The sequence below is a fragment of the Mirounga angustirostris genome, unplaced genomic scaffold (genome assembly GCF_029215605.1).
Source record: "Mirounga angustirostris isolate CCGP_5_RB_7025 unplaced genomic scaffold, mMirAng1.0.hap1 SCAF_3, whole genome shotgun sequence".
Lineage (NCBI taxonomy): Eukaryota > Metazoa > Chordata > Mammalia > Carnivora > Phocidae > Mirounga > Mirounga angustirostris.
Genome location: NW_026991711.1, coordinates 187,388,317 through 187,529,127, shown reverse-complemented (window position 1 = coordinate 187,529,127; position 140,811 = coordinate 187,388,317). Strand labels below are relative to the sequence as shown.

At 51.3% G+C, this 140,811-nt stretch overlaps 3 protein-coding genes, 2 long non-coding RNA genes and 1 pseudogene across 7 annotated transcripts in view; 2 read left to right on the top strand and 4 right to left on the bottom strand.

Annotated features, from left to right (window-relative positions):
• Positions 1-2,600, bottom strand: part of PTMA (prothymosin alpha) — a 4,929-nt gene extending 2,329 nt beyond the window's left edge. Inside the window, exon 1 of one of the 2 annotated variants that reach the window (XM_045867748.3) lies at positions 2,360-2,600. In XM_045867748.3, coding sequence (XP_045723704.1) covers positions 2,360-2,404 — 45 coding nt within the window. In that variant the 5' untranslated portion in view covers positions 2,405-2,600. The remainder of the gene's footprint in view (positions 1-2,359) is intronic. The other variant, XM_045867750.3, reaches the window with a different exon arrangement.
• LOC135363724 (uncharacterized) lies at positions 909-2,155 on the bottom strand. Its single transcript, XM_064585754.1, has 2 exons — positions 2,092-2,155; positions 909-2,046 (listed from the first exon to the last, which is right to left on the bottom strand). Exons 1-2 carry the CDS (start codon positions 2,153-2,155, stop codon positions 1,055-1,057), a joined length of 1,056 nt encoding a protein of 351 aa, XP_064441824.1. The 3' UTR covers positions 909-1,054.
• Positions 2,601-34,460: 31,860 nt separating the features above from the next.
• LOC135363926 (uncharacterized) lies at positions 34,461-76,344 on the top strand. The gene is made up of 6 exons (XR_010410344.1): positions 34,461-35,036; positions 42,523-42,626; positions 45,327-45,472; positions 53,326-53,369; positions 74,317-74,339; positions 74,955-76,344. It is a non-coding gene; the product is annotated as an uncharacterized LOC135363926 (long non-coding RNA).
• Positions 76,345-85,007: 8,663 nt separating this feature from the next.
• LOC123838741 (uncharacterized) lies at positions 85,008-132,429 on the top strand. 2 transcript variants are annotated; one of them, XR_010410343.1, is made up of 4 exons: positions 85,008-85,381; positions 86,297-86,382; positions 128,800-128,913; positions 130,284-132,429. It is a non-coding gene; the product is annotated as an uncharacterized LOC123838741 (long non-coding RNA). The 2 variants fall into 2 exon arrangements; XR_010410342.1 differs by lacking the exons at positions 85,008-85,381; positions 86,297-86,382 and adding an exon at positions 127,245-127,441.
• TEX44 (testis expressed 44) lies at positions 96,068-97,186 on the bottom strand. Its single transcript, XM_045867436.2, has one exon. It carries the CDS (start codon positions 97,184-97,186, stop codon positions 96,068-96,070), a length of 1,119 nt encoding a protein of 372 aa, XP_045723392.2.
• Positions 132,430-134,135: 1,706 nt separating the features above from the next.
• LOC123838289 (stromal membrane-associated protein 1-like) lies at positions 134,136-136,308 on the bottom strand (annotated as a pseudogene).
• Positions 136,309-140,811: the final 4,503 nt, after the last annotated feature.

The window sequence follows — 140,811 nt, the reverse complement described above, 5'->3', positions numbered from 1 at the left end:
AGCAGGTATGTGCCATAAATAAACAAGGTAATGGAGGGAGGGCCCGGGCACTGCGGGAGAACTCCCGTGGGCGGGCTAGGCCGAGGAGGGAATGGGAGGGAGCCGACAAGCAGAACTGGAGGGGGCCGTCTCAAGTCCTCCCAGCCGAGCTAAGCACCAAGCCCACGGCAGCCCAGCTCGCTATTAAAAAACCCAAACCCACCAATTCCCTGTATGTGACAGCTGTCCCAGGAGGTCGCAGGTCATCGCCGGGAAACGTGCCCGGGCCTAAGGAACTCGACCCCCGTTCAGAAGCGCGCCGCCCGGTGCGCCCCATCTCCCTCCCGGCCTCTCGCCGTCCGCGCGGCGGCTCTCAGGGCCCGTCAGACCGCACCTCGAGGAGCGGACCCGGTCCGCTTTCCAAAGGGCAACGCCGCCGCGGGCGCCCCGAAGCCCGGTAACTTCTTCCACCTGGCCCTGCCGATCCGGCCGCCAACACAAACAGGCGTCGGGCCGGGCGCAGCTCGGACCCCGTCCAGTGACCGGCACCGGGGCACCTGTCGGCCCCATTACCACCGCCTGGCGGGCCGCGAACCCGGGTGCCGCCCGCTCCCGCCCCCTGGCGGCCGAAGCCCCGGGGAGCGGGTGGGGGCGGGGAGAACGCGGCGCGCAGGCGCGCAGCCCCCGCCCGGCGGGCTTTGCGCGCGGGCCTCGGCACGCACCGCGCGCGCGGAGCACGTGGCCCAGGGCCGCCGAGTGCGCCCCTGACCCTGGAGACCCGGGGGCTGCGCTGGCCAGCGCATCCCCCGCCGCCGCGCTAGTTGCGCGCCGGTCTTTCCGGGCGTCCTGACGCCCCCACCGCAGGCCTTGACGCGCGGGCCTGCCGCTCTGCATTTGGCGGGCAAAGTCCCGCGGGAGGCCGCCCCGAAGTCCACGGGGCTTTCTCAGTCCCGCAGCCCGAGGCCGTAGGGGACGCGCTCCGTGGAACTATTTATTGCTCCCGGCGGGAAATCACCTTGGAGGAAGGCGAACGCGGACGTCCGCAGTGGGGAGGGCCGACCCTCCCCCCACCCAACTAGTTCCCGGGCTGGGCCCGGAGGGGGGCCCGCTGGAGCCCTTGTGGAGAGCCCAGTCGCAAGCTCCACTCCGCCGGGGGAGTCACCCCTGGGAGAAAGCCAGAGGTGACGCTAGGGGCACAGAGGTTAAGGAGACGCCAAGGTGACTCCTGCCCGTCCCCAAAGGGGCACGAGAGGGGCGCGGACCAGAGCCTTAGATAAAACAGCCGATCTGCCCTAAAGTGCCGCGCTCCCGCCGAGAGCGGAGACGAGACGGTCCCCGCGCGGGCCGCTGGAACGACCCGGCGCGCAGAACCGGAGCTGCGCCAAACGCGCAGGACCTCAAAACCGAGGGCAGTGAACCCACAACACCAGGCCCCGACAACCCCCGGCACCCGGCTCGACCCCGCAACCGGCCAGCCGCGGCCACAGCTTTTGTTCGTCCGCATCGCCTCCGGGGCGGCCGCGCACACGGTGTTCCCGGGCAGCCGCGGGGGGCGCCCATCGTCGCCCCGGCGCGCCGTTCCTTCACTTTCCGTTTCCTCCCCAACGGCGCGTGGGCTCGCCTCCTCCACAGCCAAACCCGGCACCGCTGGTGAATTATTGAGGCTGGGCGGCTGCTCCCGGCGCACTCTCCCCGGAGGACGCCTACCCCCGCCCTCCCTGAGGGCACCCAGAGCGGAGAAGACCTTCACACCTCCGCGGAGACAATCGACGTCGCGGTCGGCCGACCCGCTGCCCGACTCCGCCTTATCAGAGCTTAGTCCAGATAAACCACCTCGAACCCACTGTAAGGCGCGAAACGAGGCGGCCCGGCTCGGAACAAAGACCAGCGCCGCCGGCGGGCGCTCGTTGCGGAGCCGCCACTTCCCGCAGCCGGCCCGCGCCTGCACACGCGCCCCCCCCAGCACTTCCGATTCCAAACGCGCTCGAGTTTCAAAGTTATTTCCGTGCGCCCCGCGGGCTGACGACCCCCAGCCCGGCCCCTCTCCTCCCGCCACCTTCCAGACCACTCACAAACAAGTTTCAGGAGCCGTAGAACACCCGCCACCCGAGCCCCTCAGCCCCCGCGTCCGCCCTCCGGGGCCCCGAGGGCGCCCGGCCCACTCCCCGACGGGCATCACGCCTGCCGCCGCGCTTCCCGCCCCCTCCCCCGCACACAAAAGAGTGGGCTGCCTGGGGGCCTAGGCCGGGAGGAGAGGTCTCTCCGCCGGAGGAAGAGACAGCGGGTTCGGGGCAGCCCAGCCGCCGCGCGCGCGCGCCAAACACCGCTCCGGCGGCAGCAGCGCGCGGACCCCGAAGGGGCGGGCGGCGTCCAACCTCACCTTGGTGGTGATCTCGGAGCTGGTGTCCACGGCCGCGTCTGACATGATGGGGCACGCCGGTGATCCGATGCAGCGGATTAAAAAGAAAGCAAGAGTTCGGGGACTCTGGCGAGAAAGCTGCCGGAGTCCGCGGTGGCGGAGGAGGCGCGCGGCGGAGGTGGTTGCGGCGAACGGGGAGCCGGACACGGGAACAATGCAAAGATGGCTTTTCAGAGCAGCCAGTGGGGAACTCACGCGGCGCCAGAACCTTTAATATAGATTAGTGGGCGGCGCTCGGCCTCCTCTGCCCGAATGCTATTGGCTGAGCGCAGGGAGCGGGCGCTCGCTCATTGGCTCGATTCCGAACAATGGGCAAGCGTGCTTAAAGCGGCAGTGCCTTGGTGCGTCCCGCGCTGCGCAGTCGCCGGCCGCTCTGTCATTCAGGGCCTTAGTTTGCCGGGTCTCGGCGGCGCCGGCGCCGCGGGGGAGGGGCGCACGAGCGCGCTCAGGGCGCGCGCTCCCGCCGCTGTTTTGCTGGGGCTGCTGACGCAGAAAGCCAAAGCGCGGCAAAGCCGCCCGCCCAGCCCCCCGTCCTCCCCTCCCCTCTGCTGCTCGGAAGGAGGGGGAGGGAAGAGGAGGCGGTGGCCGGCGCGCACGACGGCTGCCAGCGAGGGGGAGGGGAAGGCCGGGTGCTGGGCTGCGCTCGCCCGGGGCGGTGCCCTGTGCAGTGCCCGGGGAGGTGCCCGCCCCCCGCGCCGGGGCACCTTCCACCGAGAATTGTCCCAGTGCAAGTGGGTGGAAACCCTGCGACGAGCAATGAGGGCGCGAGGCCGCCCCGTCTCTACCTCGTCCACACCCTCTGCCCAACCCCAGGTGCCCCGGGTCTTTGAAGAGGTGACCCTGTTGCCCACCACTGGCCCCGGCGTTGGCCGCCTGAGCCAGCCGACAAGCGGGCTCGGTGCCAAGCACACACACACTCTGAGATTCATGCTTCGAGGGGACTCGTGAGCCGGTGCGGGCTCCTGCCTTCGAACGGGACAGCCCACGGGCGTCGCACCACACAGCAGTCTGCGCACTCCAGCGCTTTGGACAGCGCCTGCCCCGAGCGGTCACTGTCGTCGCGACAGCCTCAGGGAGCACCCTTCCAGAACCCGGCCATCGGGTCTATCCTCTCACCCCACTCCAGGGGCTGCGAGGGGCACACGAACTTATACACTGAGAGTTTCCTGGGGGGGAAATAATCGCCCCCTTAGACCAGGTGGTCTAGTCCTTGCGGACTCCTTGAAGTTTGGGGCGCCATTTAGGGAACCACGCGGAGCCCTGAGAAGGGAACCATCAAGGCGCCACACTCAAGATGGCGTTGGACTCGGCAAGCGTGGCGTGACGTGGCGATCCGATCACGCAGACGATCCGAAAAGCACAGGTTACACCGTCCTTATCGCCACCGCACTTGGCTGTCGAACTAAGAAAGCAGCTGTGTGGGAAGAAAGATTAGAACAGGTGGGAAAATGTTCCAGAAAAAAAAAAAAAAAACTGTGCCGCACTCAACATGGCGACAGATAGGGTTCATCCCTGTGTCGCCAGAAGGGGGCGCCCGACACGGAAGGCGGGACTCCGGAGAAACGGGCGCGCACTGGCTGAGAGTGGCGGGCGAACACAAAGTTGACGCTTTGCGTCCTGCCATTGGCAGGTTCCGCTGTCTGTCTCTTGGGGCCGCGGATCTGGGAATGGAGAAAACCCGGAGTCTGAAGTCGTGGAGGAGGGACGGATGCCAAGTCCAGTAGAGCTTCAAGTGAGGAACGGGAGGAGAGATTGAGTCGCCCTTCTTGGTTCTCTTAGGTCAGGGGCTCGCTGACCCCATTCCCACCGCGGGACTCCCTTTGCTGAGCTTGCCACGCACTGGCCCGGCTGTCTCCTCTGGCCCCGGACTCCCCTGCCCGGCCTGGGGGAGCCGCGGAGCGCCGGGGCGCCACCTGGGTCTGGGCCCCCTCCCCATGCCCCTGTCCCGCACGCGTCAGGCCCGCATCCTGGTTCACATCTGTCAGTCTGGCCATTGGGGCTTTCCCGAGCGACTTGTCCCCTGGGAAGAGAGAAGCCCAGGCTCCCTGTCCTTTGGTCGGGAAAAACGTAGGACAGGTGTTGGACAGGGAGGGAGAGCCGCGCCACCTCCTGTTGTTTGGCGGTCGCCATCCCGTCCCGGGTACGCGGCAGCGGAGGGGGCGCCCGCCGGTCTCAGTCCTACCCCCAGGTACCCCAAGGGCCGTAAGGGGATTTTCCCCAGGGTGGGCGCGCGCCAATCCAAGGGACTCAACAGTGGTGTCCCCGAGGACCACGCGTCCCAATTCTTTGTTCGGTCCCCTCCCTCCCCCGGCCAGTTGCCTTTATTGCGGCGCAGACCTGGGGCCGCCTTTCGCCCCAAAGGAGGAAAGGGCTCGTTGGCCGCTGCCGCTGTGACCCCCTCCTTTGTGCCACAGTCTTCCGAGAAGTGGAGGGATAGTGCGGCATGGTAAACGAGGAGGGACAGCGCCTTCTACCTGCGGAGCATCCGTTAAGCTCTGGTTACCCTAGAAGGGATTGTTCAGTCCACAAAACCCGGATGCCCCGGGACCTTGGTCTGTGCCACATCTAAGCGATTGAGGCTTCTTCCCTTCCTGTATGGTGGCTTTGGCCAGTCGTCTCTGTGTCCAAGCTGAAAACTGGACATGACTTCTGCATTCTGGCCGGGGGCGGGGGGGGGGAGGGGCGGGGAAGGGCCTCACTGGAGCCAAGATGCGGGAGGAGCTGGGTGAATGTGAATTTCCCTCAAAGAACTGCTTTGCCTGACCCTGTCCCCAGGCAGTTGGCTTTGCTAGAAGCGATAAGGAAGGCTCATGCCCACCTGGTTCTGGAACCAGTATTTACATTCACCAAGCATTCACTGGGTGCCTGCTGTGTACGCGGCAGTGAATCTTTGGCTCATGCTTCAAACATTTTCATTTATCCTCTGCACCTTGCAAGGTAGACAGGACAATTATAGGGTTGAATCATATGAAACTGATGTTTTTGTAGGTCAAAACCAATTGAAAATCAGCAAATTTGTACGTTCAACCTCTAATATGATACCACTTTACTTGTAACAAGTCAAAAAAGCAGACCAAGGGCTTATAGCAAGGAACTTGAAGTAACCAAGTGAATCTGTGACCAGGCTGGGGCTAAAATCCTAAAACGGAGGACTCTGTCTTGTTAGATGAGTCCTGGAGCAGAAGTGGCCTCCTTGGACCTCCTTGGGTTCATAAGTGGTGGAGTTCTTTAGGCTATCAAGAGCCTCCTCTCTCCAGGGACAGGCAACTCACGTCATCTTTGCTGTTTCTAAATGGGCTGTTCTTCCTGTCCTCTGTCACTTCCACTCACCGATGCATCTCTGTCCTTTGCTGCTTCTGTGTCCTTTCAAACCCCCCAAGACAAGCTGGTATGCCCTGTTAGGCCACATTTCCTGGTGCATGTTGAGGTGCAGTAGGCTTATGTTAGAGCTGCTCTAAGATGGGGGTATTTTGGGGGGGATTGGGGGTGTGGTGGCATATGGCCTCCAGGCAAGTTTTATTTTAAGGAATTTGTATAAGGACACCTGGGTTGCCTACACATTCTCCAGTTGGGACCACAGGCCTCTCCCCACCAGGCCTGAGTCACACGTTTATTTCACCTACCTGGCCCTGTAGGCACTTAAGTTTGCAACCCTTTCCAACGTATTCCTAATTGGGTGTCTCACAGTTCTGCTCGATTCCCAAAAGACCAAAAAGGATCTAAATGCTGGTAAAGCTGCTTGGGTTCATATCCCAGTCATGCCACACACTAGCCGTGTCGACCTGGGCAAGTTACTTCCTCACCTCTAAAGCATGGAGACACAATGACAGGTCCTACCTTCCGGTGTTATGGTGGGAACTGACCTGGCTAATATTCAGAAAGTGCTTGAAACAGTGTCTGGCACATCCAGGAACACCATCAGTGTTCTCGGGACCCCATTTTCCAGCTGCTCTTCTCACCTCAGTGGGTTGATTTCAGTGTTTGCTGGTCTCTGAGCAAAGGAACAATGTCTTCAGCAAATTCTTCCCATATTCAGTGGGAAACGAGGGCACCAGCCTAGCTGAGTTTCTGGAAGTCTATGATTCGGTGCCCGACATGCTTGGCAGCCCCTCTGGCCTCAGAGGAATGACAGAGTCTGGGAGACAGCCTGAGTGGAGCAGGCCTCAAAAAACTCCCGCCTTCCCGCCCTTCAGAAACCCAGGCGTTTCAGGCTGGGGTTTTCTTGCCCGGGCATAAGGGCCTGGGGAGCTACCAGGGGCCTTTCAACTCTCCTGCCTTGCCGAGCCCGGATGGGACTGTGTACGAACCACCCCCCACACGCCTGCTCCCTTGGGCGGCACGTCCGGGCCTGCCCGTCCTCCCGGGGAGCTGTGCCAGAAGCCCTGGTACCTACACAGGTCTGGCCTCCCCAAGAGGCTCCTGCCTGGCAGGGACAGGGTGGGGGACATCTCCTGACATTCAGGGCCTGCCCCCAAACTGATGCCAAACCGGAGCTCTGGTTGGAGACCAGATACGAAGGCTGGCGGTGGCGTGTGTGCGGTGTCCTTGGCCACCGCCGCCTCCCGCCCGAGCACGTGCCCCTGTGGTGTCTCTAGGAACCCGCAGCCTGCCCCTGCCATTTCCCAGCTCTGCTTGCCCGCATCCATCCGTGCGTGTGCACGCCTATCTGCAGAGCTCGAGCTCCGTGGGTGTTTTGCTTAAGCTCCGGTTACTGTGTGTGGCACGTGGGCCCAGCATCCCGCTGGCAGGTGAAGGTGCTGGGTGGGGGGGAGCACGTGCGCTGGCACGCATCAGTCGCCCTGCCCAAGAAGGCCTGTGAGGGCGGAGCAGCCAAAGGTTAAACACCTCTGTGTGACATGAGGAGACCTTGAACTGGGCATCTCCACACCTGTCCCTTCCTGCCACCTGGCCGCACACGGGAACCTAGCAGGACAGGAGCCTCCAGAGGGTCTGTGCGCCCCCTGCAAGGCCAGAAGTCCCAGGCCAGGTAAGCTCGAAGTTGGGGAGAGGCAGGCTCTCCGACATCTTGAAGTGTCTGCTTCCCTCTTCTCTGTTAATCTCAAATGGGTCTTACCTTCACTCCGGCAGAGAAGTCGCCCCCAGTCCTATTTGGAGGGAGAAGGTGTAAAGTATGGAGGACACACCGCCAGCCAGAATTTACTCCCTCTCTCACCCCAAAGGGCAGTACAGACAGGGTGACCAGCTGTCCCGGTTGCTGCAGGACATAGAACTGTCAGTGCTACAACCAGGAGACCCCCAGGCACCCTGAGACACATCGGTCACACTGGTTCAGTCCTTCTTCACAAGCTGGTAAGAATGGCATATCTGAAGAAATCTATAAGCACCACCAAGAAGGGTCCTGTGGCCCTTGATCCAAAAACAGCGTCCCACTTGGATTCTGCATGTCTTTGCCATGGAGAACCCAGGGTGACGCTGGGAGCATTTGGCTTGCACATGGCAGAGCAGAAGGATTGAGGGGCTTAGTGAAGATCACAGAGGAAGCTGGCGGCGCCGGGATCAGGACCTCCCGCACCCTCCCAGGAGGACTCTCAGCCGCCCCGTGCAGGAAAGGTTGCCATGTGCAGTGACAGTCATGAGCATGGGAATCTGTCTCTAGAACAGGGGGAGATTTCTTAGGCTCCTTTCGAAAATACTCTCTCCTCAAGAGGTTTTCTGCGAATCCCACAGGGGAGAAAAAAATGAAGATCTCACTGGGACAATTCTGTAGGAAAATCTCAAGGCAGGATGAAGCCTTACCCCAAAACCCAAACCTCCCCAGAGAAGGGAAGGTGGCAGTCCCTTTTCCAGGCAAATGCGAGCTTCTCACGCATTTAAAGCCTGAGAGGAGGAGTGCCTGGGTGGCTCAGATGGTTAAACAACCGGCTCTTGATTTCGGCTCAGTTCATGATCTCAGAGTCTTGAGGTCGAGCCCTGCATCTGGCTTCGCGCTGAGCATGGAGCCTGCTTAAGATTCTCTCTCCTTCTGCTTCTGTCCCACCCCCACTCTCTCTCTAATTAATTAATTAATTAATTAAATTAAATAAAGCCTGAGGGGAAAGAGTTCACACACGTGAACCGAGAGCCATCCCAGAGCTTTCCCCAGCTGCAGCATGTTCTCAACTGCCGTGTTGGGGCTGGGCCTTGCACTGTGACCATTCACTGGCTCCTAGCGGCTTTTGCCAGGTTCTGCCGTCTCCTGCCACTGAGGCACTTTAAGAGTGTTACCTCAAAAGCATCAGCCAGACACCTACCGGTCCACTTGGCTCCTGGCAAGGTCTCAATCTTCTCACTTGCTAGACAGGGAGAATGTGGCCCAGCTCCCAGGGAGAAAACAGCATGGCTGCCTCTCCCTACTCCTGGGCTGTTCACAGGGCCACAGCACTCTGTGTTGCAAAGTCCTTGGCCAAGATGTGGTTTTGAGACCCCCAAAGTATTTCTCACCTTGGTGGTAATCAGTCTTGGGCCTATATGTGATTTATTGAAGACCTACCTCAATCAAGATTTTCAGGATGATAAAAGGTATTCCAGAATGTTCTTCAGAAGTCACCACTGCTGTAAAGGCTGAATTTGGATTCAGGGACATTCCTGATGGAAAGTAAAATGTGTTCTGAATACCTGTAGAAATAGATAAGAGGGAAATTAGAAATTAATGATTAATATTAAAAAGTGAGCCTACATGAAATGAAGCAGCTCTCAAAGCAGGGAAGGACAGGCATTAAGAAACATCCCTTGGGCGCCTGGGTGGCTCAGTTGGTTAAGCGACTGCCTTCGGCTCAGGTCATGATCCTGGAGTCCCGGAATTGAATCCCGCGTCGGGCTCCTTGCTCAGCGGGGAGTCTGCTTCTCCCTCTGACCCTCCCCCCTCTCATGTACACTCTCTCTCTCTCATTCTCTCTCTCTCAAATAAATAAATAAATCTTAAAAAAAAAGAAAAGAAAAGAAACATCCTTAACCGAGAACCCCAGCTTCTGGTTACTCGGAGCTCTCAGCCTCATGGAGGGCTGTGGTCTAGCAGTGGAGGGGTTCTCCATGCTTGCTTTCTGCAGTCCCAGCCTCTTCCTCTCGGGGCCACCAGTCCGAGGTGGGCGCGCAAGGATCCCCTCCTAGGCTTAACTGACACTGGTTCTAAGCAAGTCCTTTATCATCCCCACCTTGTTCCCATGATCTGGGCCAAGATGAGAGGGGACCTCTGGACCTAGACAGTCACATACGTGCCCACCGCCGTGCCCGAGCTGTGAGCTGGTGGTGGCAGGGCGGTTCGTTGGGCCCCCGCTCAGCGTGGCCCTGTGCCTTGGATATCTGGCTATACTTCCTCAAGAAATGACCGTTCAGTTGCTCTGAATCCAATGGAATTGGGCCCAACATTCCAGTGAGCCCCCATCCCAGGATGCTGACACCAGCTCTATGCCAGAGGAGAAGAGGAAAATTGAACACGCTTCAAGCAGTTATGGCAAGCACCCCCCCCCCCCCCACAGATGGAGGGGATGGAAAAGAGCCTCATTCTACAGATGGAGGCACTGGGGCCCAGAACAGGAGGCTGATTTGCCAGCAGAGTGGCCCCTGGCCAGGAATAGAGCCCCTTGGCCCTGGCTGCCAGGGCTCCGTGCCACCCACCCTCCCTCTCACTGAATGACACTGGCTCTGAAAACTCAGGAGACCAGGGCAGACCAGAGTGGTCAGGGGGTACATCCTGAGGCAAGGAGGGCTCGGCAGGAGCCCGAAGTCAGGGTAAGCTGTGAGGGCGCAAGCAGGAGTGAGAGTCTTGGCAGCTCCAGCGTGGAATCCAGCCAGGCGAGTGGTGAAGGAGAAAGTGCAGCAGGAGGGGCACCGGGAAGGGGGCTCTTCGGAAACCCAGCTTACCCCAGATGAACAGAGGCATTCCAAGTGGAACCCCACAGCCCTGCCCCGCCGGGGGCACAGCAAGCGGCCGTAGTCACAGCCCCAGCCCATCGGAGGTGCAAGAGGAGAGCGGCCACATGAGAACAGCAGCTCCCACTTCAGGGAAGGAACTCTGGGCCAGACATTGTTCCGAGTTCTAGACATAGTAACCTGTTCAATCCTGTGAGGCTTGCAGCTATCCCCACCTTATGAAAGAGGAAACTGAGGCACGGAGCAGCCCGGTGCGGCCCAGAGTAAGTGGCAGAGCTGGGATTTGGAACCGGGCAGCCCGGCTGATGCAGCCCCACAGCTGGTCCCCAGCGCCCCTCCTGCCATCAGCCTCTGCCCACCCCTCCTTCTCAAACGTCAGGGACAGGATCTTGGGGTTTCCTCTCTTGATCGGTAAGGAGTTTATCTTCACCGACTGAGGCCCTCGTCCCCCAGCCGGCGCCTCTCAGGTTGTAGGAATTGCAGAGAAGTCCTCCCCAGATGGGTGATTTCTGGTCGTGGGGCAAGATTTTTTCCGGGGTGACCTGGAGATCCGGGTTGCGGGGGAGGGAATTTTGCAACTGTTTGTCACCAAGGGCTCACCAGAAAATCAGCCTACTAAAAACTAAGTGTTCCTAGGATGTTCCATTGAGTTTTTTCATGGCATCAATAGACAACTGGTAACATCTGTCTTGAACATTTCCCCAGGCTACTCTTCACCATGGCCCGACTCTGGGCTCTGGAAGTACGACACTGCACAGTGTTCCTTCTATAGCGACGCACAGGACAAACTTCTCTCTGGCCTCAGCACCAGTAGGACAGTGTGGCCAGATGGTTAGGAGTGCAAACTCCGGGTGTCCCCTTCCTGTCCCCCGGGGAAGAGCCCATTGGATCAGGGCTCCCCACGTACCTCTATGGTTTAGTGTGGGTCAACAATTCTCGGTTTTCTTTCTTTTTTTTTTTTTTAAGATTTTATTAATTTATTTGAGATAGAGAGAGAGAGCTGGGAGACAGAGGGAGAGGGAGAAGCAGACTCCCCGCCGAGCAGGGAGCCTGACTCGGGGCTCCATCTCAAGACCTTGGGATCATGACCTGAGCTGAAGGCAGACGCTTAACCAACTGAGCCACCCAGGCACCCATCCTTGTTAGTTATAAAAACTTACATTTTCAAATCTGATTTCTGGATTTCATTAGACAGCCATATAAGAAATACAAGCCCATGGAGTTCAGAAATACATAGTTGGCAGAAAATAGAGAAAGGCCTGAAAAGGATTTTACCTAAAAACAGTAAAATAGGTACATAGAGATTTTTTTCTCCTATAGCTTCCTACTTATTTCTTAAATCTGAATCAGCTTGAGATCCCCTGTGTTTTTTATTTTCAGATTTCCTTTATTGTCTTCACCTAAATACATAATGTGAATGATTTGTTCAGTATTTAGGCGATGACGTTTATGATACCTTTTATGTTTTTATTTATTTTAATGAAGATTTTATTTATTTATTTGAGAGAGAGAGAGAACACAAGTGGGGGGAGGGGCAGAGGGAGAAGCAGACTTCCCGCTGAGCAGGGAGCTCGATGCGGGGTTCCATCCCAGGGATCATGACCTGAGCCAAAGGCAGACACTTAACCAACTGAGCCACCCAGGCACTCCAATGATACCTTTTTTTTTTTTTTTAAGATTTTATTTGTTTATTTGACAGAGAGACACAGCAAGAGAGGGAACACAAGCAGGGAGAGTGGGAGAGGGAGAAGCAGACTCCTGCTGAGCAAGGAGCCCGATGCGGGGCTCGATCCCAGGACTCTGGGATCAGGACCTGAGCCGAAGGCAGACGCTCAACCAACTGAGCCACTCAGGCATCCCAACTTTCGGTTTTCTCACCTGTAAAATGGGAATCAATAACAACCTCCTAAGACTTCTCTTGAATAGTGTGTTTCATTCTGTCGTTATAGATCCTCCTTGTCTTGTACTGAATCACATTTCCCTCTCTATCTGGGCTGTGGGAAGCTCAGCACCCACCTTGAAGGCACCTCTGAGTTCCAGAACATCCCCTGAGGCTCATGGAAATAACCCTACCCTTGGCTTCCTCATATTTGCTACCCTCTTTTCCCTTAGCCTAACTTCTTCAGTGATTCTTTTTCTGTTGGTCTTTAAGTATTTCAATGAACTTTAGAACTGAGGCCTAAATTAATTAAAGCGATAATTAATTAAACATTTGGAGCCCTTTATATCTAAAACACTTTCTCATAGGTTATGCCATGTAGGCCTCGCCCCCATCCAGGGAGGTGCCCCATTTTGCAGAGGAAGAAATGGAGGCCCCCAAAGGGTGCTAATGGGGTAGAGATGGGTTGTCCGGCTCTGCCCCAGCTGCCCAGCGCCGGCCTCCCTTTGCCCCTGCCCTGGCTCCTTCCCAGCCCTTTCCGGCATCCCTACCCCAACGTGGCCTGGTGATTCTGCCCCTTCCTGACCCTTCACTTCCACCCCACGTTCTGTTTCCTGTTACCAACTCTTGTCTTTTGGGGGACTTTCCAAGAGATGGTGAAGTTCAGCACATTATTTAAGGATGAGTGAAAAACCAGCCTCTCCGTGACCCCCTTCGCGGCCTTTACACAAATAATTCGGATTTGGCTCTCCCCTCAAGTGACAGGAATACGCCCCCCAAGTGTTGCTCTGCTTCTCAACCTGAAGGAGGTTCTTCCTTCAAATTCTTCCAGAAACGATCTGCAGGAGCTCAGAACACAGCCTCTCTGCCCGTTTCCGGGGACCATCAACCTGGACCTTCCAGCTGGGCCTGGGCTGGTCCCTCAGAGAACCCAAAGGCAGGCTGGGAAGAGCGACTGCCCAGCCCAGCGCCCCCTCACTCCCTTTGCCCTGGGGAAGGCCCGAGAGCCCGAGGGGCTCACACATCCCCAGCAAAATGCAGAAAGGACCCTCTTTTCAACCCCAGCTGCCCTCTGAAGCTTAGACCTCTCAGTCCTGCAGAGCACCTGAAACTCTGGATGGGCCAACATGGGCTGGGAGCTGAGCTGGGGTCAAGGTGGAGAGAGCTGAAACACTCTGCAGAATATGGGGGCTTTTGAGCTTTTCCAGGACACTGGGCAGCCATCATTTTGCTCAGAACTCAATGACTGAGCAACCCACGACTTAGAGCATATTGATAACTTTTATTGTTATTACTTGATGGTGATTTCCCTTCTCAGTGTACGAAGCTCCTGCTTGTTGCCTTCCGAGAAACTGTGGCGGTGTGGTTAGTGGTATCAGCTCTCAGGTCACCCAGCTCTGCCCCAAGGGCACTGATCCCTGCCCTCTGGTCCCCTTCCCGGGGGGCCTCAATCTCTATCTGCTCACGGTGGCCATACCCCCGTGTGCAAGTTATCAAGTTATCCAGGAGACAGGACTGCCTGCTACCTCCTTGCTGCTGGAGGTCAGGGGACTGGTCTGGCACAGGGCTCAGCAGGAAAGGCTGGGAAAGAGCCAAGTGTTGCAGGCAAAACCCCGGAAACAGGGTCAGGGAGCCCCAGCCGGCTCCTGCGTGGGCTCTGGGTAGATGAGGGAGCTCGCCTCGCCTATTTAGACAGAAGCACGTGGTGGGAACAGCAGTTGGCCTGGGCACCTCCGGCCGATGGGCACATGGCAGGCATGCATTGGCCTCCCGGCCTTGGCCCAGCTTCGCTCCTCTCTGGAACAGGCCACTTTCCAGACGATGGGTGTGCAAGTGTGTTGTAAGTACAACCATGAACACATATCCCACATATCCATGTTGGGTGACATGTCTCGCGAGGGCAGACCACGCATGTGTGTTCCTGCGTGTGCAGACCTGAGCGTGTGCCTGGCCTGGCAGCAGTCATGGAAGCCTCCTTGACCTTGATCTAGGGGCTGGGGCACCAAGCCAGTCCCTGCAGGTGCATGGGTGTTTGCTTCATCTCAAAAATACAGTACTTTTCTGTATTTTTCTAACCTTCCCAAATGTCAGCAGATACATACTCACGAACCCCCCCCCACACACACACAGAGGCTCCCTGCCCTGCTCACCACCCAGTAGGGGAGGCCAGCACAGTCAGGAAGGTCCAAGGGCCAGAGTAGGAGGAACGGGAGGAGAGAACAGATGAGGTCTGCCTGAGCAGGTATGGAGGGCTTCCCAGAGGAAGCATCCTCTGAGCTGGGACTTCAAAGATGATGAGCAGGGGCGCCTGGGTGGCTCAGTCAGTTAAGCGTCTGCCTTTGGCTCAGGTCATGATCCCAGGGTCCTGGGATGGAGCCCCACTTTTGGATCCCTGCTCAGCGGGGAGCCTGCTTCTCCCTCTGCCCCTCCCCCCACTCATGCTCTCCCTCTCTCTCTCTCTAATAAATAAATAAAAATCTTAAAAAAAAAAAAAGACAAAGATGTTGAGCAGTCCTGCTCCAGATGGATCCAGACCTTCTCTGCTGATGGCTCCCGGGGCCCCATCTACTTTCCTGGAGCAGAACCATAGAGCGGACCCTCTGCAGCTCATTCCTGCTCTGTGTCCATCTCCTGTCCTCACCTCACTTCTGGGACAGGACCATGTCCTCCCTCATATCTCAGTGTTCTGACCAACAAAATAAGCAAATCAAACAAATAGCTAATAATGCAGCTGATCTGGGTGATAATGGAACTTCAGTTCCAATGGAGGCATTTCATTTGGACTCGTCTTTTTCTGGAAGTCTCTGAGTCACCTAAGCCTAAAAACAGAAGGGGAGGGGGCACCAGGCTGGCTCAGTAGAGCATGCCTCTCTTGATCTTGGGGTTGTGAGTTCAAGTCCCATGTTGGGCATGGAGCCTACTTAAAAATAAATAATAATAAATCAATAAATCAATAAAATAAAAACAGAAAGCAATTATGGAAATAACCTAGTCCTACATCCCACCCTGGGAGACATGATGCCTCCAAAGTCCCTCTTCAGGGATCACCTTGTCTCAATCTGGACACCTGCACGCACAGATGAGCACACAATCCTGTCCGGACACCCATGCGCTCAGCCTGCCTTGGAAGCACCCACCTCCTCCATCAGCCATCAGACCCCAGGTAACCTCCCTGCCTCCTGCCGAGCTCCTTCCCTGTGCCTCCCTCCCCTACCTGGAACTGGGGACACAGTGGGCTAGGGACCAGCAGGCTCCATAGGCTGGGGAGAGGTGAGCTCTGCTCCCCCCCTCCTGTGTGGTCTTAGAGAAATCGATTAACTTCTCTGAGCCTCTAAGTTTCTTTTTGTAAAGGTGGGAAGGGGATGAGGAAAAAGTTCCAGTTTGTAAACTGTGAACTGCTCTGCAGATGCTATTTATTATGATGAAACCATGTGAGAGCAATTACAGAGCAACCATCAAGGATTATAGAACAATACAGGGCAAATGGCACACATATGTGCCAGGGAGGCCCCCCAGGAAGAGCACTTTGAGCAGAGTCCTCTCGTGGCTGCCATTTGGGTGGTATCTCTATGCCCTGTTTTCCTTGCACAAGATAAAACGCCTCTAATGCTCAAAGCCAGCCTGGGCGAGGTGGGGGTGGGGGGATCGGCCCAACATGACCATGAGGACCTGTTGGCTCAGAGACTCCATCGCACAACTCAGAGACAATAGGCCAGCTCTGGAATTCATGTCTTCTGGCCACGAAACATGGGTGCTTTCCACCCTGTAGGGGCAATAGGACAGTTTTCAAGGCAGAGATCTGAGAAGATGTGAGTCACACGAGTTGATGAAGAGAAGTCACTATTTGCTGTGGGGAAGAGCATTCATTCATTCATTCATTCATTCATTCATCAATACCTGTTTCTGAACACCTAACTCCTGTTGAGTAAATGAGAATGAGGGGTGGAGTGACATCGGAGGGAGGTGTATGGGCTCCTCAGGGCTTTCGTGGCAGAGACCAAGGTGATGCCTTCCTCATCCAAGTTAATGTTAAAGCCAGGACCCAGACTGAGGCTGGCAGGGCCCAGCCCCAGGCAGTTCCTGGGAACTTCATATGCATGGGCAGAGCCTCTGTTTTTCATCAAGACTGGTTATGTGAATCCCAGGGCTTCAGTCAAGGGGGGCAGGAAGGCAAAGAGGGAGAGGGAAGGAGGATGAGGGAGCCTCCCTTGGGTCACTCAGGGGGCCCAGGGGATGAAGGAAATGGGAGACAGAGCCTGGCAGGGCGGCCAGGTTGGCGGAAGCAGGGCTGGGCACAGGTCCAGGGCCACCAGGCCTGCATGAGGGAGGGGTGGGCGGATGGAGGCGAGTGTGACCCGAGGGAGCAGGGAACAACCTGATTAATAGGATGATAGGGGCAGATGGACGGGCAGCCAGGGCTGCTCTGGGCACCAGCCTCCTGCTCCCCGGCCGCCAGTCAGGCCAGTGGTCTGGGGGCAGGGACACTGCTGGCCTCTGGTGGGGGTGAGGCTGTGGTGAATGAATCACTGGCCAGTGCCAGGAGCCTGCAGCCCTCAGCACTCACTCCCGGAGGACTAGCTAATTCACTTGGAGGGAGGCTGGGCCGCTAATGACAGGAGCAGCCTGCCTGGGCCCTGCTGAGCCCCATGCACAGCTGACCACTAAGCAAGGGGCCGGGCCACAGGGGACAGGAGGGCCCACCCCTGGCACAGGCTTGGCCAGGGCTCCCCACCTGCCTCCAGGAGGGGCAGCAATACCCCTACAATGGGGAGACCCTCATTGTGGACCAGCCTGAGTCTGGGGGATGAAGAGGAGACATGGACTTCCCCTCTGAGTGCCAAAGAGCCTAATTATGGTGGGACAATTAAGAATCAGTTTGGAGGGAGTGGACAGGGAAGGCCAGCCTAGTCCTCCTGTCCTGGGAGAAAGAGGAAGAGGAACCTTGTTCAGCCAAGGCACAAGGCCAGGTTGCGAGCTCGGTCCCATGAGGGACCGACCTTCAAGTCCCGGAGAAACAAACCACTTGGAAAACAAGGCCTGGCATCTTGCCGGGCTCTCCCTGAGGCGTGCTGTTTGCTGATGGTGTAGGTGTGGCATTCCCAGGCTGACCCCTATGGTGTTCATGCCTCAGGGTTTAGTGAGCACCTACTGCATGGCTCTCTGCTCTCTGTCTCAAAGGCTCAGCCAGGAAAGGGCTCAGGACACAGTAATCACAACAAGGATAACACCCAACTTCCACACACCGGGTGCCCGGCCCCAAACCAGGGGTCTGCATGTGCTACCTTGTTTGTCCTTGCATACATCTGCAAGGCAGTGACTGTTAGGGATGCCCATTTTCCAGATGAGAAAACTGAGGCATGGATCACTGGCCCAAGGCCTTTAACTTGTGGGCAGCAGAGGCAGGTCTTCAGTGACTCCCAGGTGTAACCTCCGCTTTGCACAGCTCCAGGACTCTGGGTTTCAGGGTTGGGGGTTGGGAAGACCTCAGGCTTCTGTCCTTACAGAATCATAGACCTCACCAGTGTGCTTGATGGGGCCAGAAGAGCTGAGCACTGGTGAAAGGGGAGGATTGAAGGGCTTGCTTTTGGGGTCCTAGCCCCCATTTCAGTGGTCAAGGTCCCCCTCCCAGGAGATAACATGTTAACAGACCCTTGGACGGACAGTGGGGAGAGGGGAAGGGCTGCAGGCCTGTGAGGACCCCAGGGGGCCGCATGGTCCTGCCTGCCGGGCCCTGGATGATGGGCTAGCTCTCCTTTCTTGTGGTGGCTGCCATCCCCGCACTGTGCCCCACGGCCCCCCAGCTCATCTCCAGGGCCAAGAGGAGCGAGACCAAGCAGGGCCCCGAGGACTCTGTGGCCAAGCGGTCCCCAGGCGCAGTGGCCTCCTCCGGGGCTGGGGAACAAAGGGGACCTGGCTTGGGAGGGAGGGTGCTGACCCCATGCTCCCCCTCCGGTGGCGGCTGGGCCTGGAGGGAAGGGGCCTCGGGCGCCCTCTGCTGGCCTGGTGGCTCCAGAAGGAAGGAGGTGGCGGCGGCCGCAGGGATCCGCAGCTCCTCCTCCTGAGCCCCCGGCCTGGCTCAGCAGGTGCAAGTGTCGGCGAGTGTGTCTGTGGGTGCCTGTGTGTGGCATGCATGCGTGTGCATCTCTGTGTCTGTGTGGGCGCCGATCAATGTGTGTTGGTACGTGTGCACATCTGTGTTTGTATTTGTGCAGATGTGCGTGTCGGAGTCAGCCTGAGTGTGCACGTGTGTGTGTGTGTGTGTAAATGCGCATGTCCGCCTGGGCCCCGGGTGTGCAGAGTGTGAATGCAGCCGGGCTTTGGCCCAAAGCCGTTGCGGGGCCTGCATCGGTTCAGCTGAAAACACCCCGGTCAGGTGGTCCCCGGGGCGGACAGCTCATGTGGGCATTGGCGGGAGGCTGGGGGGCGGCAGAGCAGGCCACTGGCCACTCTGATGCTAATTCTGGGCCTACGAGGAGAGAGGGAGATCTTGAGCCGAGTTCCATCTCTAAGGAGCTTTGCCCGTGAACAGCTGTACTCCAGCCTGATAAGTAAGATGACAACCACATCAGAGGTTTAGGCCTGTGAGGGTCTAACTCGGCCTGGAACAATCCCAGAATGCTCCATGGAGGAGGCAAGCCGGAGCAGAGGCCTTGGGGGCACGGAGAGCAGAGAATCAGAGGGGGAACTGAGGGCACACCGGACAGAGAAAAGTTTCCCTGGGAGTCCAGGGGGAAGAAAGCCGGGCCAGAGAGGGGGCCAGGACCAGGTACCCCGATTCTGCCTGCTGCGTGTGTCGGGGAAGGGGGGATGTCACTGAAGAAGTCTGGCGGGGGCAGAGATACCGTGGGGCTGGAGGGTGGAGGCTGGGAAGGAAGGGCCGTGCTTTCTCCTTCTCGGGGTGTGCGGGCACTGAGTCAGAGCTGTTGCTGCACAGAAGTTTCCCCGGGCAAGGATGTGCAGGGCGCCCCCACGGACCGCAGCGGCTCAGACGCTGTGCCCTGGAGCCCGCTCGAGGCCTGGGTGCTGCGGAGATCACGCCACTCCCCCGGCAAGGCCCAGCGATGCCCACGCCGCACCAGCTGCCGTGGCCTCTGGGCGCCTCGCTTGCCATCAATGCCTCCTCTGTGGCCTGGGCCCGGGAGGGCAGGCTGGGTAAGGCCTTGGGCCCCGGCCAGCCTGGTCCCCTCTCAGGGTGGCACCAGGCCGGCCTCCTCGGCCCTGGCCTCAGGGTCTTAAGTGGGCATTCTCCATCCTTAGGGCCTGGTACTGCTGAAGGTCCTCTACTGGTGAAATCAACCTGAGGGAACATTTCCCTGAACACCCACTCCTTTGGGCTCGACGCAGTGGGCACACACGCCTGCCCAGGGCACCTCTTTACCCTTTCTGAACTCCAGTGGCCTTTTTAGGGCAAGCCCCCTTCACCATCTACAACCTTGTGGGGTGCTGGCTTCTTGGCCCGACCTGCCTTTTCCTCCGTCGTATCCAGACCTCGTAGGGGAGCCCTGGAGACCCTCCGCGTGCTGTGTCCCTGCAGGCCACCACTCCAACAGCCCTTGTTCTTGCCTACCCACATGCCCGCTCAGGCTGAGCTCGGGCTCAGGGACACACCCGGGGCCTTTGGACTCCGGCTACATAGCCATTGCTGTGCAGGGCCCCCTCCAGAGCCCACCACCAGTCCGTCTACACCGCTGCTCCCCACACACACACCAGGAAGGGAAGTGAGCACCAGCGCGTTCCTCTAACCACGTGGAGGCCACCCTGTGTCTCAGGAGAGGGAGCCCCCATTCCCATCACTCTTTTTCCCACTAGTGACAACAGTGCACTTTCTGGAGAGTTCCTGCAAACATCCCATTGTCCAACCCTCCCAACCCACCCACAGGGAGGTCTCGTGTTGCCTCCAAATTACAGCTGAGGGAGCTGAGGCCCAGAGAGGCTCCAGGTTTGGACTGGAACCCGGACCTGTCTGACCCCAGGCCCCCTGGTGTTATCCATACTGTGGGCCCCGCTGCCCTGCGTCCAAACACACCTGGCCACCGTTCCCTGGTGTGTGGCCGCGGGCTCTCCACTGCCCTATCCACCTTGTTCCTTGCTCAGCATCTTCTGTGGCTCCGACAGATTCCAGATAAACTCCTGTCACCTTGGCGTTCAAGGCCCCTCTGTCACCCGGCCCCACGATTCCTCCTCATTGTGAACCTCGGCTCCCGTGCCGCTCTCATCCTCTTCTCCAAGTCTGTGCCCAGCTCTCCTGCCTCCTTGGCCTGCCCTCTTCCCTCCCACTGCAGCCAGTCCCATTCTGGCCTTGAGAGAGGGAGAGGGCAGCTGCTGAGAGGGAACGCGAAGGGCAGTCCTCCGTGCCACCACCAAGCTCCGGGCCCGGGGGGGTGGGGGGGTGGCTTATGGCCACGCGGTGGAGGTTTCCTCCCTGCCGCTCCCCGCGAAGCTCAGCCCCAGGCTGCCCAGGCTGCCCAGGCACCAGTGTGCAGAAGCCCCAGGCCCGGGGTGTGCGGGTTTGCCACGGTCCGGCCTCTGTCCTTGGAGCCCGGCGGAAGGCTGAGCCTCTTCGGGAGCAGGTGCTGGCAGGGAGCTGGGGCATCGAGGGAAAAGAGGCGGCAGCAGGCGGAGGGGCGGGCACGAGAGCTGCCCTCCCCTCCTGGCGCGGCCTCTCCCTGCCCCTGGGAGCGGTTGCTAGGCTGGCGCACGGCAGCAGCCAGAGCACCCTCCTGGCAGCTGCACCCACTGCCCACATGGCAGCAGTGGCCGCGGGCAGGGCACGGGCCGCCGGCGTGGGCCGCGGGCGTGGGCGGCGTCGCCCAGGGAAGACGCCAACAGGCCAGCCCCACCCTGGGGGCAGGGGGGGGGGGGAGATGGGCATAGATAGAACAGGGCCCTGGGGCTACAGGAGAGGAAGCTCTTCTGCAACTGTCCAGGCGCGGGTGACCAAAGGGTGGTGGGGTTCCCACTCCTGACACCCAGGGTCCTGGCTGGTCTTCCTTGTTTATCAGCATCCTGTCTGATGGGCCACCCAGGGGCCTTCCTGGCTTTTCTCGGGGCCAAGGGGCTGATGGGAGCCCCTGGGCCTGCTCCAAGTCCTCGGACGCCCTTGGGCTCCATTAGGCTCTTTCCTTTGGGCTTCCCTGGGGCTGCTCTCAGGATGCGTGGCCGGAGGGGGAGGATTTGAGCCTTGGGCTGAAGGGGCCAGATCCCCAAGACTGGGTCCTTCCTGCCCTCCGTTGCTGAAGTCCTAGGAGCAGATGTACAGCTGGGTGTGAGTGGTGAAGGCCCAGAGTGGGGGGCGGGGGGGGAGGAGGGAGGGGCACAATGATTCTGGGCAGACTCTTCAGCTGGCAGAGGCTTCTGCCAAGACATTTCCCCGCCCCGCCCCCCTCCCCTCCACTCATTATCAACTTGGGGTTTGTGTGCAAACAGCAGCTGGTCTCTTTTGTCGGCCTCCCCTCCCCCCCTGCCCCTTCCCTCCTCCCCAGTGCCTCCCAAATGGTTTTTCCATCTTGGGCCCTGCCTTCCCTTCCAGGTGATTTAGACGTTGAGGCTCTGGGGAGTACCTGAGAGGGGAGGCAGCCCCTGGCCAGTCTTGGCCCTGGGTCCTAAGTTCCCCTCTAGTCCTTCAAAGACGCAATAGTAAACTCATATGGGACATGACACGAGAGCCAGAGAGGATGAGAAACAGAGCAAAGTCACAAAATGGGCAAGTGCAGAGCCAACACCCAGACCCAGGTGTGTCTGCTTGCAGAGCCTGTTTGTAGAGTCTGTTTGCAGAGCTTGTTTGCTGAGCCAGTTCACCTCCCAGCCTTAGCTATTCCTCTGATTGTCCTATCGCCTGGCACCATTTCCATTAGGGGGCCCTGGAAATGCGGACTTACTCCCAACCTTCTAACCTGTGTCAAGGGCTTCAACCGAAGTAATTCTATGTGCCTGGGGCTGGGATGGGAAGGCAGACAGGGCCAGATGGCAGGGCCCTTGCAGTTATAACCAGGAGTTGGGACTAGATGCTGAGGACAATGGGAGAAGGAACTTTGCAAGCAGCAAGCCCTGTAGACTGTGGAGGCAGAGAGCAAGGAGGTTGATTAGGAGAACAGGCAAGAAGTAGAAGAGTGTGGGCCAAGGCGCTGGTCCTAGGGCAGTGGGACAGTGAGACCTGGAAGCACAGACTTGGTCACAGTAGATGGTGGGCAAGAGGGGTGAGGATGACACCCAAGTCTCCGGCCTGGGCAATGGCGATCGAGATTTAGGAGCAGGTGTGGCAGGATTAGGACCTTGAGTTTGAGACAAATTGGGTTTGCGATTCTTGAAGGATATCCAGGTGGAGGTTTCTGGGGAGCCAGGAGACTGGTGCAGCAGGGCAGGTGGAGGTGCGGGGGTGGATGAGCTCACAGAAGATGGAATAAGGGGAGAAGGGAATTGAGGATGGAGTCTTGAACAGAAGGCTCAGAGGTCAAGGGAAGGCACTGTGGCGGGGGGTGGGGGGCAGGAGGTGGAGGAGAAGTATTCACTGGGAACTTGTCAGTGGCAAGGGCTCTGGGAGGGCAAGTCCATGGTATGGCAGGGGCTGTGGGCTGCCTGAGTGGGTGTGGCGGCTCCTTACCAGGCAGTCACTCTGTTCTTCAAAGATTTTAGCTATTTTAAAATCCTTGTAACAGGCCTGAAATGACAAGCCTCAGGCTCAAGTGGAACCACGATTAGGCCTGAAGGTGGTGTGTGACTGTGGAAGTATTTGGGATGACAGCCTGTTGCTGTCCCTCGAGTGGACATGTATGGAGCGTCACGCTCTGCCAGGCGTTGGGGTTACTGAGTCTGAGTCCCTCGGAGCCTCACTGCTGCACATGCCAGAAACCCAGACCAGAGGGGACCACGTGCTGGGCGAGTGGGGGACACCAGAGGCACCTGCGACTCCCAAGGGCGCCGAAGAGAAAGCAACCCCCAAGATAAGTCTGGAAAGGAGACTTCGAGTTCATCAGGTGGATGCATGTGAGGCAGCACGCAGGGAAGCGTGAGAGTGTGCGGAAAACCACGGCTCGGTAAGGAAAGGTGCAGCCTGAGCTGGACCACTGCCAGGTCCCGGTGCTCACTCGTAGCCCCTGCCCGTGGCCAGAGCTCAGCCTCTCGAAAGAGCTTTACTGGGGCTTTAGTCAGGCCTCCTGAGGCAGCTGCGGGCACACGAGCGTGCAAGGCCACCCGCAGGCCTGGGCCTGGAGGCGGCGGGGCGCGGAGCGTCCCGCGGGCGGGCCCTGCACACACGCGCGCGCACCCCGAGTACACGGGCGCCTGCACACGGCCCGGTCCGCGCGGGCCGGAAGTCGCAGGGCTGGAGGCCTGGAGCCCGGCGGCGGGGGCCGCGCGGGAGCTGGGGGGGCCGCCCGGGAGAGCGGGAACAAAGGACGCGGTGGGGCGGGGGCGGCCAGGCCGGGCCGTGATTGGTGGCTGGGGGCGCGGGAGAGTCCCGGCTGGGCGGTGATTGGCCGCGGCCTCAGCGGGGCCCCTCGCGCCCGCCCCGCCCCTCGCGGCCGAAACCGGAGCCCCGTTCGGCCGCCCGGGACCCGCCCGCGCCCCCGCCATCTGCGCCGGGGGCGGGGCGCAGGCCGGAGTCGGATTCCCGCCCAGCCCCCCTCGACCGGCACTCGGCGGAGCCAGACAACCTGTGCACCTAGGTGCCCCCAGCCCCGCCCCCGCCCAGCTGCGCGCGGGTTCCCGAGGGCCGGGGCAGGGGGGCCTCGTCTGCGCCCCGCGGGGAGGCCCGGAGGGCAAGGTTCCCGGGCACGGAGGGCCAGGTTGCCCACGTGGAAATGGGGTAGGACCCAGGAAGCCGCCCTTTGCGGGAGCCTGGCCGGGGCCTCGTGGCTGCCCTGGGAGAGGGGTCAGGGAACAGGAGACACTCAGAGAGGACTGGGCTAGAGGTAAAAGGAGTGGAGGAGGGCGCGGGCTGGAGGACGCCCCAGAAGAGGGGTGGTTGGGTGACCTGAGGCCCGGGGTACCCAAACCTAGCGGCTCGGGGAGTCACCGGGGCTGATGGCGGTGGCGCCAGAAAGCCATACGGGGTCCTGGCAGGGCTTGGGGTAGGACAGGTACTTAATTGAGTTCGCTGCCAGCCAGGCCACGCTTCGTGCTTAAGGACTTACATGATGAGCGGCCTTCTCAACCCCATCGCTCTTTCTCAGCTGCCCGGGAGGTGAGAGAGAAGGGGTGGGGCGAGGAACCCGGGCCACCAATCACAGCCTCAGCCCCGCTTTGAATCTAGGCTGGCGGCTGGGGCCGGCTGCACACCTGGCAGCCTCTTTGTCCTCACTTGCCTGCCTCCACACGTCCCACTCCACCCCCACCCTTTGGGAAGCTCTCCCCCACCCACCAAGTTCCCCTCCTTGCCTGGTTTCCCTAGCTGGGACTGACGCAGGACCCTGGTCTTCCCCGGGACCTCCGGTGACTCCAAACCATGCCCCTCTCTCAGCCCCTTTCTGGGCTCTGCACGGAAACCTAAGCTGCGAGGTGTAGGGACCTCCATCTCCCCAAGATGGCCACCAAGAGCCAGCGGTGCTGGGAGTGGGGCAGGCAGGAGCCGAAAATTTGCAGCCGAAGTCCTGGCAGGGGGCTGGTCCAGACACAAGCTATGTGACCCAGGGCGAGCCCCTTACCTCAGAGGTGGCTCCTGCAGTTGTGAAGCCAAGGAAGTAAGGATCTACTCCCAGGTTGTTGTGAGGATTAAATGAGATCCTGTAGAAGACAGCTTTGTGAGACTGAAGCCTCAACGTGTGGGTGGGAGAGGAGGGGAGGTTTTCATCTGGTCCCACGCTGGGCAATAGGCAGCCAGAGAGGGTGGGCAAGGGCCAGGGTGCCAAGTTGGATGGCAGAGAACAGCAGAGTGCCATCGCCGTGGAGCCCAGAGCCCCCTAGACCCTGAACGGAAGGGAGCCAAAGTTTAGGATTCCTGGCCTCACACATCCCCAGGCTCTCCAGGAAAGGTGGGGCAGAGGAATCTGGGGGTGGCCTCTTTTTTATGTTCAGGTCTGAGAGTATGGAGCCCTCTCCCAGGTCAAGACTAGAGGGCAGGCCAGGGGCCTACAGATTTCTCCCTTCAGATGACCCACATGGTCCTCTCCCAACTCTGCTTCTCCATCCACTGTTTTCCACCCTCCTTTCCCCCCAGCTCTGACATGAAATTGGTCACCAAGACCCTCCGGGCTGCTTCCTTAATGTCTCAAATCTGCCTTATCTGTCTTCTTTCTACCCCTCCCTTGCCATCCTAGTCACAGCTGGCACCATGGTGATAGCCTCCACCTGACCAGTGTCACCCTGCCACCAGCCTGCCCCCACCCCCAGCCAACATGAAAAGCATACTAAGTCTTACTCCTTCCCTACTAAAATTCTCTAGTGGCTCCACACCGCCCCCAGAACTCCCTGATTGGACCTACCAGGGGGTCTAATAAGTGGGTAAGCCCACACTCTGGAACCAGCCTGCTCATTATTGAATCCTGAGGCCATCCCTTGTTTTGTTTTGTTTTGAATTAAGTAGGCTCCACGTCCAATGAGGGACTTGAACTCACAACCCTGAGATCAAGACCTGAGCTGAGATCAAGAGTCGACGCTTAATTGACTGAGCTACCCAGGCACCCCCGAGGCCACTCCTTGCTAACTGTGCCTTTGTTTCCCCATCTGTAAAATGGGGATGAGTTCCCACAACTGGGGATAACAAGTGGGCAGTGTTCCAAGCGCTTTGCACATAATCATACTGATCCGTTTAATCCTTACAGCAACTCTATGAAGTGACTATCATGCCTGCGGTACTACACCCACAATACCCACAACGAAAGTAGAGTAATGGGAAAACGGAGTTCATGCAGTTACGGATTAGAGGAGCTAATGCATATCAAATCTGGAAGAGCTTGGAGCGCAGCTGGCGCTCAGTACAGTCTCGCTGTTCTCTTTGACCCCGCCCCTCCAGCCAAGTCTTTGCCCTCTAACTTCCAGTCCCACTGAAGCATAGGTACGTGTCTCTTCCCTTGCCCTAACCGCCTTTCCCCTCCCCTCTCCCCTCTCCGGGCCCTCTCACCCGGCAGAGAGTGGGTGCTTATCACATATTTGGGAATCCGGGAATGAGGGTTCCGGGAGGAGGCTGGGTTGAAGGGATTAGTCAGTGCTCCTGCGCCCCCTTGTGGCCATCCTGGGCATTCCAGGCCTTGGCCCAACCTTTAAAATGGGAGGGCGGAAAGGACCGTTTCAGGGCCCGGGAAGGTAGGAGGAGGCTGCCTGAGGACAGGCTCTGTAACCCACGTTAATCCCAGGTAGAAGACAGAGCTCAGGCCCCAGATGTCTATGGGGCTGCAGGGATTTTCAGCCCCCTGGCCAGGTCGACCTTTCTTCCTCTTCTCTCCGAGAGTTGTGTGTGTGTGTGTGTGTGTATTTGTCAGCGTGAGCTGGACTATGTGCCCCAGAGGCCAAGAGTTCAACTATGTCTACACAGGGCAGCAGCAGTTTCTGTTTTCAGAAGATGTATGTGTGTGCGTGTGTGTGTGTTGGGGGGGTGACCAAGCCCACATTCATGTGTATGTCGCTTGCTTGTGCGTGGCCAGCACCAGACCCTGTCTGGACTGAGAAGGCTGAGCCTGCCAGGGAGCTGAGGGCGGGCTGCAGCCTGTCCCTGGCACTTTCTGGATCTTAGTGAACTCCATGGTGTCCAGGTCTCCGTGTTCTCGAAAGACCAGTCCCCAAAGTCTGAGTCTTCTTGCACACATCGCCAGGTATCGGGCCCCTCCGGGCCTGTGTGTGCACCTTGGAGGGGAGCTGGTTTGCTTCTCCCTCTCTCACATGTCCATGTTCGCTGCGCTTGGGAGACTAGAATGTCATCGTTCCACTTGCTTCTGCCCAGCACCGGCTGCGTGTGCTCCCGACGTGTACATCCGCACTCATGGGCATCTCACGGGTATACCTGTGTCCCTCCTAGCTATTTTGGCAGATTCTCTTCCTATGCAGAGAGGCAGGCTTGCGTAAGAGCAACGAATTGGAGTCAGACGTGTCTGAGTTCAGATTCAGGTATGAGCTAGATGGGGCATTTTAGACAGGGATTTACTGATTCCTCAGCTGCTCAGTGGTGGTAATAGGGCCTATTTCCTAGGTTGTTGTGAGGAGTAAATGAAATGAGTGGAAAGCCAGGGCACGCAGAAGGCAGGTGATAAATGGCGGTGATTACTGGTGCTGCTAGGTTTTTGGCTTCTAGCGGGGCCTCTGTGCTCTGCTTCCCGTCCCCATGTCTCTCTGTCCTGTGACCCACGGCCCGAGGCAGAGGGTTGGGCCGGGCCCTGCAGACAGTCCTCCTCGGGTGTTAGATGGGGCAAGCAGGGGCCATAGGCTGGCTAAGAATACCTTGCAAGCCCCAGACCGCACACACGGCTTACTTGGTGCGAACAAGAACACGCGGGCGGGTGACCTCATCTTCCCACCCTCAGATTGGAACACCGGGTCTGACCGGGCAGATGTATTTGTGGGGCTAAAGGGGCACAATGTCTGAAGCGAGTCCTTGCAGACGCCCCAGCTTCTAGCCTTGGCACGTGTGGCCACCTGGGGGAGCCCTCTGTCACTCTGGGAAAAGAGGGAGTGGGGGCGTGTGGAAAAGGGAGGGGTGTCGGGGGCTGTGGGGACCGGGGAAAGCCTGGGAGAGTGAAGGGGGTTTGTCTCAGGCCCTGAGAAGCATCTCTTCCAGTTAACCCGTCTGTTGCCAGTCTCCAGCCCTTCTGCCCCAGGGGCCTCTGGGTTCTGAGTAGAGATGCCCAGAGCTGGGTGCTCTGGGAGCAAGGCAGCAGTGGCCGGAACGGGGAATTCTGGGCAAATGACTGAGCCCCTCAAAATGTTCCCACCCTATGCTCAGGAAGAGTGATGCCCGTGTGTGTGTGTGTGTGTGTGTGTGTCTTCTCAAATTAGCCAAACTGCCTAAAGCCCTGAGAAGCCCTCTGTGAACCTTCTCCCTGGTTATCTGGCCCTGGACGGCCCACACCAAAGGAGGGCTGTGCTTCTAGATCTTCACAGGACCCGGGGTGGGGGGGGGGGCACTTCCACGTCGCCCTCCCCGCTTGCCAGCTGAGGAAGCTGAGGCACAGGGGCTGAGGGAACTTGCCCAAGGCCACCCAGCTGGTCGGCAGTGAGGCCTCTTTGAACCCAGGGCATCTGGTGCCAGTGGCCTCCTCCACACCCCGTCCTCCCGCCCTCTGCCTCTTCTGGAGGGCGAATTCCAGCACTGAGACCCAGGCCCACAGAGACACCTGCCAGCAGGCCTGGAAGGGGAGACAGGTGAACACTGGTGGCAGCGGAGAAAGGAGGACGGCGAGCCGGACTAGGTGCTGCGGAGACACCCTTTGTGGTTGCAGGGTGGCCATGGGCCGAGGAATGAGGAAGGGAGGAGGAAGTGGAGTCGGGTGTGGACATCTCTTTCAAGAGGGTGGCTGTGAGGAAAGGGAGCCGAGGGGCACTCGGGGTAACGTGGAGGGACTTGGTAGCTTCCGTGTTGATGGGAAGGAGCCAACGCTGAGCAGAAATGTGGAGTCGGGTGCCCAGAACCGGGGTGGGGGAGGGTGGGAGGCGGCAGCCGAGTGGCTCGGAGCCACCTCTGCTTCCTCGTTGGGGAGGGGAGTCTGCGCTGTTTGCAGGTGACAGAGGCAGGAAGTGGGAAGCCCTGCAGGAGGGGCTCTCTTTGCTTTGGGACTGGGATGCTAGGGAGAGGGAGCAGAGAGGGGGAACGGGAGGGAGTGGGGCTTTCCAGCTGGCCCAGGGCTGGGGTGGCGGGGATCAGATGTGAGAGCCCTGGGGGGACAGTGCCCAGAGACAGTCTCCCAGGTCTGTAACCCCTCTCCTATGTCTCCTTCCTGAGGCTCTCATCCAGCTCTTCAGGGGGACTCCAAGGACCCTCAAAAACTGAGACTCATTGATTTTGGTGGAAAACAAGAGTTTCAGTAAAACGGGGACCCTCTGTCCTTGTCCAGGGCCTGAAAGGGCTTTGAAATTGCCAGGTGGGCTAGGTCTGAGGCCCTTTGGTGCCTGCCCTCTGGCAGGCAGATGGAGAGAGGGACCCCAGAGGGTAGGCCCTCCCATCGTCTCTTAGGGACTGACCCTCTTTTCCTGGCCTCATGTCCCCCTCCCCACCAAAGCCCCATCTCTTCCTTTATCTACTCAGCCCCCCACCAGGACCCCCTGGAGCCTGCTTCTGGAGGGTGGCCCTGTCGGCTGGTGCTGGGAAGCCACTCCTGGTGGCCCATGCTGCTCCCTGAAGCCTGCAACCTGGGGAACAGATGGCCCCTCCCTCCCTGACTGCTCCTTAGTGAACCCTGGGGGCCCCTTGGCTCCTCCTTGTGGCCTCCCCAGGGTCCCCCCTCCCCCTTTGGGAAGCGGTGAGCTGAAAAGAGACAACATCTGGGTCTCCCCAGGGCCCCAGAAAACAGCCACCCCTCCCCCAAGTGCTGGCGTCACTCTGAGCAGGAGCATTTGAGTACCTGCCATCCTTTGCGGCAGGTCCCAGGGTCCCAAGCTGGGCACCTCTTACCCCAAGGGATTTCATGCAAGAAAGTGCCTCAGGGGCCTGACCTTCCGAGACCTCTGGCCCAAGCCACAACTGTCCCAGTTAAGTGGGTGGCCCGTCAGCTCCTCAGAGGTCTTTGCCGTATCAGCCACCAGACCCACAGGGCCGCCTCAGCCCCAGACTGAAACACATTCCCCCCTGAGCCTGGGGAAGGGTAGATGCCACCAAAAGTCTGTGGGACAAGTGACCGCAGAGGGGCAGAAGGCTGCGCCTTTCATTGGACAGGGGACCAGGGGCCCTGGGCTCAGGCAGAGGAAGGCTGGCTTCCAGCCAGGGCCCTGTCCCCAGCACGTGAATGCCACTGTGCCCCCACAGGTGCCCAGCCTGCTCCTCTCTGTGAGGACACTCAGAGGTCAGGCCACAGGCACTCTTGGGAGCATCCGGGTCTCCCTGGGCCTGCAGAAAAGGAACAAATGTTGACTGATTTACATATTGAGTTCTTTGCATTTCACGCCCAGACTCTGGCCTTGACCTTCTCCTCCCTGCTCCTTCCCACCTAGGCAAGGCTCGTATGGTCTACTCTCTGAGAAGCAGAGCAATTACACGTTGGCCAGCAAAGCTGGGATCTGAGGACTGAGGGCCAGTGAGCACGGTGAGCGGTCCGAGGTCATGTAGCCAGCTAGGGCCAGAGCGGGACCTCACCCCTGCCCCTGAGAACCCAGCCAGGGCTCTTTCCCTACACGTGCAGCCTGCCTCAGACCCTTAGACAGACCACAAGGGGGTTCAGGAGGCTCTCTCAGGCTCTCCCAGGCCTGGGGCAGGACCCGAGGCTCTGAGCCTGAGCCCGTCTGTGAGGGAGCAAGGAGGGAGGCACTTACCCCCCACCCAGAGCCAGCACAGTGGAGAAGGGGGGAGGGGGGTAGAGCGAAGGGGTGTGCCGGAGCTGGGTGGAGGGCAGGGACTGGGAGGGTGGGCACTGGGTGTGGGTCCTGCTCTCCTTGGCACACCTGGGCCACCCCAGTGAGCCCCAGGGAGGCCAAGCTGGTGTCCTCCCAGAGCTAGGCCGAGCCAGTGCCCCATTGCCCTCTGCCAGGACCGAGCTGAGAGCCTGCCGCACTCGAGGACCAGGAGAGTCACCCTCCCACGGGCTCTCCTGCGCTTTCCTTTCCTTCTCAGACTCAGGGGAATTCTATCTGCCTTTCCGGGGGCCCTGCACTGACCTTGTTGGTTTCTGGGGTTTCCTCTCTGTCACAATGATCCTGCGGTGGGATACGGCAGCAGCAAGGACCCTCCCCCGCCCCCTGCCCCTCCCCCCACTGGCCCTGCCCTGCCAGAGCTCCCACCACTGCACCCCCCCACCAGGCACAGGACCACCTGGAATAATGCCTGTGGGTCATTTCAGAGGGTGGGCACTCTGTGTAGCATAAAGTCCCTCCGGCGGGGGGGGGGGAACCTCTCTGGGCAGAGGCCCCCAGTGTCTCCTGGGGGAACTTGGCGGACTTCACCTTCTACTTGCCTTTGGTCTGCAACCTGAGGCCAGGCCTGATCCCAGCTAGACTCCCAGTCCACCGGAGGCAGCCTCAGGGCCGCAGCCTCCTCTCACCACCCCTAGTCAGATCCACAAACTGATGGCAAGAGGTGTGAGTTTGCCCACCCAGGCAGCTTTGTGGGAGGGCAAAGCTGAGCACGGAATCTGGGAGCCCTGGGGCCTTATGGGGCTCCAGCAACCATGGTCAGGGACCTGCCGATGACTGGTCTTAACTTGGGGGCCTTGGGGAGAGCCCCAAAACCAGATTTTGCTTGCTGAGCAAAGGGTATATTCCAGCATCTTCTTTGCCCACAATCAGGGTCTTGGCCCCAGAAGCAGGTACCACCCAGGAGGACTCAGGCTGCTCATCACCCAGCCCAGCCTCCTGAGATGCCAGTTGGCACCAAGGGCCCATCCCAGGGCATGACACTGTCATATGCAGCAAGGAGCCCTCCCCTTTGCTAAAATTGTGAAAGTTAAAGTTCCAGCTGTGAGGGCGCCTGGGTGGCGAAGTCGGGTTATGCGCCGGACTCTTGGTTTCTGCTCAGGTCGTGATCTCAGGGTCCTGGGATTCATCCCCGCGTAGGTCAGGGCTCTGCACTCAGCGTGGAGTCAGCTTGAGATTCTCTTTCCTTCTCCCTCTGCCCCTTCCTCTCATGCTCGCTCTCTCTAAAATAAAATAAATATATATTTTTAAAAGATTTTATTTTATTTATTTGACAGAGAGAGACAGCGAGAGAGGGAACACAAGCAGGGGGAGTGGGAGAGGGAGAAGCAGGCTCCCCGCGGAGCAAGGAGCCCGATGCGGGGCTCGATCCCAGGACCCTGGGTTCATGCCCTGAGCCGAAGGCAGTAGCTTAACCGGCTGAGCCAGCCAGGCGCCCCAATAAATAAATCTTTTAGAAAAATAAAATGAAGTTCCAGCTGTGCCACACAAAGGACCAGCCTTTGAGAGAGATGCAGCCGCAGGGGGCACTAACAATAAGTCCTCACAGGGTCAGGTGGCACAGAACACACTACTGCTTCGAAGAAACACTGCGACCTGGATGTGGAGCCCGGTGCGAAGGATGAAGAGTATTCTAGAAACAGTGTCATGTTTGGAATGCTGGGAGAAGCTGGTGTGGCTTAGCCCAGTGTGGATGACACTTTGGTGAACATTCAGTGCTATTTCATCATTCATTCCGAGGACACATTCACTGAAAACTGCTATGCTCCTGGGAGCCCGGGACCCTGCCTTCACAGAACACGTGGACAGACAGACAAGGACCATGGAGATGAACATTAAGGCAGATTTCAATTCTATATAAGACAGAACACACTGGGACGCCTGGGTGGCTCAGTCAGTTAAGCGTCTACCTTGGGCTCAGGTCATGATCTCAGGGTCCTGGGATCGAGCCCCGCATTGGGCTCCCTGCTCCGCGGGGAGCCTGCTTCTCCCTCTGACCCTTCCCCCTCTCGTGTGCGCTCTCTCTCTCTCATTCTCACTCTCTCTGACAAATAAATAGGTAGTTTTAGGTAGTTGCAGTGACAGAGATGACCACCAAGATCCCTTCTTACTCCAAGATTTGGCCATTTTATCAGTGTATGGATTACAGAGTGTCTCCTGCTTTTGAGTGTCCGTTTCCCCATCTCCCTTCTCCAGATTCCTCGGGGCCTGTCCCCAGTGTGAAAAGAGAATCTTAAAACCAAACAGTCTATCCACTGATGTAGTATTTCAGCACACTGGGCAAGGATGACCATTGTCCTCTTACTCACAAGATTCATTCTTTCTTTTTTCTTTTAAGATTTTATTTTTAAGTAATCTCTACACCCAATGTGGGACTCAAACTTACAACTCTGAGATCAAGAGTTGCACACTCTACCCACCAAGCCAGCCAAGCGCCCCTGATCAGGAACTTCAGGTTCTAGAACCTTATAGTCTATAGAAGAGTGGTTTTTCTAATTGGGGGGCTGGAATCCTGTCCCACTGAACAAAGATGGGTGAGTGGGCTGGGGCTGAGGGGGACTCTAAGGCTGGAAATCATTTTCTGGTGCTGGGTAGTAAGAGCAGGGCCCGGGAAGGCAGCTTGGGCATGAGTGCCCCGTGACTCAGGGACAGACCCCAGGGAGCCAGGAATCTAGGAGCTGCAGGAGGAGGGATGGGAGTCACGGGGAAGCTGGTGGGGAGGGCTGGGAGCCAAGCAGACTTTCTTCTCCTTCAGCCTGGTGGAGGTGGTGCTGCATGCAAAGGCCTCCCAGACCAGGATTATCCCTCAGATGCAGGCTTAAATCATACCCTCTGAAATTAGACCAATTAGAGAGTCACTAGGGTGGCAAACTTCTCGCTAAAAGCCCCACTTAAAAAGTATCCCATAGGGAACCTGCCCTATCCGATATTAAAGTTTGCTCAAAGGCTGTAATTAGCAGGGATAGTGGCCTGAGAAGCCAGGACAGTTCAAGGGGTCAGAGCAGACGCCTCAGAAGCTCCAGTGGGGGTGTGCCAGAGCCCGGGGCGCACTAATCAGGCTCTGGAGACCTGTCCTTGCAGCAGGAAGGCAGCCCCTGGGCCCCAAGTTTGGATGCCAAGCTCCCTCGGAGGGCTAGAGCCTGAAGCCCGCTTGGAACAGAAAGCCCCGGCATTTCCAGGGATGCAGCTCATCCATTTCCCACCCCTGGGCCATCCGTCCCATGAGTCACCCTGTGATCCCTCCATGGCCAAATATAGCTCCCACGGCAAATGAGGGTGCTGCAATGTCCGGAGGGGCCAGGGAGGGGCCAGGGTGGTGGCCGGGACAAGGGGACCCGGCAGCCCGCCAGGCAGCCCACCTCTGGCCCCTTCAGACCTGAGAGGTGTCCGCCCGAACGTCAGATCTCAGGGCCACGTTCCCAAAACCGCAGGGAAGTCGGGGAGAGGGAGGGTCTGGCCGGCAGGCATGCCCACTTCCTTCTAGGGGAACGAGGGACACGCTCCGGGCACAAACAGGGCAGGGGGGCTTCCCTCTTGGTCTTGTCCCCCAGATGGGGCCGAGGTCGCGGCGCGCGCAGCGGGCCTGCCCGACAGCCAGGGTGGCCGCGAGGCCCCGGGCGTGTCCGCCGTCCCCAGCAGCCCCCCGGGCGCCGCCCCGGCCCCGCGGAGCCACCACATAAGGAAGTGTTTGCGCGGCCCGCTCGCTCCCGCCCGCCGCCTCCCGGACGGACCGGGCAGGGGCGGGCGCCGCCGGGAGGAGCCGCCCGCGGGCAAGGGAGGCGGAGCGGGAGGGCGGCGAGGGGGCGGGCGGGGGCCGGGCGCGCGCGGGGCGGGATGGGGGGGGGGCCTGCGGCCCGAGGGGGTCGCCCTGCCTGGCTGGGTGGGGCCGGCCGGAAACCTTCTCCCGCCCCAGCGCCCTGCGGACTACAGGGACCAGGCCTGCCCTGCGGGGGACCGGGGGGGGGGGGCGGACAGGACACGTCTGGGGCCACCGGGACCCTGGCTTTACCATGTCAGACCCTGGGGTCTGTGACCTGGGCCGCGAGGGGGCGGCCTGGAGGGATGGTCTCCCTGAAGAAATCCCTCTGGCCCTTTCTAAGGGGCACACTCAGGCCAGTTGTCCCTCTCCAGGAGCCCAGAGCAATGTCGTATTTCTCTGCATGGTGACCGAGGCTTCCTGACTCCCAGTCACTCCTTAGAGGAGAAACATTTTTATAACCGGCCTGCTGGCAGGCAAGGTCAGGCTTACGTGGACGGCCTCCCTTCTGGAGTTTTCCATTTAATTATTTACACAGGCCCCGAACAAGCCCACAGACCTCTGCAGGAAGTCACAAGGCGGCATTTATTCTTCTGCAAACGGTCTCATTTCTCCAGGGACCCTTCCTCTCTTAAATGTGACCCTTGGAGGTAAGAAGCTGCCTAAGGGTGGTGCCTTCTAGGTCTCTGTGGTTTACTCTTGGGAGCTAGAGAAATTCCCCACCAGGTGTTTCCCGGGCATGGACTCCACCCCAGCACAGCATTCAGAGGGGGCAGTTCTGGCCCTCTGCTCAGGAGCTGGGAGGCCGGGGAGCTGGAGTCTGGAGCATACTCCAAGAAAGGGCCGTTGAGGGAGAATGATGTCACCCAGATCCTTGGCTTTGGGAAAAGTGTGAAATGCAGAGCAGTGATCCAGTACAACGTGCCTGTTCAGCAGGAAGAGGGGTGGGACCACCTCACCTACTTCCAGGTTACACAGATTTGATTGAGATCAGGTCTCAGGCTTGGTTTCCTAGGAGGTTCCAGCCTGTGGCCCTGCTGGTGGATTAAAGTGGTGGTGTGTCAACCTTGTCTGACTGATACTGGCACAATGACCATTTATCCCCAAGGCCCCGCCTCCCAGGCAGGCAGGGCTGCCCAGAAGTGGCTGCCAAGAGGGCTCAGCAGGATCGCCCCATCCTTAAAGGCAACCTGGGCGCCCTCCATGCCCACAGCCCCCTTCTGGGGAAGGTCCCTACTTGGGTATAAATGAAGTGCCTGGTGCTCCTGATCATGCGCTCGGTTCTCTCCACCCCCAGTAGCAAGGACTATGGACCATGACCAGGACTGGGACAACTGTGGAATGCATGTGGGAGAGGGAGGCTGGGTTTGACAAGGTCGCTCCCTATGGGGGCGGGTGGTTGTGCACCCATCCAGTCTGCACCTCCACAGCTCCCTAGAGTTTTTTTCTCCCCCAAAGATGATCTCTACACGCAACATGGGGCTCAAAACCACAACCCAGAAATCGAGTGTTGAGCTCTACCAATAGAGCCAGCCAGGCATTCCCTCCCTACACTTTTAATTCAGGATGCACAGGGACAGCCCAGCGGACTGTAATCCACACTGCATAGACTTTCAGCATCATATCAGGTGTGAAGAAGCTATTTGCTCTTGGACCCTGGTATCCTGTGATTTGGGTTTTTAAGTTCCTCGAGGCAGGAATTGTATCTGGCTGCTGCAGAGGTGGTGAAGTTTTCCCTTCTTCCCTTCTAGGTTCTTTGGCTGGCCTAATAATTAAAGTGATACAAGACAGATTAACAAGAGAAAAACGAACGAAAGTATACACAAGTAACTAAGTCTCCCAAATGGCCAAAGCCATCACCTTAAATACCATTTTCAGTTAAAGACAAAAGATGCTGGCGATAGGGAGCCAATTACAGGAGGTTACCAGCAAAGCACAGTAAACAAGTGTAAGGTTGTTGTGTAGATTTAAATTGTTGTCTTCTCCATTGATAAGAGTTTCCAGAGATTTAGAGTCATCCTCCTCTTCCTGGTACAGTGAGGGAGACCCTTACAAATGGAGATTTCCCTTATAAATGTAAATGTCTCTTACAAAAGGGTAACTTCTACTCTGTTTTCATAGCTTCACCTGTGTCTACTGTTTCCCAAAAATAACCAGCCGAAAATAATCAGTATGCTAAAGAGGCCTATTTCGGGGTAGTATATTTTGCTCCCTTTCACTGCTATATGCCTAGCCTTAACACAAACCTAACACAGCATATGCTCAAAAGTGTCTTTTGGGTGGCAGAATAAAAAAAAACTTCAGATCGCAAAGATCTGGCCCTCATAAAGGTAAATTTTACATGTTTCATGGAAAAGCCTGTCCTATGAAGTGGCCCCATTCTCCATCATGAGACACATTCATATGTGGGTACAACGATAACATATTGTAGAGGGATTCTAATGGAAATGTAGAGATACGTTAGTGGTGATGTACTTATTTATTTTTAAGATTTTATTTATTTGAGAGAAAGAGCATGAGTGGGGGGTGGGGGGGTGGCGGGGCAGAGGGAGAGAGACAGAGAAGCAGGCTCCCCGCTGAGCAGGGAGCCCCATGTGGGGCTCAATCCTAGGACTCTGAGATCATGACCTGAGCCAAAGGCAGACACGCTTAACCAACTGAGCCACCCAGGTGCCCCAGAGGTGATGTATTTTTATGCCTTTAAAATGCACCTATGAATAGCGAGCATAACAAGAAAATATTTGTAACTATATGAAAGGGACACCAAGAGGTGGTTCTTTGAAAACAGGACAAGGAAGGCAGGACTAGGGAACTTCCAGTCAGTCCGGCAGAAATGCTAACATCCCATGTTTACTGAATACTTACTCCCTGCCTGCAGTATTCCGAAGGGAGTATCTCCCTCCGTCTCCACTGACAGAGGTGCTTGCCCAGGCACCCAGCCAGGTCAGAGCAGGGGCCTGAGTCTTTGTCTCTCCACTGGGGAGAGGAGTGTGCTCAACACAGAAGAGCTGGAAACAGCAGGAAGTGTAAACAGTTGGGGAGACCACAGTCCCCCATCCTGCTTTTCTACCCCATTCCCTCCCTGGAGAGGCCACTTCCCTGCTGAGCCTGTTCCCTCACTCTCTTGTCCCCTGTGCCCCACAAATAGGCCTCTTTCCCACACACCCTCCTATCACCAGTTTCTTCTGCTTCAACCGATCCTCTCAAATATGAATTTGGTGGCATCTCCTGTTTAATGCCCCCTAAAACAAAGTTCTCAGGCCTGATTAGAAACTGGGGCTTGACGCCTGATTCTCTCTGTAGCCAGGGCCTGGCCTTCGTTCATGGCTTCCTCCAGGAAGCTTTTTTTAATCTTGCGAGGCAGGGGCCTCCTTCCCAGCTTCATCGTGTTGCCCTTTACTGCCCATTTCTTTGTCTGTTTCACCGGCTGCCGGTCACTGTCACTACGTGACCCCATTGCAAAGTGGGGGCCACGGCAGAAGCCCAATGAGCTGGGATGAAAGATTAAAAATAGCATAGAGTAGCAGGCAGGTGGTGATGCTTTGCATGTAAACTCGGCAAAGGCAAAAGAATCCAAAACAATCCAGACACGTGATAGTTTTCACAGGTGCTCCAGACTGCGGGAGGCTGAGCTTGCACTCGTGGGTCTACACACACCTCAGGGCACACATAGGATGGTGCATACACCAGATTCATGAATCCGTGCACCTGTGCACATCTCAGGTTCGTGTAAACACGAGTCCTTACACACACGGACCTGTGTAGGCAGCCAGTCGGTGCGAACAGAATCGTGCGCATACGCGGGTGGAAACATCTCAAGATGATGCACACAGAGGACACGGGGAAACCCACCGGTTCGTGCATGTCGGATGGTGCAAACACAAGTTTGGGCATACTGGGTCGTGTGCACTATCCCGAGATTGTGCACACATGGTAAGGTGCACACCCCAGGGTTGTGCACACAGGAGGCCGTGCATGCCCCCCTCCACCCCGGGGCCAGCTCGCCGGCCCACTCGGAAGAGGTAGAGGAGCCCATTTCTCCCCAAATTCGGGCACAGCTTCAGCGTCCGGGCGCCATCTTCGCCCCACGAGCAGCGGAAAGATCAGCAGGCCGCGCAGACCTTACGCTCGGGCCTTTGTTGTCCCGGCTTCCGGGCGTCCATCATGCGGAGGCCCTGCGCGCCGGAGCACGAAATGGCGGTTGGGGGCGGGGCGGGACGGGGCGACCAGTAGCAGCGCCCGCTCCCGACTCCCGGCAGGGCGCGCCGTCCCGCCCTCTTGCGCAGGCGCACGGCACGGCGCGCGTTCCCGCGTCCCCTCCGACGCGCGCCGGGACACAAAGGGCTGGAGGGAAAGCACGGAGCGCGGCCGGCATCTTCGGAGCGGCTAGTGGTCCAGAGCGGCCTGGAGCGGACTACCGGGGCCGGAGCCGGGCTCACCGGAACAGCGCTCTCGGGCGCCGGGTGGGGCGTTGTGCGGCTCTCCTTCTCCTCCCCTCGCCCTGCCTCAACGGTCGCAACGGCCTCGCCGGCCGAGCGGGCGCGCAGAGCGCAGGCGCCGAGCTCGCGGCCTCCGCGGGGAGGGCTGGGCGCCTCCATTTTCCCTCGCGCGCCCTAATGGCGGAACTGGGTGCTTCTCTCCCCGTGCGGAGGGAGCGACTCTCCGCCGGCAAAGCCCGAGGCCTTCTTTCCACAAATTCTTTTCTCGGTCCGCGCGCTTCAGCGCGGGAGCTGCCTATGTAGCTCTTTGTAAAGTTTTGGAATGTGATATAAAAAAAGAAAAGACACCTCCGCAAATTACTACAATAGTTTGCAACTTGCTACTTCAAACGGGGAATGTGGGCTTGGGGAAGGAGTGAGAACACTGAGGCAGAAAAGGTAAATCTTCTTCTGTTAAGGGGTGTTTGTTAAAAGCAATAATAAATACAACTTCAGAATAAAGTATTTTTCATAATACAAATAATACATGTTCTTAGGAAATTTCGAAAGGAATCATGATCGCTGGCGTTCACTGAATAGTTACATGCCAGGCCCCGTTTTAAGTGCTATAATTTTCCTAACCAGGCACAGATGGAGAAATAAGCACAGGGAGGTTAAGTACACAAAAGTACTTAAAGGAAAACAGAAAAGTAGTAAACCCACCTTCCAAGACAACCGCTGTTTAATAAACCGGTGTGGTTCCCGCCGGTGTTTTCTCTGCCTGAAGTTTGGTTCGGGGGTGGCTGGGTGGCTCAGCTGGTTAAGCGGCTGACTTTTGCTCAGGTCATGATCCCGGTGTCCTGGGATCAAGCCCCCTTGGGGCTCCCTGCTCAGCGGGGAGTCTGCTTCTCCATCTCCACCTCTCCCCATCCCTTGCGCGCGCGCTCTCTCAAATAAAACCTTTTTATTTATTTTTTTGATGTAGTGATCCATGATTCATTGTTTGCGTATGACACCCAGTGCTCCATTCAATACGTGCCCTCTTTAATACCCATCACCAGGCTAACCCATCCCCCCACCCCCCTCAAATAAAATCTTAAAAATAAGTTTGGTTCAAGCTACATGCGGCCTGGGGCATCTTGATTAACAGAGATGTGGTCTGGCAAATAGGAAACGCTCAGAGGCTCAGAGGCGGCTCTGGAAGTGCCTATTCCTGGCTGTCTTTGGGGGCAGATCCGCCCTGTGAGGTCCAGGAGACCTCACTAGGTGATGCCTGAAGAGCACCCCAACTCTAGAATGTTGGCCTCTAGGGATCCTGGAGAATTCACTCGTGAGCATCTCTGGGAGTCAGGAGGAAAAAGCCTTATTCCTCTTTTTTTCCTCATGTAGCAATTTCTCAGGTCATAATTGCCTTAATTTCCCAAGCCTGTTTGGGCCTATTTTCACTGATCAGAGTAGGGTCAGTTTAAGACAGGGCAGGGCTAGCATAACTCCTCATTTACAGATGAAGCTGCTGAGATTTAGGGCTAGAAGTCTGGGCCAAGTTAATTAATTGCGAAACAGAGATGCCTCATCCAAATTGAGGCATGGCCTTGCAGCCTCAGTCTCCCAAGTCCTCAGCTTCCATGGGATCTGTGATGTCTCTGTCTCTTTATGTCTTAAAAACTTTAACAATACAGAGATCCCAACACCCAGCTGATAAATGGTAGGTGGTTCTCTTGCTTGGTGAAAGATTGGCTCTTCTGAACAGGTGAGGGTTCTATCCCATTTTTTAGTTTACTAGTGTAAAGCAGACTGTCCTTATGATTAGTATCTTTTATTGCAATATGAATTTGGTTTTTCCTTACCGTGTAGTGTAGGTCATTTACTTTTAATTCGTTATTACTTCATTAGTATGAGGAAACCCTATGCTCTTTTAATTTTAGAAGTGGAAAAAGTAGGGAATGGAACCAGAATATGATTTCAGGTCTCACACATAGAAATACCCTGTCTTCTTGTTCCCTCTCTTTATTGAATCACAGATTCCTAATAAGCATTTTGAAGTGTTCCTAGAAAATAAAAAAGTTCCAGTGACTGAAAAGCTTTCTAGATAATTGCCATTCCTTACATCGTGTAAAAGAAAATACTTTAATACTAGCTTGTGGCTTTGCCAAGTTACTTAGCTCCTGATTCTGTGTTCTCATATATACAATATGGATAAGAATATGTCCTGGCAGAGTTTGGGGGGATGATTGGAGATGATATTTGTAAAGTGCCTGGATCATAGTAGGTGCTCAATAAATAAGTGACAACAACTTTGTTTGGTTGCTGTTCTGTGTCAAGGAAGTGTCAGGATTAACTAGCTGGTTGTCTTTGAGAAAATATTAATATAGTTCCCTGCTGATCACAGCCTTGTACTCACTTCTACCCTAAACATCCAAGACTGCTCAGAAGCAAGTGTTGCTGAGGATGTGGAGATAAAGGAACCCTCTTGTGCTATTGGTGGGAATACAAACTGGTGCAGCCACTGCGGAGAACAGTATGGAGGTTCCTCAAAAAATTAAAAATAGAACTACCCTATGATCCAGTGATTGCACTAGTGGTTATTTACCCCCAAAATACAAAAACACTAATTCAAAGGGATACATGCACCCCTATGTTTATTGCAGCATTATTTACAATAGCCAAACTATGGAAGTAGCCCAAGTGTCCATCAATAGATGAATGGATAAAGAAGATGTGGTATATTGGGGCACCTGGGTGGCTCAGTGGTTAAGCATCTGCTTTGAACTCGGGTTGTGATCCCAGGGTCCTGGGATTGAGCCCTACATCGGGCTTCCTGCTCAGCGAGGGACCTGCTTCTCCCTCCCACTCCCCCTGCTTGTGTTCCCTCTCACTGTGTCTCTCTCTGTCAAATAAATAAAAATCTTAAAAAAAAAAGAAAATGTGATATATATATATACAATGGAATATTATTCAGCCATAAAAAAAGAATGAAATCTTGACATTTGCAATGACATGGATGGAGCTAGGGAGTATAATACTAAGCGAAATAAGTCCATCAGAGAAGGACAAATATCATACGATTTCACTCGTGTGGAATTTCAAGAAATAAGCAAAAGAAAAGAAAGAGAGACAAACCAAGAAACAGACTCTTGATTATAAAGAACAACTTGATGGTTTTCAGAGGAGAGGTGGGTGGGGGGAGGGGGGTAATAGGGAATGGGGATTAAAGAGTACCTTTATCATGATGAAAATGATAGGGGCGCCTGGGTGGCTCAGTCATTAAGTGTCTGCCTTCGGCTCAGGTCATTATCCCAGGGTCCTGGGATCGAGCCCCGCATTGGGCTCCTTGCTTCGCAGGAAGCCTGCTTCTCCCTCTCCCACTCCCCCTGCTTGTGTTCCCTCTCTTGCTGTAAATCTTTAAAAAAAAAAAAAAAGAAAAGAAAAGAAATTTTAAAGTTCACTTCAGAAACAAGTTAGGTGCTTGCTTGATGCATCAGGCACATGTATTATCTGAGTAAATAATAAAAGGGCTTATGTAAAATGGACCCATCTAAGGTACCCCTCCTATCTTTGAGAGGGCCAGAAGGATGGGACTTGACATCAGTTGGGACCCTGCGAAGGAAGGAGCCCTGCCCTCTCAAAGCAGCAGGGCTCTCTGAAAACCATGGTGTTCTCTGTGTCTGGACCCTGTGTTCTCTGATCCGTGGATTTGTAAGTGCTTCCTCTGTTTCAGTGCTGGTGGCAGGGGATAGAATATCAAACAAAACAACCCATCCCTGCTTTCATGGAGCCTGGAGTTTATTGAGGAAGCCGGACCCTGAGGAAATGACCATGGTGGTGAGTGTAAGATGGTGGGTGATACACAAGGTGGCAGTGGCCCTGCCTTAGGCAGAAGACACGAAGGCTTCCTGGATGCAGTGATGCCTCAGCTGGGCGTAGCCTTCTCTTAGACTCTGAAGAGGGAAGAGACACATTAAACTCAAACAACTGAGTAAGTCCACAAATGTTGGTCATGGGAGCTAAGGGGTGGGAGAGATAGGAGCTGAGACACAGAAAAAAGTCAGACCGTGGGGATTTCTGTAGGAATATAGGAGAAAAAAAAAACAATGTCTTTCCTCTACCCACCTTAAATTCTCTTGACAGGAGCCCAGTAAATTAGACTACCAAAGACAGATTACCAAGAGAAAAATAAATTTATTAAAAAGTGCATCACACATACACGAGGGAGCACCCAGTGATGAGTAACTCAAAGGAGTGGTTAGAACTTGGGCTTGTTATAGTATATTAACAAAAGAACAATGCATTTTTAGAGAAGTGACAAGACAAAGGAAAAGGACTTTGAGGGTCTAGGGTGGCAAATTGTGGGAAGGTGTGTACATGGGAGAAGTAATGGTAGACAAGGTTTGTTATGTAGGTTCCTCTGGTGCCATCTCCAGGCTGATAAGTGTCTGGAGTTTTCTCTGGTGATTAACTTCTGTCCTTCCTGGTAGAGAGGGGAGTGGGGACACCTCTGCAAAGTTATGTCTTGCTTTTAGGCAAATAAGAGGAGAGCAGAGAGTTTTTCTTATATCCGTTTCTTCTTAATTGCCTTCCACTCAAAATAATCCCTATGCCAATGTGACATATTTGGGGGTGGTATATTCTACTACTCTTCTCCAGCTTTGGTTTACTAAATTGTTAAATATTCTTCTCATTAGACCAGTTTTTTTATATATGTATATATAACTCACATACTGTAACACTTACCCCTTTAAAATATATAACTCAGGGGGCACCTGGGTGGCTCAGTTGGTTAAGTGTCTGCCTTCGGCTCAGGTCATGATCCCAGGGTCCTGGGGTCAAGCCCCACGTCAGGCTCCCTGCTCATCAGGGAGCTTGCTTCTCCCTCTGCCTGCTGCTCCCCCTGCTTGTGTTCCCTCCCTCTCTCTCTGTCTCTGTCTCTGTCAAATAAATAAAATCTTAAAAAATAAAATATATAACTCAGGGCCACCTGCCTGACTCAGTAGAGCATGCAACTCTTGATCTTAGGGTCATGAGTTCGAGCCCCACATTGGGTGTAGTTTACTTAATAAAAAAAATATTTTAAAAGTATATAATTCAGTAGTTTTAAAACATATTCACAAAGTTGAGCAACCATCCACACAAATTCCAGAGCACTTCACCACCCCAAAAGAAACCCTAGCCTTATTAGGAGTCACTCATCATCTGCCCCACCACTAATCTGCTTTCTGTCTCTATGGATTTGCCTATTCTGGACATTTCATATAAACAGAATCCAAAATGTGTGCTCATTGTGTCTGGCTTCTTTCACTTAGCATAATGTTTTTAAATTCACTAAGGTTGTAGTGTGTATCTGTACCCCCATTCCTTTTCATGGCTGAATAATACTCCTTGTGTGGCTATAAGTCACGAGACTGTTGAGAAGAAGGTGTGTATATCTATGATGGGAGCGAGTGCCTTGAGGACCAGCCTCAGTGTGAGAAGTACTGTGCTTTGTATGGCAGTTCAACTGCCTGGGTTCTCCCTTCACTGGCTCTGTGATTGGGCAAATCACTTTCTTTGTGCCTCATTTTCCTCTCATAAATGGGGATATAACAGTAGTAACTCTCATAGGGTTGGTGAATTAAATGAGTTTATACATTGAAAGGGCTTAGAAAAGTTCCTGATATAAAAGTCCAGTTGTTCCTATGAAAAAAAGTAGGCTGGCAGATGCAGAACTCCCCACTGGCTAGCACATTGCCCTTTATTCCAGAATCTTCCAAATGGCTACATGGCTACTTTATAAAACTTGGAATTACAACCAGGTCTGACTATAAAAGGAAACGAAGATAGCAGGTTCTATATCTTTTTTAGGTGAAGGGGAGCAGAATATGCCACCCTAAAATGGGCCACTTTGGCATGTAGATTATTTTGACCTGAAGGCAGTCAAGTCTCAGGAGACTCAAAAAGAACTTTTACCTCTCCCTTCAGTGTCTGAAAGAATTTAGATGGGGAGCCTGCCCAGAAAGAGTTATTACCAGAGATATATATATTTTTTTTTAATCTGAAAGACTTACCCACATGGCAGGACCAACATCTGCTTAGCAAACATCTGCTCTTCTCATCTTCCTGCAACTTGCCCTCCTCGCCTTTGAAACCCCAGCCCCATCTCTTTCCTCAGCTCAGGATGGCCTGTGAGCCTCCATTGCCTGACTGCCTTTGGGTCTCATATTTCTATGGGGCCCTCCGTACATAGAAAATAAAATTTCTTTTTCTCCTATTAATCTGTTTTATGTTTTTTTTTTAAATGTTTTATTTATTTATTCATGAAAGTCAGAGAGAGAGAGAGAGGCAGAGGCAGAGGCAGAGGGAGAAGCAGGCTCCCCACCTAGCAGGGAGCCCGATGCGGGACTCGATCCAGGACCCTGGGATCATGACCTGAGCCGAAGGCAGACACTTAACGACTGAGCCACCCAGGCGCCCAAATCTGTCTTATGTTAATTGGAGTATCAGCCTAAGAACCTAGAAAGAATGACAAATCTCCCCCTCCCCCAACAGTTTGGAGACCTGCAAAGGGACCTTCGCTGACTGGACACAGCTTCCCCCCAGGGCTATTGCAGCTGCGAGAGCCACTGACGGTTAAGAATTCTTACCAGATCAGTCACCTGGATCTCCACCTGTAGGATCCAGTGGAAGCGAGCGTGGTGAGAGTCCTCTTCCCTTTTTCTAAATTCAGATTAGCAGGAGAAAATGTTTGTGTGAAGTAGTTCCTTGAGTATGGTGACTCTGGTAAAGATCTGTTATGAGTACTCTTGCGTCTACGGATCCCTTTTCTCCCAGAGATAGTCATTGTTTCCTTTGGTCTCTGTCTTTTGTGTCCTTTGTCATGAGAAGGAGAATCATAGCCCGTATGAGCTTTTTCCTTTTGTCCTGTTCCATGTCTTGAGAGCTTGGCTTTGTGACCAGGGAGAATATTCTCACTGGCAAACGCATGTACCAGCGTGCATTGGCGTAGAGCTGAGTAGGTTCCAGACCCGAAAAGCAGCACTGCCTTTGTCCGACTGAGCCAGCCCTCAGGGGAGTTTGTCTTCAGGGGTTCCGGTCCATAAGGGGCCCTTGGTGCTGGTGAAGGAAAAGTCCCATAGTAGCACCTGACTGGTGTCACAGATGACAGGAGACCAGAGCCCCCATTTCGACTGCACCATTCTTACTGCCTGTGACACTGAAGGTCTTTGCTTTCTTAGGCTTAATTATGGGAGTGAACTTTATGGATCTTGTGAGGACTGCATCCTCTGCACCCTCTTTTGGAATGCTTCCTGAATCCCTGGTTAAACCATAAAAGGATTTAATTGGTTTGAGTCACTACTGAGATTAATATAAGATCCTGTTTGTCAATGGCCAGATGATGGATCCTCTGAATTGGCTGTATTTGAAAGAGAAAAGTTTAGAGAGCTCTCCTCTAACAATTGTCTTATTGGTATCTATGGAAAAAACAACTTTTTTTTCTTATGGAAAAAACAATTAAAAAGCGGACACAAAGGAATATAATGGCTAGCCTCAGGGACTCCCTTAGCAAGATGAAAGAACAGAAATTCGGCTTAGAGGGGCGCCTGGGTGGCTCAGTCGTTAAGGATCTGCCTTCGGCACGGGTCATGACCCCAGGGCCCTGGGATCGAGCCCCGCATCCGGCTCCCTGCTCAGCGGGAAACCTGCTTCTCCCTCTCCCACTCCCTCTGCTTGAGTTCCCTCCCTCGCTGTGTCTCTGTCAAATAAATAAATAAAATCTTAAAAAAGAAAGAAAGAAAGAAAGAAAGAAATCAGGCTTAGAACAAAAAATTAAAATCCACATTCAATGTAAATTCCCCTTCTCAAAATCCTGCCCCATCTGCCTGGTTTAGCTTCCCTTTTCCTTTGAGATTTACAGAGAGCATTCTGACTTGATCTCCAGGCCCAGGGTACTGGTTACCTGTGTAATGTTGAGGACCAGGAAGTGAATTTAGCAGAAGAATGGGAGTGGGGAGGGGGCGGGGGGTTGTGAGGGGACAGGTTGCAGGGCTCACTCTGCTGTTTCTTACAACTCCTCCTACTCTCCAGGATTCTGTAATCAGGGTCTGCTAGCCTCAGGTCTTCCTATGCAATGTCTTTTGTGGAAATATCCTGGATCCTGACCACAAAGAATTCATGCAAACAGAGACAAGCAGCAGAACTTATAAATGATAAAATCCTTTTACCTCCACTACCAGAATATCCTACCAAATTTAAAGAAGAGTTAGAAAGATCACCGGCCATTCACAACCCCACTCGCAGGAACCTTGATTAGCTGCTAAGGGGTGTTCTTTCCACCTGTAATTACACTGAAGTTAACAGACAAGCCAGATGGCTCCCTGAGGAAACCCCCCCTCAAGGAGTAAACAGATGACCAGAATTTCTCCTAGGCGCTCCTAAAAATGACGTTCAGGGACTGATAGAAGCAACAGTAAAGGTTTTTGCCCCCTAAGGTGAATTGGCCCAAGGTTGAATTGCGCACGCAGAAAGAAAGCCTTTATTAAAGTCTTATAAAGACTTTACAAGGGCATATTGCGTTAAACCCTGAAGCTCTAGAACATAGAAATCTTTTGATTTCCATCTTAGTTGGACATCTCGCTGATAAAAAAGAAGCAAATTTAAGATAATGTAGTTGGGTGAGCGGATCAGCACCTCAATATCATTTAGGCTTCAACCCAATTCTTTGAGAAATTAAAAGCAACTGTCCTGGGGCACCTGGGTGGCTCATTTGGCTCAGGTCATGATCTCAGGGTCCTGCAATCAAGCTCTGCATTGCATCAGACTCCCTGCCCAGTGGGGAGTCGGCTTCTCTTTCTCCCTCTGCCCCTCCCTCCACTTGTGCGCTCTCTTTCTCTCTCTCTCAAATAAATAAAAATCTTAAAAAAAAAAAAAAAAAAGCAACTGTCCTATTCTTACAAATCTTTGTAAAACCAGAAATACAGCTCTAGAAACAATTCAAAGTCCACCTATCTTCACCATCCTCCAAAACTCTCCTATTCATCTCAAATTGCTTGCAGGTACTGTAAAAGATTGGGATATTGGAAACAGAATTGTCCTACACTTAAGAAAAGGAGGGAAAACTGGGTCCCTCGGTGGCTCAGTCAGTTAAATGTCTGCCTTCAGCTCAGGTCATGATCCTGGAGTCCTGGGATCGAGTCCTGCATTGGGCTCCCTGCTCATCAGGAAGGTCTGCTTCTCCTTCTACCCCTCTCCCTACTCGTTTCTCTCTCTCTCCCCCATTCTCTCTTGCTCTTAAATAAATAAAATCTTTTAAAAAAAGAGGGAAAATATAAATAATTTCTCTAGATCTTTTATTTTTTATTTTTTAAATTTTTTTTATTTTGAGAGAGAGAGAATGAGAGACAGAGAGCATGAGAGAGAGGAGGGTCAGAGGGAGAAGCAGACTCCCCGCCGAGCAGGGAGCCCGATGCGGGACTCGATCCCGGGACTCCAGGATCATGACCTGAGCGGAAGGCAGTCGCTTAACCAACTGAGCCACCCAGGCGCCCCTAGATCTTTGATAAGAGGGAAATATACTCCAGACTTCTTGGAGAAAACTTGGCTGCCTTTGTGGTACAGATTTTCTTTCTTTTTTTTTTTAAAGATTTTATTTATTTATTTGAGAGAGAATGAGAGAGAGCACATGAGAGGGGGGAGGGTCAGAGGAAGAAGCAGACTCCCCGCCGAGCAGGGAGCCCGATGCGGGACTCGATCCAGGGACTCGATCCAAGGACTCCAGGATCATGACCCGAGCCGGAGGCAGTCGCTCAACCAACTGAGCCACCCAGGCGCCCTGTGGTACAGATTTTCTATTCCATCTTCTCTAGGACCTGATAACCAGCTTTTTGAGATGCAAACTTTAGAGAGAGGTTTGTTTGTTTTTGTTTTTGTTTTAAGATTTTTATTTTTTAAGCTCTACACTCAATGTGGGGCTCAAACTCATGACCCCAAGATCAAGAGTCATGTCCTCTACCAACTGAGCCAGGCAGGTGCTCCTAGGGAGAGGTTTCCTATCAAAAGGATAAAAAAGGAATTATTTGCGAATTAGGCTAATGAAATATCTTAAATGTCCTCTCCACAAATATTAGTAAAAAGCCTTAGCCATGGGGCCCGCCGGCTCAGTCAGTGGAGCATGCGACTCTTGATCTTGGGGTTGTGAGTTTGAGCCCCATGTGGGATGAAGAGATTGCTTAAAAAAAAAAAAAGCTTTACCCATCTAAGAAGGTGAACTTATTTCAACTGCCAAAACAAAATTTGGATCCAACTGTTCTTTTATAAACCAGTGCGTTTTGTAATTATCATACCTGACTCATGGTAAAATTTTAGAATGAAAGCTATACAGTTTCTGTATTTGTCTATATGTTTGTGTGTGTCTATATTTGTATGTTGCAGATGTGTAATAGTTTTCTACTTGCTGATGGTACTGCCAATATTAATTTGCAGGAGATCTATTCAACTGGTTTAAAATAAGCGCTTATATGAACTAAGTACTGCTAAACCCTCAGAAATATAATAGAAACAAATTCAAATGTTTTTCAAGTTCACATGATCTGGGAAAATATTCAGTAATATTCAGTGAAGCTAGTTTAAGTTGACTGGTTTAATTAAAATAGACACGTCTTCAGGGGTGCCTGGGTGGCTCAGTCAGTTTGAGCGGCCAACTCTTTTTTTTTTTTTTTTTTTTTGAGCAGCCAACTCTTGATTTTGGCTCAGGTCATGATCTCAGGGTCCTGGGATCTGGCTCCGAGCTAAACAGGGAGTCTGCTTGAGATTCTCTCTCTCCTTCTCCTTCTGCCCCTCTCCTTGATCGTGCTCTCTCTCTCTCAAATAAATAAATCCTTTTTTTTTTAAGATTTTATTTTATTTAGGGGCGCCTGGGTGGCTCAGATGGTTAAGCGTCTGCCTTCGGCTCAGGTCATGATCTCAGGGTCCTGGGATTGAGTCCCGCATCGGGCTTCCTGCTCCTTGGGAGCCTGCTTCTCCCTCTGCCTCTTAAAGAGAGAGAGGCAGAGGGAGAAGCAGGCTCCCAAGGAGCAGGAATGTCTCTCATGAATAAATAAATAAAATCTTTAAAAAAAAAAAGATTTTATTTTATTTATTTGACAAAGAGAGACACAGTGGGAGAGGGAACATAAGCAGGGGGAGCGGGAGAGGGGAAAGCAGGCTTCCCACAGAGCAGGGAGCCCGATGCGGGGCTCGATCCCAGGACCCTGGGACCATGACCTGAGCCGAAGGCAGACGCTTAACAACTGAGCCACCCAGGCATCCCTCAAATAAATAAATCCTTAAAAAAATAGACATGTCTTCAGAATTCTCAGCATTAAATATAATGCAGACATAGAACTTTTATTCTACCTGGGTTTAGTAGTCAAAAAAATTCATGCTGTCTCTGTTATAAAATTTGTCTGCAAGAGAAATAGCTTGGGATGATGGCTGACTCCATCTAATGTCTCTCATAAAGTTCTCGTGGGTAGTCTGAGCATAATTGTTGGGAACCCGTGACTGAGATAGATGTAATTGGAATAAGAACTTTTAGGTGAACTTTTCAGCCGTAATTATGTTTTATGGTGTGTATACTTAAAAATGCCTTCCAAAATCGGGGCACCTGGGTGGCTCAGTTGGTAGAGCGTCCAATACTTGGTTTCAGCTCAGGTCATGAGGTTAAGCCCTACGTCGGGCTCAGTGCAGAGTCTGCCTGAGATTCTCTCTCCCTCACCCTCTGCCCCTCCTGCTTGTGCTCGCTCTCTCTCTAAAATAAATAAATAAATCTTAAAAAAAAAAAAAACTTTCCAAAATCACTTGATAACTTCCACCATTAGAGTTTTACTAAGTTAAGTGATGGAAATTCATTGACTATCTAGATCATTTCCAAGTAAGATAAAATCTTGAAACATTAATTATCGAACATGGGTTTATCTACATTTTGCTTCTTATTACAGAGAAACTAAAAAGATATTTAGATGTGTTTGTACTACATTGGAAAATTATACTATAAAAAAAGCATATGCTTCTAGAAATTCTGAAATGTATTTATAAATTTGCCAGTCTAAAGAATGAAAGTATAACAATTTACATCTTAGTTTTCACTAGAAATTCAAGTTTCTAAGGATTAAGAATTCCAAAAAAATAAATGACATTAAAACTATGAGAAATAGGGGTGCCTGGCTGGTGCAGTTGGAGCATGAGACTCTTGATCTTGGGGTCATGAATTCAAGCCCCGCATTCAGTATAGAGATTATTTAAAAATCAAAAAATCTTGAAAAAAAAAAACTATGAGAAATAGTAAGGGAAACAACTCTGTATGCAAGGAAAGTGATATGTGGTTTTGGTAAGAAGAGATATGAGACATGAAGAGGCATTTGTCAAGGGAGTGTGAGCATGAGCAGGGGGAGGGGGAGAGGAGGAGGGGGAAGCAGACTCCTTACTGAGCAGTGAGCCTGATGTGGGGCTCAACCTCAGGACCCTGGGATCATGACCTGAGCCAAAGGCAGACGCTTAACGACTGAGCCACCCAGGCGCCCCTAAAATAAAATCTTAAAAAAAAATTTTTTTATTTTTAAGTAATCTCTACACCCGACAGGGAGCTCAAACAGCCCCAAGATCAAGAGTCTCACTCTCCACCAACTGAGCCAGCCAGGCACCCTACATAGTCTTCTCCTTTTTTGACCCTTCTGATTTGGAATCATTGAGAACTAAAACTGTTCTTTCCCTAAAGCCATGCAAGCAAGCTAAAGCTGGACAATTTGATATAAACTTCAAAGAAATCACCGCAACAGCTCATATACGGGCAATCTTTATGCCTCCATACCACTTAGAAAGATCACCAGAGACATTCAAACTGCCAACCGTAAAAATCTATCAGGTTGCCACTGCCCTTTCTCACTCCATCTGAAGAGGATTGGAGCCAGATATCTAGAAATCTTCTCAACTAGCTGCCTTCAGAAGTCAGAAAGTGGGAGTATAATTTTCTCCATCATTAACCATTATTTTTCTTTTGTTTCCATAGAAATGCCTCTTATTACATATCTGATTGCTCGCACAATAGACCTAACTTTGGGAGTCCCCCTGCATTCCCACCTCCTAAAATGAGACACAGCTGTTTAATTGAACTGGCCTACTCTCCAGACTAAGAGACTGGTTCAGTGAGATAGGGCGATTTACCAACGCAACTTATGAACTGTGAAGTTTCTTGGGCAAGTTTCAAAGATGGGACTGAAGGGAACAGAATATGCCACCCCAAAATATGCCACTTTGGCATGTAGATTATTTTGACCTGAAGGCAGTCAAGTCTCAGCAGACTCAAAAAAAACTTTGACCTCTCCCTTCATTGCCTAAAAGAAATTCAGATGGGGAGCCTGGCCCAGAAAGAGAGTTATTACCAGAGATAATTTTTTTTTTTTTTTAATCTGAAAGACTTACCCACATGGCAGGGCCAACATCTGCTTAGCAAACATCTGCTCTTCTCATCTTCCTGCAACTTGCCCTCCTCGCCTTTGAAACCCCAGCCCCATCTCTTTCCTCAGCTCAGGATGGCCTGTGAGCCTCCATTGCCTGACTGCCTTTGGGTCTCATGTTTTTATGGGACTTCTGTACCTACAAAATTAAATTTATTTATTTTTTCCTGTTTCTCTGTCTTATGTCAATTTACTTATTAGACTAGCCAAAGAACTTAGAAGGGTAGAAGGAAAGTGGTTCTGCCCTCACATTGGCATTTAGGATTTTGTAGTTGTGCAGACTTTCAAACTTGTTGTTAGTGATAATGAACTAAGGGACATTTTCCTATATATGTACTTCTAAGGTCCATCTACCTTGAGACAAACTGCTTTATTTATTTATTTTTTAAGACTGTATTTTATTTTTTTTAAGTGATCGCTACACCCACGTGGGGCTTGATCTTACAACCCTGAGATGAAGTTGCAGGCTGTACTGAGCCAACCAGGTGCCCCAGAGAAGGAACTGCTTTATTTCCAATTAATTAATTAATTAATTAATTAGAGAGAGTGTGTGCGAGTGTGGGGGTGCAAGTATGCTGGCAGAGGAAGAAGGAGAGTCTTTTTTTTTTTTTTACGATTTCATTTATTTGATGAGAGAGAGACAGAGAGAGACAGAACACAAGCAGGGGGAGTGGGAGAGGGAGCAGCAGGCCTCCTGCTGAGCAGGGAGCCCGATGTGGGGCTCGATCCCAGGACCCTGGGATCGTGACCTGAGCCGAAGGCAGACCCTTAACGACTGAGCCACCCAGGCGCCCCAGGAGAGAGAGTCTTAAGCAGACTCTGAGCTGAGCTTGGAGCCTGACCCGGGGCGATGGGGAGGGGGTGGGGATGGCTTGATTGCATGCTGACCCTGACATCACGACCCAAGCCAAAACCAAGAGTTGAATGCCTAACCGACTGAGCTACCCAGGCACTAAATTTTTAAAAACTTATGAATTTTCAACATACAAAAAAGTAGAAAAATATGATTTCTTATGTACGTTCAACAACATTTATTCCCATTTTTAAATTCTTGACAGATGGTCTTTGTTCCACAACTGGATGAGGGCGGCACACCCAACAGGTAGGAACCATCTTGCAAGGATCTGGGGAAACTGGTTTCATGGGCAGGTTGAGAAATGTCTGCTTGCCTAGGCAGCTAGGACACTTTGTGGAAGGTAAGGGTGAGGAGGGAGGGCTGTGCTCCACCCCCGTTCCCCCCCTGGCCACTCCGTGGGGCTTGGTGTGGGATGAGAAGGCTTGCTCTGGGAAGCTGACACTTGATGAAGTTGTCTCCGACATAGTGACACCAATGTTCATCAAGAGTAAGGCATGCGGTGCTCAAGCTCATACTTATGGCCCCAGGGATTGTCTGGCAACCAAATCTGAATGGACATGGACAGTCTGTGGATCCAAAGGTGCAAGTTCAGGAGGGTAGAGGGCCTCTAGGTCAAGTACTCCAGACCCTCCCTACTCAGGTGAGGCTGTGGGCCGGGGAGCTGGTTAGAAATGCAGAGTCCTGGGCCCCACCCCAGAGCCACTGCTCTAAAGTGCTCAAAGTGTGGCCTGTTGGGGGGAAGATTACCCCAAATTTGGAATCTCAGCAATTCTGGGTTGGCAAGCAGCTGGTCCAGCCCATACCAGAAAATGCATAGGTTCCTTTGGCAAGACCCTGGAGAAAGAGTCTCCAGATAGTCCAGCATCACCTCCATTCAGGCAGTTCACCAGCTAGGCAACACCTCTTTCAGTCTTTGGTAAATCACTGTTGGAAGGGGGGGCTGTGGGCATGGCAAGGGGAACCTTCTTTTTTTTTTTTTTTTTAAAGATTTTATTTATTTATTTGAGAGAGAGAGAGAGAGAGAGCACATGAGACGGGGGAGGGTCAGAGGGAGAAGCAGACTCCCTGCTGAGCAGGGAGCCCGACGCGGGACTCGATCCCGGGACTCCAGGATCATGACCTGAGCCGAAGGCAGTCGCTTAACTAACTGAGCCACCCAGGCGCCCCAAGGGGAATCTTCTTAACTGAAGACCCTGCTGAGAATATCCCCTTGCTGTTGCCCTGTTGGAAATTCCAAGCCCTCTAGCTAAATTTTAAGGGAAACTTTTCCTGTGTTAATTACAAGCCCATTTTCAGCCCGTGTTAAATGGGCCGACTAGTATTTGAAAAAAAGAAAGTATTTGAAAAAGACTTTTTCTTACTTGATACATTTTTTTTTAAAGTCCAATGGCAGTACATGCTTGTCATTAAATGTTTTTGCAAAAAGACTGACACCTATACAAATAAAATTCAGAAGCCTGTGTCTCATCTCTCCCTGCTCCTGCAACCCCCAATGTACTGTTAGCAATTTGCTGTGCATCCTTGCAGATCTATTTCTTTGCATTTAAAAACACTACACACACACACACACACACACACCTTTCCTGTAATCTTTTTACCTTAATCTCTTTCTCAGCCTTTTGCACTTCCTTCTTTTTTTTTAGGGTATAAACATTTATTACATGTACAGAATATGACCTCAAACGAATGCAGATAGGCTAGGACACAATGATACTGGATGGAAGATGGCGAGCTCTTTGGAAAGTGGACAGGTTTGGGTGGCACAATCAGTTAAGCGTCTGACTCTTGGTTTCGGCTCGGGTTGTGATCGCAGGTCGTGGGATCGAGCCTCAGGTTGGGTTCTGTGCTCAGCACAGAGTCTGCTTGGGTTTCTCTCTCCCTCTACCCCTCCCCATGCCTTTGCACTCTCTCTCTCAAATAAGTAAATAAATTTTTAATAATCTCTATGTGTGTAACTCATTAATCCTCAGAGTCACCTCATGAGGTACTATTATTATCCCCATTTTACAGAGGAGGAAACAGATATAGAGAGGTGGAGATGCTTGTCCAAGTTCCCCCAGTTAGTGATCAGCTAAGCCAGGGTTTGAACCCAAGCAGCCTGGTTCCCAAGTCTGTGCTCAGGACACCCTGCTGTATTCATGGAGATGCATAAATCTTGGACAGTACCCCCCTCATGTGGCCTTTCCACCTTAGGGCTCCCAGGTGCTGGGGTGGGGACAACTTCTCTGTGCAGGTCCGCCTGCCCTACCCCTCCTGTCCTGCCTGTTCCACACTGGAGCTTGGTGAACTTAGATGATGTTTTCTAGATTGTGTAGAATGGGGTAATAGCACTTATCTCCTTGGGTTCTTAGGAGGATTATATGATGGGATGCACATAAAATATCGGTGAATGTTGGCCATTGATTTCGTTATTATACATATGAGTTCAAGGGTGGGGGAAGTGGCAGGGGAGGGGACTCACCAGTTGAGTAGAGACCTCAGGGAGAGAAGGGTAGGTATGTTAGATTCCTGTTTGTTTGTTTTTAAGACTTTATTTATTTGACAGAGAGAGCGAGCACAAGCAGGGAGAGCAGCAGAGGGAGAGGGAGAAGCAGCCTCCCTCTGAGCAGGGAGCCCGATGCAGGGCTCAATCCCAGGACCCTGGGATCACGACCGGAGTTGAAAGCAGACACCCAGCCGACTGAGCCACCCAGGTGCCCCAGTATGTTAAATTCCTACCCAGAGTGGGATAAGGAAAAAGGAGTGACGGGGTAGAAATCTTCCAGATCTTTACTTGGACCTCAGAATACTCATAGACCCTAGACCTCTTTATGAAGATCAAGGTGAGGGATGAAAGCTGTGGATGGTCGGTTCTTGTTCTATTTCATTCCAGTGCTCAGCAGTGTCCTGTCAACAATGTGTATGGCGGACACCCCAAGTAGATCACTGCAGGCCGTTACCTAGACCCTAGTGCCTGTGTCCTGGCCTCTAGCACTTCAGGGCCTGGGCCCACTGGCTGGGCTGGCCCCAGGCAGCAGAGCCCCATCGCATCAGGATTGCCCCCAACTACCAGCAGCCTCCTACGGCGTGGGCCACATCCAGTCATCTCTATCCCTGCTGCCCCCGCTCCAGGGCTCCGTCATCGTAGCACAATAATAGAGGCTGATTTTATGAATATTCTCTGTAGCCTTGCATACAGAGGCAAATGCCTGTCAGGCAGAAAAGAAGCATTAAATTTTGAGGGTGCCTGGGTGGCTCAGTCGTTGGGCGTCTGCATTCAGCTCAGGTCATGGTCCCAGAGTCCTGGGATCGAGCCCCGCATCGGGCTCCCTGCTCAGCGGGAAGCCTGCCTCTCCGTCTCCCACTCCCCCTGCTTGTGTTCCCTCTCTCACTGTCTCTCTCTCTCTGTCAAATAAATAAATAAAATCTTAAAAAAAAAAAAACACTAAATTTTGAGACTGCAACTCTTTAAGCCCAGAATCCCAGGACCTGCCTCCAGTTCAAACCCACATTGGCCATTTCATTCATTCATTCATTCATTCATTTATATTTTTTTGACAGATAGAGCCAAAGAACACAAGCAGGGCGGGAGGGAGACACAAGCAGAGGGAGAGGGAGAAGCAGACCCCCCGCTGAACAGGGAGCCAGACTCGGACTCAGGGCGGGACTCGATCCCAGAACCCCGGGATCATGACCTGAACCGAAGGCAGTTGCTTAACCACCTGAGCCACCCAGGCGCCCCTCACATTGGCCATTTTAGACTTTAGATGAGTCTTAGGTAGGGTGGCCAAATAATGTTTTGTCCATACTAGTGCTCTTCTTTGGTTTGCTAATAAATGTTTTTGGTGAGTTTTCCTGGAAAAAATTCCAAACTTACGGAAAAGTTGCAAGAATACAAATAATACAAGGATACTCCTATATCTTTTATTCAGAGTCACCTATTTCAACATTTTCCCTATTTACTTTCAACCTCTCTCTCTCTCTCTCTCTAAGTATATACACACTTGTATACATACATATACCTGTTCATGTATACATATGTGTACATACATACCTTTTCTTTTTTAAAGATTTATTTTATTTTAATTTTAGTATTATTTTTTAATTTTTTTTCTTAAGATTTTTTATTTATTTGACGCAGAGAGAGAGAGGAAGCAAGTGAGCCCGAGCAGGGAAGTGACAGGCAGAGGGGGGAGGGAAAAGCAGGCTTCCCGCCGAGCAGGGAGCCCGATGCGGGGCTCGATCCCAGGACCCTGGGATCATGACCTGAGCCGAAGGCAGGCGCTTAACGACTGAGCCACCCAGGAGCCCTTATTTTTTTATTTTAGAGAGAGAGGGTGTGTGTGCGTGTTTGAGCTGGGGGAGGAGGAGGGGGGGAGAACCTCGAGCAGACAGACTTCCTGCTGAGCGCAGGACCCCAACTCAGAGCTCAGTCCTACCACCCCGAGATCACATTCTGAGCCCAAACCAAGAGTTGGTCGCTCAACCGACTGAGTCACCCAGGTGTGCCTATACAGACTTTTTCCTGAAACATTTGAAAGTTAGTTGCATATACTGTGGCCCCTTACTCCTATTTATTTCCTAAGAATAACAAAGCTATCCTACATAACCATAATTTTTTTTATCAATTCACTAAATATAACTTTGACATAACATTTGTATTTGCTCTGTTTATATTTCAACTTAATCAATTGATCCAAAGTCTTTTTGTTTGTTTGTTTTTTTAAGAGAGAAAGAACACGAGGCAGGGGAGGGCAAAGGGAGAGGGAGAGAGATAATTCCAAGCAGGTTCCTTGCTCCAAGCTGGACACAGGGCTGGATCTCACCACCCATGAGATCATGACCTGAGGTGAAATCAAGAGTCAGAATCGGACGCCCAACCGACTGAGCCACCCAGGCTCCTCTGTGTTCTCTTTTTAATAAGACTCAGAGTATCTGTTAGGATTGAAGCATTAACAGGGGGAAGGGCTCCCCCCGACTTCCTCCCTGTTGGCCATTATCGAGGTGAAGTGAACTACTTTCCAAAGGGAGGAGGCTCCGGAGAAGCGGTTCTTGACTTCCAGGTGCTCAGGCATGGTCTCCCCAGGAGTGAACTGGGGAGGCGTTTGAGGGCTGATGGAGATATGAGAGGGAGAGGAGCCCTGATCGGTCTTCCCAGGCGGGCCCCAAATTTCACTGGTTACCAGAGGGCCTGGAGGCATTGGGTGGACCATCCACTCCTGTCAACGTCACACCTGCTTCCAGCTGGGGCAGAGTGTCCTGGCCGAAGCCAGACCAGTCCCCAAACCTCCCTTGGCTCTCCCCTGCCCCTGCCATGCCTTTTGGGTCTCTGATACTCACTTTTTTTTTTTTTAAGATTTTATTGATTTATTTGACAGAGAGAGACACAGCGAGAGAGGGAACACAAGCAGGGGGAGTGGGAGAGGGAGAAGCAGACTCCCCGCTGAGCAGGGAGCCCAATGCGGGGCTCGATCCCAGGACCCTGGGATCATGACCTGAGCCGAAGGCAGACGCTTAACTGACTGAGCCACCCAGGCGCCCCTGTTTTTGTTTTTGTTTCTGATACTCACTTTGTTGTTTTTGTTTTTTTTTTTTTTTTTGGCATCCTACCATCAACTACAATGCCAGCTAAAAGCAAAGAAAAATATTTTCATTAGCTTGTGCAGATTTTTTTTTAATTGTATTATGTTATGTTAGTCACCATACAGTACATCATTGGTTTTTGATGTGGTGATCCACGATCCATTGTTTTCGTATAACACCCAGTGCTCCATGCAGAACATGCCCTCTTTAATACCCATCACCGGGCTAACCAATCCCCCCTCCCCCCTCTCCTCTAAAACCCTGTTTGTTTCTCAGAGTCCATAGTCTCTCATGGTTCATCTCTCCCTCCAATACCACCCCCCATTTTTCCTTTCCTTCTCCTAATGTCCTCCATGCTATTCTTTATGTTCCACAAATAAGTGAAACCATATGATAATTGACTTTCTCTGCTTGACTTATTTCACTTAGCATAATCTCCTCCAGTCCCATCCATGTTGATGTAAAAGTTGGGTATTCATCCTTTCTGATGGCTGAGTCATATTCCATTGTATATATGGACCACATCTTCTTAATCCATTCATCTGTTGAAGGGCATCTCGGCTCTTTTCACAGTTTGGCTATTGCGGACATTGCTGCTATGAACATTGGGGTGCATATGGCCCTTCTTTTCACTACATCTGTGTCTTTGGGGTACATACCCAGTAGTGCAATTGCTGGGTCATAGGGTAGCTCTATTTAAAAAAAATTTTTTTTTTAAGATTTTATTTATTTATTTGAGACAGAATGAGAGAGAGAGAGAGCACATGAGAGGGAGGAGGGTCAGAGGGAGAAGCAGACTCCCTGCCAAGCAGGGAGCCCGATGCGGGACTCGATCCCGGGACTCCAGGATCATGACCTGAGCCGAAGGCAGTCGCTCAACCAACTGAGCCACCCAGGCGCCCTCTATTTTTAAATTTTTGAGGAACCTCCACACTGTTTTCCAAAGTGGCTGTGTAAGAGGGTTCCCCTTTCTCCACAACCTCTCCAACATTTGTTGTTTCTTTCCCCGTCCATTTTTTCCATTCTAACTGGTGTAAGGTGGTATCTCAATGTGGTTTTGATTTGGATTTCCCTGATGGCTAATGATGATGAACATTTTTTCATGTGTCTGTTAGCCATTTGTGATACTCACTTTGAATGGCAGAAGTACACACTGGTTTGGGGAGATGGGCTAGAAATCCATGTTATCTTCCCCACTCGGTGTCCCTTCAAACCTTCACTGCTCAGTTTCTTAGCCTGTGATTAAGGTTCTGGGCGTCCATGCCCTCGGACGGGAAGAATGTGCATGTCTATTTTCGCTAATCTTTCACTGAAATCTAGCATTTCCTTCAATTGTGTTTGTAGACATCACTGCGCGGTAGTACGAGCCGTTCCTGGGACTTTGTCCCTAGTGGGAGTCACCGCTCTTTTTGTATCACACCACAGCTGTGGCTGACATTGAATCTCATCTACACTCATCATAACTTCAAACTCATAGTCGTCATCAGGCTCACCACCACATTGTATTTCAATATAATTGGCTTCCTTTGTGATCCTGGGTATTTTACTTTATGCATTTAAAAATCTTACTCTGGGGGCGCCTGGGTGGCTCAGATGGTTAAGCGTCTGCCTTCGGCTCAGGTCATGATCCCAGGGTCCTGGGATCGAGCCCCACATCGGGCTCCTGGCTCGGCGGGGAGCCTGCTTCTCCTTCTCCCTCTGCCTCTCTCCCTGCTCATGCTCTCTCCCTCTGTATCTCTGTGTCTCAAATGAATAAATAAAATCTTCAAAAAAAAAAAAAAGATTACACACTTAAAAAAAAAAAATCTTACTCTGGGGGCTCCTGGCTGGCTGGCTCAGTCGGTGGAGCATGTGACTCGTGATCTCTGGGTTGTGAGTTCGAGCCCCACAATGGGTGTAGTGATTACTTAAAAACAAACAAACAAACAAAAATCTCACTCTGAGAAGGGTCCAAAGGCCTCGCCAGACTCCAGAGCGCTCTATGAAACAGAAAAGATGAAGGAACTGCTTCGTCCTGCCCACCATGCGTCTTGCCCTTGGAGTCACCCTGCCAGTCCTCTCTCCGGGCATCCGGTCCCCAATCCCGTGTGCGGTGCGCGGCTGGCACGCTTCCTCAGCAGGCCGGCTACACGCTGCCATCTGCTGGGGGTGGCCCACATGGCACCCCGGTGGTGACGCCGGCGGTCCGGGTCTGCCGTCCCAGAGGGGGTCCCGCAGCACCAGCCAAGAGGCTATCTGGCTGCTCTCAGGATAGAAATCCAAGGTAAGGCAGCGGGAGGTGAAAGCAGAGTTTACTCCAAGGCGAGAGAGAGAGCGTGTGCAGGTGCAGAGTGTCTGGGAGACTCAGAAAGGAAAGAGAGTCCCGTCTGTGTTCGCGGTTTGGGGTTTTTACTGAGGAGGTGGTCTGGTGTATGGGGCTTCTTAGGCATCCAGGGTCGAGTGCGAACAAAGGGCCCAGGTGTTCTTCCTTGGAGTCAGGGGGTCTTGGCGTGGAGATGCCTTGCTGGTGGTCTGGAATACACATAGGATGGCTTCCTCTGGTCATTCTCACCTGGTCCTGCCTTGGATGTCACTATTCTAGAGAAATCATTAACTCCTTGCCCTTTATAAGGCGGACACACACTACTTGCATCAGGGGGCATGTGTCGAGTGAGGGCGGGGGTGCAAGGCCTAGCAAGAATGGAAGCAGGAAAAAGAGCACGAAGCGGATTTTTTATGGGGTTCTTCATTTCCCTGTCTCAGTGGCTTTGGTTAGATGCTTGTGGTCCTTCTAGTCCTTCTGGGCATTATAAGCGAAGATGCGCACTGTGCCCGAAGTCTCGCTGGAGGACCGTCTGTGCCGCTCGCACTCGACACTTGCTCCTTTGCCGGGGTCCTTGGGTCGCTGCTCCGCGCCTGTGCGGGGTTTTCCTGGCGCCAGGAGGCCCCGGGAGCCCGTGAGCAGCGCAGCCCAGAGCCAGGTCTGGGAGCTAGGGGCGGGAGCATCTGCAGTTTATCAGGCCGAATGAATTGTTAAACACCAGTTGTTCAATTGTTCTGAGCACCTGGGCCGATAGTCAAAAGTCTTAAGGAGAAGGTTGATGAGAAGCTTCTCTCCCTCCCAGTCCCCGGGCCTCAAACGTCACCAGCTTCTCTTTCCTTCCAGAACTGCTTGCCCCATCGAAGGCCAAAATGAGTGTGAGCGGGAACCCTGCCTTTTCTTATTTAAATCGTAAGATGTTAAGCCCCTGGTCTGCACCTGGCTTTTCTATTGAACAAATTGATCGTGTCTACATATAAATAGTTTCCTCCTGGTTCTTTCCCTTTCATTTCTCTGGTCGTTTCCCAGCAGTCTGTTGAAAAAGAATGTCTTTCCATAGGAACAGGAGTACCCAGACATAGCCAGAAATTTCAGGGTAGTTCTAGAATTCATTTACCCACCTACAAAAGTCCAAGGATCCTGGGTTAAATAGTTCTGTATTCCTCTTTAGGTGGATTTGCAATTCAAAAGGGGCCTTGCGGGACTATCGTACCTTAACTCCAAAAATGACTACATGGTAAATTTGGGGCAGGGGGGTCAGAGGTGGGTTGTTCTTTGGGTAGAAGACTCTTTGTGGTGTCCCCAAATCTGGGTGTTAGGGTACCAAGATCTCTGTCTATCCAGAGGTTAGCCTTGTCTTCCCAAGCCGAGCTCGGAGCTCTTTATAATAAATGTCACTCTCCTAATATGGAAATCTCCAGCAACAAGCAGCTCTCCCCTCCAGCATCTCTTACCAGATATGTCAGGCAGGCCAGCAGCCACTGGCTGGGGACACCTCAGAAAGATGCTCAGAGGCCTGGGGGTGGGCTGGGCAGATGGCCTGTCCTATCCCCACACTGAGAGCACTTCCAAGTTTATAGGTGTTCACATGTCATTCTCTGAAATCAGCTTTGAGGTGAGGAACAGGTGCTTTCTCCTAACAAACCACATATCGGGCAGGGGGCTTCTCACGGACATCTGACACTTTCATCGCTCTGGGCCACTGAGATACACCAGTAGATCCCAGCCTCAACCAGAAATCGCAGCATAGTATGGTTTCCTGCCAGACTCACACAGCGGGAGAGAGACTGTCCAGACCTGCCAGTGGAAGCATCTTGTGGGCCAGGCAGGCTTCTCCGCAAAATAGGAAGATAGCACTCTGGTTTTTTATCAGTGCTTGGTGAGTTTGATTACTATGAGTCAGTCTTGCCAAATGGGATCCTCTCTGGCCCCCAGAACTAAGGGTTGCCCTTCAGACCATGGTGAATTCCCCTGAGTAAGCGCCCACTCTGTCCCCTAAGACCAGCCGACCCACAGTTTGGAGGCAGTGGATTGTCCCAGCAGGCCTTTCAGCGGGAAGCATGTTGAGGAGACTGAGGGAGTAGGTTCCAGTATCTGTTAGCTTTGTGTGAAAGAAACTCACTTGCAGAGATTATAGAGTCCTCAGATGTACAGTGACCAGGTGGAAGAAAAATTAGCATAAATCTATCCTGACTGCCAACAAATGGTCAGGGTGAGCTAATCCCCTTCTATCTGAAAAATGGCACCATCAGTGTATCTCCTTCCAGATCGAACTCAGCACTGTCTGGAAGAAAACCAGTTCTTGGGAACATGCAAATTAAACTGGCAAAACAAGGATTTGCAAAGGAAAAGACAGATTTTTTAATTCACATACATGCATGTGCGTTCACAGAAAAATGTGATTCAAGGAGGTAGTTAGAATTTGGGGCTTTTATACCATCCTAATAGGGGAAGGGGAGGGGGAGAGGGGATTTACAGGAAAACAAGTAGATTTTAGGGAAGATAAATGGACCCTTAGGAAAACAGGAGGTATGGTAATCTTGTGACAGTATCTGTTTATGTGATTTCTTTTTTGGTTTGTTTTTGTTTTTGTTTGTTTGTTTGCTTTATGCAATTTCTTTTTTTTTTTTTAAGATTTTATTTATTTATTCATGAGAGACAGAGAGAGAGAGAGAGAGAGAGAGAGAAGCAGAGGGAGAGGCAGGCTCCCAAGGAGCAGGGAGCCTGATGCGGGACTCGATCCCAGGACCCTGGGATCATGACCTGAGCCGAAGGCAGACGCTTAACCATCTGAGCCACCCAGGCGCCCTATGCAATTTCTTATCCCAATGCAGACTTCTCTCCAGTGAAGAGTCCATCTTCCTTGGTTGCACAACTCCTGGGGAGGGGATTTTTGACAGCTGACTTCTTTTGGGAGGCTCTGCTTTTAGATCCGGGGAGTTCAGGAAAAACAACTCCTCACGGTGAGAGATTCTGGATCCCCTCAGTATGAATGCCCTTCTTCTCCCTGTCCAAAGACCAGGCTGGTCGGCTGGCTGCAGGGGCTAGGGGTTTGGCTCAGCATTCCTGAGCCTGGCAAGAGCAGAAAGAGAGGGGGCCATTCCCCAGCAGAGGCTGCTTTGCAAGGCCGGGGCGGGGGGGTGGGGGGGGAAGGGCCAAGTCACTCTGGTGATCGAGGGCGTGTGCAGGAGCACAGACTGCCAGGGTCAAACCATGTGTCCTTGGGCAAGATTCTCAACTTCTCTGCGCTTCCTTCTCCTCCTTGGCTAAAAACCCTCCCAGGACTGTAGTGAGGATGAAATTAGTGAATACATTTAAAGCACTTACGACCATGCCTGGCACATAGCAAGTGTGCGGTTAATACGGCCAACTTCTCTAGGCACCGGGGACACGGCAGTGAGCAAACCCAGCCCCTGCTCTCCCGGATCTTCCATTCTGGAGAGGCACCCATGAGACGGAGCATTACATGGCATCATCAGATGTCATTGTGCACCAGAAGAAAACGAAGCAGGTGAGAGGCAGAGAGGAAGAGGCAGGGGCTGGTGTGGATGGTCAGGGAAGGGGCATCTGAGCAGAGACCAGAATGACGTGGGTTCCTAGGAATTATGATTATGTTTTGTTGCTGTTCCTCCTGCACGTTCCCAGTGCCCTAAATCAGTCCCTCTCTTGCCCGACTCTCCGTGATGGTTTCTGGCGGTGGAGTTAGTGGGGCGAGCGAACGGCGGGGGGGGCGGTTCTGAATGGGAGTCAGGGTGGTGGGTTTCTGGCTTTGATCTCCCTTCTGTTCCTCCGCACCACAATTCCACAGTGCCAGAAGACACTTGTTAGGACAGGGCCTGCCCCCTCCAGGAGAAGCGCTTACTACACGGGCCACCCCTAGCTCGTCTGGAGGAGTAGGTGTGCTGGGGAAACTGGCCCGCTGTATGGCTTCAGGGCGAGGCCGGCTGCGAGAACCAGAATAGAAGGTCTAAATTTAAACCCATGTCTCGAGGCTTCAGGGAGCCCGGGGCCTGTGGGCCCTGGGGTGGCTCCCTCCCTCCCTCCCTCCCTCCTACCCTCCCTCCCTTCTCCCTCCTCCCTCCCTTCTCCCTTCCCCCTCCCTCTACCTCCCTCCTCTCTCATCGCCTCCCTCTCAGAATGGAAACTGTTTCTTTCCTGGCTGCCTAGAGCTGGTTTCCTCCCAAGGAAATAATGTCTCACCGCAGCTGAGGCAGGCTCTGCCCCCTGGAATTTCCCTGCAGTGGAGAAACACCCCCCCCCACCCCCCCGCCGAGCCCTTCTGAGATGGGACACACCTAGAGCCTGCTTGGGCATCAGCCAGAGGGGGACACGCCCAGAGACACACAGATGTAAACAGAAACAGAAACAGAAAAGGGCTGGGAAAACCTGGGGGGGGGGGGGGCGGTGGGGAACCTCAGGATCAGGTTCTAGTCCCAACTCTTGTCTCCACCTCCCTGTGAGGCTCGAGCAAATCATCTCCTTTTCTGAACCCATTTTTTCACCTTCTTAATATTAAAATAGATCTCTTGAGAATCAAAATAGTACAGAACTCTAAAGGAATCAACCTAGAAAGTTCTTTGATTATTTCAAAGATGTCACTTTCTTTGTTCAAAAATATTTTTAAAATCCACCCCCCCCTTTTTTTTCCTTTCTGAAAAATTCCTTTCAGGACCAGTTTTAGGCACTCATAGGTCTGCCTTGTGACTTTTGCAGACGTTTCATTTTTGCCTAGAGGGATCACTGCCTATGGTACCTAGAGAGACTTTGGGCTGGTTCCAAACATTGAGTTCAAAAAGATTCCTGCAAGGACAGTGAAAAAGGGTCTGTCACTTGCTATCACGGTTGCAAAATTCCCCCGATGCCCAAGGTCAGCCCCCAGGAGGGACAGCCAGTTCCTCTAAACCCTCAGCTGTAAGCAGGGTCCTACTTGAGCCTTCCATAGTCCAACACTCAGACACAAAGCTCTGCACACACATGGCCAGATGGAAACTTCCAGTTTCAGCCACCACCTCCAGAGGCAGCAGTTCTGGAGAATCCCAGCCATGCACCGCTTGTGCTTTTGTGAGTGTGTTCACTGAGGCCAGGAACAGCGTCTGTCACAGACCTGATCATGTGCGGATGGTCACAGCCCAGACACCCTCCAAGCAGGCTGTGCCCAGAGACTTCAGCAGGAGAGAGAGAGAGAGCGCGCACGCTAAGGGGACACACCCAGACACACTGGGTTGCCTGGTAACACGGAATGCCAGCCCCAGGGACACACACCCTTGCTGGGATGACACACTCATACTGTTCCCACACAGGCAGGATTGCACGAAGCAGGCTGCCCCATGCACGCACTCTTCCCATGCGAATATGCCCACCGGGAAATGCCTTCATTCAGAAACAGCTGGGCCACTCAAGATCCTGCTCATCCACACCCCAAAATGCTTACCGGATTTAGGTAGTGCCGAGCAAGCCCCCTAAAACTTGCAGTCACACTCAGTGACACACACACACTCGCCCGAGTGGTCAGAGTCTAGACTCCTCACGTCCTTTTGTTTCCTCCCGGAAAAACTTTGCTTTTCCATTTTAAGCAGCCAGTGACCGAATGCTTTATTTCTGTAACTTCTTAGTATTAGCCAAAGATTGTTCTTTTGAAATGTCTACAGTAAGTTACAAAGAATGACCTTTGTTTTCAAATTCAACTATGCAAAACTCTAAACACAATGTGAAAACTCAGAAGGCAATTTTTAAAATTCACAAACCATGCTTGAGGGTTTTTTCAACTTTTGGATGTAGGAGAAAGGCAAGCTTACTGACTTTGCAGTGATTTTTAAAATTCCAACTTGGTAAACAGGAAAACAACTTTGGAGTCTTTGTAAAATGAGCAACAGGAAAAGGCTCGACTGGGCAGCACCCCTCGCTTCTTAGGGATGGATGAACCAAGGACTCGCCCTTGACCTGGTTTCCACACTTTGACCTTGATTCGACAGAACTTCAATGTGGTGTTTGGACTGCCTGACTCACAGACAGATGTGCCCTCACTTGGGTCCAAGGACAGCCCCCTGTGTAGGTTCTGTCCCCTTCTCTGGATGTTTCAGACACAGTGGTGGTTTTAGGATGAGATAATCTGATCTTCCTGGCCACAGCAAGCTTCTTCCCTCCTGTTCCATCACCAGATAAGACCAGCCTAGAGACATCTTCAGATCTATACACTGGCACTGGCCAGGCCCTCCCCTGCCATCCAGAGCCTTCCTTCCTCTGTCCCTTTTCCCCTTTGCCCTTCCTTCCCTCCCTCTCTCCGTCCCTCACTCTGAACTTCTGACAGCAATTCCAGTGTGAACTTGGAACTTCAGGGAATAGGAATCTTGTCACACTCAGCCTCTCCTCCCAGAGTTTAAGTCATCTCCCTCCCTCAAAATTCCTTTCTATTCTTACTTTTATACAGTAGTCCCCCCTTATCCGTGGGGAATACTTACCAAGACCCCCAGTGGATGCTTGAAACCGTGGATGATACCAAACCCTACCTATGCTATGTTTTTTCCTATACATACGTAACTGTGATTTATTTTATAAGTTTAATTTATAAATTAGGCACAGTAAGAGATTAACAGCAATAACTAATAATAGAACAATTATAAAAATATACAGTTTGAAAATAATATATATATACACCACAATAAAAGTTATGTGGATGTGATCTCTCTCTTTCAAAATATCTTATTGTACTGGGTTCACCCTCCTTATGATGATGTGAGAGGCTAAAAAGTCTACATGATGAGATGAAGTGAGGTGAATGACGTGGGCACTGTGACATAGCATTACTACTTGTCCTTCTGACATTATGTCAGAACAGGGTCACCTCCTCCCAGGCCACAGTTGACTGCAGGTAATGAGACCCCAGAAAGTGAAATCATGGATAAAGGGGGATTACTGTACCTCAGTACCTGAAGTGGTTTTGTTTTTTTGTTTTTTTGGGGTTTTTTTTGAGATTTACTTATTTATTTGAAAGAGAGCAGGAGAGGGGCAGGGAGAAACTTTAGCAGACTCCATGCTGAGCAGGGAGCCTGACCCCGGGCTCTATCTCCAAGATCGCGACCTGAGCTGAAACCAATAGTTGGACCTTTAACCGACTGAGCCACCCAGCACCCCTAGACTTAATTTTTTAATGAAAAATTTCTGTATGTCAAAAACCACAAACAAAACATATTTAAAAGCAAGAGATAAACTTGGAAAGTACATTTTCCAGACATATGTGGCAACACAGGCAAATATCCTCAACATCAAAGGACTTTTATAAAGCACATGTCACCAAACAGAAAGATGGACAATGTGAGCAGGCCGATGAATCAAAACAATGAAACAAATGAAATAAAAAATGTTTAACCTCCTTAATACTCAAAGAGGTCAAAATAAAACCATTTGAAATAACATTTCCCCTTTTACTATCAGACTATAGCAAATGAATACCCACTATTGGGCAGGGCCTTTCTCATGAATTACTTCTAGAAATACAAAATAATCAGAAGAGCCTTTTTGGAGAGAAATCAAGCCTTGAAATTACTAGTATCTTCTAACCTGTCAGTTCTATCTCTACAAGTTATCTGGAAGGAATCTCTAAGTGTCCAAAATATATATATAGTTACAAAAATACTCATTGCAGTACTGTTGCTGAAACAAAAAGAAAAAAAATGTGTTTATAATTTTTTCCTCTTTCTGTGATTGTATACCCAATTCTCTTGAGCCTGCTTTTTTTTTTTTTTTTGGCTTTTTGTTTTTGTTTTTTGTATTTTTTGTTTGTTTGTTTTGTCTTTTAAAGTAATCTCTACACCCAATGTGGGGCTGGAACTCACAGCCCCAAGATCAAGAGTTACTTGTTCTACCTACTAAGCCAGCCAAGTGCCCCGGCCTGTTTTTTGTAGGTTTTTGTTTTGTTTTGTTTTGTTTTTTAAGATTTTATTTATTTATTTGACAGAGAGAGACACAGTGAGAGAGGGAACACAAGCAGGGGGAGTGGGAGAGGGAGAAGCAGGCTTCCTGCTGAGCAGGGAGCCCGATGCAGGGCTCGATCCCAGGACCCTGGGACCATGACCTGAGCTGAAGGCAGACACTTAATGACTGAGCCACCCAGGCGCCCCTGTTTTGTTTTGAAGATTTATTTATTTGAGAGAGAGACCACGAGTGGGAGGGGAAAAGGCAGAGGGAGAGAGAATCTTAAGTAGACTCCATGATGAGCACATAGCCCTATTTGGGGCTTGACCCCATGACCCTGAGATCAGACCTGAGCCAAAATCAGGAGTTGGATGCTTGGGTTGCCTGGGTGGCTCAGTTGGTTAAGCGTCTCAGGTCATGATCCCAGGATCCTGGGATAGAGCAGAAGTCAGGCTCCTTGCTCAGCGGGGAGCCTGCTTCTCCCTCTCCCTCTGCCTGTCGCTCCCCCTGCTTATGCATGCTCTCTTACGCTCTCTCTGTCTGTCAAATAAAAAATCTTAAAAAAAAAAAAAGGGTTGGATGCTTACCAGACTGAGCCACCCAGGTGCCCCAGCGGTGCTGTTTATATTGTATTTATTTAAGTTCTGAACACACTATGCCAGAATGTTATTTTGTATTTTACTACCTTAATAAAAAATGCAGTTAATAAGAAATATTCTGGCTATTCTGGGGTGCCTGGCTGGCCCATTTGGTGGAGTATGCAACTCTTGATCTCGGGGGTTGTGAGTTCAGGTCCCACACTGGGTATAGAGATTACTTAAAAATAAAATCTAAGGGGGCGCCTGGGTGGCTCAGTCGTTAAGCGCCTGCCTTCGGCTCAGGTCATGATCCCAGGGTCCTGGGATCGAGCCCCACATCGGGCTCCCCGCTCTGCAGGAAGCCTGCTTCTCCCCCTCCCACTCTCCCTGCTTGTGTTCCCTCTCTCGCTTTGTCTCTGTCAAATAAATAAAATCTTAAAAAAAAATAAAATAAAATAAAATAATAAAATCTAAGGAAAGAAAAGAAAAGAAATATTTTGAGCTAGGGTGAGTCTGAGGGTTAACTCAGCCCCTCCCTGGCCCTGTGGCCCATGGAAGGGTCTTCCCCTTCAGTTTTTCATTCTGAGTGTGTGGCACCTTGGGTTGAGTGAGGTTGTGGAGATGGGTAAGGACACTGTGTGGAGAGAAGTTGGCAGGAAAGCAGGAGGGAAGCTTTTGGGAAGGAGCTTGCGGGTTAGATTACAGGTAACGAGAGCCATGATGCTGAGCCATGTGTCTGGGGTGAGAAGTCCTTTATAGGAGGAGATGGTGTCAAAAGATTGCATCAGGGTCCACGTGACTCCCCCATCACCCACCTGCTCTTGCCATGGTGAGGGGCTGTCCCAGTCCTTCCAGGGTGAAGGTCTCTTGGAAAGGAAAATCGACCTGGAGAATACCGTTTTATAGAAAAGTTGTCACATCACCTGAACCATCCTCTATGAGCTGATAGAGCTCCTTAATGTGGCTCTGGACTCTCCAGCAATCCTCACCCCTGCAGGATAGCTGCATACTCAAGGTGGCCATGAGAGCAGATTTTCCCTGAGAAATTGAATAAAGGAAACCTCATTTAAAATGGAATCGGTTGGGGATGCCCAGCTGGCTCAGTCAGTGGAGTGTGTGACTCTCGATCTTGGGTTCCTGAGTCAAAGCCCCACTTTGGAAGCAGAAATTACTTAAAATAAATGAGTAAGTAAATAAATAAATAACTGAAATAAATAAATAGATAGATAAATAAATAAAATGGAGTCATTGGGCCAGAACTGGGAGCTCTCCCACCCTACCCCAAGTCCTTGATCGTAGACCCCAGCAGAACAGACAGAACCTTGCATTCCCAACAGGAAGCAGCCCATGCTTTACTACCCCCAGGAGGAGGAAGGATTGTCTCCTTGCCCAGCAACAGCCCAGCCAATGAGGGGCTGCCACAACTCAGCCAATGAAAAACCACGGCACTTAGAACCTCCAGTTTAGGGACTCCTGGGTGGCTCAGTCGGTTGAGTGACTTTGGCTCAAGTCATGATCCCGGGGTTCTGGGATGGAGCCCCATGTCGGGCTCCCTGCTCAGCGGGAGTCTGCTTCTCCCTCTACCGCTCCCCCTGCTTGTGCTCTCTCTTTCTGTGTCAAAAAAAAGAACCTCCAGTTTATTCTAGTGGACTTTTTGTTTATAAGAGCTCCGGCCAACACCTTTCCTCTGCTTTGTGTAAAGCCTGGAGCTCTCCCCTCGTGGCAGTCCCCCAGCCTGTGTCCCCTGCAGAACCCTTACAGAGGTGGACCATCACCTGGTTACTCATCAGATACTTCTGGGGAACTTGAAACAAATGAGATTTCCAGAGCCCCCCTCCCCTGCCCCCCCCCCCCCCGGCAGACTTCCTGACTCAGCATCGGGGTGAGGCTGGGGGTAGAGTCTGTGCTTTTAAAATGCCTCCCAGGGCGCCTGGGTGGCTCAGTTGGTTGAGCGACTGCCTTCGGATCAGGTCATGATCCTGGAGTCCCGGGATCAAGTCCCATATCGGGCTCCCTGCTCAGCGGGGGGTCTGCTTCTCCCTCTGCCCTCTTCCCTCTCGTGCTCTCTGTCTCTCATTCTCTCTCTCTCTCAAATAAATAAAATCTTTAAAAAAATAAAAATAAAATAAAATGCCTCCCAGAGACCCTGAAGCATCAGATGGGCATCTCCTCAGCTGCGGGTTCCTCTCCGGCACGGGCCTCGCTCTGGCCTCGGGGTCTTGCCACCTTCAAGGCTTGTCAGATGTTCCCTTTACTCCCTTGTCGTTTCCCCCCTAGGTGCCCCCTAAACTTGGCCAAATCCTGACACCCCAGGCTACCCCGTCAGTGAATCCTACACCTGTCTGCCCCTTCTGTGAACAACTGTCTGTGATGTTCATAGGGTCTAATTTTATTTAAGTTTATTTTTAATTTCACAAGTAGTGCAGGAATGCACCTTTACTATAAAACAATTCAAGAGACCCAGATGGAGTGAAGCCTCTTGACCCTCCCTTGTCCCCCCACTCCCACCCCAGACCAACTCTGAGGTGGGTGTGTGTCATGTCCTTCCAGACTCTTGTCCATGTATTTCCCACCTAGTTTCCAGATCTGGAAAAAGAAGAACCATCTTTCCTCCCACCCCAGGCCTCTCCTCTGCCTGTGCCGCGTTCTGGACCCTTCAGCCTACCCCACAGCCTTTGGCCTCCACTACCCCCCAACTCCCCTCTCCAGCTTCTCTCCCCCCACCACCCCCCTACCCACATGCACACACGCACACAGATATACCCAGGTGTTTCTCTTCCTGAAAACAAGTCTTTCTGGATCATTACATGCCTTTAACCCCCTCTCCTCTCAGTCTCTCTTCCAGTCAGCTTCTTCAACAAATGTCTCCTTGGCCAGACTTCACACCTGCTCCCGTCAGATCTCAGCTGCATCCCCCTGTTGAACTCCCCCCGGGAGGGCACTGACCCAAGTCGAGGGGTGAAGGCACCTCAGATGTCTGTGGGCTTCTGGCAGCTTTACCTTCCAGGGAGGGAGGAACCAGCTCCTGAAGTTCTCCTGGGGTGTGGCTCACCCCAATGCTCTGGACATGTTCTGACAGCTAGGGCTTCCAGAAACTCCAGGGCCTAACTGAGATGGGCACACAGTTCAGTCTCCTAAATATAGAGGCTGGGGGATGAGGAGCATTCCTGAATAGCTCAACCTCCTCTGAAGGAGGAGGTACAGGAAGAAGGGATTTAGGCTTTACTACCCTTCTTCTAACTTACTATCATAAAAGAAAAGCAAACAAACTTTTGCATTGTGAAACATTCGTTTTCCATTGCTACTCTGCCAAGTTATCATGCATTTAGTGGCTGAAATCAACACAGATTTATTCTCTTACAGTTCTGGGTGTCAGAGTCCAAAACCAAGATGCTGACAGAGCTGCATTTCTTCTGCAGCTTCAGGGAAGAATCTGTTGTCTAGCCTTTTCTGGCCTTTAGGGGCTGTTTGCATTCCTTGGCTAGTAGCCCCTTCTTACATCTTCAAAGCACATCCCTCCAACCTCTATCTCCACCGTCCCATCTCTTCTCTCTGACTGACCCTCCTGCCTCCCTCTTATTAGGACCTGGTGATTACACTGGGCCCAGGATAATTCAGGATAATCTCCCTCTTTCAAGATCCTTAATTTACTCATACTTGCAAAGTCCCTCTTACCACATGAGGTAGAGTATGCATGGATTCCGCGGATTAGGACATAGAGGGACATCTTTGGGGCCATTATTCAGCCTACCACAAGTATAAAATGTAATATGGAGGGACATCGGAAGATAGACACTGAGATTAGACAGATGTTTGCCTTATTTTCTTCATATTATTTTTTTTAAGAGATAAAGCTCTACAAAAATAGCTGAAGCCCTGTGTGGCTTTTCCTTCCTTCTCAGAGGTAACCACTTCCCTGAGGTGGGTGAAAATGACCCCCGTGTATGTTTCTGTTATTTGCTACATATTATAAATGCATTTTGTTGTTGTTGTGAAAGATTTTATTTTCAAGTAATCTCTACACCCAGTGTGGGGCTGGAATTTACAACGCCGAGGTCAAGAGTCCCATGCTCTACCAACTGAGCCAGCCAAGCACCCCTAAATGAATTATAATTCTTTACTTTTTAAAATTTTTAGAGATTTATTTATTCACTTGAGGGGCGCCTGGGTGGTTCAGTCAATTAAGCATCTGCTGTTGGCTCAGGTCCATGATCCCAGGGTCTTGGGATCGAGTCCCACACTGGGCTCCTTGCTCAGCGGGGAGCCTGTTTCTCCCTCTCCCTGCCGCTCCCCCTCACTCGTGCTCTCTGTGTCAAATAAATAAATAAATAAATAAAAATTTTAAAAAAAGATTTATTTATTCATTGAGAGAGCGAGGGAAAGCGAGTGAGCATGGGAGGGGCAGAGGGACAGAGTAACTTTAGCAGACTCCTCGCTGAGCTCAGAGCCCAATGCGGGGAGATCATGACCTGAGCTGAAACCAAGAGTTGGACGCTCAACTGACTGCACCACCCAGGGGCCCCCCTCCCAAATGCATTTTTGAAAAGAACAGTACCGTTCTTTAAATGTGTTTTGAAACTTTAAGTAAAAGGAATCACTGTGCATACCATATTTGCAACCTGCTTTTCTAAGGCAATATATTTTTGACATTCTACATGTTGATACATGAAGACCTAGTTCATTCATTTTAACTGCAATGTAGAATACCTCCCATGAGCAAGTTAGAGTTCTTTTTGTCCTTTCTTCTGCGGGAGACAGATTGTTTTCACTTTTTGTGCTATTACGAACAGTACTTCAAGAAATATCTTTGTAAAGAGAAAATATCTTTGCGCTTGTTTTCCAGAACACTTGTGCTAAAGACCTCTGGTAAGGATGCAGCCGGGAGCGCGTGCTGGGTCTGGGATACCTACACCTTCAGCTTACCCAGTGTTGCCATTCGGTAATACTGTCAACAGCAGTGTTTAAAAATACCCATTTCCTGGGGCGCCTGGGTGGCTCAGTTGGTTAAGCAACTGCCTTCGGCTCAGGTCCTGATCCTGGAGTCCCGGGATCGAGTCCTGCATCGGGCTCCCTGCTCGGCGGGGAGTCTGTTTCTCCCTCTGACCTTCCCCCCTCTCGTGCTCTCTTTTTCTCATTCTGTCTCTCAAATAAATAAATAAAATCTTAAAAAAAAAAATACCCATTTCCCACATATCCTCAGCATCTGGTATTTTCAGATTTGCTATTTTTTCAGATTTATTTTCCTTACCTATTTTCCAGTCACTCTGTTCTGTCCCCAATCATCTTGAATGTGATGCAGCATCGACTTTTCCTCCATCTCGATCCTGAATGACAAACCCACGCAGGACCCCCTGTGTTCTGCGTGGTCCTTCAAGCTGTCCCCCCTGATTCTCTGTTGGGTTCCCCACTCCCGCCAGCCCTCTGCCCACGCTGAGTTTCATTTGGGCCAGCCCTGGAAGAAACTCTCTGCTCTCCCTGCAGAAGGCGGTGGAATGTGCAGAGATTGTCTACTGAGAGGAACGACGTCTTCTGCTTTACCAGCCCTCGGCCTGAGTGAATGATGCAAGTCTAGCCCTGGAGACATGAGTAAATCCACTTGAGAATTCCTCAGTCCTGAACTCCCCAGAAATAAATGACCGTATATTTTTCCTGTCCCCAAGGATGTTCTGAAACATACCTGCCCATGAGCTAAATAACCCATATCTTAGAACACGGCCACATGGAGGACTAAATCCAAAGACTGTGACCTTTCTTCCCACAGCAAGCCTCTTTTCTTTAGCAGCCTGTGGCTTTTAGACACCAAATCTTGGGTTCTAAGTTTTTACACCCCTCTCCGCACCGCCCCTGATCCAGTTAAAGTGGTGGGCTAGCCATCTTGAGCTCTCTCAACACAGGGAAGCCATCTCTGAGTTGTCTGGCCCTCATAAAGATCCAGGTCTCCTCCCGCTGGTCCCTAAACAAACTGAGACAGCCTTGTCCTCATGGATGGATGGTGGTGAGCAGAAGACAGTTCTCTGCCATCTCGTTCCAACCTCACAGTCTCCCGAACTTTGTCTATTCCTCTCAGCTGTACATAGCCATTTATAGATTCCCATATTCCCATTAGCAATGGCTTTGCCTGAGATACATCCCTGGAAAAGATGGGGCCTGAAGGATTGCTTCCCAAAGGGGTTCAGCCACATGCTTCAAAGGAAACCCCAATGCTGCTGGAGGGGGACATCCAGGGATCCTTATACACTTGTATGTCTTAGCATTTGCTCAGTTCTGGGCACAAGATGGATCCTTTAGAAGCTATTCCTTTCCCATAAACTAATAGTTTGTGGTTCTAATGCTCAACATGGATCCCCTTCTCTATTCCTGGGATTTAGAGAGCGGCCCTCACAGAAGCCAGCATGGCATGATGCCCGTTTGGATCCCGAAGGTTACCTTCTGTCCTCTGAAGTATACAAAACTCCATTTCAACTGCAACTTTCCAGACAATAACCCCGACCAGTGGAGCCCAGGTGGACACCAGCCCTAATTATCGTCTTTCTGACAAAGACTGCTGGAAGCTCAAAATGCTTGACAAGAGGTGCCAGGAGGCAGAGGGACAAGCCAGCCACAGAGGAAGTCACTCAGAAACCCAGGGAGTTGAAATCCCTTCTCAAGGGCTTGGTTTCAAAAAAACAAATGTTTTGGGGCACCTGGGTGGCTCAGTCGTTAAGCGTCTGCCTCCGGCTCAGGTCATGATCCAGGGGTCCTGGGATCAAGCCCCGCATCGGGCTCCCTGCTCCGCAGGAAGCCTGCTTTTCCCTCTCCCACTCCCCCTGCTTGTGTTCCCTCTCTCGCTCTCTCTCTCTCTGTCAAATAAATAAATAAAATCTTTTTAAAACCCCCCCAAAAACAAAATAAAATAAATGTTTCCTAATGGCGCTCAGAGGGAGTTGTGGGGAGCCACCAAAGTGAGTCATTTGGCGGATGTCGGGGCTGGGATGTCCACAGCTTCTGAAGAACACCGAGGAAGCCCAAGGTCACATGCCTGCATGGGACGCCCCTCATTTGGCTCCTCTCTCTGGGTTTTCAGATTCCTCCATTCTCTCTAGCTGGGAAATTGGATCAATCATTTGAAGTTTTTAAAAGAAGGTAGGTGAAACGTTTTGTTTTTGTTTTGTTGTTTGTTTCTGGCAGAACCGTTTAAATCCTGTCCTGAATGAAGGGTTCATTTAACTCCTAAGTACTCCATTAGAGGTTAAGATGTTATTTCTTTCTTTTTTTTATTTTATTTTATTCTTATGTTAATCCCCATACATTACATCATTAGTTTTAGATGAAGTGTTCCATGATTCATTGTTTGTGCACAACACCCAGTGCTCCATGCAGAATGTGCCCTCCTCAATACCCACCACCAGGCTAACCCATCCTTCAAGATTTACTCAAACCGAAGTTTTTATTCTTCAAAAATGACACCTCACTCATTAGGTTCTTTTTTTTCTTTTTCTTTTTTTTTAGATTTTATTTATTTATTTGATAGAGAGAGACACAGCTAGAGGGGGAACACAAGCAGGGGGCATGGGAGAGGGAAAAGCAGGCTTCCCGCGGAGCAGGGATCCCCATGCGGGGCTCGATCCCAGGACCCTGGATCATGACCTGAGCCAAAGGCAGATGCTTAACCACTGTGCCACCCAGGTGCCCCTCACTCACTAGGTTCTTAAAAGCTCTTACCCTGTGGTTTACCTGATGCCCCTCGTATTTTTCTGCCTCACGCTTCTCAATGACAGACGCTCCCCATCTATCGTCTTCTCTGAGGAACAGATGGGTCAATAGATCCGCTCCACGGTGGTGCTTGCTCTACTTGGCTTCATCTTCCCGGGAAGTTGGTTCAGTACAATGTAAGAAGAAAAGTGAAGGTGTCCTATGATTCTATTTGTGTGTGTCTGGCTGTGTGTTTAATGATGTACACCTAATTTTACCATGGAGAGCTGGAGCCGGTTCCCATCCCTAGCTGATCCTGCCTATTTCTTAACTCCACATTCACGGACATCATGTTGGTAGCTTGAAATCAGCCATGGTGGGAGTATTTACACCATGAAAATTGGCAAACACTCCAAATCAGGGCTTTTTGTTCCGTGGTGGGGATGGGGTGCGAGGCAGGGTGAGGGCTTAGAAATGTCTGGAAGAAACAAGAAACACCAAAAATAGTTACCTGTACAGAATGGAACTGAAGAACACGGGTATTGGAGAGAATTTTTTTTTTTTTTTGGCTTTTTGAATGTTTTGTTGTGTGCATAAGTATTTTTTTTTTTTTAAAGAGAACTTTCTTTTTTAAGAACAAAGACTTCCTGCTGTGTTTATTAATCCCATACCATCAGCTGGAAACTGCCTGGGGCAGAACTGTCTGATTGAGGAAGAGAACAGAGCCTGGAGAGATGTCTTCAGTGTGGCCTCAGTGGAGTGACGTCCTGGGAGTGGGGTTTGGGGCCAGGCACACACACAGTGCAGCAGCAGGCAGTCCTTCTAGAACCTTGTGCCGAGTCTGAGAGGGGAGTCAAAGCATGCCAGGCCCTCAGTCAAGACGCCAGGCCCTCAGCCAAGACTTCAGGCCAAAACTCGGGTCACCAAACTCCATGGATGAAGCAGAAAAATGGGTATGAAGATAGGACCCTAAAAATGGTCCAGCTCTAGGGAGGCTGGGGGAGGGGACAGTCTAGAAGGGGCACCGTTCACGGGAGGGTCTTTTAGATTATGGGGCTGAGGGGCAGCTTTTTAGGCCATTCCTGAGACTTTTTCCCCTACAGCTGAAATTAAAGGGGGGTCATCCGCTCTGCCCAGGAGGGAAGGAGGGCAAACCGGGGCAGTGAGGAAACAAACAAGAGGCTGGCTCCTCATCACTGGGGAGAAGGCTCACCACCACCCCCAGGAGAGGCCACAGTCCACAGTAAACAAGTTCCAGGGAATGAAGCAGAACTCTGGTCAGATTCCAGGAAGCTCATCATACTCCAAAAAAGGACCCCTAGAAGCCCTGGTCTATGTCTGGAGGTGGGGTGGGAGTTCCCACTGGAGGATTGGGGGAGTGGCTTGGAAATTCTAGGCAGAGATAATGGAGGCCCCAGGTGCAAGATGGGCCACAGCCAGAGAAATCCATCAGATATACAGCAAGATGCAGGGTCTGGAGGGCAGCCCCAGGATGGGCTGCTAGGACCCCACTGATGGGGGCCTGGGGGTACCATCCCTTCCCTCCCGTAGGGCCAGGATGCTTGGAAATGGAAAACAAGGGACCAAACATTTGCCTAGGATTGGTCGGAAATTTTGGGGGGGTGCACAGTGAAAGGATGGAGCGGCCGCTCCCCTGGCAACAGCGAAATGCCAGTCTGTGCCCTCTGGGGCCCTCAGACATTTCCAAACTCCACCTGACAGCATGGGCAGCGGCCTTCGAAGTCATGTCAGTTAGGGCTGCCACAGGTTACAAGGGAATTGAAAATCCCATTTTATAAACTCCTAGCCGAGGTGCCAGGCCACCAGGACTAATAAGGCCATGTCTTGGCCTCCTTTCTTTCTAACGTGCTGCTAACATCCTTCAATTTTTAGATAAGTTAGATGCATACATCTCCTATCACCAGCACAGGAGATCACAATCTCCCCATACTGTGGAGCCTCGAACAACCTTAAAATGCCACTGACTCTATTAATAACAGCCCCCAAAGCCCTATATCAATTACAGGTAAACTAAGTCCATCTCTGCTGACATTTGCTGCCAACATGTTGAATGTGGAGGTCCCATGGACATCACTACATCATAATGGCCAACTGATTCAGCTACTTGGGAGCGTATTTGACAGTTGACTCACTCCCCAAAAAGCCTGCCACGAGGCCAGGAACCCCTCATGAGATACCAGAGGAAAGCCTGCAGAGCCTTCATCGACACGAAGACGGCGGCCGTGTTTGCTGAGCGCCGCGGATGCAGAGGTGGGGCCTGGCCTGTGTGCAGGAAAGGATGGGCCCGGGACAGGTACTGCCACCACCAGGCCTGAGTCCCCAAGGACAGCTCTGTACTATATTGGACAGGACCTCTTGCACCTAACAGGAGGCCTAGCACTTAGTAGGTGCTCAGTAAAAAAAATCAGAAACGAATAATACAAGATGATGCCTTTGATAACAAACATTTGGGAAATCAAAAGGAAGTGGTTAATTCTGCCAGGGAATTAAAGAAAGCTTCCTAAAAGAGGCCGCAGGTCAAGCTGGTCCTTGAAATGGAAGAGTCAGTGAGCAGAGAAGGGAGAAGAGCAGTCCAGAAAGAGGGCAGTGATGTGGCAAGAGGCCAGGCAGGAAGGGAGGCAGAATGAGGGGGTGGATCTTGAGCTGCAGGTAGGTCTGGGCCTTGCAGACTCTGCACGCTGTTCATAGACTCTAGAGTCCATGTGACAAATTCTTCGACTCAGGAGCCAAGTGGCTTCTTCAGAAACATGACTTTCCTTTTGTCAGAGTGAAACCATGCCATGTTTCCTTTCTCACTTGGGCTGCCTGGGAGCTCCTGAAGTGCGGAATCCCTTACACTTTTTCCGCATCCCTTCATAGTCCCTTGCAGGACCTTTCCCCTAACAGATTCTGCATTAGTGCTCTGCTCTTGCATAACAATACATCAGATGTAATATCTCAACACAATACACATGTATTAGCTCGCAGTTTCTCCCTGGAAGTCTGGGCAAGGGTTAACTGGATCTTCTGCTGGACTTCGATCTGCGGCCTGACTGGGGCAGGATCTGCTTGCAAGCTGTTGGGCAGAGGCCTCAGTTTCTCGCCTGTGTCAGCTGGTATCTCAGTATCCCACCCTCTCTATAGGCTGGGCACAACACGGCAGCTTCCTTCTCTTCTTCTTCTTTTTTATTATTTATTTGACAGAGAGAGAGAGAGAGAGAGACAGCCAGAGAGGGACACAAGCAGGGGGAGTGGGAGAGGGAGAAGCAGGCTTCCTGCCGAGCAAGGAGCCAGACACGGGGCTCGATCCCAGGACCCTGGGATCATGACCTGAGCCGAAGGCAGAGAGGCCCAACGACTGAGCCACCCAGGCGCCCCCAGCTTGCTTCTTCAAAGCCAGTGAGGGGAGGTATCGGAGCGAGACGGTCATTGCAATCTCATATAATGTAATCAGATGCACATGACCATAGCCATCCCATCACCTTTGCCTTATTCCATTGGCTAGAACAAGTCCCACCCTCATTTAGCCAGCTGGTTTTAGAGAGGCAAGAAGATCATGGGACCATCTGGGTCTGCCCATCAGCTATTAATGGCTAGTTAATTAAACTAGTCTTGTTGGCACTTAAAGATATCACCATTACAGAGACATAGATATTGTCACAAGAAGGCAGTGAAGTGAGTTCTGTGCCTCCCAAGAATGCTCTCCCTGCCCCCACAGCATCTGCCGCAAGGCCAGGCAAAAAACAAATCAATAAACATGAAATGAAATGTCCTAGGATTCGCATTACTGCTGGAAGGACCTAGAGTTTTCTACCATCAAGGTAATTATCGGCTTGTCGTAAATTTCTCGATTAACATATGTAATTTTAAAAAGCCATATACCAATTGTAACAGCCACAAAGTGGGAACTAGGTCAGACATCACTATTATGAATGTGGGCCCTTCCCTAGAAAAATGTCTCCTACCCCCAACACCTATGATTTCCCCTACTTTGCAGATGAGCTATGTACATGGGTACTGTTTCCCAATTCTGCTAGTGCAAAATTGGGCTTGCACAGCTCTGAAACCAGGTGACCTGGGCTGGAATCAAAACTTAGCCACTTACTGTGGGACCTTAGACGAGTCGCTTAACTTTAAATAATGATAGCAAATGTTTGTATAGTATTTGCTATGGGCCAGGCTCTTTACATATATTAAACACATATACATTCATCTAACCGACGGACACCCTTCGTATCCCCATTTTATAGATGAGAGAACTCAGGGATAACGGTTGAGGCCTGGGATTAAGATTCTGAGCCTGGTCAAGAGCAGAGAGAATGAAGGGCAAATGGTGGACAAGACAGCTGGGGACAAAGGCACAGCTGAGTGCTGTTGTCAGCGGATAGATTCTCTTTCCAACCTGCTGTCCCCACTGCCAACCCCGGCCAGGTAGGACTGGTAAGAACTGTGGTTTGCCATTTGAACCACTCCTATTGCCTAAGACCTTGAACTCAACTTGCCCCCCTTGGCAGGGTGTGGTGAGAAGAAAGGAGAAGCCAGGATGTCACCATCGGGGGGCCTGGATTCCGTCCTGCTTCCAGCCACCCTTTCAGGGTGGTCAGGCTCCCCCATGACTGCTGAGAAAACAAGATAAGGCACCAGGGAAGGAGGGAAGGAGGGAAGGAGGAAAGGAGCAGGCACTCCCTCCTACCCCCACAGAGAGAGCGCCCGGGGCCTCCCTGGATCTGGATGGTTCCTTATCCTTCCTCCTCCTCCCACCCCTACCTCTTGATCTTTAGCCACGTGAGGCCGCCTCCTGTCCGGCTGTGGGGAGGGGCCAGCCACGGACTCCAACCTCCCCCCACAGCCAGACACCCGCTTAATGCAGAAATGCTTCCTCTGCCCAGACGCCCCCCTCACCCCCATACCCCGGGCTGGAGGCCACCTTGCGAGTCCGCCTTCTGTGGTAGGGCTCAGCAAGCCTCACTCAGAAGCAAACACAGTGTTTCCTCCGCTTTTCCCGCCAACATGGCCGAGTAGCAGCTGAGAGGCTCCCCGGGGGCGCAATGCCACCGTTCCCCAGAGACCAAACTGAACGGAGCTCCGCGGGGGCCGACTGGCTCCGGCAGTGTGGACAGGATGGGGCTGCGGGCACACAGTGCCCACGCGGCCCGTGAGGATCCCGTGCCTGCTCTCACTCCCTAGACCACCACCCCCCTTTCCCGCCTAGCTCCCCGTCCTCCCTGCTGTTGCGGAGGGGGCTCCGGGCCCGGAGGAGTCCCCCGCGCTCTGGCGCTTGCTGCGACGAGTGTGCCCGCTTTCCCGTGGGGGCGGGGGCCGCCTGCACGCGGTGGACGCTCGGTGTCTCCCAGCTCTGCCTGGTCCGGTGCGCGCCTGGGACCCCCCCCCCCCCCCCGCAGTGGGGTCGGCCAGGCCAGGCCTCCTCCCTCCCCGACTGCGCCTCCTGCCCTTTGGGGGAAATGTGAGGCCCTTCTACGAGCCGGAGGCCGGGGCGGCCCGGCTCTGGCTCCGCAAACACTGCACCCATCTGACCGCCGCACAACGCGCAGCCAGGGGAGGGACACGGGGCACCAAACGCGCTTCCCGAAGAGCGGAGGCGCGCGGGCCAGGTGGTCAACTTTGCACACAAATGTACCCAACTGCGCACAAGGGCCGCAGGCCTTGGCTTTAGGGACAGGAGGGACGGAGCATTATGTCCGGAGAGGGCTCGGCTTCCCGCTGGGGATCGCGGGGGTCCTGCCGGGGGCGCCGCCCGACCCGGGCGCAGGACGCGCCTCCGCCATGCTCCAGTTGAGCCCTGGAAAAACCCCGGCGCACAGAGGAGAGGCGGGCCAGCTCGTAAGGACGGCGGGAACAAAGGCGGCCCGCGGCCGGATGCAGTCATGGAAAAACCCAGCGGGGCGCCGGGGCGGGGGCGGCAGGGGAGAGGAGGCGCGCGCCCCGCAGCCCTGCCACCCTCGCCGGCCGGGCCGGGCGGGGCTGCTCCCAGCCCCCGCCCCGGAGCGCTCCTGGCGGGCGGAGGACGAGGGGCGGGGTGGAGGCCCGGGAAAACAGAAAATGCTGGATCGGGAAGGGAGGCCCGTGCCTGGGGCCAGAGAAGCAGCAGCCCCCGTGGTCCGGACGCTTTCGGCCGCGAGGCGACGGAAGGGTGGCCCGGGCTGGTACCCGCCCGGCACACGCAGCGCTGCACACGGCCCCCTGGCAGCTGCGGCAGCCGGGGGTGGCCAAACCGTAGGGGGCGCACGCAGACCCGTGCATCGGCCCGGGCGCGTGTTCGGAGGCGCACACACGCTCCTCCTGCACATACAGGATCATTTACACGCACGTGCGCACAGACACGCGCGGGCTGCCCAGAGCTCCCAGGGCAGAGCGAAAGAAAGGGGCCGGCCGAGAGGGGCCGAAAGAGATGTTCGTTAGGGCGGTCCCGGGGTTTAGAAACAGAAGCTCAGAAGCTGGGGGCGGGACCTTGGTCGAAGCGGCGGTTGGGCCCCCACCCGCACTCCGTCTTGCAGGTGCGGGGACTGGGCCACCTGGGCGGACGACGTGCCCAGGTTCCGCCCGGGACTGGAGTTTCCCTCCTGTGCGGGACGCTTCCTGCCCTGGCCTAGCTCGTCTTGTGAACCTGGCTGCAGCACGGCGGGGGTTTTTTATGTAGAGAAGGAAAGTGTTGGTTCACGTCGGACCTAACGACTCCGGAGGCCTTTTCCAGCTCCGACTTGTTATGAAGAAGGAACTGGACCCAGAGGCCATAAAAGGAGTTGGTGGGAGAAAAAAGTCTTTGGCCGCAACCACAGGCTCTTCTTGGTTCAAATGTCCCCTTGTTTATTTGTGCTGCTCCCTGCCGTGGGGTACCAGGGGGCAAAGCCTAAACCTGTGGGGTCCCTAGGGTGGGGAAGGGATATAGAATTTGAGGCTAGGATCAGAGGGTCAGGGATCAGAGGAGACCCCAGAATCTGCCAGAATCCGAGGCTGCTGTGTTGGGACGGCAGGTGGGGGTCCCTGAAGGCCGGAGGACAATGAAGCAGGAGACCATGACCTCAAAAGTTTCAGGAAGGGGCCGTTTTTATGAGTGCTGGCTGTTGGAACTGTTGCTGGAATACAGCAGGAAAATACAGCAACGTAGAGAGGTTTTGGCTTCTGCTCAGAACACAGGGTCAACAGAAGCAGGGACACCAGCGACATGACAGGGTCAGACGAGCTGACATCTACTTGTGGTCCCCTTGGGAACTGAGGTTGGAATCAGATGACCCAGCCCTACCTCTCCCTAACGTCCTGGTTTGGGGGAATCTTGTCCAACATATTTGGCCCTCAGATAACTCATCTGTAAAATGGGAACAACAGCTCCTGCACCAGAGTGTTCTGGGGATTGAAAGGGTGTATAAGTCCCGCTTCCCTCATGCCTTCCCTCCTTTTCCATTTCTCGAAGTCCCTGGTGCTTGCTCACTAGGACTCCTTCCAAGTCCTAGTTTCTTGTGAGCAGGTGGGGTCCAATGGGGCGAAGGCTGGGGAGCAGCGCCCTCTAGCGGTCGATACCAGGAGGGTCCCGTCAGTCTTTGAAGACACGCCCAGGCTAACGTGATTAGTGCCTGAGGGTATCTGGCAAGTTAGAGCCTCCTCAGGGCTGATCCTGGGGGCTCCACTCAGGGAGGCCTTTCCTTCTGATTCAGTTTCCCCTTGGAGCAAGCAGAGAAACTGCTGCGCCCCCATAGCAGTCTCTCCTCTGACCTCTGGCGGCCCAGCTTCTGCAGCTTTAACAGGCTTCTCGCAATTCTGCCCTGGAGGACTCTACGCACTTAGCAATCACACTGGGTTTTATAGCTTGCAAAACATTTTGACACACATTACTTGTCCCTACGGTGTGCTGTTTCTGGGTGGTGATGGCGCTAGTTGGATAGAGGATCGTGGTTTGGGGCTCCAGCGCGGTGGACTGATTTGGATCCTGAGTCTTCCATGCAGCTCGGTAACCAGGGCGACGTTCAAAACATTGAATAATCAGTAGGGCAGGCAGCCACCAATCAGAACAGGCCCTGCTCTAACCGCCGGGCACCGCCAAATGCGCGTGTACCTGCTGAAGATTCTGGAATAACCTCAACCTCACGGGGCCTCGGTTTCTTCATCTGCAATATGGGCATGGTGGTTGTAATAGTACCACTTTGGAGGGCTGTCGTGAAGACTGAATTAGTTAATGCGTGTAAAAGATTGAGAAACCGGTGTCTGACTATAGAAAGCACCCAGTAAGTATTAGCTTTTTTACTGGTCCGAGCTCCTCTCAGACTCAGTGACTCAGGGTGGTTGCAACCTTTAAGGGATTCACTTTAATCCTCCTGGGTTCACCTCCTGGGTCACCTCCACCTTCCCACCTCCTTGTCTGGCCCTCCAGTTATTCTGCTCTTTAGAAGTGCTTCTCAAACTTTACCATGCATCCGAATTTCTGGGGGATCTTATTAAATTGCAGATTCTGATTCAGGAGGCCTGGGTGGGGGGCCTGGGTTTCTACCTTTCCTCTAAGCTCCCAGGTGGCGCTGATGCTGGTCCAAGAAGCAAGACTCCAGAAGATCACTGGGGACACAGATGGGTCAGCTGGTTGACCTGTAAATATTTATTGAGCACCTACTCAGTGCAAGGTGGTGCGGGGATCCAAACACGTCTCAGGACTGGCCTCCAACCTCAAGGAGCAGAGAGGCTATTGCACAAATACCAGTTAGTAACAATCAGGCCAAAGGGCAAACACGTGCCAAAGAGCAGGTGAAACACACAGTGAGTCCTGTCTCTGCCCAGTAGCCAGAGTGAGGCTTTAAACAGGTGACTGCCATAATTGCCCTGCTTAAAACTGCCCCATGGCTCCCACCTCATTCGGAATAAGAGCTGAATTCTTCTGGATTCTTCTTCCAGGCCCTGAATCATCTGGCCTTGCCTCTGACCTCATCTCCCATTGCTGGCTTTTTTTTTTTTTTTTAAAGATTTATTTATTTGTTTGAGAGAGAGAGAGCACAAGAGGGGGGAGGGTCAGAGGGAGCAGATTCCCCGATGAGCAGGGAACCCCACGCAGGACTTGATCCCAGGACTCCAGGATCATGACCTGAGCCGAAGGCAGCCGCTTAACAAACTGAGCCACCCAGGTGCCCCTCCCATTGCTTGCTTTATTCTAGGACCATTTGTTCCTGTGAACCCAACAACCCAACTTCCTACCTGAGAGCCTTTGAACTTGCCTGGTCGATGCTTGTCCTTCAAACTGGTGAGTGCCTGGCCTCATATTGCCTCCTCAGAGAGGGCTTCCTTGACCCAGAGGAAGTTTGATCTAAAGTACCTGCCCCCAGCTCAGATCAGATATTCTTTATTGTATCATTCTGTTGTTGTTTATTTTTAATAGAACTTCTAAGTTCGATGTTATTGCATTATATTTTTGGTTGCTTTATGTCTGCTCCATGAAGGCAGAGTGTTTACTTGCCTTATTCTGCTTTACCCCCAGGACTTATAACACCATCTGGTGCATAGTAGGCCTTCAGTGAAGATCTGTTGAACAAATGAAAGAACAACTGTTATAGGGCAGTTAAAGAGGTGGGAAGGGCCCATGGGTGCCTCCGGTGGGTGAGAGACTTCATAGACTAGTGTACAGGAGGTTTATCAGGGAGCTCTCCTGGGGTCACATCCATGGAAGGGTCGGGAAGGTGGCAGGAGAAGGAGGGAGAAGTAGGGCTTCAGGCCCAGCTGAACCTTGGGAAGCTCCCATGCAGGGGAGGTCTTTCACCATTGTCCCTATTGCAGGGCCTGATCCTAGGGTGAAGATGAATCCAATGGCCTGAGGCAGAGGTTCCCTTCCCTGGTTCCCTGAGGGCAGACTGAGATGAACTGTGGGTGTGCCATAGACCTTAAGAGGCTGCAAACACACGCTTGACTTTTGTTCTTATATATTATTTGAGTGTTGATTCGTGCCAAACCCTCATCAATCAGCTGCTACATTTCACATTTCAGCATCTTAACAGAGATGCCCCTTATATATTTTTCTCAAGAGCAAGTGTTCTTCAGCTGAAAATAGAGAACCAATCATCCAGCATTTGCATAAATGAACATTTCTGGAAGTATTCTGTGATTTGGGTCCTTTGATGGGAAAGCACTGGACGCATCCCCTCCATGCGATATCTGGTGGGCCTGAGGAACCTCAGCTGTTTTTGTTGAATGGGTGGTTAGGAAAGTACCCCCAGAGGTGGCCGGCCGTAGCATGGGGAGAGGCCAACAGATGGACCCTGACAGAGGGAGCAGGTTGGACTCTGTGCCGGAAGACACCTTGCTTGGTGTCTAGGACTTGCCAGCTGGGTGGTGCGGGTTTTGTGAGTGTACAACCCATGCAGTCACCCAGGGCCCCAATGCTTAGTTCAATGCTCAATTGTCACCATCTTGACATGTTTTTATTTATTTTTAAGTAATCCCTACACCCAACGTGGGGCTCAAACTCATGACCCCAAGATCAAGAGCCGCATGCTCTTCCAACTGAGCCAGACAGATGCACCCGCCCCATCTTGACATTCTTAATAGGTTTTGAACAAGGGACCTTGCATTTTCATTTTGCCCTAGGCCCCCCAAATTGTGTAGCTGGTTCTGCGCACCAGCTCTGGTTCCTAGGCCCAGGACCCATTCTCAAGGAATCCTCTGGGAGAGTCTGGCGAATCTGGGCGGGAGGTGAGCCCGGGTGCGTCCTAGAACAGGTCATGTGTGTGAAACGGGGATCACGGAGCCTGCTTCACCCAGAGGAGAGGAGAGGACGAGGGCTGCAGGCTTTTCTCCAGTGAGGATCAGGCTGTGGCAATTCACTGCCCAGGAAAGACAGCCTAGACACCTCTGCTCCTCCGAGCCCCTGGCCAGCAGTCAGACTGTTGACAAAAATGAAGGTTTACAGGGATGGGGCAGATGCTTCCCTTGGGTGGGACGGACAGAGCATGCCCTGGCTCCTGGGCAAATAGCTGGTCTCCATGTCAATGCACACCAGTTCTCTGAGACCTGGGCCCAGATATCCACGTTCCTGGATGCAGCCTGGTCTGGCCCATTGTGCTGGGGGAGGTGGTGGTGGCTCCCTGGAGACAGACTGTGGGAGGCTTGATGTTATCCTCTTGCAACAGATGTCATTAGGAGGGAAGAGCCTGAGAAGCCAGGCTAGACTGCATCGCCTAAGTCCTGAGACCCAGTTACACCCCTCTGAAGCCCTAGGGGTCCCCCAGGCAACCTGAGGCCAGCTCTGATTTGAGCTGGTCACTGCTCAGATTTAGGTCACTGCTTGGGTTGTGCACACCTGATGGTCTTTCTGCTCCTGCCGTGTCTTGGCCCTCACCTTCTTCCACTCCAGATTTGAGCCTTATCTTCTCTCCTCTGTGACTGATGTCCCCTGCCTCAGTTTCCCACGGACGTGTCACTTCCACGCTCTTGCAGTCCGTCCTCAGTGGGCAGGACCAGGGTTTGTTTCCTGCATTGTCCCTCGGTCATTTTTGACCAAGGGGCCTCTCATTTAATTTTGCATTGTGGCCCCCCCAAATCATGGAGCCAGCCTGCTGATGAGCTCACCGGGGCACCGAGGCCAGGTACGGAGGCGTTGGGAGGTCAGAACCTGACGCGGGGTTCTGAGAGGGCAGCGAACGTCCACGGTCCCACGGGAATGCCGTGCTGAGCGCCTACTGTGTGCAGGGAGGGCCGGGCCGCTACAAACAGAAGCCCCTTTCTTCCTAGAGTTTACCCAGGGGAGCGTTTAGAAGTAGACAAAGCCCGCCGATCCGGGGGCCTCCCCCTCAGGCGTGGGGCGAAAACGGGGGCGGCCGGGAGCGGAGGAGGGGCGTCCTCCGGTAGGGCTCAGACACCGCCCCGCCCGGGTCGCCGGCCTCCGAGAGCTGAAAGGGCCTCTGTGTTCTGTCCCCCCGCCTGCCCGCGGGCCAGCAGCGCACTTCCTCCGCTGCGCCAGACCCCGGAGGCTCCGCAGCCCCTCTGGGGACAGACGCAAATAGTTCCCGGCCCAGCTGCCCGGCCAGTTACCTTGGGAACCAAACTCAATCGCCTGACGTCACCCGGCCGTTGCGTAGCAACCGGCGTAGACACCCGCGCGCGGCCCCCGCCCCGGCGCTGAGGCCTCGGTCGCCAGGGACACGGCGGGGCGGGGCGGGGCGGGGCGGGGCTGTCCTCGCCGCCCCTCGCCCGTCGGGCCGCGCCCCCGGCCCCGCCCCGGAGCTGGGCCCCCCGCCCCCCAGCCCCCAGCTCCGGCGGAAGGGGGCCGAGCCCAGGCGAGGAAGCGGCGGCGCCTGGCCTCGGGCGGCCGGCGAGGGCCCCGCGCGGCCTGAGCGCGACCCCCGGCCAGAGGCCTTTGTTTGCCGTCACCCCGTCTCACTGCCCCAGCTTTCCGTTCCAGTCTCGTTTCTCACCAGGCCGCAACCTGGGCTCCTGCTCTGGCAACGAGGAGCGGGTGGCCGGACGGGGGCGTTTTCATTCCCCTCCCCTCCGGGTCGCCCAGGAAATCTCTGCCTCGCTTGGCCACCCGCCTTGGGGGAGGAGACACCGGGCCCTGCTCACGCCACTCTGCTCCCATCCCTGGTTCGCTCCTCCGCTCCTGTGCCTTCCCCTGGTGTCTGCGCTGTGCCATTCACCTCCCTGCCCTGGCTGCAGTGTGACCAGGCCACCTCTGGGTGAGGGGTGTGGGGAGGGGGGGCCTGCCGAGCGCCTCGCCGAGTTTCTGGCGTGGGCCTTGTTCTTGGGCTGCTCTGTCTCCCTCCCATCTCTGTTTCATACCACAGCCCATCATTACGTGCGGAATCCCAAAGCCCAGAACTATGCAGGGGCCGGCAGTAATCTGCCATCATGCCCTGCCCTGGTCTGCCTCAACTTACCCATCTTTGGTCAGGGGTAACCCTAACTTCCTCCTCTTGCTAGAGGACCTTGCTTCTCTTGTTTAAGTTCAGTGTGGTGGAGGCCATGTGTGGGAGGTGCTTTTCCTCACCAGAAACTGTATTTTGACAAGTACTAATAAAATGCAGGTGGTCAGAGAGGCCAAACCAGGTGTTTTAAGTGAATCCTATTTCCTCACTGGTTGATATTTAAAAATCAGAGATGCAGAGGAATATTTTTTAATTCATGGAGTTAGATGGAGTACACTTACGAATGCCTCAGATCTTTCCAAAGCACATGGTCGAAGGAAGCCTCTGACTGTGGGTAGAACATTTACAGACTGGTGGGAAAGGTGGTTTTTATCTGAAGGCCTCCACTGAGTTGCAGGGGGAGGTTAGAGCAGTGCCACCTGCAGTGAGGACAAAGGAAAGCCAAGAGGGGACAGGCTTCCTTAACTGCCTCCTTCTCCTCTCTGGGAGGGACACAGCTCAGGGTGCCAAGAGCCACCTGCTCAGGGAGGTGCCAGGAACTCTGGATGAGGAAGGCCTTTCCAACATGTGATCCAGGCTGGGCCAACCAGAGCACTCCCCCGGAGGAGTTATCAGGCAGGAGCAGGGAAACAGATCTTTCCTCTTAGTCTTGGAAGTGCAAGCTTGTGGGACTGGAGCCTTCAGGAGCCACGTTCCCCGCAAGGAAGAGAAGCCTGGAGAAGAGGCAGAATTGCCCTGATCCCGGGCATCTCCAAAGCCAGTTCTTCCTAGCCCTTCTCTGCCTGGCCCATCAATCTGGGCCATCAAGCTGTTTCAGGCTGGTTTCTGTCACTTCCAAATTAAAAGACTCCTGATCAATACACAGACAATGCAGAAAACCCCAAGGAAGGGAGAAAACTGACATTTGTCACATGCCACCGTTAAATGCTATTTTAAAAAATATGCATTATTGGTGATAGCATCCCTGTGAGGCAAATGGGAGACCTATTTTATAGATGAGGAAACTGAGCCTGGAAATCAGTAGGACCTTCATCTAGTACGTCAGGGTCCATTTGACGACGCCCCGGGGGCGGGGAGCAGCCTGCATTCAAGCACAGGTTCAGTGGGTACTGCTCTTCCAGAGACCCCCTCAGTCAGACCCCACCCTTGAAGGCCTTTGCCAAGGTGGGATCCTTTCTGGAGGACTCTGGGCCTTCTGCGGTCTGACTTGGAGCGCTATTCTACAAACATTGTCATGATCTTGGGCTCTGGGGGTGACCCCAGTGGGAGGGTCTATCCCCCTCTGTCCTCCTGCCATTGTTCCCCCCCCTTTTTTTTTAAAGATTTTATTTATTTGAGAGAGTGTGTGCATGAGCGGGTGGGGGAGAGGCGGGGAGGGGCAGAGGGAGAGGGAGATGCAGACTCCCCGCTGAGCAGAGAGCCACCTCGAGTCAACTCCATTGGTGGTATCTTAGAGTTTATTCTGAATAATAAGAAATATATATTTGGTTTCTGCCTCACCCCTGCCCGCTTCCTGGCACAGAACTTCTAAAACTCTTAGAATTTCTTGAGTGGTGAGAGGGGTGAGAGGAGCATCTTTTGTTCTTTATAATATGCCCCTTTCAAAGATACCTGAGTTTGTGTAATTGACTCTTGGAGATGGGGGGCTAGAAACCAAGGAGCCAAACCTGGGATTAGAAAGTTGAAACTTTCAGCACCCTCTCCACCTCTGGGGGGAGGAGAGGGGCTGGAGATTGGCTTAATGACCCATGACTTAATCAGCCATGGCTATATAATGGAACTTCCATAAAAACCCTGAACATGAGAGTTTGAAGAGTTTCTGGGTTGGTGAAAGCATCCACATGTCGGGAGGGCGACACATCCCAGCTCCTGGGAGACAGAAACTCCTGTGCTTGAGACCCTTCTGGACTTTGCCCTCTGTACCGCTTCATCTGCTTGTTCATTTGTATCATCTATAATATCCTTTATAATAAATCAGTGATAGTGTTTTCCTGAGTTCTATGAGTTCTTGTAGCCAATTATCCAACCTGAGGGGAGAGTCGTGGGAATCCCTGATTGTGGCCACATTAGAGAGAAGAGTGGGTACTCAGGGACCTGAAGTGGGGCAATCTGGTGGGACTGAGCCCTTAACCCGTAGGGTTTGTGCTAACTCAAGCTGGTGCCAGAATTGAATTGTAGGACACCCAGGTGGGTGTCTGCAGAGAATTGGAGAATTGCTTGGTGTGGAAAACCCACACATTTGGTGTCAGAAGTGTTGCGAGTAAAGAAAATTTTCTTTTAACCCCCCTTTCTCTCACGGGTGTTTCTCAAATCCCCAAGCAAACATCCTCAAGGCTGGGCTTTGGCCTCGCGCCCTCCTGCTGCAGGCCAGTGCTGCCTTCTTTCCAGCAGAGGGCGCACCCTCCACTCTTAGGGACTGGAAGCTCGGGAACCAGGCAGTCTTGGAAATGAGGCTTTCTTTTAGCCCAGAGAGGATCCAGTCTTTCATTTAAATATGTAAATGTGTACTTAAGACCTTAGTTTACCTTTACACTTTGTTACCTCCTCCTGGGGGGGGGGGGACTGCCCTTATCTGTGGTCACTTTCTTTTGGAGACACTCTTTCCTGGATAGAATCTGTGCCTCACCCAGGCAAACCTATAAACTTGACCACAATCACATGGTGACTTTAACCAATTAGGCAAGCGGCTGTAGACTAAACAATAACATTGTCCTTAGAAAACAAGTAAAAACACTGACCAAGATTTAGCTTCCCCTCCCTTTTTTTAACCATTCTCAAGATGGTGTCAAGTTTCTAACTTTTCTTACAATGAAGCTTCTCTTTAAAAAGATCTTTTTTTAAAAGATTTTATTTATTTGACAGAGAGAGAGAGAGACACAGCGAGAGAGGATCATGACCTGAGCCGAAGGCAGATGCTTAATGACTGAGCCACCCAGGCACCCCTCTCCTGCTCATTCTTTTCCCCCTCACCCACCACCTTGTTCCTCCCCAGTAGTGCTCCCCTTGTTCCATGTGCAGCCCGCACTGTGGCCCCCATGCCCATAATGGGTGGGAGCACTCCCGCCTGCCGACAGCTTCCCTCTGCCTGGGGACTGGGGCCTTTCCCCAGGTTCCTGCGTTGGGCCTTTCCTTTCTCCCTCTGGCATTTTATCCAGAGTTGGGGTGCTCCCACTTCTGTCCGTGTCTCACCCTCAGCCCCCAGCGTGCAGGTCTGCCCTTCTCCCCGGGTGCACTAGCACCTGGATGCCCGGGGGGGGGGGCACCTACAGAGAAGTTGCCAGGAGGATTTGCCCACATGACTGTGATTCCGCAGCAGAGAGGAAGGCTGGAGCAAGCAGGGAAAGTCAGTCCTTAGCAAGGAGTCCACCGAAGCGTCTGTAACTATAATCACGGTGACTGCCAACATGGAGCACTCAAGCGTGCCAGGCACTGTTCTATGAACTTGACTCATTAACTCATGTCGCCCTCACAGCTGCCCGATGCAGTAGGTACCGCTATTATTGACATTTTACAGATAAGGAAACTGAGGCATAGGGAGATAAAAGTAACACACACAGTTAGTAGGAGGTAGAGCAGGATTCGAGGCAGCCTGGCCCCCAAGGCCACACTCTTTTACGACGCTTTAACACGCAAAATGGTGTGGATCCAGCAGCTCTTCCTGTGGGAACCCCCACTGCTGGGCTGAGCCTGGTGTCCACCCCCACCCCCCCAGCCCCCCAGGTAGGTGTGAGGCCCAAGCCAGGTAATGAGGTATTTCATTTCCAAAGCCTCAGTGATGGGTGCAGGAGAGCGAGCAAGGGGGCCAAACCTACCAGAGCTAGTGAGAACAAGGGCCTCTGTCTTTGCAGGAAGGTGGCTGAGCCGCCTGGGAATGGAGCCAGCAGGGGGGTGGCAGGGCCAGAGCTGGAGAGACAGACAGAGCCCTGAGGACAAGGCTGAGCCCCGGGTCCAGCCACGCCCACTTGGCAGTTATGCTTTTCGGCTGATCCCTTCAGCTGCTCTGGTTTGAGTTTGGTTTCCGTCCCTTCCTTCACCTTGGCAGTCTCTCTGGGACCGTGCCTGCCAGAGAGTGGCGCTTACCCGGTTCAGAAATCATTTGCGGAAAGCATTTGGGGTCTACACTGGCAACGTGGTCACCTGTCCTCTGTTCTGGGCTCAGGTCAGCTCGAACTGGCCGCCGCCCTCCCCAGCTAAGCGCGCCTCAGGCCTGCCTCAGCTGGTGGTCCTGTCCCCTCTGTCGGGGGGACACCACCGCTCCCGTCTTTTCACGCCTGACTCAGGTGATCCTCTGGAAGACCCCAATTCCTGGGATCTGAATGGACAATCTTCCTCCTCTGAGCATTTTGCTTTCACGGTGAGGACGGTTCATGTCTCACCGACAGAAAGTGGCAGCTCCTCGAGAAGAGGGTGTAGACACACCTGTCTCTACATCCCCTTGCGGCCTGGCATCCCACTTCCTCATGGGAGCCACCTGCAGGGTCGGGGTGGCAAAGGCGTGCCTCTGGGGGCCGGGCAGGTGACATCAATCACTATGCAGGCCAGGTGCATCCCTCTAAAGAGGGCAGCTCGACTGCAGTTCCTCTGAAGAAATAAGGCCTCAAGGTTTTTTTTAAAAAAGATTTTATTTATTTATTTGACAGAGAGGGACAGCAAGAGAGGGAAAACAAGCAGGGGGAGCGGGAGAGGGAGAAGCAGGCCCCCCGCGGAGCAGGGAGCCCGATGCGGGGCTCTATCCCAGGACCCTGGGATCATGACCTGAGCCGAAGGCAGACACTTAACAACTGAGCCACTCAGGCACCCCAAGGCCTCAAGGTTTTTTAAGAGACACAGAAATCTATTTTTTTAATCCATAATTTTATGTTAAAATCTCCTGGTTTTAAAGTGTTAGCAATTAATACACAATTTGAGAAACACTGTATGGGGCGAACAAACGCATCAGTGGCCAGTTTCTGACCAGGGCTTCCACTTGCCGACGGCCGAATGAACAAAACCACGGCCAGGGCTGAGGCAGGGAGGTGTGCGGAGTGGGACCCGCATTCGTCACCGGGCCAGGGGCAGGAGTGGGGCTGATGTGTCGCTGGAGCGCCGCTCACCAAGTCCCGTGACACCCTATCCTGCCAGGCGCTCCCTTTCCAACGTAGACATTTATAAAGAAACCTGGGTCTAGGGTGACCAACTCGCCGCAGTTTGCCCGGGATTTTCCTGGTTTTACATCTGAAAGTCCCACATCCCAGGAACCCTCTTAGTCTCAGGCAAACCGGGACAGTTGGCCCCCCTGCCTAGATCCTGCTCCTGCTCCTGCCCGGCCTGCTGGAGGAGAGACGGCGGCTGTAACGTGTGCGCTCGTTAGGTGCCAGACGCCGCGAGGTAGGCCCTGCCTCGTTTCCCTTACGTCTCCTAAACATCCTCACCGTGTGGGCCCCTTCTCCGTCCTATGGGTGAGAATCGGAAGTTCAGAGGGTGAAGCGACTTGCCCAGGATCAGTAACAGCACTGGGGTGTGAACCCACATTGGTCTGGCTCCGTCCTCTCAACCTCACTGGGGGGTCCCAGCCCGCAGTGCCGGCAGGGCCCCCCCAGCCCGTTACACCAGCAGGGCTCCCCCAGCCTGTTACGCCAGCAGGGCTCCCCCAGCCTGTTACGCCAGCAGGGCCCCCCCAGCCCATTACGCCAGAAGGGCCCTCCCAGCCCGTTACACCAGCAGGGGCCCCCCCAGCCCGCTACACCGGCAGACCCTGGGGAAGGGGCAGGTCTCACTGCCTCAGGAACGCACTCACCTGGTTGGAGGTCCAGCCAGGGTCAATGTTTGCAGGTCTGAGGCCCCCACGCCTGGCACCCCCATCCTGCCAGGCTCTGCTCTTTCTGGACTTCATCCCCCAGGCCCCCTGAACAGGACAACCCGAGAAGCCCTCAGGGGACACCTTTCTGCGCTTAGAAAATAAACGCTCGCCGGTGCTTTATTGTCCGATCTGGGGAGAGCCAGCTGGGGCAGGGGTGGGCAAGGGAGCCGGCCTGAGGGTGCCAGGGCTCTCAGAGGCTGCTGAGCCAGTCCTTCGGGGCTCCCTCCGTGGGGCTACTCAGAGTTTGGGCCGGCGTGGGCCTGGCCGGGAAGAAGGTGGCTGGTCAGGAAGCGCATGACCGAGCGGACACCCTCTACAGTCCTCTGCTCCACCGTCTCCAGCACGTGGGTGACGGAGCGCAGGGCCGAGCTAGTCCCGGCCATCAGCCCAGAGGAGAAGGTGCTCCCCAGGATGCTGGAGACAGAGCGCAGGCTGGGCCCAGTGCTGTACAGCAGGTCGGTCACGGAGCTGTGGCCGGAGGCCAGGAGAGCCGTGGCCATGCCCACAGTGGTCTCAGACCACACCAGGACGTCTGCCAGGGAGCTGATGGACCCCCCACCTCCGCCCAGCAAGCTGGTCATGGAGCGCATGTAGGTGTTCTCCTCGTTGGCCTCGTAAAGCCTGGAGTCTAGGGACCCCCTCCCCAGGGCCGCCTCTTGGGGGCCAGGCGAGGGCGGGGTGCTGCCTCCCGGGGAAGGAGGCAACTGCTGAGCCTGCAGGTCTCCCGAGCGGTCCTCCAAATCCCCCGCAGTCACTCGCCGGGACCCGGCTCCTGGCAAAGCTTCAGTGTCCGCGTTCAAGGCCTCCGGACCCTCCGGTCCCTCCTCAACAGTTTCGGTGGTGCTGGTGGCCTGACTGCCAAGCTCGCCATCCACGTCTGCCGCGCTCACGATGGGCTGAGCGTCCACGCTACCGCGGAGCTGAACCTTAGTCCTTGGGGTAGTCGGAGCTGACTCTCGTTCTCCGCCCGGGGTACCTGCCATCTGCCGTGTCTCTTCCGCCAGGGAGTCACACAGGGACGTCTGAAGGCTCTGAGTCACGCCCGGGTCTTGCACCGGTCTGTCGCGTGCTGGGTCCTGGGGGCTCGTGGACGTTTGCCGAGCACTTGAGGCCTCCGTGGGCTCCCGGCTGTGCCTTTCAGCAGCTTCAGGCCTGTCCTCATCCCCAGACGCTGATGTGGGTTTGGAGGTCACCGACTCGACGGATGACGCTAAAGCACCGTTAGCCACTGGGGCATCTGCAGGGAGGGGGACCTGATGTGGGGACCCCTCAGTAAGACCGTCCGTGGGTCTGCTGTCGCCATGTGTGCGGATGCTGGCATCTCTGGCCTCTCCCGAGGGTCTGCTGGTCATCTGGACCCTCGGTCACTTGTGCTGGCTGAGGGAGTGGCCACGGCCCTGCTCGCCTTGTTCAGGCAGCGAGGTCACAGGGGGCTGTAGGCAGCTAGCGATGTCATAGGTACTTGTGCAGCGAGGTCCTGAACCTCTGGAGGGGCTGCCCTAGTGGGCTGAGTCCATAGGACACTTTATTTATTAAAGATTTTATGTATTTATCGGAGAGAGAGGGAGACAGCGGGAGAGAGAGAGCGCACCAGCAGTGCGGAGAGGGAGAAGCAGGCTCCCCGTGGAGCAGGCTCGATCCCAGGACCCCGGGATCATGACCTGAGCCGAAGGCAGACGCTCAACCGACTGGGCCACCCAGGCGCCCCACGGGATAATTTACAGCTGAGTTTGCAGGTACATGAGGAGAGAAAGGCAAATGTTTTGGGGAAAAGTGGAGGTGTGCATATAGATGCAGGGGCTGGTGCCCACAGGAATCATGGGACGGGTCTGGCGATTTATCGATGAACATTTATTTATTAACATGTTATTTATTAACATTTATCTAAATGTTAGAAGGAACCAGTCCCAGCACCTCTCTGTCCACACTGGTGACTCAGGACCCGGATTTGGCCAGTCTTTCGGCAGAGAGTCAGTTTCCCAGCGGTGGTGAGGAGAAATAAGTGAAGACTAAGGGCCTGGGCAGCTCCCAGCAATAACCATCTTTGGTTATGGGGCGCCATAGACTGAATGTGTCCCACCCCAAAATTCGTAGGTTGAAAGCTAATCCCCAATGTAATAGTATTTGGAGGTGCTTAGGTCATGAGGGTGGGGCCCTTGTGAACAGCGTTGCTGCCCTTATAAAAAGAGCTGTCTGGCCCCCTCCTCCATGTAAAATGCAGCCGGAAGGGGGCGATCTACAAACCAGGAAGCGGGTCCTCACCAGACACTGAACGGCGTGTGCCTTGATCTTGGACTTCCCAGCTTCCAGAACTGTGAGAAATAAATTTCTGTTGGGGTGCCTGGCTGGCTCAGTCAGTGGAGTGTGTGACTCTTGATCTCAGGGTCGTGAGTTTGAGCCCCACGGTGGGCGTGGTTTACTTAAAAAAAAAATTCTGTTATTTATAGGCACCCCCTGCCCCCAACCTGCCGCAGTCCATGGTGTTCTGTAATAGCCCCCCAACTAGACTAAGATAGAAATATGTGCTGAGAAGTGGGGGGCTGCTGCACCCAAGCATGTGGACACAGCTCTGGAACGGGGTCTCAGGCAGAAGCTGGAAGTGTCTGAGCTCCATGCTCAGAAAAGCCTTCACTGATGTGAAGATCTTTAAGGGTGATTCTGGAGAGAGCTGGAAAGGGAAGGAGAGCTCTGGAGAGAAAGCCTCAGTTTTCTCCGAGAACCCCTAATAATCCTGGACTGAACGTTGGGAGAAATATGGATGGTAAAGGCATTTTGACAGGGTCGCAGATGGAAACGAGGAACATGTTATTGGAAACGGGAGGAAAGGGGATCCTTGTTTTTTATAAAGTGGCAAAAAACTTAGCTGAATTGGGTTAGTGTTCTAGTGTTTTCCAGAAGGTAGAACTTGCGAGTGATGAAACTGGAAGAAATTGAAGCAGTTTCTTTCTTTCTTTCTTTTTTTTTTTCCACTGAGGCATTTTATTTGCACATATGATTTACATCCCTAGAAAAAGAATCCCAGGAGTTTCCCTCCTGTGTGTTTTCGTCTTGCTTCTTCTTTTTTTTTTTTTTTTATTTTGTTTATTTATTTGACAGAGAGAGACACAGCGAGAGAGGGAACACAAGCAGGGGGAGTGGGAGAGGGAGAAGCAGGCTTCCCGCGGAGCAAGGAGCCCGATGTGGGGCTCGATCCCAGGACCCTGGGATCATGACCTGAGCCGAAGGCAGACGCTTAATGACTGAGCCACCCAGGCACCCCCCCCAGCACCATTTTTTAAAGAGACCGTCTTTTCCCCATTGTATATTCTTGCCTCCTTTGTTGTAGATTAAGTGACCATATAAGCGTGTATTTATTTCTGGGGTCTCTATTCTGTTCCATTGATCTCTGTGTCTATTTTCTTGCCAGTACCACACTGTTTTGATTACTATAGCTTTGTTGTGTATCTTGGGATTGTGATGCCTCCCGCTTTGTTCTATTTTTTTTATTTTATTTTTTTTAAAGATTTTATTTATTTATCTGTCAGAGAGAGAGAGAGAGAAAGAGAGAGCACACAAGTAGAGGGAGAAGCAGACTCCCTGCTGAGCCGGGAGCCCGATGTGGGACTCGATCCCAGGACCCTGGGATCATGACCTGAGCGGAAGATAGATGCTTAACCAGTTGAGCCACCCAGGCGTTCCCAGCTCTGTTGTTCTTTCTCAAGATTGCTTTGGCTATTCAGGGTCCTCTGTGGTTCCATACAAATTTTACTATTATTGGTTCTAGTTCTATGGAAAATGCTGTTGATATTTTGATAAGGATTACATTTAATCTGTACATTGCTTTGGGCTGCATGGACATTTTTTAGTTAACTCTAGGCCCAATGTGGGGCTTGAACTCATGACCCTAAGATCAAGAGTCACATGCTCTACCAACTGAGGCAACCAGGCACCCCCATTTTAACAATATTAATTCTTCCAATCCGTAAGCATGGCATATCTTTCCATTTTTAAAAATATTTAATTTATTTATTTGAGAGAGAGCGCGCGCCAGGGGCAGAGCAGAGGGGGAAGGAGAGGGACAAGCAGACTCAGTGCTGAGCACGGGGCCCCATGCAGGGCTTGATCTCATGAGCCTGAGATCAGGACCTGAGCTGAAACCGACTGAGCCAACTGAGTGCCCCCCACCTTTTTTTGGGGGGGAATATCTTTCCATTTTGAGCAAGTGTGTTTGGAAGGGGACACTAAGGGTGTGGCCAAGCAAACATTTAATATCATCAGGGCTGTCACTCCCTAAGTGCGAGGGCAGATGAGGGGGGAATGCAGATCCGGGTCTGGCGTCTGAGGGGTGGCCAGCGTGGGACCTGGGCATGAATGCCGGGCACAGCCACACATCGCAGGCTATATTCCCTGCGCTCCTTGTGACACAGGATGAACAATCTCCATCTTCCTGCTCAGCTGGGCTGGAAGGGCGGAGAATAACAAGAGAGCTATAAACCCCTGAGTATCCTTTGGAAAAGTGCAGACCCAGGTAATAACTGGGGCTTATGCTCTTTGTTAAGAAGGGGGCTGGAGTGGAAGGTTGCAGCCTGTCACACTTGTGCTTCCCCTGGGGTTCTCAGCTAACAGTTAGTGACTACTTGCCACAGGCGGGAGAAGGAGCCAAGCATCTAATCCTTCCAACTACTTTGTTGTCTTTAGGTAGGTATACATCTATTATTATACCCATTTTACACACGGGGAAGCTGAGCCTCAGAGGGAAGAAGTGACTCATGCAAAGTCACACTATTAATAAGCACTGAATCTGGGTTTTGCACTTTGTCTGGCTTTGGAACACGAGCTCTCCAATGCCATCTTTTTTTTTTTTTTTTTAAAGATTTTATTTATTTGACAGAGAGAGAGACAGTGAGAGCAGGAACACAAGCAGGGGGAACGGGAGAGGGAGAAACAGACTTCCCGCTGAGCAGGGAGCCCGATGCGGGGCTCAATCCCAGGACCCTGGGATCATGACCCGAGCCGAAGGCAGACACTCAACGACTGAGCCACCCAGGCGCCCCTCTCCAATGCCATCTTATATCCAGGGTGGGAGAGTAAAAATACTGGATGACTGGCATGGTAAGGACACTGGATAATGCAGACAGAGGTCTACCATAATCGTATCACATCAGTAGGTAACAGCTGGTGTCACTTCTCCCGGGCACCAGGTTCAATGCTCATTAAGCATTTCTTCTCCCCATGAATACCCTGCTGCCATGTCAGAGGTCAGAGGGCAAACCCAAGTTTGTTGGGGTGGGAGGGACCAATTGGTACAAACTTGTACCTTGTGAAAGAATCACGGAGCAGACTGCTAGTTGCTCATCCTAGTAGCCCTTCTTCTTTAGTATCACAATCCCGATTTTATTCAGGGTGGCTATGTGCTCAGCCAAAGGAATACATTGCCCAGCCTTCCCCACAGCTAGGTAAGAGCTTCTGGCCAATGAGATGCAACGGAAGGTATTGAGTGGAATTTAGAAGACTTAGAGAAGTCTCTAAGACTTAGAGAAACTAAGTGCACAGCAAGTTCAATGACATCTGCCTGACTCCAGAGCGCAGACCGCCCCCCACCCCCCGGCCCTGCCTCTAGTTAGTAAGTTCTTGATGTCACTTCATGGACAGCCTGTGGCCCACTAAGACCATCAGGCACTCTTCATAGGCACTGAAGCCAAGCTCCTTGTCCCCGCCTTCTATTGGAGTTCGACTTTGATTCTATACGTTGTAATTTACACTTAGCTTTGTTAAATCTCACATGCCTTAAAAATCTGTGGCAAGGAAAGATAAAGTAGAATAAAGAGGGATTAACGTCAAAGAGCAGAGGATTATTAAAATTTGGAGACAAAAATATTATTTATTTACACATAAATACTAAACAGTATTGATATAGAACATAATGTGTATCTATTCTGTTATACGTAATATATATATATATATGCACACATATATGAGAGAAAATATATCTAAGAGTTTTTTCCCTTAATTTAGTTCAAAAGTTTCTTGCCTTTATTAAGTAGTGTTCAGAGGAGGAAATTAGTTTCAGAAATGTTGCCTTTGGGGGCGCCTGGGTGAGCAGGTGGTTACGTGTCTGACTCTTGGTTTCAGCTCAGGTTATGATCTCAGGGTCCTGGGATCAAGCCCGGCATTGGGCTCCACTCTCAGCGGGGAGTCTGCTTGAGATTCTCTCCCTCTGCTTCTGCCCCTCCCTTTGTGCTCTCTCTCTCTCTCTCTAAGTAAATAAACAAAATCTTAAAAAAATGTTGCCTTTGATTTCTTTCCCATTCCTGTTTTGTAGGGACAATGACTCTCCTATTAAATAAATAAATGTTCTCACTTTAGGGTAACCCCAGTTTAGGGACCATTATGCAGCTGTATAAAGCCTACATAGACACATGGGAAAATGCTTGTTAAATACTATTACTCTAAAAAGCAGGATACATTATTGCATGCACACTATGTGTATTTGCCAACACTCTCAGCTGGCAGTGATGGAAACCCAGCTCAGACTGGCTTAAGCTCAAGATAATAATAAAAAATGAATTTGTTGGTTCGCAGAAACCTATAAAGTCGAAGGGAAAACGTCCCTACAGCAGAGCTCAATGGTAATGTCAAGATTCAATCTTCTGTCTCCCCTCTCTTGGCTGGTGCTAGATTTGTAGGAAGATGTCATCCAGCTCAGGCTGCCAACAGCTCTGGGCCCATGAGCGGCACTGCTAGTTACATGGATTCGGCAAACCTCAGGCCTGAGCCTTGTGGGCTCCCGAAGCTGTCTCTACAGCCCAGGGACCGCATCCTGGTTGGTCGGGCCTGGCGTGGGGGCGTGGGGTCAGCCCCACTGACACGGACGGCCTACAAGGGGTAGCTGAATGGGTCTCCAAAGGATTTTGGGGTGCTGTGACCAAAAGAAGGCAGATGCATGCTGGGTGGGAAACACAGACAAGATCCACTGTATGGTGAGCACAGACATGTAAAAGGGGGTCCACTGGGGACAAGCTGACAGGAAATAAAGCGAATTGCCCAGCAGCTATTCCGATTACTGTAACAAAATCAGGAAATACATATAAGAAATAATTAAAGGGGCGCCTGGATGGTTCAGGCTGTTGAGTGTCCGACTCTTGATTTAGGCTAAGGTCATGATCTCAAGGTCGTGGGATCAACACCCCACCCCCGGCCCCGTGGGCTCTGTGCTCAGCGGGGAGTCTGCTTGAGATTCTCTCCCTCTCTCCCTCTGTCCCTCTCCCCACTCACATGCTCTCTCTAAATAAATAAGTGAATGAAATCTTAAAAAAAAAAAAAGAATTAGGTAAATAATAAAAAGAAAAATCACCCTAAGCAATAAGGTGGGCTCAGTGGGTGGGAAGTCTGTTATCCCAGCCCATACAAACTCATACACACATACACGCACATCCTTCAAACACACAGAAATGCCTGATTAAATACTGTTCACAATAGATTAAGTACATAGCTGAGCTACGACGAATGGGAGATCTCGAGGTTCTAGAAGGGTAAACTTAACCAGGAATGGAGGTGGGGATTGGAGTATAGGCTGAGGTCAGGGGTTGGGGACTTTCTAATGTCAGAACAGGAGCTGTGGCCTTAGGGTCCAATACAGGGCGCTGTGTGTAGAGAGTTTAACCCACAAGCTGGGGCCCTGGGTGGGCTGCCCCCCATCAGTGTGAAGGGTTCCAGCAAGGCTCTGCCCATCAAACCAGAGAGACAACTGGCTGTCTACTCATCCTTGGTTGGGGGTTAAAGTCACATGATAATAGGAAGCTTCTGCCTGCCTTGGAGTGTTGCTGTTGGAATCGGACCCAGAAGTGACTGCTTCCCCATAACCTCAGGCCCCATAACCGGCCCACTGAGCGCTTTTCTTCCCAGCAAGGTCAGGCGGGCAGCTGGAAACCAGCCTCGGTGGGATTATTCACACCATGGAAAGTGGCTATCAATCAGGGCTTTTTTTTTTTAAGGTTTTATTTATTTATTTGAGAAAGAGAGAGAGTACGAGCGGGGAGGGGAGGGGCAGAAGGAGAGGGAGAAGCAGGCTCCCCACTGATCAGGGAGCCCAATGCTGGGGCTCGATGAGGGGCCCGATGAGGGGCTCGATCCCAGGACCCTGAGATCATGACCTGAGCCGAAGGCAGACGCTCAACGACTGAGCCACCCAGGCGCCCCAATCAGGGTTTTGTTTGTTCCCAGGGAACTGGTGGTTTACGGGCACACTACTGAATCAGATTACAATCTTTTTCCAACAGGGAGGCTGTGCGCCCTGCCCTCTGAAGTGGACAGGCCTCAGGGTTCCCTTCTGAGGAACCAAGGGGGGCCACCTGGGCTCAGATCCTGCTGTTGTAATGAGCTGTGTAACTAAGGCAAGTCACTTAAAATCTCTGTGCTTCGGTCCCTCCGTCTGGAAACTGGGGAGAGCAATAGTCTTTAGCTGTGGTATAATGAAAAATATGTATTTGCTCTTTGTCCTGGGTTCCTGGCCCAGAGCTCCTAAAGCCTGCGGAATTTGTTGGTAGGAGTGTCTTGTGTTATTCATGAGGAGCCCCTTCTGACCATACCTGAGTTTGTGGTAATGAGGTGGCCAGAGAGCTTCGGGATGGGACTTGTCTCCAGAGAAAACAAGCCTGTGGAACGTGCAGCCCCAGCCCCTGACCTGGGGATGGAAAGGGGCCGGAGCTTGAGTTAATCATGAAAGGCCAATGATTTAATCAGTCATGTCTGCACAATGGAACTTTAATAAAAACTCTGAAAAGGGAGCTTCTGGACTGGTGAACACATCCCCATGCAGGGTGGGTGGTCACCCCAACTCTTTGGGGACAGAGGCTCCTGCCCCTGGGCACCCTTCCCGACCTCGCCCTATGTACCTCTCCATCTGGCTATTCATTTGTATCCTTTGTACTGAACTGTAGTCCAGAGTACAGTGTTTTCCTAAGTTCTGTGACTCTTTCTAGTGAACCTGAGGGGACCAGGCAGAAGTGCAGGTGGCCTGGGGACCCATTTGCTGCTGGCGTCTGGAGTGGGGGCAGTCCTGTGGGACTGAGTCCCTAACCTGTGCGGTCTGTGCTGACTCCTCAGTTCCAGCTGGGGTGGGCCCGGCAGCACGGATGTACGAATGCAAGGAGGGGATGAGATAATGCTCTCAGGAAGCACAGAGCCTCGGGGAGCGTTGGGCAGCATGTCCATGATGGCGATGAGCCATCTTTTTTGGACAGGCTGCCTGCCATCAGGGCTCATGGATGATTTGCTCTTTCCAGGAGTCTCTTCACCAAATGAGCCCAAGATTCCCTCGGAGGGGCTGCCTGCCCGTGGCGACTCCCAGGTCATTCCCCAGACCTCACTCACTAGAAATCCATCCCCTGCCCCATGAGTAATATTCCTGTAGTTGCTGCAGTGAATGAATAATTCACTTTGCCCGCACCGGGAGGGATGGGGTATGTTCCAGTACAATGTGCTTTTGCCAGGCTCCCCGGGGATTCTGGTAGCAACAAGCCCTGCCCCTCCCCAGCACCTTTCCCCTTTGAGGTAGGCTTGCCCTCGACCCTCCGCTGACTAGTGGGTGGGTGATGGGAGTCATCTGTTTGGAGCACCCAAAGCCAGGAGGGTGTGCAGTGGGGAGACGGTCTGGCCCCAGTCCAGCTCTAGGGATGGGCCTGATGACCAAAGCTGTTTCCTGGAGGGGTCACTGGATCAGGCACAGGCCTTCATGCAGTGCTGGCCATGGAGTCATGAGAGTGAGGTGAGTTCTTTTGGAGACTCTGGGAGGTTTCCTTACTTATTAGGAGACCCAGGAAGAGGTAGTCCTCCTCTGCTCTTGTACATGATCACATTTAGTTGGGTCTCTTGTAACCATGAGGGCACCTGGCCTAAAAAAAAAAAAAAAAAAGCCCCACATAGAGAGGAGTGGAACCATGGGGATTGTAGAAAAGTAGGGCAAAGGCTTGATCAAACTATACCGGCAGCCACCTAGCCACTAGATTTCCTGTGATGAGAGGTGATTTTTTTTCCAAGTTGTTTCAGGAAATTGATCCAGGGCTTTCTGTTATAGCAACCAAAGCCACCTTAAGGAACAGCATCTCTAGCATGAAAGTCATTCAAGGAACCTAAGCTGTGGAGGACCCACAATCCTACCTCTCCAGAACACCCTGGGGCCTCTGGCTACCATGACTACTGCTCTCAAGTCATCTCCCTTCTGCCTGAGCTTCAGACTTCTCCATCCCAAGACTTCTGCCCACACTGGTCCAGAAATCACCCCATAGGGTCCCTCCCACAGCCTTCCTTGGATTCTTCCCTGGCACTGGCATTCAGCCAAAGCCACCACTATGGAAGGAGCACTGTAGGGCTCATCAAAAAACGCAAAAGCTGTCATTTCTCCCCAGAGTCTACACTAAGGAAGAGAACCATAAACCAATCTAGTCAATTGGCATCTATCGTGGGTTGAATTGTGGGCCCCCCAAAGATATGCCCCTATCCTAACCCCTGGAACCTGTGAATGTGACCTTCTTTGGAAAGAGGGTCTTTGCAGACATAATTAAATTAAGGGTCTTGAGATCATCCAGAATTAAGGTAGGTCCTAAATCCAATGACTAGTGTCTTTGTAAGAAAAGAGAAGTGTCCTGTGTTTTCTTAGATTCTGTAAGTCTGTTTAGCATCTATCAATCACAGGGTCAAACTATTGGCCAGAGTATTTACCTCTCTCCTGCAAGTCAGCTTGCCAGGAACTCTCCTTTCTGGGGCAGATGGGCTATCTAAGGCTGAGCCCCCACCCACCTTCTTATCTCTTACACACCAAGCCAGTATTGCCCCTGCCCCAAGTCACCCCAGGACCAGGTACCAGCAGCTAGAGACCACTCCTAGAGCCCAAAGCCTGTTGGAATTATTCAAACTAGCCATTCTTAAACTCTTTACTCTGCCTTGCTTTGCCCTTCCTGAAGAAACTCCAGTTAAGACTCTGGCCTGCGCCTTCCCCTTGCTCCTGTCTTCTGCCTCCTGACCACCTTGATGTTTCCCATGTAGCCCTGTGTGGCGGGGCATGCCCCTTCTCTCAGGAAATGTGAGTAACACATTCTTTTAATGGCAATGACCTCCCTGGGTCATCTTTCAATCACCTCCATAAATTAAAATCCCTCGGGTACAAATGACGCAATATGGGAGAAGGGGAAGGGAGACCAGGCACAGGGAAGACAGCCATGTGAAGACATTGATTGGAGTGATCTAAGTTGAGGAACGCCAGAAACCACTGGAAGCTGCAAGAGGCAAAGAAGGATTCTACCCTAGAGTGTTCAGAGGGGGTATAACCCTGCAGACACTGATTTCAGACCTCTGGCCTCTGGAACTGTGAGAGCAGCTAACAGTGATGACCAGGTATTGGGTCTTCACTCTCAACATACGCACAGACACAACACTACTTAATCCTCCCCACAAGGCCTGTGGTAAGCACCATTATCCCATTTTATAGATGAAGAAAGTGTGGCTCAGTCAGGGCAAGAGCTGAGATGTGAGCCAGGCCATCTGGCCAAGCCCCTAAGGCTGCGCTCTTAACTACCGTATGATCCTTAACCACTGTACTGATCCAAGTCAGAATTTGCCTCCACAAGCCTGTGCAATCACATGGGGGGGGGGCACCAGTCCTCTCCCCTATCTCAGAGTCCCTAAGGCTGCCACCCGCTCTCTATGCCTGCTGTGATGGGCGCTGTTCACGTGGTCACTGCTCTGGCTGTTGCCGCCCCAGGCTCCCATGGCTGCTCCCGGGAGTGTGGGCCTGGAGCCTTCTGAAGCTCTGCTGCCCTGGCCCCATGTCCCCCCTGACCCCGCCCACCTTGAGGAGGGTGGTGCGCATGGACCCTGCCTGCCAGTGAGACCAACTTAGGGACCTGGGAAAGGCCCTGGGGTTCTGACTCTTTGGCTGGCTGCTCCCCAGGTGCTCAGTCCTAGCTCTCAGCTCCCAGGGTAGCTTCTTTGAATATTGGTGCTCCAAGGGAGGGGCTCCAGATTCTACATCTTCTAGAACTCCCACTTCCTGCATGTTGAAGACACTGAAGAGATGGAGCACCCTAGAGCTCCATTAGCAGATGGTATGGGAATTCCACTTAAACGTACACTGGATTTGTTTGGAATAGGTTAATAAGCCCCATGGTGTGGGGACTGAGACCCCAAAGGAATTCTCAAGGGACAAAAAACAATTGCCACTCTGCTTTCTAAGGAGGTGGGTGCTGTTAGCTGAAGGTCTTTGTTTAGAAAGAGCTGAGTTTGGGCCAGGAGCCATACCAGCCAATTTGTTCTGCAGGAGAGAAAGAGTGAAGGTTTTGAACTTCCTGAGAAAGGAATGCCAAGTTACAAGTGGCAGCCCTGAGAAGGGAGGCAAGGTCAGGCCCCCCAGGGGTGGAGCCGGGGAGGCTCAGGAGAACAGAAATCTCTATAGGGAATTTTTAAGTTCTTTGTGTGGGGTTCTCCAAGGTAAACTCCTCACCTTCTCCACAACATCAAAAATCACACTTGTTTTTGAGTGCTTTTGTGTGAGTGCTGACAGCCAGGGGACTGCAGGCCCTGGGGGAGGGTGTGCTCCTTTAGGCTGGCTTGTAGCTGGGACACAGAGAGCAGGGGCAGTGGAGGGCCGAGGTACAAAGTGGTGCTGGGGCAATTGGTTAAGTGTTTGGAAAACCTTGGGTAAATTTCTCACTTTCACTCCCAGATTTTATTTTATTTTATTTTTTTTAAAGATTTTATTTATTTATTTGAGAGACAGAGAGAGAGGGCATGAGCAGTGGGGAGGGTCCAAAGAAGAGGGAGGAGCAGACTCCCCACCAAGCAGGGAGCCTGACATGGGGCTTGATCCCAGAACCCCAAGATCATGACCTGAGCTGAAGGCAGATGCTTAACTGACTGAGCCATGCAGGAGCCCTTCACTTCCAGATTTTAAAGAGGTAAATGCAAAGAAAGAAAAAAGAGAGAGGTCATAAGTAAACTAAAAGAAAAGAGTTCATTTTGGGAAGGAGAAGTACTTTCTAAACATAAAAGCCAGTAAAGAATTTTCAAAGGGAAAAAATAGACACAGGTCTAAAAAACAAGAGCAAACCACAATCTGGGTAAAAATATTTGCTACAAATACCACAGAGGGTTAGCATCTGTACTATTGTTGGGGAGGAAAAACTTTCCTCTACTCTTGTAAGGTTCTTCTGGCTGTTCTAAGAATTAAATTGACATGAGACAGATTAACAGGAGAAAATAAAACTTTAATTGCAGGAACCCCACATACATGAAAGATTCAAGAACAGAAAGGTAAAATGAGGTATACATGCCATCCTGAGCTAAGGAATGGGATAGGGGCCTAGGGCTTCAAAGAGGAGGAAGGCAATTCACAGGGCATTAAGAAGAAGAGCAGATGTTTGGTAATTAGATGTTTGCCCTGCTATACAGATGGGTCACTCAGATAAGATTTATCTCTGGTAATAACTCTTATTCTGGGAAAGACCCCCAATTTAGATTCTTCTAGGTAATTAAGGAAGGGGCAAAAGTTTCTCTTGAGCCCACAGGGTCTTGATTACCTTCAGCTCAAAATAGTCTATATGCAAAAGTAGCACATTTGAGGGGTGGGGGGCTTGTTCAGGAACTTTTTACTAAATAGAGCTTCCAAACAGATTGATAAGATACCATTAATACCCAATAACACAGTATGCAAAAGACAAGAAAAGACTATTCACCAAAAAAATCTAAGTAACTAATAAACATGAGAAAATATTTGACTGTATTAGTAGTCTAAGAAATATAAGATAAAAAAAAAAAGATCTCTTTAGGTGGTGGGTTTATAAGTGACTTAATAAAATTGCTATCTTTTGGTGAACTGCATTTTCTAATTTTTTCTATAGTAATATCATTTCTTCCTTGCATTAAGAGAACATCCTGAAAGCACATGATACTGTCAAATATCAAATGACTAGCCAGTGTCAGAGACTTTTAGTTTTGGTGGATCATGGGCAAATTTTTTTTCTTTCAAGCTTTTGTGCATTTTTAATTTATATGATTCATTTATCCTTCAACAACAAGTAAATATCACTTTAAGTATTAGAACAAATTTGCAAGTTAAAATAAATTCCTTCTTCCCAACTTCCCAGAAGTCTGGGCCCTGTATGCAAATAGGATTCCTGGGGCCACCCAAACACCCACTCCAGAGCGGAAGACTAACTGAACTGAGAGACTATCCCTCCCACCTCTATCTTCAAAACAAAGGGGGTACTTTAACTCTCCCCAAACCACATGTACACCCCCTCAGACAGCTCCAGGGTCCACCCTGATGCCTCTCCACTCTCTGGTTTGGCCTGCCGGCTGCAGTAAGAGGACTCTGGGCAAGTGCCTGAGGGCCCAGGAAGAAGGAGTGGGCCACCCAGCCTCCTCAGAGGCTGGGCTGATGGCCATGCAGCACCCTGAGGGGGCCCTGGTGTAGACTAGCTTTGAGAGATCAGAATCAAACTGTGATCCCTCTGCCCACAAGTCCCACCCCCCATCCTCATGTTACTCCTGGGTGTCTGTTCTGGACTAAATTGTATCCCCTCAAAATTCACATGGTGAAGTCCTAACCCCCAGTACCTCAGATTGTGTTTGGAGAGTGGGCTTTTAAAGAGGTAATTAAGTTAGAATGAGGTCATTAGGGTGGTCTTTAATCCAATATGACTGGTGTCCTTATAAGAAGAGGAAATTTGGACAAAGACACACACTGAGGGGAGAAGGGCATGTGAACATGAAGACCATCTATAAACCAAGGAGAGGTGGGGAACAGCCCTCCTTTTTTAGCCCTCAGAGGGAAACAACTCTGCCAACACCTCAATTTCTGACTTCTGCCTCCAGAACTGTGAGAAAATCTATTTCTGTTGTTCAAGACCTCCCAGTCTATGGTACTTTGTTATGGCAAAGTACTGATGAATAACGGTGGATCATGGGCAAATTTTTTTTTTTTTTTTGCTCCGGCTGATGAATAACAAATCCTTGAGCACAGGATTAGGCTCTCATATAGAATCTCAAAGAGGTTAAAGATAGATGTCTCCTTGCAAAAGCTGTATTACCCAAGTTGAGAGATAAGTTACCTACCTGTTGTCACAACACAGCCCCGTGCGCCAAATGCACCTTCCCAGGAGTGTGCAGGTTCCCAGAATCTAGGACGTTGGCAAGACTTACAGATAGGGCCAGCCAGAGGCCAAACCATGGGGTGTGGTGGGGGTGGGGGTCACAGGGCTTTGCCCTCAGGCTTTGCAGCTCTTTCCCAGCCCCGGCCATCTGCTAGTCATCTACAGGGTACAGGGCTGGGGAATGGGGGTGCGTGTTGAGGGGGCAGAGCCTTGAGCTACCCCTCCCATTTACAGCTGCCACCCTGCATGGAGCCAGCTTTGCTCCGTCTGTCCGTAGGGCATCCTGCAGGCCGCGCTGCCACATTTTCTTTTAAAGATTTTATTTATTTATTTATTTATTTATTTATTTATTTATTTATTTATTTATTTATTTGACACAGAAAGAGAGACACAGTGAGAGAGGGAACACAAGCAGGGGGAGTGGGAGAGGGAGAAGCAGGCTTCCCACCAAGCAGGGAGCCCGATGAGGGGCTCGATCCCAGGACTCTGGGATTGTGACCTGAGCTGAAGGCAGACGCTCAACAACTGAGCCGCCCAGGTGCCCCCATGCTGCCACATTTGACCCTTGTGGACAACTGACCTGTTTGGATGGGCTGTGCCTGCTGTCTGTTCCTATGGGGGCCCCTTAACACAAAGTGAGTTGGGAGAGAGGTTCTTCTACCTCAGAGCACGTTTTCCCAGCGGTACTGCTCTAAGGGAGAGCTATTCACTGCTCTCTTGCTCTAAACTTGCAGTTCTAGCCTCCTTAGGTCAGGAAGGAATGATTTGGGTCCCTCCCCAGAAAAATGCACATGCACAGACTCCCTGAAACCCCACTCTGAGATTTGAACTGTTTCTGGTTATTTGCATTCCAGGGACCTGCAGACCCCTGAAACTCACCTGCCGTGTGGCTTGTAGGCAAACAGAGGTGCGGATAGGTGGGGGGAGGTTGGGCAAGGGATGCAATCGAGGAGAAAGATGCCAAGGCAGGAAGAGGCAGCCCCTGTGAGGGAAGCTGTAAGAACACCCTGGCTGATTCTGGAAGGCTGTCCCTAGAGGGTGGAAGAGGTCTCATTACCTCCTAGCAGTCGAGCCAGTGGTAGAGGGTTCTGGGCGGGAAAGAGGCATGGAGGAAGCAGGGATTTAGGAAGGCTTTGGGAAGGCTTTGGGAGGAAGCCTCTAGAAGCATAGCTCTGTAAGAGCCTGCCTGCCATATTGCCACCATACACAAACATCGTTTTTGCAAATGTTTCCCCAAAAGACTGGCCCTGTCTTCCAGGACAAAGCAGGAAGAGCAGGGGCAGGAAGTCCTATCGGTTTTGGGTGACTAGAACAGTGAGTCCCAAGCTGTCCAAGACAGGAATGTGTTCGTGGGGGATGGTCAGTAAGGGGTTTAGGAAATGAGGATTTGGGAAGCAGCCTTGTCAAGGGGAGAGAGGACCCTCCCCAGTGTATCCCCTGGAGGGGTGGACCCTCCACAGGCACCCAGATGCATCCCACTCACTCCTACTCCATGCCCACACTCACCCAGCCACCTTGGTTATCCTTTGGCTTCTGTAGTAGGTTGAACTGGGCCCCACTCCCCTGCCCCAACCCAAGACATGTCCACTTATAACCTCAGAATATGACTTTATTGGGAATAAGGGTGTAGATATAATTGTAAGAGTTGTAATTGAGAATGAGACACAGAGGGGAGGGCACATGAAGACGGAGAGGCAGAGGTGGAGTGAGTGATGCATCTTACAGGCTAAGGAACACCCAGGGTGGCCAGCAGCCACCAGCAGTTAGGAGAGAGGCACAGAGTGAATTTTCCCTCAGAGCCAGAGGGAACCAACCTTGCTAACATCTTGATTCCTGACTTCCGGTCTCCAGAACTGTGAGAGAATAAAGCCATCTACTTTGTGCTCATTTTTGAAAACAGCCCTAGAAACTAACATGGCTTCATACGGTGAACGTAGGTATGGGAAAAGGACTTCCTGTTTGAGTCAGTTTGGGAAAAGCTGTGATAAACTATAGGCTTCTGTGCTGAGGAAGCCTTTGCTAGGCTACAGAGCTTTATGAATTTCCAAGGGTGGGGGAGGATCAGTATTGAGCACTCACTTCCCAAACATAATGAATCAAGGAACCCTTATGTCTTCGTCAGCTCAGGCTGCCATAACCGAACACCACAGACTGAGTGTTTGAACAACCGCCTGGAGGCTGCAAGTCCAAGATCAAGGTGTTGGCAGGGTTGGTTTCTGGTAAGTTTGCAGACAGCCTTCTTCTTTTTTTTTTTTTTTAAAGATTTTATTTATTTATTTGACAGAGAAAGACACAGCGAGAGAGGGAGAGAGGGAACACAAACGGGGAGTGGGAGAGGGAGAAGCGGACTCCCTGCCGAGCAGGGAGCCCGATGCGGGACTCGATCCAGGGACTCCAGGATCATGACCTGAGCCGAAGGCAGTCGCTTAACCAACTGAGCCACCCAGGCGCCCTGCAGACAGCCTTCTTGCTGTGTCCTCAAATGGACTCTTCTCTGTGCGTACACAGAGAGACAGTGAGAACTCTGGTGTCTCTTCCTCTTTTTATAAGGACACCAGTCCTATTGGATTAGGGTCTTATGCTTATGACTATATTTAACCTTAATTACTTCCTTTTTAGTGAGTTTTATGTTTTTTTGCTTTTTTTTTTTTAAAGATTTTATTTATTTGATGGGGAGAGATAGCCAGAGAGAGAACACAAGCAGGGTAAGTGGGAGAGAGAGAAGCAGGCTTCCTGCCGAGCAGGGAGCCCGATGCGGGGCTCGATCCCAGGACCCTGGGATCATGACCTGCGCCGAAGGCAGACACTTAACGACTGAGCCACCCAGGTGCCCCGAGTTTTATGTTTTTTAAAATGATTTCATTTTTTAAATATTAACATATAATGTATTATTTGTTTCAGGGGTACAGGTCTGTGATTCATCAGTCTTACACAATTCACAGTGCTCACCATAGCACATACCCTTCCCAATGTCCATCACCCAGCCACCCCATCCCTCCCACCCCCCTCCATTCCAGCAACCCCCAGTTTGTTTCTTGAGATTAAGAGTCTCATGGTTTGTCTCCCTCTCTAGTTTCATCTTGTTTCATTTTTCCCTCCCTTTCCCTATGATCCTGTCTTGTTTCTCAAATTCCTCATATCAGTGAGATCATATGATTGTCTTTCTCCAATTGACTTATTTCACTTAGCATAATACCCTCTAGTTCCATCCACATCATTGCAAATGGCAAGATTTAGGTTTTTTGGTGGCTGTATAATATTCCATTGTATATATATACCACATCTTCTTTGTCCATTCATCTGTTGATGGACATCTAGGCTCTTTCCATAGTTTGGCTATTGTGGACATTGCTGCTATGAACATTGGGATACACGTGCCTCTTTGGATCACTACATATGTATCTTTGGGGTAAATACCCAGTAGTGCAATTGCTGGATCATACGGTAGCTCTATTTTCAACTTTTTGAGGAACCTCCATACTGTTTTCTGGAGTGGCTGCATCAGCTTGCATTCCCACCAACAGTGTAGGAGGGTTCGCCTTTCTCTGCATCCTCGCCAACATCTGTTGTTTCCTGACTTGTTAATTTTAGCTGTTCTGACTGATGTGAGGTGGTATCTCACTGAGGTTTTGATCTGGATTTCCCTGATGCCGAGTGATGTTGAGCACTTTTTCATGTGTCTTTTGGCCATTTGGATGTCTTCTTTGCAGAAATGTCTGTTCATGTCCTCTCCCCATTTTTGATTGGATTATTTGTTCTTTGGGTGTTGAGTTTGATAAGTTCATTTTTTTTTAAGGTTTTATTTATTTATTTGACAGTGAGAGAGGGACAGTGAGAGAGGGAACACAAGCACGGGGTGTGGGACAGGGAGAAACAGACTTCCCATGGAGTAGGGAGCCCGATGTGGGGCTCTATTGCAGGACCCTGGGATCAATGACCTGAGCTGAAGGCAGATGCTTAACGACTGAGCCACCCAGGTACCCCAAGTTTGATAAGTTCTTTATAGATTTTGGATACTAGCCCTTTATCTGGTATGTCATTTGCAAATATCTTCTCCCATTCTGTCAGTTGTCTTTTGGTTTCCTTGACTATTTCCTTTGCTGTGCAAAAGCTTTTTATCTTGATGAAGTCCCAATAATTCATTTTGCCCTTGCTTCCCTTGTCTTTGGCAGTGTTTCTAGGAGGAAGTTGCTGTGGCTGAGATCGAAGAGGTTGCTGCCTATGTTCTCCTCAAGGATTTTGATGGATTCCTGTCTCACATTTAGGTCTTTCATCCATTTTGAGTCTATTTTTGTGTGTGCTGTAAGGAAATGGTCCAGTTTCATTCTTCTGCATGTGGCTGTCCAATTTTCCCAACACCATTTGTTGAAGAGACTGTCTTTTTTCCATTGGCCATTCTTTCCTGCTTTGTCAAAGATTAGTTGACCATAGAGTTGAGGGTCCACTTCTGGGCTCTCTATTCTGTTCCATTGATCTATGTGTCTGTTTTTGTGCCAGTACCATACTGTCTTGATGATGACAGCTTTGTAATAGAGCCTGAAGTCTGGAATTGTGATGCCACCAGCTTCGATTTTCTTTTTCAACATTCCTCTGGCTATTCGGGGTCTTTTCTGGTTCCATACAAATTTTAGGATTATTTGTTCCAATCCTTTGAAAAAAGTTGATGGTATTTTAATAGGGATTGCATTAAATGTGTAGATTGCTCTAGGTAGCATAGACATTTTCACAATATTTATTCTTCCAATCCATGAGCATGGAATGTTTTTCCATTTCTTTATGTCTTCCTCAATTTCTTTCATGAGTATTCTATAGTTTTCTGAGTACAGACTCTTTGCCTCTTTGGTTAGATTTATTCCTAGGTATCTTATGGTTTTGGGTGCAATTGTAAATGGGATCGACTCTTTAATTTCTCTTTCTTCTGTCTTGTTGTTGGTGTATAGGAATGCCACTGATTTCTGTGCATTGATTTTATATCCTGCCACTTTACTGAATTCCTGTACGAGTTCTAGCAGTTTTGGGGTGGAGTCTTTTGGGTTTGCCACATAAAGTATCATATCATCTGCGAAGAGTGAGAGTTTGACTTCTTCTTTGCTGATTCGGATGCTTTTTATTTCTTTTTGTTGTCTGATTGCTGAGGGTAGGACTGGAGGTGACTTTGGGTCTAAAATGAGTCTCTTGCAGGAAGCATATTGATGGGTTTTGTTTTTTTAACCAATCTGATACCCTGTGTCTTTTGATTGGGGCATTTAGCCCACTTACATTCAGGGTAACTATTGAAAAATATGAATTTAGTGCCATTGTATTGCCTGTAAGGTGACTGTTACTGTATATTGTCCGTGTTCCTTTCTGGTCTATGTTACTTTTAGGCTCTCTCTTTGCTTAGAGGACCCTTTCAATATTTCTTGTAGGGCTGGTTTGGTGTTCACAAATTCTTTTAGTTTTTGTTGGTCCTGGAAGCTTTTTATCTCTCCTTCTATTTTCAATGACAGCCTAGCTGGATATAGTATTCTTGGCTGCATATTTTTTCTTGTTTAGTGCTTTGAATATATCATGCCAGTCCTTTCTGGCCTGGCAGGTCTCTGTGGATAGGTCTGTTGCCAATCTAATGTTTCTACCATTGTAGGTTACAGACCTCTTGTCCCAAGCTGCTTTCAGGATTTTCTCTTTGTCTCTGAGACTTGTAAGTTTTACTATTAGATGTTGGGGTATTGACCTATTTTTATTGATTTTGAGGGGGGCTCTCTGTGCCTCCTGGATTTTGAAGCCCGTTTCCTTCCCCAAATTAGGGAAGTTCTCCACTATAATTTGCTCTAATATACCTTCTGCCCCTTTTTCTCTTTCTTCTTCTTCTGGGATCCCAATTATTCTAATATTGTTTCATCTTATGGTGTCACTTATCTCTCTAATTCTCCCCTCGTGATCCAGTAGTTGTTTATCTCTCTTTTTTCAACTTCTTTATTCTCCATCATCTGGTCTTCTATATCACTAATTCTCTCTGTTGTCTCGTTTATCCTAGCAGTTAGAGCCTCCATTTTTTATTGCACCTCATTAATAGCCTTTTTGATTCTGACTTGGTTAGATTTTAGTTCTTTTATTTCTCCAGAAAGCGTTTCTCTAGTATCTTCCATGCTTCTTTCAAGCCCAGCTAGTATCTTTATAATCGCCATTCTGAACTCTAGTTCCAACATCTTACTAATGTCCGTATTGATTAGGTCCCTGGCAGTCCATATGGCCTCTTGTTCTTTTTTTTGAGGTGAGTTTTCCATCTTGTCATTTTGTTCAGAGAAGAACAGATGAATGAGGGAACAAAATGTAAAAGGGTAACAATGACCCCAGAAAAACACACACTAAACAAATCAGAAGAGACCCAAAACTGGGGGGAAAAGAAAGAGAAAAAAAAGAAAAAAAGAATATGATCAGACTGGTGAATAGAACAGAGCCACACACTAGATTTTGGGTGTATTTTGGTCTGTTAGAAGAAACTGCCTTCCAAAATTTTAAAGAAAGAAAAACTTATATATATGCAAAAATAAGGGTAAGTACGATGAAGGGATGGAATATGACTGTAAAGATGAAAATTAAAAAAGATTTTAAAAAAGGAATTGATAAGAAGTTGGTTGAAAAAAGAAAGAGAATGGTTAAAAAAAAAAAGGAGAGAATGTGATCAGGCGGGAGACTAGAACAAAGCCATACACTAGAAATTTAGGGTATATATTGGTCTGATAGAAGAAACTGTATCCCAAAATTTTAAAGAGAGAAAATCTTATTTATGTATATACACACAAAAAATAAGGTTAACTACAATGAAGTGATAGAATATGACTCTAAAAATGAAAATTAAAGAAGATTTTAAAAAACGGAATTGATAAGAGGTTGGTTGAAAAAGGAAAAAGAGAAATTTAAAAAAAATAGAAAAAGAAAATTAAAAAAATTAACTTTGAAAGACTACAGAATCATGGTAAAAAAGCCATGAATTCTATGTGCAGTATTCCCCTAGCGCTGGAGTTCTGCCGTTCTCATTGATCAGTAAACTTGGTCTTGGCCGGTGGTTCTTGCTCATCTCCTGGGGGAGGGGCCTGTTGCCATGGTTCCCAAATGTCTTTGCCGGAGGCGGAATTGCCCCGCCCTTGCCAGTCCGGGTAAGTAATCTGTGCGGGTTTGCTCTCCGGAGCTTTTGTTTCCTGCAAGCTTTCCGTTTGGCTTTGGAGGACGAGAGTGAAAACGGCGGCTTCCCAATCTCCACCCCGGAGGAGCTGAGAACTTGGGGCCACGCTCCTTTGCCGTCAGTCACTCCCGTCTCCCCGGTCTCCGGTTGCACTCCGTGCTCACCCGGCCTGTGACCGAGCATTTCTATCTCTGGCACCTGATCCCGGGTGGAGTCTCCAAACCCAGCAGATCCCTGTGATGCGCTCCCGCGCCGCTCCTCCTGGGGGAGGAAGGGGAGTCTCCCCGGATCTGCCGCTTGTTGGGTCCCCGCTGGAGGAGCAGTGGCCCGACTGTGCCGCGGATCACAGTTTATGACAACCCTGAGCTGAGAGCCCACGCCTGGGCTCCATCTCTGCAGCTGGCTTCCCCTCTGCGATACCTGGGAGTTCTGCCGCACTCAGGCACCCCCGGTCTTTCTGTGACCCCGAGGGTTCTGAGACCACACTGTCCCGCGAGGCTTCCACCCCCAGCTTAGCCACCAGAGTGACGTCCCTCAGTGGAGCCGACTTCTAAAAGTTCCGATTTTGTGCTCCGCGGCTCTATCACTTGCCAGAAGTGGCCGACGGAGGCCCCCTCCCCTGCTGTCTATCTCCCGAATATCGCCTCGGATTCACTTCTCCGCACGTCCTACCTTCCAGAAAGTGGTCGCTTTTCTGTTCAGAGAGTTGTTGCTATTCTTTTCTTCAATCTCCTGTTGAGTTCGTAGGTGTTCAGAATGGTTTGATCCCTATCCAGCTGAATTCCTGGGACCAGACGAAATCCAGGTCTCCTACTCCTCCACCATCTTGCTCCACCCCCTAGTTTTATGTGTTTTTTTAATCCTCAAAACAACCCCTTGAGTTTGGTCCTATTATCTTCCCACTTGCAGACAAAGAAATCAGGGACTCTTAAAGGATGAACAACGTGCTCAGGGTCATACAGCTGGAAAATGGTGGCCCTGGGTCTGTATGTGGGCAGTCTGGCTCCAGAGCTTATAGTCTTTTTTTTTTTTTTTTTTTAAGAGTAGTTAAAAGAATTTTTTTTTAGGTAAGCTCTGTGCCCAACATGGGGCTTGAACTCACAACCCCGAGATCAAGAGTCACATGCTCCAGTGACTGAGCCAGCCAGGCGCCCCCAGAGTCTGTATTCTGGTTCTGCTAGGCCACCTCCTTTCATGAGAGAGTGATAAGGTTCTGGGCCATCATGCGGGACTGGAAATGTTGCTGTGGCCATTTTTCAGAAAATTCAATCTGCTGAAATCTGTGCTCTGATTTAACAGAAAGTAAAGGATCTAAAAAAATACTTAGTCCAGCAAACAAAACCCCCATCCATATATTCATCCAGCTGCATATATAGGATTGTGTGTGTGTGTGTGTATGTGTATCTTAATTACTTCCTTAAAGGCCCTATCTCTAAATGCAGTAACACTGGGAGGTTAGAGCTTCAATATACCAATTTTGGGAGGATATAATTCAGCCCATAATATTTAACTTCATGAGACTGGGTGTTCCACAGACACAGCTGGGGAAAGGCACATTTAGTTGCCTTGAACTTGATTAGAGGGGTAATGGGGGAAGGGAGAGGGCTGTCATCCATCTCTGCTTGCATAAGGATGTCCTTGGTAGTGGCAGAAGAGGAGAAAGCATCTGGTCGATTTCTTTTTTTTAAAGATCATGATATTTTGCAGCTCCCCCTGTCAAGAGATGGAGCCTCTTTTCTCTGCGCCGCAACCCCCCCCCCCGCCCCGATCAGGGCTTAGCCATATGACTTGCTTTGGTCCAGGGGACAGTAGGAAATATGACAAAGCAGAGGCTTAAAAAGTGTTCCTGCACTGGGGCTTGACTTCTCTTGCTCCTTTTGGAGCTCAGCTGCCAAGTGAAGAAGTCTGGCTTGTTTGATAATGGAGATTAACGTGGCCCGGTTGCCCCCCCATCACCCCAGCCGAGCACCAGACATGTGAGTGGGGCCATGTGGGACCCAGACCAACCCGCTCCTAGCCCCTCTGCCTGCTGACTGCAGCCACAGTGAACCCACGGAAGCCCAGCAGAAGAACCACTCTGCTTAGCCCAGCCCCCCAAATATAGTAGTGATAGTAATAGTAATTGCTTTAAACTGCTCAGTTTTGAGGTGGTTTGTTACATAGTAGTAAAGGCAAATTAGGAGAGACTCAGGACTGTCACTACTTTCTATAGAATGTTCTCAGGACGCTGCTCTCTGGACCCCATTCACCTCAGTATTACAGAGAAACTGTCCCGGCCACCAGTCTTGCTGTTAAAGTTTTCTAGCCTCTTGTATCGGTATGATGAATATCAGCTGAAGGTATCGGCATGATGAATATCGGCTGAAAAAATCTTAAACTGATACCCCACAAAAATGGGATGTGAACTTTTCTTAGGTCAGTCCCCAAAATTAGCCGTAAACTGGCTATAGTGGAATTGAGTAAATGTTTTACATGATAGCCTGTGTGAAACATGTAAAAACTGACCTATCTTGAATATTCTTAAACATCCCACTGCAAGGAGCCGGTGAAACCCTTGGGTTTTACTTGGAAAGCAATTTCCTTTTGAAAAATGGTACCATCTTCTGAAGGTCCAGCCCTAGCGACGGTCTTGGTGGTGGGGATGGTCACTGGCTCTCTGCTGTCCCCTAGTGCTGGTTCTGTGGCATTGCAGGAGGGTGCCCCCTTGATCCAGTCTCCCTGTTTTATGTGGCTGATCCCTCTCAGGGTCTGGGTCTGAGCCCTAAACCCCACTGTGGCAGTGTGGGGAGGAGTTTTGTGCCCCATACCTCATTCCAGAAAGCTACACATTCACTGTCACTCCACAAAGTATCCAGTGACAGGAGAACAGGAATCATTAGCAACCACCGCCTCCTCTGGGGAAATTTTGTTTTGGAGTCCCATTCACATCTTATTAGATACATTGAAGGTCCCCACATCCTACCCTCAATGGGAGTTTCATATAATTATATAAGAATTGACTTGCTTTGCAGTTGAATCTGGAGGCTTGTTTCTGGTGGTGAAATACATACAACATAAAATTTACCATTTTAACCGTTTTACAGCATACAATTCAGCGACATCAAGTACATTCACGGTGTAGGACTACCATCACCATATCTAGTTCCAGATCCTTTCTATCACCCCAAATGGCAACCTGTATCCACGAAGCCGTCACTGCATTTGACTTTTTGACATCAGGTTATAATTTGAAGCATTTAAACATTTGGCTTTTATTATTAAATATTTATTAACTCAGGGGCGCCTGGGTGGCTCAGTCGTTAAGCGGCTGCTTTGACTCAGGTCATGGTCCCAGTGTCCTGGGATCAAGCCCTTCATCGGGCTCCCTGCTCCGCAGGAAGCCTGCTTCTCCCTCTCCCACTCCCCTGCTTGTGTTCCTTCTCTTGCTGTCTCTGTCTCTGTTAAATAAATAAATGAAATCTTTAAAAAAATTTATTAACTCAGGAATCACACTTTTATTTTCATATTTGGAGTCAATTAATATTTTTTTTAAGTCATACGTGGTCTCACAGGACGTTAAAAGCTGCTGGGTTTAGGCTTGTGCCTGCGGTGCCTGCGTATAAGGCGAGCGTGAATGGTACTTCTCCATCCTTCCCTCCATGCCCCACCAAGACCCCCGGGACCCTAGCCAGGTGCTCCTCAGCTATTGATTCTTTTATTTATTTATTTAAAGATTTTATTTATTTATTTGACAGAGAGAGAGAGAGCACAAGCAGGAGGAGGAGTGGGCAGAGGGAGAAGCAGACTCCCCGCTGGGCAAGGAGCCCGATGCGGGGCTCGATCCCAGGACCCCGGGATCATGACCTGAGCTGAAGGCAGACGCTTAAGGACTGAGCCACCCAGCTGCATATATTTAAATAGAAATTTAAAGTTGGGGCGCCTGGGTGGCTCAGTCCGTTAAGCAACTGCCTTCACCTCAGGTCATGATCCCGGGGTCCTGGGATCGAGCTCCGCATCAGGCTCCCTGCTCAGCAGGAAGCCTGCTTCTCCCTCTCCCACTCCCCCTGCTTGTGTTCCCTCTCTTGCTATGTCTCTGTCAAATAAACAAAAATAAATAAATAAAAGTCAAGTTACTCAAGCGGTGCTGGGCTGGCTCAGTTGGTGAGGTATGGACTCTTGATCTTGAGGTCATGAGTTTGAGCCCCACGTTGGGTGTAGAAATAAAAAAAATTTTTTTTAAAGTCAAATAATTTGTTAAGGTTTACAGAAAAACAAAACCCCCAAACAGCAGCTTTTCTCCAGCCAAATTCCCACACCTCACCCAATTGAAAAAGGATTGATTTGTCCCTAGTCTTACTAAATAATTTACCCAAATTATTTCAGCTTTATCCTTAGAACCACCTTGGGAGGTAAATATTATATTGATCTCTCGGATAGAAACAAACTTAGGCTGAAGGAGCAATTTCTTTGTCTAAGAGGCCACTTGCCAGCAGGGGGCAGATTTTCAACGGGAACCCAAGTTAACCAATGCCCCAAACCGAGGAGCCCAACGTCTGTATCAGCAGTTCTCAAAGTGCGGTGCCTCCTGGCAGCAGCTGCCTCACCAGGACCCTTGTTAGAAATGCACGTTCTCAGGCCCCACCCCAGCCCTGCTGCTCAGAAACTCTGGGATTCCAATCAGCAAGGGGGTGACTCTGCCGGACACCGAAGATGGACATCCAGGCTCCACTGGACAGACTAGTACCCTCCTCCTGTGAGCCAGGAAGGTACCTGTACCAAGCCCCGTCCACTTCCCCATCGCTGGTGCGGTGCCTGCCCCGGGGGGGAGTGCCCGTGGAGATGCTCCCCCGTTCCTCCCAGCGTCCCTTTCTTGTCCCCGCTCCAAGACTGCCACCACCACAGGCCGCAGGACAGCCACAGGGGGTTCAGTGCAAGGGCTGGAGCGTCTTGATCACAGGGAGTGGGGGACCCTGGTCCACAGTTGGGGAGCTGTGTGCATGTTGGAGAATCTAGGGTCAGAAGGAGAAGGAGGAATGTGAGTCAGAGAAGAGAAGAGCTCAAGTCAGAAGGAGGCTTCTGTGCTGGAAGGGGAAGTTTCTGGGGCCTGAAGGTTTAGGGAAGGGGTTCCAGGTCATGTGGAGGAAGGTGCACCAGGGTCAGATGGGAAACCCCTAGGACTGTGCCTCCGAGGGAAGCTTCTGGGTAAGCCACCAGAGTCCCAGGTGGAGCCTCTTAGAAACACATTGGGTGAGGTGACCTCCCTGCTCCTCCCAGCTGGAAGCCGGATGGCCTCCTCTGCTCCTCTGTGCTTGTTTTGTGGGGGCCTGGATGTCTGCTGGGGTCCCCTGTTGGGCATGTGTTCCTGGGAGATGGGGATGACTGTGCCCTGCTGGGAAGTCTAGGACCCACCGAGATGGAGACCCAGGGCCTGGCAAAGCCACCCATGGACTGGATTTGGAGCTGGGTCACCCCGCATGTCATGGAGTGGTGGGGGCAAAACCAGGATGGCAGGGTGATGCTCTAGACTCCATCCAATTTAGACTTCAGCCATGGGTTCAGGCTGAGTCACTGAGCTTGGTAACTGTGCCTGTTCAGCTAGAGCAGACTTATGAGCCCCTGGCCTTCTGTGATGCTCCCCACCTGGTGCTCCCCTCACACAAGTGTGCCCCACCTCCACCTCCAGGCAGGCTGCCCTGATTGCCATGGATCAAGGGGAGGAGGCTGCTCTCCTCTCACTCTCCTTTGAGGGGGTGGGCATGTGCATGTGTGGCTTGGGGACAGGGCTGGTTGCTCTGGCAGGTCTCTCCAGCCCTGATTGTGGGCCCAGAGTTGTCTGGTCTGGAACCGGCTAGTGGGGTCTTTGCACTTTCCATACAGGAAATAAATGGGAGAAATATCAAGTCTGTGACTCTCAGAGATTTCCAAATCAAGTTCATCGCTGAGCTTTGCGGCATAGAGAGCTCAATCTACTTGCTTAGTTTTGGCCCCCCAACAGCACTCTGATGGGTCTCCCCCAACCCTTCCGCGGGGCTCTCTTCCTCTCCATGCGACCTGTCTCATCATTCCACAGAGCGGGGGCCAGGCTGGGCGAGCCGAGGGGCCTCCAGCAATAACCCACCCCTGGCTGCAAGACCCCTTTTGCCTGTCTGTTAAATCCTTGAGGGTGGGCTCCTCCCCCAGCGTGGGGCTACCCTTGGGCTCAGACTCTTTTGTGATGCTTCCATAGGCCCATTGTCCTGGGGCCACCAGGCCAGTGGTGTTCCTCTCTTGGTGCTGCCGCTCCCCAGGGGCGCTGCCAGGACACAGGAGATGGACCCCGCTGCCCTCGGACCCACTGACCTCCCTCGCCTCTCCTCCCTTTGCCTGCTCCTCCTTCCTACCCTCTAACTGGGGGGAGAAGAACTTGCCCCCTTCTAGCTAGTCCTGTGCCCTTCTTCCCTTTTACTCGCTCAGCAAACCCTCTGAGTTCCCCTAAGAAGGACCTTCGGGGGAAAAGAGGTCCTTGCCCAAGTGGGGTCCCCGGGGGTGGAGTGGAAGTGCCCAGGGCAGAGACAAGCGTGGCCGGGATAACAGGCCTGGTCACTGGAGCTGGAGTTGGGAAGAAGCTGTTCCTGCTGAAAGTGAGGGGAGGACCAGCCTGTGGCCGCTGCCACAAGGCCATGTGGAAATTCAGGGCTAGGGAGAAGGCAGGGTGGGGTGGGGAGAGCTGAGCCTGGATGCTGTTCTCAGAGGGTCGGAGGGTCGGGGAAGCCTCGCTGAGGACCACTCCCAGGGAGAGAGAGCGTGACTCTCTGGAGGGAGGGCAGAGGGTCAGGCCACAGCTCAGAGACAAGGGTCTGAGGCAGAAGGGGAGCAGGCACGGAGGCTGGGATGGTTTATAAATAGCTGATGGGGACCAGCTGGCTCACACGTCCACTGCAGACCAGCGCGACAGTCGCTGGGAAAGGAAAGTAAGCCTGGGAAGCAGTCAACAGTGTGTAGCCACCGAGCCCTGCTCATAATAGGCGCTCAAATGAAAGAATGGGGTGTACTAGTTTCCTGCCATAACCAAGTGCCACAGACTGGGGGGCTTAAACGCAGAAACGAATTCTCTCCCTGTTCTGGAGGCTGGAAGTTCAAGATCAATGTTATCAAGGTTGGTGTCTTCTGAGGCCTTTCTCTTTCGCTTGATGAGGACCATCTTCCAAGCTGTGTGTCTTCACAGCGTCTTCCTCTGGGCATCTGTGTCCTGATCTCCTCTTCTTATGAGGACACCAGTCATATCAGATTAGGGCCCACCCCAAGGACCTCATTTAACCTTAATTATCTCCGTAAAGACCCTATCTCCAAATACAGTCGCACAAACCAGGGGGTTAGGACTTCAATGTATGAATTTTGCAGGAACATAATTCAGCCCCTAAGTGGGAGCATCTACATGTAGTTGGGGAGACAAAACACATCAACTGAAGCAATGGACAAGGTGGCGCGCAGTTCATTGTTAAATCGTGCACTGTAGATGGACAAGAAAATAAGACCGTATGCAGGAAGTGACTATACATGGGGATGTTGAATAAAATACAGTAAAATAACCTTTTGAGGGGCGCCTGTGTGGGTCAGACGTTGAGCGTCTGCCTTCAGCTCAGGTCATGATCTCAGGGTCCTGGGATCGAGCCCCGCGTCGGGCTCCCTGCTCGGCCGGAAGCCTGCTTCTCCCTCTGCCTCTGCCCCTGCTTGTGTTCTCTCTCTCTCTGTGTCTCTCTCTGTCAAATAAATAAAATCTTAAAAAAAAAAAATAACCTTTTGAATACTTAACCAGGTTTAAATTAAGAAAGGGAAACTCCCTGGTGCCAGGAATGCAGAGGAAACATAACACAAATGAAGTTAGGGGTGGAAATGGCTCATGGAGTTTTGGAGACAGATGTTGGCCCTCACGGCATGGGCAGGGGTTCTGAAGTTACAGAGCCAAGAAATTATCAGAACCAGTGAATCTCAGGGGCTTGGGAGGCGCATGCAAAGCTGTAGGTTTGCTTCTGTGACTTAGGATTAAGGGGCTCCTGCCGAAAGTAATCCCATGAAGTTGAGGTCACAAAGGGTCAAGTCCAAGGAAAGCAGAAGAGGGTAAAAATAGCCCTTGTCAGTCGCCTGTCCCTCTTTTACTTTTTATTTTTAAAGATTTTATTTATTTATTTGAGAGTGAGCAAGAGAGAGAGCACAAGCAGGGGAGAGGAATAGAGGGAGAGGGAGAAGCAGACTTCCTGCTGAACAAGGAGCCAGACACAGGACTCGATCCCAGGACCCCGGGATCATGACCCGAGCTGAAGGCAGATGCTTAACTGACTGAGCCACCCAGGCACCCCGCCTGTCCCTCTTTTAAAGAATTTCCTCAAAAGTCCCACTCAACAGCTTCTACTCAATGGCAGCCCCTCTTTGGGAAACATAGTCTTTTACTGGAAGCATGCTGTTTACGTAAATGGTCACTTGGGAGAGCAGAGTAGGATCTGTCAGTGATGAAAGAGGGAGAGAGGAGATTGGGTGTCAGGCGGGCAGCTTACGGTCTCTACCACAGGCCCTCACCAAAATCCCCTCAACCTCTTGTAGTCCTGGCTCCTCCTAGCAGGACGATTGTCTGCTTAAATTTTAAGGCGATACATGTACATAGTGAAAAAAAAACTAGCAGTCCAGCCGATACCATAGGATTAAAAAAATGTCTCCTTCTCACCCCTCCTCCTCATTCCCTCAGCCCAGAAATCATCTGGATTTTCAGTGTGTAGACCAGACCATATCATTTCCTTACTGAAAATCCCCCTGTGGATCTCAGTCTGCTCTCAGGCCCTGCCCTCCCTCAGCTCATGCCACTCTCCTCCTGGCTCATAGTGTTGGTTCTCTGGCTTTGGATTGGTCCCTAGAGATGCTGCCCTGTGGCCTTTCCCCTCATTGTTCTCTCTCCCTGGAACACTCTTCAGGGCTTGGTTCAATTCTGCCTTATTCAGCGACAAGATTCTCTTTTTAGGCTCAACCTTGTAACCCCGTGCAGTATCCAAGTCCTCCACCCTCCAGGCACAGTTCCAAACTCCTGGATGGCTAGATGCCAGGGCTCTACTATGGATCACCAAGGGATATGATGAGTCAGCCCAGGGCACTGTGGGAAGGTAGGGAGGGACCCTGACCTAAACATGGATGAGCTTAGGAGCTGAGGAATCACTCATTCACTCAATATGTATCAGGCACTACCTCCTATGACCTGGTACTGAGAAGATACAAGAGAATGAGATGGGCACAATCTCCTGGAACTTCCAGGCCAGAGTGAGGACATAGGCAATAAACATGAAAACAAACAAATAAGGTCATTCCAAACTGTGGTAAGTTCTATGAAGGGCATAAACAGGGGATGTAGCAGATGGGTTTGGGGGTAGAGGGGGGCATGTCAGAATGTGTGGTCAGGGAAGCCATCTCAGAGCCCTGAAGAATGAGAAGGTGCCAAGCGAAGAAAGCAAATGGCACGTGCAAAGGGCCTGAGGTGGCAGAGAGTGGGCTGGCAGAACAAAGGGAAGGAGAAGGTGAGCAGAAGTGGGCAAGGCTGGGCTACAGGCTGAACTAAGCTTGGGTTTATTCTAAAATAAATAGGAAGATTTTCATCAGGGCCGTGGTGTCACCTGGTCTGAGTTATGTGGGAGCTGGCTATGGGACCTGGATTTTGTGAATCCTTTGAGTGGTTTCTATAATTTTCCATTTGTAGTACTGTCTTGGGTTAGCTTTATGGGAGTTACTTTCAGTTCTCTAGCCAATTTGGTTAAACCAACAGCAGGATGCATTTTATGGGTGCAGAGCTGCAGGGTTTCAGCAAATCCCCCACCTGCTTCCCTGTGACCTTGGCATTGTCTCCCCCAGGAGAGACACTTGTGCCCCTAAAAGTTGGAGTCTGTCCCACAACTCAGCCCCTCTCAGGCCTACCTTCCTCGGAGGGTAAATGTATCAGTCATGGCTCTCCAGAAAAACAAAACCAATAGGTGATATATACGTATATCACATATATATATGTATTTTTTTAAAGATTTTACCTATTTATTTGAGAGAGAGAGCGAGCAGGGGGAGGGGCAGAGGGCGAGGGAGAGGCAGAGAATCTCAAGCATGCTCTGCACTGAGCATGGAGCCTGATGTGGGGCTCCATCTCACAACCCTGAGATCAAGACCTGAGCCGAAATCAAGAGTCAGACGTTTAACTGACTGAGCCAACCAGGCTCCCCATCTTATTTATTCTTTTATTTTTTAAGGAATTGCCTTATGTGATTGTGAGGGCTGGCAAGTCTGAGATCTACAGGGCAGGCTAAAAACTCAGGTGGGAGTGAATGCTGCCAAACTTCTCAGGGAAGCCCCAGCTTTTGCTACTACTTCCTTTAACTGATTGGTCAAGGCCCACCCTCATTATGGAGGGTAATAAAGTCAACTCCTTGGAGATATTAACCACATGTACAAATGCCTTCATGGCAACATTTATATTAGTGTTTGAATAAATAACTGGGTACTATAGCCTGGCCAATCTGACACATTAAACTAAGCATCACAGTAAAATACATAAAAAAATGAAATCAAAGTTCTTATTCTAGGCCCAACTCATGAAATCTCTGAGCCAGTCAGAGCTCTTTTGTTCTCTTGCTTTGGGCAACCCTGTGTGTGAGTGCCGGAAGCATTAACATCTGCAACTGTCTTTTGCTTACAGGTGATGGCATTTGACTGAGGCGGAGCTGGCCTAAATTGGGGAAAGAAGAAGATTCCGGGCACCCATTTCCCAGTCTGGGCCTGGAAGCTGGTGTCTTCCCTCTGCAGTCTGACGGTCAGCCTGGACCTGGGCCTCACCATGCAGGAGGCACCTTCCCACACTGATCCCTTTGCCCGGGGGGCCGCCCGGGGTGTTCCTGGTTCTTTAATTTCAAGTCTTAGCTGTGGAATCTGTTTTCCTCCCCCCAATCAGATACCTCTGGGTCACCACTGAAGGAAGACCCTTCCCACGCAGCCCTTCGTAGCCTCTTGCTTCTCTGTTTTTGGTGGTTTGTGTGGCCAGATGACACCCAGCCACAGGGACAGGCAAAATGAGCCAAAGGGGAAATGAACATGTCCCACAAAGCCTGACTCCAGGGTAAAGGGCTGGGTTAACTGTCCCAGGCCTGTGTGTGTGTGTGTGTGTGAATCATACCAGGCTCATGTCAGGCGCGCTGTGGAGGGGATGGAGGCCAGCTCTGTGACTGTTCTGGACTTTGGTTCAAGCCTTCACCCTGGACAGTCCACCAGTGGGCCCAGTCCTCCCACCTGGATTGTCCATGGACGAGTGCAGAATCGGCCCCATGACCTCTGACCCAAAGAACACGATTGCTTTAGTTTGGGTTCCTTCAAAAGCAAACCTTGAGGAAAGAACTGGGTGAAGTAGTTTATTTGAGATGTGATCCCAGGGTGGAGAAATGAGATCAAGAAGAAAGGAAAGAAAATACAGTGCATATTAACGGGCATGTCACGGCCGTGGGAAACAGGTTCAGTCCTACAGGGGATGTTCTGAGAGACTGTGTGGAACATGCCTCAGAGTTGTCCCACCAATGGGAAGGAAGCTGTGGTGCATTCGTTATCAGTTTTTTGTTTTTGTTTTTAAAGTAGGCTCCACGCCAAACATGGGGTTTGAACTCATGACCCTGAGATCAAAGTCGCACACTCTACTGACTGAGCCAGCCAGGCGCCCGTTCATCATCAGCTTTTTAAACAGTTTTACTAAAATGTAATTCACATACACAATTCATCCATTAAAAGTAGACAATTCATATACGTGTAGCCATCATCATAGTCAATTTTAGAAGATTTTTGTAATCTTAAAAAGAAATTTCCATTTGTAGTACTGTCTTGGGATAGCTTTATGGGAGTTACTTTCAGTTCTCTAGCCAATTTGGTTAAACCAACAGCAGGATGCATTTTATGGGTGCAGAGCTGCAGGGTTTCAGCAAATCCCCCACCTGCTTCCCTGTGACCTTGGCATTGTCTCCCCCAGGAGAGACACTTGTGCCCCTAAAAGTTGGAGTCTGTCCCACAACTCAGCCCCTCTCAGGCCTACCTTCCTTGGAGGGTAAATGTATCAGTCATGGCTCTCCAGATTTCTTAGCTATCACCCCTATCCCCCACCTCAGCCTAGGCAACCAGTAACCTATTCTCTGTCTCAAGCAGGAAAGAATATCCAGTGGAAAAAAGACAGTCTCTTCAACAAATGGTGTTGGGAAAATTGAACAGACACATGCAGAAGAATGAAACTGGACCATTTCCTTACACCACACACAAAAATAGACTCAAAATGGATGAAAGACCTAAATGTGAGACAGGAATCCATCAAAATCCTCAAAGAGAACACAGGCAGCAACCTCTTCTACCTCAGCCATAGCAACTTCTTCCTAGAAACATCGCCAAAGGCAAGGGAAACAAAAACAAAAATGAACTATTGAGACTTCATCAAGATAAAAAGCTTTTGCACAGCAAAGGAACCAGATGACAAAACCAAAAGACAACCGACAGGATGGGAGAAGATATTTGCAAATGCCTTATCAGATAAAGGGCTAGTATCTAAAATCTATAAAGAACTTACCACACTCAACATCCAAAGAACAAATAATCTAATCAAGAAATGGGGAGAGGACATGAACAGACATTTCTGCAAAGAAGACATCCAAATGACCAACAGACACATGAAAAAACGCTCAACATCACTTGGCATCAGGGAAATCCAAATCAAAACCTCAATGAGATACCACCTCACATCAGTCAGAATGGCTAAAATTAACAAGTCAGGAAACGATAAATGTTGGCAAGGATGCAGAGAAAGGGGAGCCCTCCTACACTGTTGGTGGGAATGCAAGCTGGTGCAGCCACTCTGGAAACAAAATGGAGGTTCCTCAAAAAGTTAAAAAAAAAAAAAAAAAGAGCTACTCTACGACCCAGCAATTGCACTATTGGGTATTTACCCCAAACAAACAAATGTAATGATCCGAAGGGGCACATGCACCCCAATGTTCATAGCAGCAATGGTCACAATAGCCAAAATATGGAAAGAGCCTAGATGTCCATTGACAGATGAATGGATAAAGAAGATGTGATGTATATATACAATGGAATATTACTCAGCCATCCAAAAGAATGAAATCTTGCCATTTGCAACAACATGGATGGAACTAGAGGGTATTATGCTAAGCAAAATAAGTCAACCAGAGAAAGACAATTATCATATGATCTCACTGCTATGTGGAATTTAAGAAACAAGGCCAAAAGTCATAGGAGAAGAGAGAAAAAAGTGAAACAAGATGAAACCAGAGAGGGAGACAAACCATAAGAGACTCTTAATCATAGGAAACAAACTGAGGGCTGTTGGAGGAGAGGTGGTTGGAGGGATGGGGTCACTGGGTGATGGACATTGGGGAGGGTATGTGTTGTAATGAGCACTGAGTATTATATAAGACTGATGAATCATAGGGTGCCTGGGTGGCTCAGTTGGTTAAGCGACTGCCTTCGGCTCAGGTCATGATCCTGGAGTCCCGGGATCGAGTCCCGCATCGGGCTCCCTGCTCGGCGGGGAGTCTGCTTTTCCCTCTGACCCTCCCTCCTCTCATGTGCTTGCTCTCTCTCATTCTCTCTCTCTCAAATAAATAAATAAAATCTTTAAAAAAAAAAAGACTGATGAATCATAGACCTGTACCCCTAAAACAAATAATACATTATATGTTAATTAATTGAATTTCAATTAAAAATATTTAAAAAAGAAAAAATATACTATATATATACTATAAATATGTATACTTACATATACATGAGAAAAATATATATACTATATATACTATCTATATAAAAAAGAAAAATAGATACACTATATATATAGTATACATATATATATTTATATATAACCCCTATTCTCTGTCTCTACAGATTTGCCTATTCTGGACATTTCATATGATGGAATCATAGAATATGTGGATTTTTGTGACTGACGTCCTTCACTTTCCAAGGCCAGTTCAAGCTACAGCATATATCTCTACTTCATTCCCTTTTATGGCCAAATGATATTCCATTGTATGAATATATCACATTTTGTTTCTCCATTTGTCTATTGATGGACATGTAGATTATTTCTGCCTTTTGACTATCATGAGTATTGCTGCTGTAAACATTCATGTCCAAGTTTTTCTGCGGACAAATGTGTTTTCATTTCTCTTGGATATATACTTGGGGTGGAATTGCTGGGTTATATGGTAACGCTATATTTATTTATTTATTTATTAAAGATTTTATTTATTTATTTGACAGAGAGATAGCGAGAGCAGGAACACAGCAGGGGGAGCGGGAGAGGGAGAAGCAGGGTTCCCGCTGAGCAGGGAGCCCGATGTGGGGCTCGATCCCAGGACCCTGGGATCATGACCTGAGCCAAAGGCAGACACTTAAAAGACTGAGCCACCCAGGCGCCCCTATTTATTTATTTATTTAAAGATTTTATTCATTTATTTGAGGGAGAGAGAGAATGCGCAAGTGCACACATGAATGGGGAGAGGGGCAGAGGGAGAGGGAGAGGCAGAGAATCCCAAGCAGACTCCACGCCAAGCATGGAGCTTGAGGCAAGGCTTCATCCCACCACCCTGAGATCATGAGCTGAGCTGAAATCAAGAGTCAGATGCTCAACCGACTGAGCCACCAGTAACTCTATATTTAATCTTTTGAGGAACCACCAAACTGTTTTCCAAAGTGGCTACACCATTTTCCATTCCTACCAGGAATATATGTGAATATGAGTTAGCTATTATTGTAGAACAGCTCACTCCAAAATTTAGCAGCTTAAAACAATAAACATTTGTTATATCACACTGTTTTTGAGGGTCAGGAATCCAGGAGGAGCTCAACTGGGTGGTTCTGGCTCAAGGTTCTGCTCAGGGTCCCTCATGAAGCTGGAATCATCTGAAGGTTTGACTGGGCTTGAGGATCCACTTCCAACCTGGCTCACATGCCTGACAAGGGAGCATTGGTTGTTGGCAGGAGTCCTCAGCTTTTTGCCACATGCACCTTCCCCTGGGTGCTTGAGCATCCTCATAACATGGCAGCTGGCTTCCACCAAGAACAAAAGATCCAAAAGGGAATAAGGCAGGAGCTGCAATTCTTTTATGATCTAGCCTTGGATATTATATGTTGTCATTTCTGTAACATTCTATTGCATAGTTCAGCCATTTCCTTTCTCTCTCTCTCTCTTTCTTTTCTTTCTTCCTTCCTTCCCCCCTTCCTTTTCTTTTTCTTTCTTTCTTTCTTTCTTTCTTTCTTTCTTTCTTTCTTTCTTTCTTTCTTTCTTTCTTTCTTTCTTTCTTTCTTTCTTTCTTTCTAGAGCACGATTGCGAGTGGAAGGGGGGAGAGGCAGAGGGAGAGGGGAGAGAGAGAATCCCAAGCAGGCTCCAGGAGTCCAGCAGAGTCCCAGTGTGGGGCTCAATCTCATGACCCTGAGATCATGACCTGAGCCCAAATCAAGAGTCAAACACTTAACTGACTGAGCCATCCAGGTGTCCCTGCTCAGCCATTTTCAGTGGGGGAGGAACTACACAGAGTGTGAGTACCAAGAAACAGGGGTCATCGGAGGCCATCTTGGAAGATGCCTACTACATAAGGCATTTATCCACCCACTCCCATCTCTCAGTAAGAGGGTTGCTCCTGAGGTGTTAAGTCCCTGGAACTTTTGGCTTAACCCAGAACACGCTGAAGACACTATCATGCTGAAGACCACCCTCCCTTTGGCCTAACTCTATTTCAGCTGCGGCTAGGGAAAAAGGGTCCCAACTCAAGTGCATGCCTTGCACCCTCTGCTTTCTGCCCCAGGACCTTCTCTGACACACAAGAGCCTTCTGGATCCTTGTACAAACACAGCTGGAAAATGCAGGGATGCTAAGAGCCCTGGGAGGAAGCCAATTAGCAACTGATTATCTGGTCCTTCAGGCAGATGGGTCTGGGAGGCAGACAAGACACTGATATTAGGAGCTAAGGCAAAGAGTCTACTTTCAGGAGCTAAGATAAAGAAAATTGAGCTTGTCTCCAATTTTTCATTATTACAGAAAGACTGGGACTAGTATCCTTTTATACATATCTCTGTATTTGAGCTACTATTCTTCTTCTCTTTTTTTTTCTTTTCATATCAAATTTAATCAGTACAGACCAACACGGTCAATATCAGATAATTCTTAATATGAGCAAATGGGGAAAAAGAAAAAAGTATACGTACATGGATAAACAGGGGAACTAGACGCATTTTAGCAAGGCATGTCAGGTGGTAGTTCTGGATGAAACTCGCATTGCAGTTTTCATTTCCACAGCTGTGTGCTGAGAGCCTGACCGGATGAGCTTCCAGACCATCCTGCTGTTGTGTTGGGTAGTTGGCCAAAACCCACTGTAAGGTTTGTACTGCTGATACTCATGCCAACCATTTGCTGATTCATCTGCAAGAGGTTCCGCTGGGCCTGTGGAGCTCGTGGCAGGCCAAACTTACTCTGGGGAGCACCCATCTGCCCCACCATTCCTCCTTAGGGGCCAACCACATTTGGTGGCATTATACATAAGCCCGCTGGGCACGTGTATGCCCACCCTCATGCTTGCACCCTGTCCCATTACATTTCCCAGGAGGCCGGGAGCTGCAAGCTCATGCACGGGCACACCCACAGATGGAAAGCCGTGAGGTGCAGTTGGTGCTTGTGAGGTCAATGGTGTATTTGTGGGTCCCACAAACACACCAGGAGTCCTCTGCTGCTGAATGTTTCCTGTGCCATACGGAGATAAGATGGAGTCTTTGGAGAGTTTGTTTCTTTGGTACCTCTTCTGATTTTGTAGCTTGCTCAGTGAACAGATCCAGATCCAGGGGCGCCTGAGTGGTTCAATCTGTTAGACGTCCGACTTGTGATTTTGGCTCAGGTCACAGTCTCAGGGTTGTGGGATTGAGCCTCGTGTCAGGGCTCTGCGCTCAGTGGGGAATCTGCTTGAGATTCTCTCTCTCTCCCTCTGCCCTTCCCCCGCCCAAAATAAATAAATAGATCTTTAAAAAAAAAAAAAATCATTGGTCCAAAGATGTCCAGATCATCATTCAGGGCTGGCGCCATGGTTGTGTTCCCATTGGTCACTGGGGCCTCAGCAGGGCCATCAAGTCCTAAAAGATCAACAGCGGGCTCTGCAGCTTTTTTAGGGCTGGTAGTTTTGTTTAAGCTCCAACTGCTGATCTTCTTTCTTCTGCAGCTTTTCAGTTGTAAGAGGTTTTGCAGGCTTTCTGGTTCCTTTTCTTTCTTTCTTTTTTTTTTTTTAAAAAAAGATTTTATTTATTTATTTGACAGAGAGAGACACAGCGAGAGAGGGAACACAAGCAGGGGGAGTGGGAGAGGGAGAAGCAGGCTCCCCACAGAGCAGGGAGCCCGATGCGGGACTCCATCCCAGGACCCTGGGATCATGACCTGAGCCGAAGGCAGTCACTTAACCAACTGAGCCACCCAGGCGCCCTTTCTGGTTCCTTTTCTTTTTCTCTTCCTTTCCCCCCCACTTTTCTTTATTTGTGATAGCTATTGGATTTTTATCTTCTTTTCATATTTATATCTTTTCTTTAAAGATTTTATTTTATTTTTAAAGATTTTATTTATTTATCTTAGAGAGAGAGAGAAAGAGAGAGAGCGTGCAAGCGGGGGCGGGGGGGCAGAGGGAGAGAGAGAATCTCAAGCAGACTCTATGCTGAGCATGGAGCCCGCTGTGGGGCTCCATCTCCTGACCCTGAGATTATGACCTGAGCCAAAATCAAGAGTTAGATGCTTAACCAAGTGAGTCACCCATATGCCCCTAAAGATTTTATTTTTAAGTAATCTCTACAACCAAGGTGGGGCTCAAACTCACAACCCCAAGATCAAGAGTTGCACGCTCCACCCACTGAGCTAGATGGGTGCTCCTCATGTTTATCTCTCATGAAAATTTCACTGCTTGATCTGTCTGTGATCTTCAAAAGTTCTCTGGAAGATTGGCTTCATAGAGTAGTCTTGCTTTCGTATTTCCCATAAACACACCAATATTCCAGGAAGCCCATTGTGGACCTTTGGCCTTGCAATTCGAGTAATACCTGTCCTCCTCCCTCAGCAACTGGAATAGGACGAGCTGTTGCTGCTCGTTCAGCTGCTGAGCCTTCTCCTGGCAGGAGCACATCACCATCTTGGTAGTGGGGCGGGGAGCCTGGGCCAGCTATGGGGGCAGTGGAGGCAGGCAGGAGCTGGGCAGGGTGAATACATCTGAAGCCATCAGGCCCATGGGCGGACTCTGAGCTACTATTCTTTTCCATAAATTTTTAGAGGTAGAGTTGCAGGGCCAAAGAGATATGCTTCTATATTTTCTCCAGTAATGTTATAATTCTCATCCATGGTTAAGGGAGCCTGTTCCCCTCCATCTGAGAGGCTGGGTGCAGTGAGGAGGGTGTCCTGCATGCCTCCGGATAAAGGTGGGGAGAAGCAGGGACCACTTAGTCCTTAGAGAGGACCACCCTTAGAGAGGATGAGGAAGGGTCTGCAAAGGCGGGTGGTGGCAACATGGAAGATGGGTTACACACTCAGGGGGTCGACTTTACAAATAAATATGCTGAAAATAGCAAAAGGAGGAGGGTCTCACCAGACTGGGCCTGATCCTAATGATGGCTTGAAGCTTGAAGGAGTTCTCACTGGCCAAATCTCAGACAATTTCGGGCGCCTGGGTGGCTCAGTTGGTTGGGCGACTGCCTTCGGCTCAGGTCATGATCCTGGAGTCCCGGGATCGAGTCCCGCATCGGGCTCCCTGCTCGGCAGGGAGTCTGTTTCTCCCTCTGACCCTCCCCCCTCTCATGTGCTCTCTCTCATTCTCTCTCTCAAATAAATAAATAAATAAATAAAATCTTAAAAAAAAAATCTCAGACAATTTCAACATCATACATAATGATAATGGAATATTATCCATTGGATTAAAAAAGAAATACCAAGTCCACACAGATATAAATTGTGAGAGGAGAAAATGTTTCCTTACAATACAATGCCAGCTAGTCAATGAAAGAATGATAGAATTAGAATCACTATTTGGCAATCCTTAGAGCAATAAGTAATTTATCCAAGAATCATAAATGGACACTAAAATTAGTGAGTAAGAGTTTGATAAGAAATGGGATATTTACATAACCTCTAAGTGCCTCCTCACAAAATACATATTAATCCCAAAAGGAAAGATAGTAATCACTAAATTCTACTCCTGAAACCAATATTACACTATACATTAACTAACTAGGATTCAAATAAAACTTTGGCAGGGGAGAAAAGGAAAGATAATAATTTTTCAGAGGAGGAACCTGGCAGGTACCACCTTCATAAAAGGAATAAAGTTGCCATCTTCAGTAATGGGACAAATGGAAACATTGTGCTGCCCCCAAGGACACCGTGAAGAGAATACATCCCCCTTTCTGCGGTATTCCTGCAAAAAATGTGTAACCCAAATTTATCATAAAGAGATATTAGATAGGACTGCCTGGGTGACACAGTTGGTTAAGCATCTGACTCGATTTTGGCTCAGGTCATGATCTCGGGGTCCTGAGATTGAGCCCCATGGTGGGCTCTGCGCTCAGCAGGGAGTCGGCTTGTCCTTCCCCCTCCCCCATACCCCCTCTCCCTACAAGCATGGGCTCTCTCTCTCTCAAATGAATAAATAAGATCTTAAAAAAAAAAAAAAAAAAAAAAAAGAGGGACGCCTGGGTGGCTCAGTCGTTAAGCGTCTGCCTTCGGCTCAGGTCATGATCCCGGAGTCCTGGGATCGAGCCCCGCATCGGGCTCCCTGCTCAGTGGGGAGCCTGCTTCTCCCTCTCCCTCTGCCTCAGGTCTCCCTGCTTGTGTTCTCTTTCTCTCTGTCAAATAAATAATAAATAAAAATCTTTAAAAAAAAAAGGAAAGAAAAGAAACATTAAATAAATCCTAATTGAGAGAATCCTACAAAATAACTGGCCTGTAATCCTAAAAAAAAAAAGTCAAGATCCTAAAAGTCAAGGGGAGATTGCGGAACCTTTGCGGACTGAGGATTAGCGGGCGGTAATGCCTCCATACGCAGCTCCTAAGTGGCTGGCTGTGTGGTGGTGATGGAGGAGAGGTCCCCGTTCGCAGGAAATGCACACTAACGGGTTTAGGGGACCCTGAGCCTCAGGTCAGCAACTCACTGGCAAATGGTTCAGGACAAAAAGTTCTTTGTATTATTGCAAAATTTTCCTGGAAGGTGTTTTGTCATTAAAAATGCCACATGTTGGGGCACCCGGGTGGCTTGGTTGATTGAGCAACCAGCTCTTGGTTTTGGCTCGGGTCTTGATCTCGGGGTCCTGGGATCAAGACCCATGTCCCCCATGCTCAGCATGGAGTCTGCTTGTCCCTCTCCCTGCTCCTCCTCTTCCTGCTCTCTCTCTCTCTCTAACAAATAAACAAAAATCTTAAAAAAAAAAAAAAGAAAGAAAGAAAATGCCACATGTGCCCAGGGAGTCTATAAGAATTATCTCATTTAGGGCGCCTGGGTGGCTCAGTTGGTTAAACGACTGCCTTCGGCTCAGGTCATGATCCTGGAGTCCCTGGATCGAGTCCCACATCGGGCTCCCGGCTCAGCAGGGAGTCTGCTTCTCCCTCTGACCCTCCCCCCTCTCATGTGCTCTCTCTGTCATTCTCTCTCTCAAATAAATAAATAAAATCTTAAAAAAAAAAAGAATTATCTCATTTAATCCTCACAGCAACTGGCTAAGGATGGTTACCCCCGCTTGATGGATGACAGAAATGATGGCCGAAACTCAAACAGGCAGCTGGGGCAGTGGTGGGGAATCAGCCAGGGCTGTGCTGTCCTCTGAGGTCATCCAAGAGCAGGGCTTTGCCGGGGGAGTGGGTGGGAGCTGACCTGCAACCGTGCTGAAGCCTGGAAGTGCCCACAGACCCACACTGTCAGGGAGCGCTGTCCTCCTTTCACACAGGGACACATGGGGGATGGGATCGGGCCTGGCCAGAGGCCCCTGTGTGTCCATGCTGGGCCCAGGCCCTGCACCAGCACCGGGAGGGGGCACGGTGGGGCTGAAGGCCTGGTGCTTGGCAGTGAGGAGTGGGGAGGAGGGCAGACTGTGTGCGGCCCCTCGTTCCTCACTCTGGGCCTGGCAGAGGGGACATGGTGGAGGGTGTGACAGTCGGGGTGACAAAATGGCAGCGATGTGAGGGGGCCTCAGGTACACAGTGGGGTGTGACTGGCTGGAGGTAAGAGTAAGCACATCTGTGTCCAAGTTTTCCTGAGCCTAACCAGAAGGAGGCTCTCACCGGACTGGGCCTGATCCTAATGATGGCCTGAAGAAAGGGCCTGGCCAGAGACAAGACACCAGGAAAAAACAAGAAACTGTGTTTTGACATGAAAAAACAAAACAAAAACAAAACTACATATATATTATAATAGGAGGAACGAATGTTGACTGTTGAAAAACATTTTAAACTGAAAATAAAAAGAACAGCCTCCTCTCCTCCCACCCTAATCTACCCCCAAAGAGAACCACCATTGACTTCCGAATCAGCTGCAGGAAGAGACAGTCGCCCCACCCGCAAGCCCTGCCCCTGGGTCGCACGAACCAGCCTGTGGGTCGCACGCTGGCTGCAGGTGGCCCCTGGATAACCTCAGCCTGTTCCCCGGTCATCAACTCCATGAGGGGAATATATGTCCCCATTCTGCAGAAGAGGAAGCTGAGGTCAGAGGAGGGAAGGGACTTGTCCAAGGTCACACATCCGAGTCCTTGCTTTTTTTTTTTTTTTAAAGATTTTATTTATTTATTTGAGACAGAGAGAATGAGAGACAGAGAGCATGAGAGGGAGGAGGGTCAGAGGGAGAAGCAGACTCCCCGCCGAGCAGGGAACCCGATGCGGGACTCGATCCCGGGACTCCAGGATCATGACCTGAGCCGAAGGCAGTCGCCCAACCAACTGAGCCACCCAGGCGCCCCGAGTTCTTGCTCTTGCTGCAGCCGCCCTCTTGCACGGCGGAGTGACCTCTGCTCGGGGAACGAGCTGGCCTGGAGCCTGGTGGGGGCTGGGGTCCTCCTGGGTTCCTTTCCTGTAGTAGGGGTTCAGCCTGACCGAACTGGTTCTGTCCTAATAAAGGTCTGCTGGTAGCTGCCTGCTCATTCCGTCTTTGTTTACAGAGCCTCCACACAAACACACTTGAGAACTTCGTGGGAACATGAGGGGCCGGAAGGCAGGATGCCAGCCTGAGGGCGGACAAAGCCCCTCCACCTACACGGGATTGGGGCCTGTCTCCCTTCCCTAACTCCTCTGGCCCTCAGTTTCCCTCTCCATGCCCCTCCTCACAGGTGATAGAGAAACCTCTATATTATTGTCTCTTGCTGCCTTGGAAGAAAAATATTAAAAATCAGTTCATTTGGGGGACGCCTGGGTGGCTCAGTCCATTGAGCAGCCGACCCTCGGTTTCGGCTCAGGTCATGGTTTCAGGGTCACGGGATCCAGTCCTGCCATTGGGCTCCATGCTCCGTGGGGAGTCTGTTTGAGATTCTCTCTCTCCCTCTCCCTCTGCCTCTCCTCTCCTCACATGCTCATGTGCTCTCTCTCTCTCAAATAAATAAATCTTAAAAAAAATCATTTCATTTTTGTTCAGAAAATTTACCAAGCTTCTGAGACATGCACCTACTTTCTTT

What these genes read in the sequence shown, in the direction of transcription:
- LOC135363724 (XM_064585754.1), bottom strand. Translation starts at nt 2,155, where the DNA reads ATGCCCGTCGGGGAGTGGGCCGGGCGCCCTCGGGGCCCCGGAGGGCGG. An exon ending in GCGGACGCGGGGGCTGAGGG is followed by an intron (nt 2,047 to 2,091) that starts GCTCGGGTGGCG and finishes CTTGTTTGTGAG; the next exon opens with TGGTCTGGAAGGTGGCGGGA.
- TEX44 (XM_045867436.2), bottom strand. Translation starts at nt 97,186, where the DNA reads ATGACCAGCAGACCCTCGGGAGAGGCCAGAGATGCCAGCATCCGCACA.